Source organism: Orcinus orca, chromosome 13, assembly GCF_937001465.1.
Source record: "Orcinus orca chromosome 13, mOrcOrc1.1, whole genome shotgun sequence".
Lineage (NCBI taxonomy): Eukaryota > Metazoa > Chordata > Mammalia > Artiodactyla > Delphinidae > Orcinus > Orcinus orca.
In genome coordinates this window covers 1821627-1965283 of record NC_064571.1, presented here as the reverse complement: position 1 = coordinate 1965283, position 143657 = coordinate 1821627, and the positions used below count along the sequence as shown (strand labels likewise).

Here is a 143657-nt window from a genome sequence, read left to right as displayed (position 1 = left end):
CCTGCTTCCCAGGTGGCCCCGCGGGGACACCCCCCCACACACACCTGTTGAGCACACACGGCCCCTCTCGGGGGAGGGGCTCCTGGGGGAGCTGCCAGCATCTTCCCCGGCTCTTCCAGCTGCTCCCAAGGCCCAGGTCCACCCCCGACCTCCCAGGCCCCTCAGGTGGCCCCTCCCCTCCCTGTGCTGGACAGCCATCTCCCGGGGACACCAGGGGTGACGGGGGCCCTGGAGAGCAACGGCCGAGGTGATCACGACTCCTCCGTGTACATCCTCAGCTTTTGTTCAGCTCAAGCCAAGAAACACACATTGAGCACCTACTGTGTACAGAACAGTGTAACAGGCCCTGAGGGAGATGCACAGGTGAACAGGAGGTGAAAACACAAATGTGCTGCCTGATCTTTATCCACGTGACCAAGGGACACAGGGCATTTGACTGCCTTTTCCTGCGCAGCCTCCATAACGGGAAGCGGGCCCATCAGTCCCGTGTTGAAGATGAGGGCACAGAGGCTCGGAGCCGGGCAGCAGGGCCGGCCCAGCACTTCCCCGAGCACGCCTGCCGAAGCGGGGCCTTTTCTGCAGCTGAGTCCGCGATGGAAAGGCGTCCGGGGAAGCCGTGGGAAAGCGAGGGTCACCCCCATCAAGAGGCGGTCGAAGCGTTCATGGTCACCCTGCAGCCTGACTTGAGGACTCGCTGCTCCGCTGGGCTCGCTGGCCGGCCTGCTCAGACCCTTGCTCCAGCTCTTTCTCCCCTGGCCCCCTAAGCAATCCCAGCACGCTCGTGTTCGTGCAGACAAGGCACGCGCAGCCAGCGGCACTGGACACCGGACGGTTTCCCCGTGGCAGAGCCCAGGGGGAGCACCAGGGCCTGGGGCCCGGGGTCTGGACCTGGGGAGGGGCTGCAGAGGCGGAGCTGAGTTCGGTTCCCGCCCTGGGCCTGTTACGTGGCTGTGCCTGGACAGGAGGGCTCGCTACCCCGGAGGCCGGGACAGACGGCGGGAGCCCGCACAGTACCCGCGCCCTGCAGGGAGGATGCGCCAGTTAAGACCGCCTCCTGCCAGGTGGGGGCGGGGAGGGCGGTGGAGAAGAGCGATTCACCCCGAGGAGGAAAGGACTCATTCTCTGTACTTGCGGGTGGGGAACCCCTCGTTTCAGCTCCTGCTCCCCCTACGACCCCGGTGGCCGTCCAGGAGAGCAGAGCCAAGGAGTTCCTGAGCAGCCCGGGGCGGCTCAAGCGGCAGCTGTGGGACCGCACGCGGCCCGAGGTGCAGCAGTGGTACCAGCACTTCCTGTACTTGGGCTTCGACGAAGCGGTGGGTGTTCTGGCTGGAGCCTGGCTTCCCGCCGGGCAGGATGGGGGTGGGAAGGCCTGCTTTGGGGAAACGGGCACAGAGAGTTAAGTTCTGTTATCTGCCCTGAAGTCAGAGCCCCCATTCTGTGTCAAGAGCTGCCAGGTATGGGACCACATGATCGTCAGGCACAAGGGTATTAGCTGGAATTTTCCATCCCACTATGCCCAAATGGGAACCTCTCCCATCAGGTTTTGGAAGCAGAGTTCCAGAGACATCCCCGCCCAAAGCAGCTGGGACTTAAATTCATCAAGAATCTGGTTTTCTTAGGGACTCTTTTAATGTATCTGGTCAGTTTTGCCTGGGTGTCCTTAATAATAACTCACCACCTCCTGAAACATTTTCAACTTTGCCTCAAATAAACGTCAGAAACAGCAAGATCGATGCAAAGACCCATGAGGATAATGGAAAGAGATGCAAAGCGACTTTTAAAGAGAGACGGGTCTTTGCAGATGTTTTTGGGAAAATTTGTCAATGCATTTGCAGGAAGTACGGTTCAGTTCATGTGTCCAGGTAGCACGAGTGGACATATTCACCAGATTAAGGAAAAAGACTGCTTATCATCACCGACTCCCATCCGGGGACCAGGCACAGGTCAGCCAGCGGCGGAGTTAAGGTGTGAGATTCTGCTGCCCCGGAGCGAGTCTGCAGGGTGATGGACAGGGCTGTGCTGAGTGAGTCCTGATGTGGAGACCACAGCTCACCGCCCCAGCCAGGGAGTGGATGGAGGGTGGCATCTCCCACGGGGGCAGCTGGAAGGGTTTTTCCAAACGGGCTCGTGGCTCATATTGTGAATGGAGGTGTATACAAAATACTGCAAGAGGCGAACAAAATTGAACTCTTCAGAAACATCTTTTTTTTTTTTTTTGCGGTACGCGGGCCTCTCACTGTCGCGGCCTCTCCCGTTGGGGAGCACAGGCTCCGGACGCGCAGGCTCAGCAGCCATGGCTCACGGGCCCAGCCGCTCCGCGGCACGTGGGATCTTCCCGGACCGGGGCACGAACCCGTGTCCCCTGCATCGGCAGGCGGACTCTCAGCCACTGCGCCACCAGGGAAGCCCTGCATTATTTCTGTTTTCATAAAATATTTTTAAAATTTTTTGGAAAAAAAATATGTTAAGCCGAAACCTCAAACAAGATTAAAAAATGAGAGAAACCAAGGAATGAGCCTGCTTCACTAGGGGAAAATCTGCAGTATTGTGAGACAAGCCAGCTGTTTCCTTTTCAGGGCAGGGCCTGGGGGAGGGTCAGAGGAGGCTGCAGCCCCAGGCCCAGTGAGTAGACGGGGATGAGGGTTGAATCGTGGCCACGTGGTAAGCGTTTGTGGCCTGAATCACTGCATCCAGGCCTGTCTGAGCAACACAACAGGGGTGAGAGTGTCACCACCAGACGTGTCCAAATTCCCTGCCCCGAGGCTGCAATGTGGTTTCATGCACCACGTTTACGAAGCCCGCAGCCTGCGCAGCAGCCCAGGTGGGACGCGGAGGGGGTCAGCGTCTGCCACATCAGATGCACAGTGCCTGGGGACAGGCCCGGCTGTTACTGTATTGGGCAGATGTCCATTTTCTTTACTGAAAAAGAGAAAAATGTTGAAGTCTGGGGTATATTTAGAACTCACAGACAGACGTGTTCAAGGGTAGGGGTTGTACTCCTTTGGGGGAAAAAGTTTTCAGCGGTGTTTTCCATCTGGTTAGTATCGACCTCTGGCCCAGGGATGCTGTAGCCAGAAGTTATTTTTTTTAAAAAAATGATTATTTATTGTTTTCTATTGAAGTAGAGTTGATTTACAATGTTGTGTTAGTTTCAGGTGTACAGCAAAGTGATTCAGTTATACATATATTCTTTTCCAGATTCTTTTCCATTATAAGTTATTACAAGATATGGAATATAATTCCTCCCTGGGCTGTACAGTAGGTCCTTGTGGCAGGAGTTACTCTTAGGAGGGGTTGTTCATCGTTGAAGAAAAATCCCAGAGAAACAGCGTCCGTAAGATGTGCTCTGGGAAACGGTGTCCTTGAGTTCATCCCCTCTCATCCTCTTTCCTCCAGAAATTTGAGGATGACATCACCTATTGGCTAAACAGAGGTCGGAATGGGCACGACTACTACGATTACCACCAGCGCCACTACGATGAGGACGCTGCGATCGGTCCCCGGAGCCCCCATGGCTTCAGGCACGGAGCCAGCGTCAACTACGACGACTACTGACCGTCCCTCAGGCGGGCTCGGGGCCGCGGCCTCCGCACCACGCCCGGCCTGTGTCTGCTGCGCCTGGTCTCGGCTCATCTTTCCTACCCGCTTTCTGTGGCCACAAAGGAAGAGTTAAAGCAAAGAACGTAAATGCCTTTCGAGATTTCATGCAAATACCTAACAATGCATTTCATTAAAAAATAGAAATAAAAGCATTTTGTTAAAAGGTCTCAGAGTTCATTTGGATGAAACTTGAGCTGGCGAGCGTTTTCCTTCCCTGCACGTTTCTGAGGTTGAAGCAATTTCTCAGAGGCACCTCCCCTCCAAGAATCCCCACCACCCCAGGCCATGGGACCGAGCAGGTGTATTCAATGTATTAGAATTCAGTCCACACTAAATGCCAAATTAAAAATAAAAATACAGCAAGAAAATTTAGCTGGAAATTATTTAAGGTCACAGAACACGTTTTGGAGGATTGAGGATCCACACGGGTTTGCAGATTTGCTGTGCACATCCCGAGCCGGAGGCGGACCTGTTTAATGTTGTGAGGCAGGAAAAAGGGGGTAACAGAAAAAACACTGAAGTTTGGTTGATTTCAGAGCCTCCCTTGTCTTAAAAAAATTAAACCTTGTCTAATGAGCTCAAGAAAGATTTAAGAATATACATTGCATCATGTTTAAACAATCTGAGTGAATGAAAGAGAAAAGTGTCCTGGGGGTGGGTAGGGGGAGGGGGGGAAAGTGGGGAGGTGACACATGCAGAGGGGAGGGGCCCGCAGAATGGCTCTTGAACTCGTGTGGGTCACAGACCCTCTGACAGCCTGATGGAAGTTTTCTCAGAAAAATGATACGTGATTTTGCATATAGTCTCTGAAACACATCCTCATTCACAAGCTGCAGATGACAAACCCTTGGGTTTGGTGAGGAGTACCTACCAGCGTCAGGGGACCCGTGTTTGTGGACAATCCTTTGGAATCCATACAGCTTTTAAAACTTTGTGGTAAAATATACACAACATAAAATCCATCATTTTAAGCATTTTTAGACGCATAGTTCAGTGGGTCTGTAAACATCTCTTCATGTCCCCACGTTCAATTCTTTTGGGGATACACCCAGAAGTGGAATTATTACATCATACGGTAACTCTGTTTAAGTTTTTGAGAAATCACCACACGTTTTCCACATCAGTTGTACTACTTTACATTTTAATGTAACATAGAGTTGTAATAGGGAAGAACACTTTGCATTCTCTTACAAGTTAATCACTAAAGGGACGTTGCCTATAAACTTAAATTGCACACAATGACCCATCTCGGACCCTTGCCTGCAAGAGATTAAGGTAAATGAGCACTCAGCGAAAACACCTGTGTTTAGCTCCCAGGAAACCTCCTGAACAGGCCCACCTGTGAATAACTGCTTGAGGGAGAAATTAACACCTCCCCTCCGGAGGCTGACGGGAACCACGAAGTGCTTGGCTTTAGTCCCGCCCCTTTTGGTATAAAAGGAGCCTGAATGCTGACTCAGCTAGATGGTTCTTTGGGCGTCTGGCCCGCCATCTTGCTCTGCTGGCTTCCCAGGTAAACTCACTCTTCTTTGCCCCAGCAGCTCGGCTCAGTTTATTAGCCTGTCGTGCGGCGAGCAGTACAAGCTTGGACTTGGTAACGAATTTTGATGAAGCCACCCAGGAGCCTTGCTGCTCGTGGCCTGCCAGCCCTGGCTGGGGAATTCTGGGGTAAGACCCTAGCAGCTGCCGGGACCCCTTGTCCTGGGGATCTGCCTTCACAGTTCTCTGAAGCAGCACCGGCCGCCCCAGCGCTTGGCAGTGGAAGGAAGGAATCACGTTTGGGAGCCGACGGGCTGCGTACGGTGGGGTAAGTGGCTCCGGTGTGTACAGCCGGGAACTTCATTCCTCTCCGTTTGGGGCGTTTTGTTTTGTTTTTGCGGCGTTTGGGGCTTTTTCTCTGGAATAAGCCAGTTTGTTTCGTATTGGAGTGGGGTGTACCCTGTTGGAGAGAGGAAAGAGTTGTTGGACTTTGACCCGATTTGTGAACTGGTTCGTTTGCTTCTCTGAAGGCTAGCACTTGTATGTGCTATTTGTGTTTTATCTTGAATTTCTGTCTTCAAAACTGGGGAATGTTTACTACCAACTAAAGATTCTAAAGAACATCCATCGCCCCCGTTCAGTAGGAAATAGCCCGGGCAGCCTTTGTGCCTCTTCCCACAACTGTGGACTGGACGTTGACAGTGGGTAACGGTAATCGGGAAGAACCTCTGTATCCTGTTACCAGTTAATCACTAAGGCGAGGCTGCCTATAAGCTTAAATTCTCCATAAGGCCCATCTCTGGGACCCCTGCCTCCCAGGTGTAATGGGCTTTCAGCTAAAATACCTGTGTTTAGCTCCCAGGAAACCTCCTGAGCAGGCCCACCTGTGAATGACTGCGGGAGGGAGAAATTAACACCTCCCCTCCGGAGGCTGCCGGGAACCAGGAAGTGCTTGGCTTTAGTCCCGCCCCTTTTAGTATAAAAGCCTGAATTGTGACTCAGCAAGAGGGTTCTTTGGGGCATGAGCCTGCCGTCTTCTGGGTTTGGGGTCTCTCTGAAGGAAGTCGTTATTCTTTGCCCAACAGCTCGTCTCTCGATTATTGGCCTGTCCTGTGGCGAGCAGTATGAGCTTGAGTAACAGAGTTACATTAAAACTTTTGTTTTGGGCCTCCCTGGTGGCGCAGCGGTTGGGAGTCCGCCTGCCGATGCAGGGGACGCGGGTTCGTGCCCCGGTCCGGGAAGATCCCACATGTCGCGGAGCTGCTGGGCCCGTGAGCCATGGCCGCTGAGCCTGCGCGTCCGGAGCCTGTGCTCCGCAACGGGAGAGGCCGCAGCAGTGGGAGGCCCGCGTACCGGGAAAAAAAAAAAAAAAAGAAAACCCTTTTGTTTCTTTTCCTTAACTACTCTGGGGCTGGCGCAAAGCCCAGTGCAGTGTTGAGGGGGAGGCGGGGCGGGCGAGCTGGGAAGGACGTCTTCACTCTGTTCCTCATCTTAAATGTTGCCCTGCTTCTCCATAAAGTATGTTTGCTAGATGTTCTTGGTCGATGTCTTTTGTCAAGTTAAGGAAATTACTATTCTTTTAAAAATATGCTAAGAAAACTTTAAATGTCATATATGGATACTGAATTCTAGTTTCTTTATCTTTGAGATAACACATCCTTTTAAATCTGGTAATTAACAGTTCTAGTAATACATTTAATATTAATCAGTCTCATTCCTGGAATAAAAACTAACTTGATCATGATTTTTTTTTCATTGTTGGATCTGGTTGGATAATATTTGTTCAGAATTTTTGCATCTGTTTTCGTGAGGAAGATTGGGCTGTAGTTTTCTTTCCCATTCCGTTTTGGGCAGTTTGGGTGTCCAGTTTATACTGTCTTCTTAAAATGAATTGTTTACCATTTCTTCATGTAAGAGTGGAATTATCTGTTTCCCGAATGTTTGGGAGCATTCTGATAAAGCCACTTGCATGTGGTGTTTTCTTCATGGTAAAATTTTTGACCGTTGAATGCATTTCTTTTTCTGGTAAATGATGATTCTGGCTTCGTTTCTCTCCTTGAATCTGTTTCGCTAAATTCTATCTTTCTCAATAGTCATCGATTATATGAAAATTTGAAGTGTGTTGAGAGTTGGTCTTAGTATCTTCTTTTCTCTGTAACATCTGTAGTTATTTTTTCACTCCATTTCATTTGTGCCTTTAAAAAAAAATGAACCTTGTCTTTTCAAACATGTAGTTTTTGCCTTGTTGATGTGCTTCTCTATTTCATAAATTTCTGTTCTCTTAATTTCCTTCCTTCTGCATCTGTGGGTCTTTGATTTAGGTTAGATCTTAGCTCAGTTTTGAGCCTTAGTTTTTTCAAAGGCAAATTCTTACCATTCTAAGTTTCCTTTCAAGAATTGTATCCCATGAGTTTGATGTGAAAAGTTAGATGATGAATTTGTCTAATTTCAATGATAATTTCTCCTTTGACCCATGAGTCGATTACAAGTGTTATTAAATTTCCAAGTGAATGAATTTTTCTAATTATCTTACTGGCTTTGTTTTCTAACTTAATTGCATTGCGGTTTTTAAACAATGTAGTCCGATCGTAATTCTTTGAAGTATACTGAGGCCAGCTTTACATCTGAGCATGTGCCAAACCAGCACGTGTTCACGTGTGCCTGAAAGAAATGTGTCTTTTCCAGACATCAGATGCAGTCAGATGCATTAGCTCAAGCCCGATTGTGACAGTGTTCATATTCTATTTTCTTACTAATTTTCTTGGTTCATTTGATCTACCGATTACTGATAAGTGTGTTAAAATCCACTATGACAATGGATTTGACAAGTTTTTCCTTTAATGCTGTCAGTCTGGCTTCACTCGAGGCTATACACAAATTCACATGGGACACACATCTAGAATCGATACATTTTCCCAGTGAATGGAATCACTTATTGTTATGCAGCAAATTTCCTTATTTCTAATGATGCTTTTGCCTGATCCTCCTTTGCTATTACTACGACTATATTTCTCCTCCTGTTGGTTACTAATTGCCTGCTCTGTCTTTTCCATAGTTGGGCCTTTTATCTTTCTGCGTGCTTTAGGTGTGTTTTTTGCAAAGAGTACATAGCTGAAATTTGTTTTGTTTTTAAAATAGGGTATAATTCTTAAGGTCTGAACAGGAGAATTTAGTCCACTTACACGTATTGTGATTTATGATTTCGTTTCTTTTTTAAAGATTTTGTTGTTGTTGTGGACCATTTTTAAAGTGTTGAATTTTCTACAATATTGCTTATGTTTTATGTTTTGGCTTTTTGGCCATGTGGCATGCGGGAATCTTAGTATCCTGGCCAGGGATTGAACCTGCACCCCCTGCATTGGAAGGCGAAGTCTCAACCACTGGACCTCTAGGGAAGTCCCTTGTGATTTGGTTTTATCTCTAACATTGCATTTTGAATTTTGACTTGTCTGGTTTTACGTGTTCCTCTCCCCCTTTTCCTCTTCTCTTGCCTTCATTTGGACCGTTTTCCTTCACTTATTCTTTTCCTTTCACCTCCTTTGAAGGTTACACTGGGTCTGTTCTTAGTGTTTGCCCATTTAATCCATATTTAACAAGTTACCAGTCATCAGTAGCCATAGTCTTCTCCTGGACAGTACAAGGACCCCAAAATACTTGATTCTGCAACCTTCCCTCCCAATTTATAACCCCAATAACTTGGCATTTAAAATCTAGTCTGCTTTATTTCCCCATAAGTTACCGTTGTTTCATTTATAGTTGCTGGTTTGATTAGATGTCACACATCCACTTGGTTCACTGTTTCTCCTTCAGACTCAGACCACACTCTGAGCTCATTTTCCTTTGGCCTTAATTCCATCCTCCAGAATCCGTTTAGTGAGGGTCCTTTGATGGTAAACTCCCAAGTTTCACTTTGCCTTGTTTTACTCGGTATAGAATTCTTGGTTGAGCTAATAAGCACTTTGAAGATACTGTCATATAGCCTTGTGGTTTCCGCCGTTGATGTGAAGGCTTTCACTATCACCTGTCTTTCTTGTGGGGAGGGGACACCGTCCTCTCCAGCTGTCTTTTATAACAGACCCACCTTTGTAACTTACATCTGTGTCTATATATTTATACTGCTTGGGGCTTGCTGGGCTTTTCTGAGGGTTGGTGTCTTTCAACAAATTTGGAAAATTCTATTTCTTTGAGTGTTACCTCTTCCCCATCCTATTATTTCTTGAACTTTATTCAGGTGTATAAATTTCACTATTTTCCCTTTTTCAAATGTGCTTAGTTATGTCTTGTTATCTGTTAAGATTTTCAAGTTTCCCTTTCATTTCCTTAAAGGTATTAAACTTTATTTTCGCCATCTGAAGTCTTTGCGGCTCTATTTCTAGCTGCCACCCATTGCTTCTCACTCATGGTGTCTCACCTGCTTGATGTCATGTAATTTCTAACCATGATGTACTCATTTTCTTTGGAGCTGTTTTTTGGGTTTTTTAAATTTATTTATTTTTATTTTTGGCTGTGTTGGGTCTTCATTGCTGCACGCAACGTTAAGCGTGAGTTAAGTTGGATTCTTCCAGCCAGCACTTGGATCTCTTGTTGCTAGTGGCCTAAGGTTCAGGGGCCAGGGCTGGGGGGTGGGCGTCTACCAAACAGGGACCCCTCGTGGTCCCTGTTCTCCTGGCGCCCCACCCACCCATCCACTCCCACCCAAAGCCTCCTAACTGCCCTTTTCACTGTGATGGGTTAATTTGTCACTTAGCCTCATCAAGGTGGAGCCTTCTGGGGGCTCAGTCTGATAGGGGGCATGTGACCCGGGCGTTGTCTCCTTTTCCGAGTGCCAGGCAGCCTTCAGAGAAGCACAGGCTCTACGGGATTCTGCAGAATCCTCCAGGCCATTTTGCTTCATTCTGGGATTCTGCAGATTCCTTGCTTCTGTATCATCTAAGGGATGCATTTTAAAAAGATTTTTAAAACTCGTACTCAGCAGCTCATCTGCTCCCACCGGAGCATTGATGACTCAGGTTATCTACCTAATCTGCCGCCACTACTAGAGGCTCCCATTTGATCATTGATTTAAAATCATACGGTCTTCACCATTTTAGTGTGTTTAGGAAATCTCTTCTAAGAATAATGCTTTTTAATACATAAAATCCACAAGATTACAAATGAAAGCAGCTATATTGAAAAAGGTATCAACACTTTAAAAGACAAATTTGTGACATGGTAATAAATGTTCTTCGTCATGGTACAAATAACGAGATCTGTGACAGGTATACTTGATGACAAAGTCCCAGGTGAGCCCTGACACTACTGCGGTTTCTTGTCGACATTTATAATTGAAGAAAAGGGTAAATTTGAGTTAAGGGTTATTAGAAACAAATAATGCAATATTTTCCCCCATTCATGAAACTCCCTGTGTGAAGGGCTTCCCAGTGCAATTCCTGTAATACATCCAGGGTGAAAACTTCCAGTTATTCTGAGGTTAAGGTGAAAATGCACGAGTCCTAGGAGGTCTGGCCTCTGCCTCCCTGGCCAGCTTCCTCCCTCCCCCACTCCCCTGGCTCAGACTCCACATGCCCCAGCCTCCCAACCCCTTCAGCCTGCCGTTGCCCTCCCTCCTTCTGGAAAGTTCTGTCTCTTAATTCCCAGACCTCCTTCACAGCTTAGTGTTGTCATTGTCACTTTTCCGCCCCAGCTCTTCCAGGGCACCTCCCTGTCAGGGTGCCTCTTCCAAGGCTCCTCGTTTGGGAAAATTATCAATCGCACAGGGGATTGCGGGACAGATGTTTCTCCAGGTGGACAGTGAACCCAGGATGATGATCGCCACTGTCTGAGCCAGAAAGTCTTCAGAGCCTCGCACAGAGCCTGTCCGGGCAATCGCTCTAGAAAGTGTGCTGGGGAAGCCTGACTGCACCCGGAAAGAAACAGGTGACCTACTCTCAGGTTTACACGTGACCACAATGGACAGAGGGTTACAATGTCACCTCCAAGACGCAACGTGAGTTACGAACAGAACACGAACTAGAGCTCAGATTAGGCGGTGCATCCCACACCCCTTTATCTGTCCTCCCGTCCATGACAGGGTCCACTTCCTCCCATCGCACCTAACCACCTCTATGACAGGGTCCACCTCTTCGCTGCCCCCTGACCCCCTCTATGATAGGGTCCACCTCCTCCCTGCCCCCCTGACCCCCTCTATGACATGGTCCACATAATCCCTGCCCCCCTGAACTGCTATATGACAAGGTCCACCTCCTACCTGCCCCCCTGAACCCCTCTATGACACGGTCCACCTAATCACTGCCCCCCTGAACCCCTCTATGACAGGGTGGACCTCCTCCCTGCCCCCCTGACCCCCACTATGACAGGGTCCACTTCCTCCCTGACCCCCTCTATGAGAGGGTCCAGCTCCTCCCTGCCCCCCTGAACCCCTCTATGACAGGGTCCACCTCCCCCCTGACCCCATCTATGACGGGGTCCACCTCCTCCCTGCCCCCTGTCGCCCTCTGTGACAGAGTCTACCACCTGCCTGCTCCCCAACCCCTCTATGACAGGGTCCACCTGATCCCTGCCCCCCTGAACCCCTCTATGTCAGGGTCCACCTCATCCCTGCTCCCCTGACCCCCTCTATGACACGGTCCACATACTCCCTGCCCTCTGACACACTCTATGAAAGGGTCCACCTCCTCCCTGCCCCCATGAACCCCTGTATGACAGGTTCAACCTCCTCACTGCCCCCTGATCCCCTCCATGACAGGGTCCACCTAATCCCTGCCCCCCTGGCCCCCTCTATGACAGGGTTCACCTCCTCCCTGCCCCCCTGACCCCTTCTGTGACAGGGTCCACCTCCTACCTGGCCCCCTGAACCCCTCTATGACAGGGTCCACCTAATCCATGCCCCCCTGACCCCCTCTATGACAGGGTCCACCTCCTCTGTGCCCCCCTGAACCCCTCTATGACAGGGTCCACCTCATTCCTGCTCCCCTGACCCCCTCTGTGACAGTGTCCCCTTCCTCCCTGATCACCTGACCCCCTCTATGACAGGGTCCACCTCCTCCCTGCACCCCAGATCCTCTCTATGACAGAATGCACCCAATCCCTGCACCCCGATCCCCTCTATTACAGGGTCCACCTGTCCCAGCTCCCCTAACCCCCTCTATGACAGTGTCCCCTTCCTCCCTGACCACTTGACCCCGTCTATGACAGGGTCCACCTCCTCCCTGCCCTCCTTTGCCCCTCTATAACACGGGCCACATAATCCCTGCCCCCCCGAACCCATCTATGACAGGGTCCACCTCCTCCCTACGCCCTGAACCCCACTTTGACAGAGTACACCTCCTCCCTTCCCCCCTGAACACCTCTATTACCCAAATAATCACTGCCCTGCTGATCCCCTCTGTGACAGGGTCCACCACCTCCCTGCCCCCCTGACCCTTTCTATGACATGGTCGACCTCCTCCCTGCCCCTCTGTGACCCTCTATGACAGGGTCCACCTCCTCCCTGCCACCCTGACCCCCTCTATGACAGGGTCCACCTCCTCCCTACCCCCCTGAGCCCCTCTATGACAGCGTCCACCTCCTCCCTGCCCTCCTGACCCCCTCTATGACTGGGTCCACCTCCTTCCTGCCCCCCTGAACACTCTGACACGGTCCACTTCCTCCCTGCCCCCCTGACACCCTCTATAACAGGGTCCACCTCCTCCCCGCTCACCTAACCCCCTCTATGACAGGGTCCACCTCCTCCCTGCCCCCCCGACACCCGCTATGAGAGGGACAACCTCCTCCCTGCCCCCTGAACCCCTCTATGACAGGGTCCACCTTCTTCCTGCCCACATGACCCCTCTATGACAGGGTCTATTTTCTCCCTTCCCCCCTGTCCTGCTCTATGACAGGGTGCCCCAAATCCCTGACCCCCTTTCTGACAGGGTCCACGTCCTCCCTGCCCCCCTGATCCCTTCTATGACAGGGTCCACCTCCTTCCTGCCCCCCAGAACCGCTCTGGGAGATTCCTCTTCCTCTCTCCCACCGTGATCCCCTCTATGTCAGGGTCCACCGCCTCCCTGCCGCCCTAACCCCCACTATGACAAGGACCACCTCCTCCCAGGCCCCTGATCCTTTCTATGAAAGAGTCCACCTCCACCCTGACCTTTTCTATGACAGGGTCCACCTCCTCCCTGCCCCCCTCATTCCCTCTCTGATAGGGTCCACTTAATCCATGCCGCTGTGACCCCTTCTATGACTGGGTCCAACTTCTCCCTGCCCCCCTGACCCACTCTGACAGGGTCCAACTCCTCCCTGCCACCCTGACCCCCTCCGTGACAGGATCCACCTCCTCCCTGCTCCCCTGAACCCCATTATAACAGGGTCCACCTCCTCCCTGCCCCCCTGAACCCCTCTATGACACGGTCCACATAATCCCTGAACCCCTCTATGACTGGGTCCACCTCCTCCCTGCCCCCCTGAACCCCTCTATGACAGGGTACACCTCCTGTCTGCCCCCTGACTCCCTCTATGACAGGGTACACCTCCTGTCTGCCCCCCTGACGCCCTCTATGACAGGGTCCACCTCCTACCTGCCCCCCTGAAGCCCTCTATGACAGAGTCCACCTAATCTCTGCCTCCCTGACCCCCTGTATAACAGGGTCCACCTCCTCCCTGCCCCCCTGACACCTGCTATGACAGGGTCCACCTCCTCCGTGCCCCCCGGATGCCCCCTATGACAGCATCCACCTCCTCTCTGCCACCCTGATTCCCTCTATTAGAGGGTCCACCTAATCCATGCCCCCCGACCCCCTCTATTATACGGTCCACCTGCTCCCTGCCGCCCTGAACCCCTCTGTGACAGGGTCCGCCTCCTCCGTGCTCCCCGACCCCGTCTCTGACATGGTCCACTTCCTCCCTGCCCCCCTGACCCCCTGATTGACAGGGTCCACGTCTTCCCTGACCACCTGAACCCCTCTATGACGCAGTCCACCTCCTCCCTGCCCCCCTGAATCCCTCTATGACAGGGTACTCCACCTCCCTGCCCCCGTGACCCCCTCTATGACAGGGTCCACCTCCTCCCTGCCCCCCTGACGCCCTCTATGACAGAGTCCACCACCTCCCTTCCCCCCTAACCCCCTCTGACAGGGTCAACCTTATCTTGCCTCCGTGACCCCCTCTATGACCGGGTCCACCTCCTCCCTGCCACCCTGACCCTCTTTGTGACAGGGTCCTCCTCTCCCTGCCACTCTGACCCACTTTGTGAAAGGGTCCACGTCTTCCCTGCCCCCCTGACTCCCTCTATGATAGGGTCAGCCTCCTCCCTTCCACCCCTGACCCCCTCTATGACAAAGTCCAACTAATCCCTGCCCCCCTGATCTCTTCTATGACAGGGTCCAACTCCTCCCTCTCCCCTGACCCCGTCCATGACACGGTCCACGTCCTCCCTGCTCCCCTGACCCTCTCTATGACAGGGTCCACGTAATCTCTGCACCCCGATCCCCTCTGTGACAGGGTCCAGCTCCTCCCTGCTCCCCTGAGCCCTTCTATGACAGGGTCCACCTCCTTCCCCCCGATTCCCTCTATTAGAGGGTCCACCTAATCCATGCCCCCTTGACCCCCTCTATGACAGGGTCCACTACCTCCCTGCCACCCTGACCCCCAGTATGACAGGGTCCACTTCCTCCCTGGCCGCCTAACCCCCTCTATGACAGGGTACACCTCCTCCCTGCACCCTGAACCCCCCTATTAAACGATCCACATATTCCCTGCCCCTCTGAACCCCTCTATGACAGAGTCCACCTCCTCCCTGCCCCCATGAACCCCTATATAACATGGTCCACCTCCTCCCTGCCCCCCAGACTCCCTTTATGAAAGGGTCCACCTCCTCCCTGCCCCCCGAACCCCTCTATGACAGGGTACACCTCCTGTCTGCCCCCCTGACGCCCTCTATGACAGGGTCCACCTCCTACCTGCCCCCCTGAAGCCCTCTATGACAGAGTCCACCACCTCCCTGCCCCGCTAATCCCCTCTATGACAGGGTCCACCTAATCACTGCCTCCCTGACCCCCTGTATAACAGGGTCCACCTCCTCCCTGCCCCCCTGACCGCCTCTATGACAGGGTCCACCTTATCTCTGCCTACCTGACTCCCTCTATGACAGGGTCCACCTCCTCCCTGCCACCCTGACCCCCTGTATGACAGGGTCCATCTCCTCCCTGCCCCTCTGAACCCCTCTATGACAGGGTCCACCTCCTCCCTACCCCCTGAACTCCTATATGACATGGTCCACCTCCTCCCTGCCCTCAAGAATGCCTCTGTGACAGGGTCCAGCTACCCCCGGCTCCCATGAACCCCTCCATGACAGGGTCCACCTTATCTCTGCCTCCCTGCCCCCGTCTATGACAGGGTCCACCTCCTCCCTGCTCCCAAAAACGCGTCTATGACAGGGTCCACCTCCTCCCTGCCCCCCTGAACCCCTCTATTACGGGGTCTACCTCCTCTCTGCCACCCTGACCCTCTCTGTGACAGGGTCCACCTTATCTCTGCCTACCTGACTCCCTCTATGACGGGGTTCACCTCCTCCCTGCCCACCTGATTCCCCCTATGACAGGGTCTACCTCCTCCCTGCCTCCCTGAACCCGATTATGATAGGGTGTACCTCCTCCCTGTACCCCTGACCCCTCTATGACAGGGTCCACCTCCTCCCTGCCCCCCTGAACCCCTCTGACAGGGTCCACCTCCTCCCTGCCCCCCTGAACCCCTCTATGACAGGGTCCACCTAATCCCTGCACCCCTGACCCTCTCTATGACAGGATCCACTTCCTCCCTGCCCCCCGAACCCCTCTATGACAGGGTACACTTCCTCCCTTACCCCATCTATGACAGGGTTCACCTCCTGCATGCCCCCTGACCCCCTCTATGATACGATCCACATACTCCCTGCCCCTCTGAACCCCTCTATGACTGGGTCCACCTCCTCCCTGCCCCCCTGAACCCCTCTATGATAGGGTACACCACCTGTCTGTCCCCCTGACGCCCTCTATGACAGGGTACACCACCTGTCTGTCCCCCTGACGCCCTTTATGACAGGGTACACCACCTGTCTGCCCCCCTGAGCCCCTCTGACAGGGTCCACCTCCTCCCTGCCACCCTGACACCTTCTGTGACAGGGTCAGCCTCCTCCCTTCCCCCCCTGATCCCCTCTATGACAGGGTCCACCTAATCCCTGCACCCCTGAACCCCTCTATGACATGGTACACCACCAGACTGCCCCCTTGACGCCCTCTATGACAGGGTCCACCTCCTCCCTGCCCCCCTGAACCCCTCTATGACAAGGTACACCACCAGACTGCCCCCTTGACGCCCTCTATGATAGGGTCCACCTCCTCCCTGCCCCCCTGACGCCCTCTATGACAGGGTCCACCTCCTACCTGCCCCCTGAAGCCCTCTATGACAGAGTCCACCACCTCCCTGCCCCGCTAACCCCCTCTATGACAGGGTCCACCTAATCTCTGCCTCCCTGACCCCCTCTATTTCAGGGTCCACCTCCTCCCTGCTCCCTTGACACCCGCTATGACAGGGACAACCTCCTCCCTGCCCCCCTGAACCCCTCTATGACAGGGTCCACCTCCTCCCTGCCACCCTGATCCCCTCTATGACAGGGTCCACCTCCTCCCTGTCCCCGTTTCCCTCTATTAGTGGGTCCCCCTAATCGATGCCCCCTGACCCCCTCTATGACAGGGTCCACCTCCGCCAAGTCCCCCTAAGACCCCCCGTGACAGGGTCCACCTCCTCCGTGCCCCCCGGATGCCATCTATGACAGCATCCACCTCCTCTCTGCCACCTGATTCCTTCTATGAGAGGGTCCACCTGCTCCCTGCCACCCGGAACCCCTCTAGGACAGGGTCCACCTCATTCCTGCTCCCCTGACCCCTCTCTGACATGGTCCACTTCCTCCCTGCCCCGCTGAGCCCCTCTATGACAGGGTCCACCTCCTCCCTGCCCCCCCTGACCTCCTCTATTATACGGTCCACCTGCTCCCTGCCCCCCTGAACCCCTCTATGACACGGTCCACATAATCCCTAAACCCCTCTATGACTGGGTCCACCTCCTCCCTGCCCCCCTGAACCCCTCTATGACAGGGTACACCTCCTGTCTGCCCCCTGACGCCCTCTATGACAGGGTCCACCTCCTACCTGCCCCCCTGAAGCCCTCTATGACAGAGTCCACCTAATCTCTGCCTCCCTACCCCCTGTATAACAGGGTCCACCTCCTCCCTGCCCCCCTGACACCCGCTATGATAGGGTCCACCTCCTCCATGCCCCCCGGACGCCCCCTATGACAGCATCCACCTCCTCTCTGCCACCCTGATTCCCTCTATTAGAGGGTCCACCTAATCCATGCCCCCCGACACCCTCTATTATCCGGTCCACCTGCTCCCCTGAACCTCTCTATGGCAGGGTCCATCTCCTCCCTGCTCCCCGGCCCCGTCTCTGACATGGTCCACTTCCTCCCTGCCCCCTTGACCCCCTGATTGACAGGGTCCACGTCCTCCCTGACCACCTGAACCCCTCTATGACACAGTCCACCACCTCCTCCCTGCCCCCCTGACGCCCTCTATGACAGGGTACTCCACCCCCCTTCCCCCCTAACCCCCTCTGACAGGGTCAACCTTATCTTACCTCCGTGACCCCCTCGATGACCGGGTCCACCTCCTCCCTGCCACCCTGACCCTCTTTGTGACAGGGTCCTCCTCCTCCCTGCCACCCTGACCCACTTTGTGAAAGGGTCCACGTCTTCCCTGCCCCCCTGACTCCCTCTATGATAGGGTCAGCCTCCTCCCTTCCACCCCTGACCCCCTCTATGACAAAGTCTAACTAATCCCTGCCCCCCTGATCTCTTCTATGACAGGGTCCAACTCCTCCCTCTCCCCTGACCCCGTCCATGACACGGTCCACGTCCTCCCTGCTCCCCTGACCCTCTCTATGACAGGGTCCACGTAATCTCTGCACCCCGATCCCCTCTGTGACAGGGTCCAGCTCCTCCCTGCTCCCCTGAGCCCTTCTATGACAGGGTCTACCTCCTTCCCCCCGATTCCCTCTATTAGAGGGTTCACCTAATCCATGCCCCCTTGACCCCCTCTATGACAGGGTCCACTACCTCCCTGCCACCCTGACCCCCAGTATGACAGGGTCCACCTCCTCCCTGGCCGCCTAACCCCCTCTATGACAGGGTACACCTCCTCCCTGCACCCTGAACCCCTCTATGACAGGGTTCACCTCCTCCCTGCCCCCTCACCCCCTCTATTAAACGATCCACATATTCCCTGCCCCTCTGAACCCCTCTATGACAGAGTCCACCTCCTCCCTGCCCCCATGAACCCCTATATAACATGGTCCACCTCCTCCCTGTCCCCCAGACTCCCTTTATGAAAGGGTCCACCTCCTCCCTGCCCCCCTGAACCCCTCTATGACAGGGTCCACCTCCTGTATGCCCCCCTGACGCCCTCTATGACAGGGTCCACCTCCTCCCTGCCCCCCTGACACCCGCTATGACAGGGTCCACCTCCTCCGTGCCCCCCGGACGCCATCTATGACAGCATCTACCTCCTCTCTGCCATCCTGATTCCTTCTATTAGAGGGTCCACCTAATCTCTGCCTCTCTGACCCCCTCTATGATGGGGTCCACCTCCTCCCTGTCCCCCTGAACCCCTCTATGAAACGGTCCACATAATCTCTGACCCCCTCTACGGCAGGGTCCACCACCTCCCTGCCCCAATGACACCCTCTATGACGGGGTTCACCTCCTCCCTGCCCACCTGATTCCCCCTATGACAGGGTCCACCTCCTCCCTGCCACCCTGACCCCCTGTATGACAGGGTCCACCTCCTCCCTGCCCCTCTGAACCTCTATATGACATGGTCCACCTCCTCCCTGCCCCCTAACTCCCTCTATGACAGGGTCCACCTCCTCGCTGCCCCCAAGAATGCCTCTGTGACAAGGTCCAGCTACTCCCGGCTCCCCTGAACCCCTCCATGACAGGGTCCACCTTATCTCTGCCTCCCTGCCCCTGTCTATGACAGGGTCCACCTCCTCCCTGCACCCAGAAACACGTCTATGACAGGGTCCAACTCCTCCCTGCCCCCTTGACCCACTCTAAGACAGGGTCCACCTCCTCCCTGCCCCTCTGAGGCCCTCTAAGATAGGGTCCAAATAATCCCTGCCCCGCTGAACCCCTCTATAACAGGGTCCACCTTATCTCTTTCTCCCTGACCACCTCTATGAGAGGTTCCACCACCTCACTGCCACCCTGACACCTTCTGTGACAGGGTCAGCCTCCTCCCTTCCACCCCGACTCCCTCTATGACAGGGTCCACCTCCTCCCTGCACCCCTGACACCCTCTATGACAGGGTCCACCTCCTCCCTGCCCCCCTGAAACCCTCTATGACACGGTTCACATAATCCCTGCCCCCCTGGACCCCTCCATGACAGGGTCCACCTAATCTCTGCCACCTTGACCCCCTCTATGACAGGGTCCACCTCCTCTGTGCCCCCAGGACGCCCTCTATGACAGCATCCACCTCCTCCCTGCCACCCTGATTCCCTCTATTAGAGGGTCCACCTAATCCATGCCCCCCTGACCCCCTCTATGATAGGGTCCACCTCCTCCCTGTCCCCCTGAACCCCTCTATGAAACGGTCCACATAATCTCTGCCCCCGTGACCCCCTCTACGACAGGGTCCACCACCTGTCTGCCCCCCTGATGCCCTCTATGACTGTGTCCACCTCCTCCCTGTACCCCTGACCCCTCTATGACAGGGTACACCACCAGACTGCCCCCTTGACGCCCTCTATGACAGGGTCCACCTCCTCCCTGCCCCCCTGAACCCCTCTATGACAGGGTACACCACCTGTCTGCCCCCCTGACGCCCTCTATGACAGGGTCCACCTCCTCCCTGCCCCCCTGAAGCCCTCTATGACAGAGTCCACCACCTCCCTGCCCCGCTAACCCCCTCTATGACAGGGTCCACCTAATCTCTGCCTCCCTGACCCCCTCTATTTCAGGGTCCACCTCCCCCCTGCCCCCCTGACACCCGCTATGACAGGGTCCACCTCCTCCCTGCCCCCCCGATCCCCTCTATGACAGGGTCCACCTCCTCCGTGCCCCCCGGACGCCATCTATGACAGCATCCACCTCCTCTCTGCCACCCTGATTCCTTCTATGAGAGGGTCCACCTGTTCCCTGCCACCCGGAACCCCTCTAGGACAGGGTCCACCTCATTCCTGTTCCCCTGACCCCCTCTCTGACATGGTCCACTTCCTCCCTGCCCCGCTGAGCCCCTCTATGACAGGGTCCACCTCCTCCCTGCCCCCCCCGACCCCCTCTATTACACGGTCCACCTGCTCCCTGCCCCCCTGAACCCCTCTGTGACAGGGTCCGCCTCCTCCCTGCTCCCGGACCCCGTCTCTGACATGGTCCACTTCCTCCCTGCCCCCCTGATCCCCTGTTTGACAGGGTCCATCTCCCTGCCCCCCCAAAACCCCTCTATGACATGGTCCACATAATCCCTGAACCCCTCTATGACTGGGTCCACCACCTCACTGCCCCCCTGACCCTCTTTGTGACAGGGTACACCTCCTCCATGCCCCCCGGACGCCCTCTATGACAGGGTCCACCTCCTCCCTGCCTCCGTTTCCCTCTATTAGTGGGTCCCCCTAGTCGATGCCCCCCTGACCCCCTCTATGACAGGGTCCACCTCCTCCCTGCTCCCCCGATCCCCTCTATGACAGGGTCCACCTCCTCCGTGCCCCCCGGACGCCCCCTATGACAGCATCCACCTCCTCTCTGCCACCCTGACCCCCTCTATTAGAGGGTCCACCTGCTCCCTGCCCCCCCCGAACCCCTCTGTGACAGGGTCCACCTCCTCCCTGCTCCCCGACCCCGTCTCTGACCTGGTCCACTTCCTCCGTGCCCCCCTGACCCCCTGTTTGACAGGGTCCACGTCCTCCCTGACAACCTGAACCCCTCTATGATGCAGTCCACCTCCTCCCTGCCCCCCTGAATCCCTCTATGACAGGGTACTCCACCTCCCTGCCCCCCTAACTACCTCTATGACAGGATCCACCTCCTCCCTGCCACCCTGAACCCCATTATGACAGGGTCAACCTTCTCTCTGTCCCCGGACCCCCTCTTTGACAGGGTCCACCTCCTCCCTGACCCCTGATCCCCTCTGTGACAGAGTCCACCTCCTCCATGCCCCCCTGACCCACTCTATGACAGCGTCCACCTCCTCCCTGCCCCCCTGACCCACTCTGACAGGGACCACCTCCTCCATGCGACCCTGACCCCCTCTATGTCAGTGTCCACCTCCTCCCTGCCGCCCTGACCCCTCTATGACAGGGTCCACCTCCTCCCAGCCCCCCTTATCCCCTCCATGATAGGGTCCACCTCCCACCTGACCCCCTCTAAGACAGGGTCCACCTAATCCCTGCCCCCCGACCGCTTTTTTACAGGGTCCACCTCCTCCCTGCCCCCCGTCCCCCTCTATGACAGCGTCCACCTAATCCCTGCCCCCCGGAACTCCTTTATGACAGGGTCCACCTTCTCCCTGCCACCCTGACCCACTATATGACAGGGTCCACCTCCTCCCTGCTCCCCTGATTCCCTCTATGACGTGGTCCACCTGCTCCCTGCCCCTCTGACACCCTCTATGATAGGGTCCACCTCCTCCCTGCCCCCCCCGACACCCTTTATGACAGGGTCCACCTAATCCCTGACCCCTGATCCACTCTGTGACGGGGTCCTACTCCTCCCTGCCCCCCTGACCTCCTCTATGACATGGTCCACCTCCTCCCTGCCACCCTGAATCTCTCTATCACAGAGTCCACCTAATCCATGTCCCCCTGCCCCCCTGTGTGACAGGGCCCCCCTCCTCCCCCCCTGCCCCCCTGTCAGGACTCACTTCTCCTCCAATGTTTGCCTCATGGGCCTGCAGTTTCAGGAACCTGTAGTGCGCCTGGAAATAGCAAACTAGTGTTTTCTCCTGACACTGCACTGACGGCCAGGTGCCTTCTGTTAGGAGCTCCCCATGGCCAGGTGAATACATGTGCTCCCATTAGGTGGAATATTCTCCTAGCTTGGTCAGAGGTCCTGAGCCAAGTGCTTTCCCAATCACACCACCTGGTCCTCCAACCATCCCCTTTAAGTCGAGAAATACTGTCTTCCTCGACGGATCAGAATTACTTTCCAGGATTTGAAAGCAACCATTTTCATATAAAGCTTCAATATGGGAATGAAATTCCCATTGGAAGAAAATGCTGACCAAGAGCTCCATTAATTTTTAGTGGAGTGTATTTGCTTTGCAGTATTGTTTTCTGATGTACAGCAGTGAGCCAGCTGTACATATACACGTATCTCCGCTCTTTTGGATTTCCTTCCTGTTTTGGTCACCACAGAGCACTGAGTTCCCTCAAGAGCTTTAACTCTTAAATTGGGCATGGGCGGGTGGCATGGTCCAGACACTGCTCTCCTTCCTTCTCCTCCTCTTTTTTTAAAAACTGAAGTCTAGGGGCTTCCCTGGTGGCACAGTGGTTGAGAGTCCACCTGCCGATGCAGGTGACACGGGTTCGTGCCCCGGTCCGGGAAGATCCCACATGCCGCAGAGCGGCTGGGCCCGTGAGCCATGGCCGCTGAGCCTGCGCGTCCGGAGCCTGTGCTCTGCAGCGGGAGATGCCACAGCAGTGAGAGGCCTGCGTAGCGCAAAAAAGAAAAAAAAAAAAAAATTGAAGTCTAGTTGAGTTATAATGTGTTACTTTCAGGTGTACAGCAAAGTGATTCAGTTATACACATATATCTCTAACCTTTTTCAGATTCTTTTCCCTTATAGTTTATTGCAGAATGTTGAGTATAGCTCCCTGGGCTATACAGTAGGTCCTTGTTAGTTATGTATGTTAATATAGTCGTGTGTACCTGTTACCACTAACTTATCGCTCCCCATCCTTTCAGCTTTTCATAACCATAAATGTGTTTTCTGTCTGTGAGTCTGTTTCTGTTTGTAAATAAGTTCCTTTGTATCATTTTTTCAGATTGCACATGTAAGTGATATCATGGTATTTGTCTTTCTCTGTCTGACTTCACTTAGTATGATAATCTCTAGGTCCATCCATGTTGCTGCAAATGGCATTATTTCATTCTTTTTTATGGATGAGTAGTATTCCATTGTATATATGTACCACATCCTCTTTATTCATTCATCTGATAGACGTTTAGGTTGTTTCCACGTCTTGGCTGTTGTAAACAGAGCTGCAGTGGACACTGAGGTGCGTGTATCTTTATGAATTAGAGTTTTTATCTTTTCCAGATTTATGACCAGGAGTGGGATTGCTGGGTCACATGGTAGTTCTATTTTTAGTTTTCTGAGGAACCTCCATACTGTTCTCCATAGTGGCTGCACCAATTTACATTCCCACCAACAGTGCAAGAGGGTTCCCTTTTCTCCACACCCTCTCCAGCATTTATTGTCTGTAGACTTTTTTTTTTTGTGATATGCGGGCCTCTCACTGTTGTGGCCTCTCCTGTTGCGGAGCACAAGCTCCGGACGAGCAGGCCCAGCGGCCATGGCTCACGGGCCCAGCCGCTCCGCGGCACGTGGGATCCTCCCGGACCGGGGCACGAACCCGTGTCCCTTGCATCGGCAGGCGGACTCCCAACCACTGCGCCACCAGGGAAGCCCCCTGTCTGTAGACTTTTTGATGATGGCCATTCTGACTGGTGTGAGGTGATACCTCATTGCAGTTTTGATTTGCGTTTCTCTAATGATGAGTGATGTTGAGCATTTTTTCATGTGCCTGTTGGATATCCTTTGGCTTCTTTGGAGAAATGTCTATTTAGAACTTCTGCCCGTTTTTTAATTGGGTTGTTTATTATTATTTTTGCAATTGAGCTGTATGAGCTCTTGACTTATCAATATTTTGGAAATTAATCCGTTGTTGGTTACATCATTTGCAAATGATGATATTTGCAAATATTTCTCACATTCTGTAGGTTGTTTTTTTTTGTTCATGGTTTCCTTTGCTGTGCAAAAGCTTTTAAGTTTAATTAGGTCCCATTTGTTTGTTTTTGTTTTCATTACTCTAGCAGGTGGATCCAAAAAGATACTCTGCTCTTTATGTCCTCTATAAAGTATTCAGTCTTACATTTAGGTCTTTAATCTATTTTGAGTTTATTTTTGTATATGGTGTTAGAGAATGTTGTAATTTCATTCGTTTACATGTAGCTGTCCAGTTTTCCCAGCACCATTTCTTGAAGCAGCTGTCTTTTCTCCATTGTATGCTCTTGCCTCCTTTGTCATAGATTAGGTGACCATATGTGTGTGGGTTTATCTCTGGGCTTTCTATCCTGTTCCATTGATCTGTATTTCTGTTTTTGTGCCAGTACCATACTGTCTTGATTACTGTAGCTTGGTAGTATAGTCTGAAGTCAGGGAGCCTGATTCCTCCAGCTCCGTTTTTCTTAAGATTGCTTTGGCTATTCAGGGTCTTTTGTGTCTCCATACAAGCTAAACATTTTTTGTTCTAGTTCTGTGAAAAATGCCATTGGTAATTTGATAGAGACTGCACTGAATCTGTAGATTTCCTTGGACAGTATAGTCATTTTGACAATACTGACAATGTTGACTCTTCCAATCCAAGAACATAGTATATCTTTCCATCTGTTTATGTCGTCTTTGATTTCTTTCATCAGCATCTCACAGTTTTCGGAGTACAGGTCTATTTCCTCCTTAGGTAGGTTTATTCCTAGGTATTTCATTCACTTGGATGCCATGGTAAGTGGGATTGTTTCCTTAATTTCTCCTTCTGATCTTCTGTTTTAAGTGTATAGAAATGCAACAGATTTCTGTGTATTAATTTTGTATCTGCAACTTTACTGAATTCATTGATGAACTCTAGTAGTTTTCTGGTTCCATCTTTAGGATTTTCTATGTGTAGTATCATGTCATCTGCAAACAGTGACAGATTTACTTCTTTTCCAATTTGGATTCCCTTTCTTTCTTTTTCTTCTCTGATTGCCGTGGCTAGGACTTCCAAAACTATGTTGAGAAAAAGTGGTGAGAGTGGACGTCCTTGTCTTGTTCCTGATCTTAGAGGAAATGCTTTCAGCTTTTCACTGTTGACTGTGATGTTGGCTGTGGGTTTGTCATATATGGCCTTTATGATGTTGAGGTAGGTTCCCTCTAAGCCCACTTTCTGGAGAGTTGTTATCATCAATGGGTGTTGAAACTTGTCAAAAGCTTTTTCTGCATCTATTGAAATGATCATATGGTTTTTATTCTTCAGTTTGTTGTGGTGTATCATCCTGAGTTGTGGATAGTGAAAAATCCTGCAGCCTTGGGATAAATCCCACTTGATCATGGTGTATGATCCTTTTAATGTGCTGTTGGATTCCGTTTGCTAGTATTTTGTTGAGTATTTCTGCATCTATGTTCATCAGTGATATTCACCTGTAATTTTCTCTTTTTGTGGTATCTTTGTCTGGTTTTGGTATCAGGGTGATGGTGGCGTCATAGAATGAGTTTGAGAGTGTTCCTTCATCTGCAGTTTTTGGAAGAGTTTCTGAAGGATACGTGTTAGCTCTTCTCTAAATGTCCGATAGAATTTGACTGTGAAGCCATCTGGTCATGGACTTTTGTTTGGAGTTTTTTAATCAGTTTCAATTTCAGTACTTGTGATTGGTCTGTTCATATTTTCTATTTCTTCCTGATTCAGTCTTCAGAGATTGTACCTAAGAATTTGTCCATTTCTTCTAGGTTGTCCATTTTATTGGCACATAGTTGCCTGTAGTAGTCTCTTATGATCCTTTGTATTTCTGTGGTGTCCATTGTAACTTCTCCCTTTTCATTTCTAATTTTATTGATTTGAGCCCTCTCCCTCTTTTTCTTGATGAGCCTGGCTAAAGGTTTATCAATTTTATCTTCTCAAAGAACCAGCTTTTTAGTTTCATTCATCTTTTCTGTTGTTTTCTTAGTCTCTGTGTCATTTATTTCTAGTCCGATCTTTATGATTTCTTTCCTCCTACTAACGTTAGGTTTTGTTTGTTCTTCTTTCTCTAGGTGCTTTAGGTGTAAGGTTAGGTTGTTTAAGATTTTTCCTCTTTCCTGAGGTAAGGCTGTATTGCTATAAACTTCCTTCTTAGAACCGCGTTTGCTGTGTCTCAGGTTTTGGATCACTGTGTTTTCATTGTCATTTGTCTCCAGGTATTTCTTGATTTCCTCTTTGATTTCTGCAGTGATCCATTGGTAGTTTAGTAATATATTGTTTAGCCTCCATGTGTTTGTGTTCTTTAGTTTTTTTCTTGTAGTAGATTTCTAATGTCATAGCGTTGTGGTCGGAAAAGATGCTTGATATGATTTCAATTTTCTTAAATTTACTGAGGCTCGCTTTGTGGCCCAGCATGTGATCAATCCTGGAGAATGTTCTGTGCGCACTTGAGAAGAAAGTGTGTTCTGCTTTCAGATGGAAGTTCTGTAAACATCAGTTAAGTACATCTGGTCTAATGTGTCATTTAAGGCCTATGTTTCCTTATTTTCTGTCTGGATGATCTGCCCATTGATGAAAGGGGGTGTTAAAGTCCCCCACTGTCATTGTGTTACTGTCAATTTCTCCTTTTATGGCTGTTAGCATTTGCCTTATATATTAAGGTGCTCCTGTGCTGTGTGCATACATATTTACAGTTGTTATGTCGTCTTCTTGGATTGATCCCTTGATCATTATGTAGTGTCCTTCCTTGTCTCTGGTAACATTCTTTGTTTTAAAGTCTATTTTATCTGATATGAGTATTGCTCCTCCACCTTTCTTTTGATTTCCATTTGCATGGAATGCCTTTTCCATCCCCTCACTCTCAGTCTGTATGTGTCCCTAGATCTGAAGTGGGTCTCTTGTAGGCAGCATATATACGGTCTTGTTTTTGTATCCATTTAGCCAATCTATTTCTTTTGGTTGAAGCATTTAATCTGTTTACTTTTAAGGTGATAATCAATATATATGTTCTTAGTGCCATTTTGTTAATTGTTGTGGCTTTGTTTTTGGAGGTGTTTTTTCTTCCCTTCCTCTTTTGTTCTCTTGTGATTTGATGACAAACTTTAGTGCTGTGTTTGGATTTCTTTTTCTTTTTTTGAGTGTATCTATTATAGATTTTAGGTTTGCAGTTACCATGAGGTTTTGATATAGCGGTCTGTAGATAAACAGGGTTATTTTAAGTTGCTGGTCTTTCAATTTCAGATGCATTTCCAGTATCCTGTATTTGTGGTCTCCTCTTGTCACAACTGCTAGTTTTGATATATTTGTGTGTGGATGATTTCCTACCTGTACTGTATGTTTGCCTTTACCAGTGAACTTTTCCATTCATAGTTTTCTTGTTTCTAGCTGTGTCCTTTTCGTTTGTGCCTAGAGAACTTCCTTCAGCATTTGTTGCAAAGCTGGTCTGGTGGTCCTGAATTGTCTTAGCTTTGGCTTGTCTGTAAATCTTTCGATTTCTCTGTTTTATCTGAATGAGAGCCTTGCTGGTAGAGTATTCTTGGTTTAGGTTCTTCCCTTTCATCACTTTAAATGTATCATGCCACTCCTTTCTGGTATGCAGCGTTTCTGCTGAGAAATCAGCTGATAACTGATAATCTTATAGGAATTCCCTTGTATGTTACTTGTTGCTTTTACCTTGTTGCTTTTAATATTTTTACTTTTGTCTTTAATTTTTGTCAATTTGATGACTATGTGTCTCAACGTGTTTTCCTCCTTGGGCTTATCCTGCCTGGGACTCTCTGCGCTTCCTGGACTTGGATGACTGTTTCCTTTCCCAGGTTAGAGAATTTTTCAGCTATTATCACTTCAAATATTTTCTCAGGTCCTCTCTCTCTTCTCCTGGGACCCCTAAATGCAAATGTTGGTACATTTAATGTCCCAGAGGTGTCTTAAACTGTCCTCTTTTTCATTCTTTTTTCTTCTGTTCTGCAGCACTGATTTCCACCATTCTGTCTTCCAGCTCACTTATCCATTCTTCTGCCTCAGTTATTTGCTATTGATTCCTTCTAGTGTATTTTTCATTTCAGTTATTGTACTGTTTGTCTGTTTTTTAGTTCTTCTAGGGCTTTGTCATACATTTCTTGTATCTTCTCCATCTGTGCCTCCATTCTTCTTCTGAGATCTTGGATCATCTTTACTGTCATTTCTTTGACTTCTTTTTCAGGTAGATGGCCTACTTCATCTAGTTGTTCTTCTGGGGTTTTAGCTTGTTCCTTCATCTGGGACATATTTCTCTGCCATCTCATTTTGTCTAATTTTCTGTGATGGTGGTTTCTGTTCTGCAGGCTGTAGGGTTGTAGTTCTTGCTTCTGCTGTCTGCCCCATGGTGGAGGAGTTTGTCTAAGGCTTCTGCAGGCTTCCTGGTACCTCCATTTATATTTAATGTATTATGTTAAGGCTTAAATGTGCCATTTTACTTTGTTTTCCGCTTGTCTTTTGTTCTATTTTTTCCTCCCTTCATGTAGTTTAAATTAAAACAATAATATTTCTTTTGTTAGAGTTCTGTGTGGGCGTTTGTACAGATGTTTAGTGGATGCTCCAGGCACTGCAGTCTGCACACACATAACTTCTCAAAATCTGCCGGTGTCGAGTTTTACCAGGTTGGAAACGTTACTTTCTTTTACCCTCCCATATCTATAATATAGTTATTTTATTTCACTTATATACATTGGAAACCATAAAACTTACATAATTTTTGCTTCAACCATCAAATATAATTTAGAAAACTTTGAGAGGAGAAAGAAAACCCATTATATTTACCCATATTTTTGCTCTTTCCTTGTTTTTTCTTCCTTTCTGATGTCCCAAGTTTCCATATTTTAGTGTTTCCTTTTTGTTTAGAGAATTTTACTTTAGTCATACTTCTAAGGTAGGTCTCCTGGTAAAAACTTTTCAATTTTACTTCATATGAGAATGTCTCGATTCCCCCCACCTTTTTTTTTTTTGCGGTATGTGGGCCCCTCACTGTTGTGGCCTCTCCCATTGAGGAGCACAGGCTCCGGACGCGCAGGCTCAGCGGCCATGGCTCACGGGCCTAGCCGCTCCGCGGCATGTGGGATCTTCCCGGACCGGGGCACGAACCCGTGTCCCCTGCATCGGCAGGCGGACCCTCAATCACTGCGCCACCAGGGAAGCCCTCCCCTCCATTTCTGAAGGGTATTCATGGGATACAGAATTCTGGATTGACAGTTCTTTCAGCCCATGAAAAATGTGCCACGTACTTCTGGGGCCCTGTTTCTGAGGAACTTGCTGCCATTCTGTTTTGAACCTGGAGGTAATGTGTCATTTCCCTCTGGCTACTTCTGAGATTCTTTGCTTACGGCTTTAGTTTTGACTGTGACGACTTGGTGTGGATTTCTTTGGTTTTATCTCATTTGGGGTTCACTCAGCATTTTGAATCGGAACCTTTATGCTGCTTTGCCAAATTCAGGAAACTGTCAGCCCTTTTCCTGGGAATATTTTTTTCAGCTCCCCCCTCTCTTGTTCCATGAGTATATTTTATGAAAACCGTGGGGAAGAAAGTCAAAGGAATGAATTTCAGAGGAACTCTAGATATTCCTATATTCTAGATATAGCAAGTAACGAGGTAGGAGAATTCTGGAGCCTGGGGCTCTGGGGCTCCCCCTACCCGCACTGCACAGCTGAGCTCCACCAAACTCCCTCCATGCCTCGCTCTTTCCTCAGTGCCTGGATGTCACTGTTAGTGGTTCCCAAACAAGTTTCCGTTCACCCCCTCTCAGTAAATGGTGTCACTTAGTTCAGGCCCAAATGATGACAACTAAATATAAGAAGGCATCCTGAGTCCTCTCCTTCTCACACCATGCCCACTCTAGCATTGACCTTCAGTTCCAGAATCTTTTGAGGACCTTAGCACAACAAATAAAATAAAACCACAGCTTCCTTGGTCTGACCCCAGAAATTCTGATTGGAAAAACATGTCCAATTAAAAAAATAGATATCCCTAGGAGATTTGGAAGGACAGACAGGCAAGCCTAGTTTACCCTGGTTAGTATGGAAACGAGCACAGCGCCCCTGCTTGATGCTTTCATCCCCTTGGTGTCCTTGCAGCATTTGTCACTACCCCATGGAGCCAACTGACTCGAAAATGTGTAGCCTTAACTTCCTATGTGTTCTTCCATTTGTTATAAAAGCAATTTAAAAACCCTACCAGTGGGCTTCCCTGGTGGCGCAGTGGTTGAGAGTCCGCCTGCCAATGCAGGGGACACAGGTTCGTGCCCCGGTCCGGGAGGATCCCACGTGCCGCAGAGCAGCTGGGCCTGTGAGCCGTGGTTGCTGAGCCTGCACGTCCGGAGCCTGTGCTCCGCAGCGGGAGAGGCCGCAACAGTGAGAGGCCCGCGTACCACAAAAAAAAAACCAAAACCCTACCAGTAAGCCCTACCACTAAACCTTCTACTCCACAGGTCACTAATGACACTTCCTTTTCTCCATCTGCTCCGTGCTTCCAGGGAAGGACACACAATGATTCTAACCCTGGGTGAGACCTGAAAATCTCTCCCCACTGCAGTGAACACCGTTTGCACAGATTCAGCCCCAGCAGCACCGAAATGTTTCCACTCATCAAGTTACATATTACACCAGCCTGGATAGTTAACAGAAATTTCTTTACAATTCTGTTTTTCTTAGCCATCCGATGATGCACCATGCAAAGCAGAAAGCCAACCTTTAAAACTGAGAGTTTCAATATTTTATTAAAATAGCATATTTAACCACTGTTAACCAAGAATATGTTAACTTCCCACCCCCACCAGGTGCAGCACAACACAGTAGTGATTCATTTCAAATATCCTGCATTGTGATAACCAACAGAAACATTTCAAAGTCAAATCTGCAACTAAAAACTAGACCTTGGAAAAATCCTGAATTAGAAGAAACATAAAGCCCTCAAACAGAATTTTATCTGCCCGAGAATTAATGCGGTGCGCCCCCCACCTACCTGACAATACTGCTGGGCTGCTTTTTCTTCTCTGTGCATAGTATAACGTCTCGTTTATTAGTACCCACTTTATAAATAAATCGGCATTTAATCACCCCATTTAATGTTCCTTTTCAGCTTCACAAAGAAACCAGTAAATAAAACTGTCGATGACAGTCACGACATAGGCTCTCACGGCAAGGTAAAAAATTTGAAAATACGCAGAGATGCATCAATGCTATTTTACATAAAAAGACATTTAAAAAGTGCAAGGCAAAATCTGCAGTTTAGGGGAGTTTTTAGGCACATCCATTTCTTAAAGCAAGCTTCAGAATGAATTCCAGTTTGTTCTTCATGATACCTGTTTAAGTCTTTCTTTAAAAAAAGAAAAATACATCTCCTCAAGTGTGAAACAGGGCATCTCCTGTCCCGAAAGGCGAGGTTTTCAGGTATGGCGCGTCCGTCCTTTTTTTATTCTTGCGGGCTTTGGTTTGGGGATGTACTGATTATTCGCCTGGTACTCGAGTTCTTTCCGGAAGTAGTGAATTGCTTTGTTTAACCCTTCCTCCAGCGGGACCTATTTAAAGAGAGAGCAAGAATGAGGGGCACGGCCGGGTCCCCCGAGGCTGTCTGCGCCTGTGCTGTGCACCCTGACAGGCTGCACTTGAAGGAGCTGCAGCCCCAGAGACCCACACTTCCTCCTGCAGGTTGGGACTCTGTTCCAGTTTGAATCAGTCACAAAAGGCACCCTTAATATAATGCCCACATGCGCCCTTCCTCTCAGAGGAGGAAGATGCGTGGAAGCATCCGTATCCAATCCACATGCCTGATTCTCTGGGTGACACTTACTCTCTGTACTTTCACCCCTGGGGACCCTCATAATTTAGAGCTGCCCTGCAGCAAACAGGAAACGGAAACCGAATCAGCTGCCCATGTCCTCTCTGCGGACATGACCTCTAGACTGAGACCTGTAGGAAAGGAATGCACCAGCCACGCCCAGCCTCGGGGCGGGGGGGGGGGGGTGGGGGGGGGTAGGAACCGTCAGCCTGGGAGACAGGCAGCCCGAGCCTGGCGAGGCCACACCAACTAGCCTGATGGACTCCAAGGGCGACAGACAGAAAGGAGGGGAGGCCCCTACCCCCTTCAGCCTCTCCCACTCCCACCCTGCTCCACCTGCGTAGGAACTGGGGTGGATGAGCTCGCCCACATCATTGGCATCGTGGCTGGCCCTGCACGGCCATGACACCCTGGCTGAGTGAACAGAGGCAAGGCAGGGCTACCTCGGGCCAAGCCATTCCCTGTTAACAGAGAACAAGGGACACAGGCTACAAGCACCATGTGGGCCTGGAGAGAACACTGCTGGGGCCACCCAGATCCCCAGGCCACCCCACGTGGCAGTACCCCCAGGGAACATAGTGCAGGGGTGGAACCACCCCCCACTTACCACTGGCTCCCACCCCAGCATCAGCTTTGCTTTCTTGATGTCTGGTTTTCTTTTCTGGGGGTCATCCTGGGCTTCAGAGAGAAACTGAATTTCACTCCCGCTGCCTGTGTTGTTGAAAAAAGGTGAGAATCAGGAACCACTGGGATGCGACTCTCCACATACATCGAAGGCAAGGCCCACCAGCGCAGGTACACAGGTGCAGACGGAGGGCTGTGTCCCAAGTCACTTCACCACCCCCTCCCCCCGGGGACGGTGCTGCTGGCCCACCAGCGCAGGTACGCAGATGGAGTGCTGTGTCCCAAGTCACGTCGCCCCCCCCCCAAGGAATGTGCTGCTGGCCCACCCGCACAGGGATACAGGTGCAGATGGAGTGCTGGGTTCCAAGTCACCTTGCCACCCCCACCCCCCCCAGCGACAGCTGGCCCACCAGTGCCAGGTACACAGGTGCAGATAGAGTGCTGTATCCCAAGTCACCTCGCCCCCCCCCCGCCACCCCCCCGGGGAATGTGCTGCTGGCCCACCCGCGCAGGTACACAGGTGCAGATGGAGGGCTGTGTCCCAAGTCACCTCGCCCCCTCCTACCCCCGGGGACGGTGCTGCTGGCCCACCAGCGCAGGTACACAGGTACAGATGGAGTCCTGTGTCCCAAGTCACCTAGCCCCCACCCCCGGGGACAGCTGGCCCACCAGCGCAGGCACATGGAGTGCTGTATCCAAAGTCACCTCCCCCCCAGGGAATGTGCTGCTAGCCCACCAGCGCAGGTACACAGGTGCAGATGGAGGGCTGTGTCCCAAGTCACCTCCCCCCCGCCCCGGGAATGTGCTGCTGGCCACACAGCACTTGGCAAGGGCAGGACACCAGCCTGCACCACCCCAAGGGGAAGGAGAGGGCAGGCCCAACGCACACCATCCCCCTCAGCAGCACAGCCGCGTGCCCACTGCCACCAGGGGGGCTGTGACCCTGCTGCCCTGCAGGAGCCCCTCACCTGCAGCCAAGCTCCCTTCAGCCCATCTAACGGGCAGAGTGCCAGGGAGTGACCGTCGGCCAGCCCAGGCTGACACCTTACGAGGCCCTGCCACCTACACCCTGCCCGAGCCACCCTGCTGGACAAACCTCAAGCAGAAGGACAGAAGCCCGGCTGCTCCAGCTTCCTAGGACCAACAGACGGAAGCCAGCACAGTAACCACTGGCCAGGCCTGCAGAGGGAGCCCCCAGCCCTGGTCACAGGATCTGGAGCGAATAAAACAGCTGCCGCCTGAAGCCAGGGGTCTGGGTCGATGTGTTACACAGCCATCCACCCAGGCTCCGGCCAAGCTTCCCAACCTCCACGTGAGCACGAGCGCCTGAGGAGTCGCCAAACGCGGATTCTGACCCGGGAGACACGGGCAGGGTGTGTGACTCTGCCTTTCTAACAAGTGCCTGATGGGGACGAAGATGCTGTGGTTTTCATCTCAGCAGGACCATCCCCTGTCCTGTCCGACTGTCCGGGCTGGACAGTGCCAGGAAGGACAACTGCAGAGAATCCAGCCTGCTAAGGTGCAGGGTCTAGACAGGCCCACATCACGCTCGCCTGGCCCAGCCAACCCCACTCCAATCTGGTTGTGTCTGGACACTGATTTCTTGATCAAACCTGGGAAGCAGACACCCCCCAACCCGAGCCCCAGGAACCTGACCCTGTGACCAAGGGCACAGCCCGTAGACACCGGCAGCCCACAGCTGGCTGAAAACGCAGACTTCTCATGGCTTAAGAGCACACGCCCTCTCGGGGGCCACGCCCAGTGTCCACACTGCCTGCAACACCCCGTGGCCAGGTTGGCCAGAACTGCACATGGAACCTAAAACTCGCCACCGGATTCCACCAGAATCACACAAGCCCCAGTGTCGCTCTCCCGCTCCCTGAAATCCTGGGCAGAACTGCCGACCCCAATCACGTCTCGAGCACAGAGGTCAGATGTACCATTTCTGCTCCACACAGACCTTGTCACAAGGGTGAACAAAGCTGGGCCCCTCCCCACACCCCTTCATCTTTCCGTCACTTAGAATCCCAAAACGGTGAGGCCCTCCTGATCCAGTTCTGCTTTTCATCCAATTCGATTAGCGTGTCTTAATTACCCACCGTCCAGGCGAGGCGTTATTAACCGACAGGGTAAGCGCAGCCGGTCACACGTAGGAAGGCCTCTGTCCTACTTACCAACGAGGTTTTTAATTAGCTGAGCGAATTCCAGGATCGTGTGTTCTTCCGGGTTCCCCTAAGGAAGAAAGGTCTCTGGTTAGAGGTGTAAACGCAACGGCGACTCCACGCCCTCCCGCACCACATGCGCGCCATCCCCGACGCCAGGGGGCAGGGGCAGGGTCAGCAGACGCCCGCCTGTAGAGCGGCATCAGGGCGCTGCGTCCCCTGGCCCAGGCACGGGACGGTTTCCAGGCGCAAAGGTACTGTAGGCTCGGTGTCGCTCTACAGGAAAGCCTGGTTCTGCGAGCTCAGCTCTCCCAGGACACTCTTGCTTGCCCCCGGGGCCGCCATGCTCCCCCCCTCGGTGATGAAGACACGTGAGACTGGACCGGAGTCCCAACAGACGCGAAACGCGCTCGCAAGGGGGCCCTGGGCAGCCGGTGCGAGAGACAGGATGTGGCTCTATGGCGGGCTTACTTTGGGGGGGCCTCTGAACGCCCCTCCTCCTCTTCCTGCCATGGTACCTTCCAGCAGCCACGGCCCCTCCCCTCCCCGAGCGTGCTCGTCCCGTGAGAGCGCACCATGAAGTCTGGCAACAGTACGTCCCCACACTCTTCATCCCCAATCTCCTGGTTTCGTCTGAGACCAAAGGTAAAAGAGGCAGGAAGGGACCCTAGGCCTAATTATGAGCACCCCGGGGCTACCGGCAGGCACGCCCCTGACACAAGACAGGTTTCTACAGGAGTCGGACACTCCAGCACGGCCCTGTGCAAAGAGGCGAGAACAACGCAGCACTAAAGCGGGGGGTGGCTGCTTGGGGCGCCCACTAAGACGCACACCTGGAAGGGCGAGAAGTGAAGACACAGGTAAGGGCGGTGAAGGCTCAAGATGAAGTGAGGATGCACGAGACACGGCTTCTGCTGGTTAAGCCCGTTCCTTTGAAAATGCATGAAAACAGCGCTGGCTGGGTGCTTGCGGCCGCCGGGACCCATAAATTGGTCAAAGGTCCCACAGGGAGTGACCTCTCCAGGGCCCGTCCTTTGCTGTTGGTAGGAACTCCCGCCCAACCCAGGAGAAATGAACGTTCCAGAGCGTGCTTCAGACTGCCGGTCATGAAGAAAAGTACAAGGAACGGTTTGCAAGTGAAGTGCTTTCAAGAAATTAGCAGGCACGCCCACACCTGTGAGCTTAGCCCCTCCTAGGGAGGGGAGGTGGCCGAGGAGATCGAGGTGCGCCCACACCTGTGAGCTTAGCCCCTGCTAGGGAGGGGAGGTGGCCGAGGAGATCGAGGTGGTGAGAGGGGAGGGGCTCCCCCACTGAGCGGGGCGGGGGGTGGGCTCGGGTCAGCTGCCATCGGCAGAAGTGGGCCGTCGAGAATGACAGGCAGTCTACACTGGACACCTCGCATTTTAAACGGGGTGGAATGAAACCATTCAGGAGACAGTGACCAAAAGGGTCCGAGGGCTCTAGCCCAACCTGATCCCTGGAAGAGCTGGAGAGGAGACTGGGGAAGTCCTGGGGAAGCTGTCACATCACAGGGGAATAGACCAGCTCTGGCGGGGGGGGGGGGGGGGGGCGGGTGCCCATGGAGAAGGCAGGACAGTGGGCGGGCACACACAGGATGAGGTTTTACCTCTAAACAGAAGGAAAAACGTTCTGCCAGGGAGAACCGGCCGAAGACAGGACAAACTGCTCTGCAGAGAAACACCTCCTCCAGCGCCAAGAGTGAGCGAGGCCGGATCAGAGATCAGGCCGGTTCTGCTCCCTCCCGGGAGTGTCTGCGCTGCAGGAAGTGCGGGAGGAAGCGGCACGAAGGGGGTCTGGGCGCTCGCAGACGTGACAGTGAGGGAAACTGGCTTAGCCACTCCATCTTCTACAGCCCCAGAAAGCAAGCCTTATCGAGCCCAACTGCACATTCAGTGATGGACAAAGGACACCCAGAACGTCACCTCCAGCCACTGAAGGCTTCACGCATTTCTAGACCTGGCCCTTCCGGTGGGTGGAGCGGGGTTAGTTTATCACGTGGCTCAGCCACGTGTCCCAGATCTTCTTTGTGGACTCGTTTTGTTCTATTCCGTGGATCTTCCTCTAGTGTTGGGCAAGCGACACACAGGCACGTGCCCTAAGCGTGCTGCCGGCGAATGAGCCAGGCAGGAAGCCGCCTGCTGGGGAGGGAGGGGGCAGAGGGAGGGACTCACCAGGTTGACGGGGCTGCTGACGTTGCTGTTCATGAGTGCCACGAGGCCGTTCACCAGGTCGCTGGAAGAGAGGGGAGGCTGCTCAGGTGCCCGCCGAGGCCCGCAGGTGCCGAGCATCGGACACTAGCCGGCCACCTCCCGGAAGGAAACCAAAACCCCCACGGGAGACTGGACGTCAAAATAAAACCCTGCACCTAGAGGGCGCAGAGGATGCTCCAGTGTTTGCAGAGGGGATGATGTGGCGTCTGGGATCTGCCTCCTGTGGGAGGGTGGAGGCAGATGGCTGAGCAGGAGATAGGGCTGAGTTCCCTACTTTGTATATTTCTGAAGTCCTTCGGCAATTAAAAAATGAAAATAAAGTAGGCACACACCCCAAAAAAGATGGCGTTTATGCAAGTTTCTGAGGAAAGTCCATGTTTAACGGGAACCCAGGTAGTCAGCCCATATGGAAAAGCAGATGGTTTTTTTAAAAATAAGGTCTCCTGCAATGGAAGAACTCCAGTATGTAAGTCTCCTACTGGCAAATCACAGAGAAAGCCAGACAGCCGAGTGTTGAAACCAGCTCCCTGGACCTCCGGCCCCTCACCTCCCCCCAGGAACCCCCGCACCCGGATGGGACGGCCGGGGGCGTCTGGGTGTTGCAGACGGATGGTGAGCGAGTGGGCCGTGAGGGTGACGGTCAAGAGGCAAATTTTCCGCTTACCAAGGTTTGGTTCTTATTTTCAGAAGCGTTAAAGGGTGGTTCTGTCAAAAAAAAGTGACTTCATAAAAATGACACCTGGCTGCTACGCGAGCGTTTTACTAAAAGTCATAAGTCACTTTGACCAGCTGTGTCTCACGAGGCTGTGAGGGTTCCTTCTGCTCCGGGGATGCAAATGCGGCCGCCTGGAACCCTCTTCCCTCCTCCACCATAACCAGCAAGGAGCAGGTTACTGTGCCAAACTTCCAAAAGAAAACCTCAGGTTTTCCTTTCCTTTTCCCTGAGAAACAATCTGGGGGTGGGGGTGGGGTTATTTAGCAAACAAATGATTTTCTGGGTTTTTGCTTACAACCAATGGGCATTTTATAGGAACACGCCTAAAGTCCGCTCTGCTCTCACGGATCAAGCACAGATGCAAAGAACCGCTGACTTGAGAAGATTCCTCGCTTCTAGAAACTGGCAAAAATCCCTTCATCACTATAGCCGTTAACGACCACATCCCAACACATCCTCTGACAGCACACGTCTCTGCATATTTGGAAAAGACGTTAAAATGTGCCATTCAGTAGCATCCACAAACATTTTTAATGGGGGGGGTCCATATTAAGCTGGAAGGTGACGGACACTTATGTAATCATCCTGGGGGGGAGGGGCATGCATCTTTCATGCAAAAAAACTGGCAACTTTTAAGGCCAAAAGTGCACAGATCACATCCATTTAACCTGAAGCTCTTTAAAAGTGTCATTCTGACAAAGTGACTTTTTAAGACAACACAGCATGCCTCCGTGATGGGGTGAGGACGTAACCTGGCCACGAGAGCACCAAGCACGGTTATGCCAGGATGTCAGCACACACGCCACCCAGAGACCGCAACGGTCACCCAGAAACGGTGCAACGCTACCGCAGGGCAACCGTGGATTTTGGAAATGGGTGATTTAGTTCAGTAAGTACAGATCCGAACATTGTGCATTTTTAACCGTGAAGTAAAAGAGCCTCAGCTTCTACAAAATAGCTTGTTTAAAACAGCCCAGCGTTGGCAAGTTAACTCTCTGGGCCAAGCCTCGAACAATGGAGCGCGAAAGCCGGGAAAGCGCCTTCCCTGAGTCTGGTGACGTCGGGGAGCCTCAGCACGTCAGAGCCCACTACCTCGAGATGTGAGACCAGACGGCGCGGCCTCACGGAGAGAGGGTTTGCCCGAAGGGCCCCCAACACCACTTCTAGTGACTCCACTGAGGTCCCTTCCAGGCTGCACCCTGGCATCTGGGTGGGTGACGGGGCGCGTGGACCGTGCAGGCCGGCCAGCGAGGCACGTCCTGTCGGGGATGGAATGCAGCCCGCGCATCACTCGATGCTTAAAGGATTTTAATCACCAGCAAAAAGCAAGCACCTGAGAGGCTACTTTAAATGAATTCTGTATCTGATGCCTTTGAAATAGTAAGAACGGGTTGAAACTGATGCCCCTTTCACTGCACGGTCTCTGGAATACTCCACCAGGTGGTAAGGCTGGAGGAGGCTGGGGGCCTTGATGAGGCCATTGGAGGAGATTCAACGCGACTAAGACGTCAAGACCCCCCCCACACCTCGAGAAAGGGCGCACACGGGGGCCGGGTGAGGGCAGGCGGGGTGGACACGTGTCACGATGAGAAGATGGTACCCGAGCGCAGGATCCCAGGAGCACGGTCCCCACACAGACATGGGCCGCAATTGCTTCCTTGCAGCGCACGGCTCCCGAGTGAAGTGCTCTGACATGAGAACAGGCCGGCTAGCTCCTGGCTGAATCCCTTCTTAGACTATTTGGGCAACAAAGTGGGCCAGTGACGTGACGGTCCCAGGCTTTTGCCCTGCTGGGCAAGATACTAACCGATGGGGAGAGAAAAACCACTGTTCATTTTAAGACACTTACTCAGCTTTCTTTTGGGCTAAATGTGAAAATCCACAAACACTTGCAGGAAAAAAAAAATCTACAGTGGTTGTGTTTAATTTTTTTTTTTTCTTTTAAACCAGGAAAAAATTGGTGTGTTGCTCGGGCCGAGGTGGGGTGGGAGCCCCCCAAGACCTGCCACCACTTCGCCCGACAGCATCCCTGGGGTGGCCGCAGGCCCCAGGGACAGCATTTTCTGATGGACAGGCACTCCAGGGTATTTGTACTGAAAAGTGCAAATATACAGTCCCAAAACACACAACTAGATTTTCCAATGATTCAGGACACCACAGACCTATGCAGAATTCACCACTGTGCCACGTGGGACGTATTTTGGTAGATGTAACTGCTCATATAATAACTCTTCTCTCAGAACCAAACCGCACTTTAAAACTTGCCACCAACCGAACTGGCCGACGACAGACTAGACTGAGGAGGGCTACCAAGAAATCAGTGAATGTGACCCTGTGAGACCGTTCAACCAAGATCTTAAAATACCTTTATCTACATTAAGTTCGGGCACAAAATTTGTCAGCATTAGGCCACCTGACCTTCTTAATGATGACAACCTTGTCCACCCCAGAAGGCACATCTAAAGGGTCTGATTTCGGCATCTGCAGGTGTGCTGCAAGCCTGAGGCCGTCACCTCACTGGCCTGAACTGGAGGCCCTGGGTGACCCTCGGGGCCGGCAGCTTGGCCGACAAGACACTAGGTGGCAGCAGGAGACCAGCACATCCGACCTCTATTGGCAGAGAACCGGGATAGGGGGGCGCCCACGGGATGAGCAGAACTAACCGTCAACCCAGCTGCTTCACCGGAATGAAAACAGCAAAACGAACAAGTGACCCAGATGGGACTGGACGGCCCTCGCCCGCCTGGGGGTCTTACCTGACGTACTGGAAGGCCCTTGTCTGCGACCCGGATCCGTACACCTGCGGGGAGACCACACGGAGGGTCCCGGAACCGCGGACTGCACGGGAGCCTTCAACCACCAGGGGCGTAGCCTGACCTCAGCCCTGACAACCCCAGGGTCCAGCTGCGCCAGGCCCTCCACCAGGCCCGGGGCCTCACCCAGGGGCACCCTGAGGCGCCCTGTGGACAGAGACGCCCCCGGGCACAGTCATAGGCCAAGAGCACGGCGGGAGAGGCCTCTGCAGGCAGGCCCTGAGCCCGAGGCACCAGAGTGTCTGCAGCTCAGGGAGCAGGGTGACCTGGGCCCCGTGCAGGGTCACGGCTCCCGTGTGTTCCCTCCACGCACCGCCCCCTCCCTCCCTCCCTCCAAGGGCAGCGGGGACTTCTGACTTCAGGGCAGCCCCCCCACCACGCCCACCCGCCACCCACCGTGAGCGGCTCCCCCTGCAGCGCCTGCAGGATGAAGTTGCTGACCACCCGGCCGTCGTTCATGTGCATTCGGGGTCCGAAAGTGTTGAAGATCCTGGCCACGCGCACCTCCACGCCTTCCTGCAACACAGAAGAGGGTGAGCCCGGCGCCCCACAGGTACCTCTGCTCTTCCTTCCAGACACAGGTGCTTTTCCGTCCTGATGAGATGCTCTGTTCTCTGTAATCAAATCTGGAGGCTGCAAGTTACACCAAACTCACGTGAGCCCCGATTCCCACCACCTTGAGGCCCACAGCATGAAACGTGCTGCAGAAACCTGAGAGACAGTTAAACAGTGCAAGGGGTTAATGATGGGTGTACATTTTCCCCCAGTAAATAAATTCTACTTTCTTAACTAGGACCGTGCTATGCATCTCTTTCACATAATATTTTGTATAAATTTATCACTCAACAGAGATGTAAATGTTACTGAATGTTTAATAGCTGATTTGAAGAAAAACAAGAGAGCACTTTGTCCTGGGAAAGGAGGGGCAGGTGAGGGTTCCGAAAAGGCTACACTGTACCTACTACATTCCCCAGTCTGTTCTGCTGGAAAACTCACCCGTTCAGTGAAAAACCAAAGGCAGTCTGGCACCTGACACAGGCTACGTACAGCTAAACAGCCCGGGAAGACGCCAACGTACACTGTTCACAAAAACGGGCGTTCCAGACCTTCCCAGACTTGCCCTCTTGTACTTTTAATGTTTCTATTGTTATTACAATAAACATCTCTTACTTTTGTAATTGGGGAAAGCATATTTTCAAACATGTAGTCAAGGAAAGTATATTTTATTAAACCCCGAAAGCCTTCTGCAAACTATCTTGCTTAATTATCAATTTCACAGACTGCTTTGTCAGTGATAAAAAGTTAAATGTTTCCATCACACTCTGAATCAGCGGACTCTTACAGCAATCCATCACCCATCAGGCAACAGACGCGCATCTCCGGGTGTCAGAGGGCTGGTGGGGTGGGCTGTGAGCCCCAGGGCTCAGTGGCCAGGCCGTGCCGTCGGTCTCTCCTCACCGGGAGAGCGGGAGCGGGCGGGGCTCACGTACAAGTCAGCCTCAGCACAGGCCCGGTGATGACTGCTTAGCTGCTGCCGGGGTCCTGCTAGTCGGTACAGTTCTTTCCTGACTCTACGTACCAGAGCCGGGGCAGGCTGGGAACCTGAGGGACCCGTAGCTGATGGGGCTGATTTAGCACAGAATTTCTCCACTGTAAGTACGGCGAGTGGACGGCCATGGGCTGCGGCATCCCTAGGGCCCCAGCAGGCCTCCCAGTGGCTGGAGCTGCCAGCCGCCTCCGCCCCCAGCGGCCTCATCTAGGCCTCCACGTGTGCCAGCGTGCAGTGGCTGGCAGGTGTGGACCCAGCGCAGTTAGCTTTCAGAAACCGGAGCTGCCACATTTCTGCCAAGCCCCAGCAATGCACCATCAAGCCTTCCCAAGGGCATTCAGACTCCTAGGCCTACGATGTGAGCTGTAATTCCAGGTCCAGGCATAAACCAACCCTGCTCTCTACTGAACTGACCAGGGAGCATTTCAGCGACGGGGGGTGGGGCAGGGACGAGCAGAGATGCTGCTCTCACTAGAAAACAGCTCTCACTAGAAAACAGCTCCCAAGTGTCCGCCTGCATTTACTTGTCAAGATGAGAAAATCCAAAGTGGGTGAAGGTGGCTTTATTCCAAGAGAGGAAAAGCTCAGCGCATTCACAGCGGTCAGGCCACGTGCCGGCAGGGCGCTTGGGGGGCTGTGCTTTGCTCCCTCCCCCGCCCCCAGGAACGCTGGGCTCTGCACACGTGAACTGCAGCACAGAGGGACCTGGCTGTGTGACCTGTCCGCCTGGGTCCGGGGCCTCAGGGGACGGGCAGCTCCTCCCGACTATCAGGTGCGCTGACGCGTGCTTCCCAGGTGCCCCAGCTCTCAAACTCGTTCACACCCTCTCCGCTGTGCCAGGCCTGCCCTGAGGGAGGCGCCCAGGACACGTTCGCCTGCAGGGAGCAGGACACACAGGGCGGGAAGCCCCCAGAGACGGCAGGCCCCCAGGAGAAGGACATGCCATCCCTAAAGAAAGGGGGCCACGCAGCCCCGAAGGCTGAACCACACGATTCCCCCCGGCCTCTCATAAACATACCTTCGTGGGGTCCGCTCCCCGCCTGGGGATGAGACCGAGGCCATTACAACAGGCAGAGCTCAGCTGCTGAGTAAGATGCCCGAAGGTGCGGGAAGTGTCCGTTCACGCTGGGTGGCGGCAGAGGGAGGCCACACAGGTTTGGGGACGGGGGATGCCTGCCTGGTAACTGCCCTCAACGGTCCCGCCAGACCCTTAACATTCAGACCAGAGTGGTCACTAGGCCCAGGCCACGCCCAGGCTCAGCGCACGGCCAGCGGGGAGGGGGCACCAGAAACAGGCCTGCACTGGGGGTTCCAGGCCATGGGCTTGATCAGCCCCTTGGGGTGAACCCCGCTCACTGGACATTTGACGTCCTTCAGCCGGTTGCTGAACACTTTGTTAACTAAGGTATAATACGCATCCCAGGCATTTAATTTTAAGCATTCTGATGCCAGAAAATAAAACAAAACCACACCCTCAAGGCCCTGGACTAGACGGTTTCTGAGTTTCCTGTCTTTCTGCTCTGCGGTCTGTGTTTTTAGGAACGGCGGCCTGGTTCGCAGACCCAGCCCCGTGGGGGAGGCTCAGACGCAGGCGGGGCCGTGAGCTCCGAAGCGCACAAGCACCGCCCGCAGCCTTCTGGACAAGTCTGCACGTTTACGAAACCACCACGTCCAAGGGCACGGACCAGCCCAATGTAACTTCTTCTCTGACAAGTTCAAAGTGTTCCTGAAAGATGCGATGCCCTTTGATCCCGACTGCCAGCTCAATCCACCCCCTGGAAGAAGAGTCCAGGGAGCCCCTCTTTATGTAAGAAACGTGCCCTGCAATGTACCTGCGATAGATTTTCCTGGGAAATCAAATTCTATTTTGAATACATTTTAGGATATTTAATTCACTACAACAAACCCAGAAGAGAATCCTTTAAAATCTTTTATAAAATGTGTCTTCATCCCTGGATTTATCTTGTTTATATTCTCTATCCTTATATATTAGATTTATTCAGAGAAAGATATATCCACATACCATCTACGGTCTTTTCAATAAAATGATGATTTATACTTAAGAGGGGACATGCCTTTATGTATTAAAAAAAATTAAATTAAAAATACACCAAAGGCGTTCTATTCCACCTGGTTCATCATTTTACTGGCCATTATTTCTTCATTTGCCTCCAGATAGCAAAAACTAACACCCAAAGTTTTGAAGCAGGAGAGCTGGAATACTGAACATCAGTTGCTTTGCTGTTTGAACTCCAAAGATGGTCTGATCTGCCCCAGACCGGGCTGTGCCCACAGGGGCCAGCCCAGCGTGGCAGGAGGGGCTCTGACTCACCCCTGCCGCAGCTAATATAAAATCCCAAGTGAAAGAACTGCTCTATTTTTCCCTTCCGTTTATCTCTGAATGGGACCGTGGGTGGTAATATTTTTTCCTTCTTGCTTATCTGTGTTTTCTTATTTTCTATCCTGGCAAAGCAACCTGCAGTACGAGAATCCCGACACCCCTCAACTGTGTGGTGTCTGCCCTGTGGACAGAGAGAGAAGATGCCCATGGCTCCCTCCCCTCAGCACGGCTCGGACAAACGAGGGACAGCAAGCACAGGTACACTGTGTAGACCCAGCCGCGGTCACAGTCTCGGACCACAGCTCTCCCTGGAAGGGAGCACAGCACGTGTAACATGAATAACAAGGCATGCGAGCTTTGAAGCTCACGCTGGGCCTTCTTCAAGGCCACTCAGAACCAGGCGAGACCACAGGGACCTCCACCCAGGCCCAGGCGCCCAGCCCTGCTGTCCTGCATCAGCCCACTGGCCTTGCAGCCACCAGAACCAGAGAGGACGCCGCCAGCCACAGGGCCAGAGGCACGGTCACTCCTGGACCTAAGGGCCAGCCAGCAGGAGTGCATGAGGGACTGTGGGGAGAGCAGGACCCACACCTGCCTCGAAGGCCACAGGGGCAGGCCTTCCACGGTGCATTTCCAGATGCCCGACGGCACTGCTCACCTGGGCAGACGGGATTCGTGGGGCAGGTGTGCTGAGCAGAACCCACAGGTTACACAGTGCTGCTGGCCTAGACCCGAGCTTCTCAAAAGGTGCTGAGCCTGTATCCGAAAGCAACCCTCGGACGTGACACTGTGACAGGGAGCAGTCTGTGCACTGTCCCCCGAGAGAAGCCCACTGTCACCCTAACCACCAGGTGACTTTTGCACACAGGTGACATCATCTGCTGGGGTCCCTGGTGGGAAGCCCAGGCAGACGGCCCCCGCAGCAGAGGCATTCTGCAGCAGGCGACGCCCTCCCGACGGCCACAGCCGGCCAGCCGCACACAGGGCTCCTAGAGGATACATTATGGGGAGCACCATCTATGCGTGCCTCTCCCAGACCTGTGTGAGCAGAAATGCCAACGCTGACATTCCCCAGGTGTGGAGGGAGCTGTGATCCTGCGCTCACGAGCTGGACGGCACTTACGGATCCCGGGTCAGCACATGCGCAGTGGAACCCACACCCTGGGCCCTGGGTCCTGGCATCCAGTCAGTGCTCAATAAATGTTGGCCACACTGTTACTAAACACCATAGTTATCATGAGCTCATACCTTAGGTAATATGAATACTTACAACATTATTAAGTTATACTGCTCATCACTTAGTAAGAACTAAAAGTTCAATAAAAAATGTCCTACTTGCCCGCCAGCTTTAACTACACAAAAACTCACTAAGAAATACACCCACAGACTGAGAGCAGACAGCCGAGAACCCTACTGATTTCTGTCCCCTCACACACTCGAGTTAGTTTTCTTAGGCACCAACATACACAGAGGCTGTTCTGTGTACCTGGGAGACCATCTCATTCAACTTTTAGGTCAAGATATTCCCGGCTCCAAAATGATATAGTTTGTCTTTTCTAGAACTGATTAAAATAAATGGATACTACAAGCCAACTGCCCAAAGTGGCTTAGAAAACAACCAGTTCTGCTCCTGGCCGAGAGCTAAGGCAGAGAAACCTAAACACCAATACCTACCTCAGCACAGGGTTATTCTGTGGTCGTCATACTGGTATTTCATTAAAAATATAAGAGAAAAAAGTCTCTGCCGGCTGCCCTCCAAAAAACAAACAAGGCGCTCAGTGCCCCCAGCCCAGCCGTGAGCTCTCAGCACTGGGTGCCCAGGCACGGTTCCCCATCACACAGAGCCCGTGGCCAGCTGACCTCCGAGCTGGCCGGCAGGAGGAACCCTCGGCCTGAGAGGGCTGCTCCAGGATATGGACGCCTGCTCGTCTCTGAGTCCCAGAGTGTGGCCACCACGCCTCTGTCAGCAGCCTGTCGTGGAACCACCCCCGTCCACGGTTATTCACTTACACATCCCTCCAAGGGCGTGTCTATGAGGGTCCCAGAGCCGGTCAAGCACAGTGGATGGCCTGGCTGGGCCCCATCTGGACGTCTGATTGGCCCCTGCACAGCCCTCAGGCAGGCAGGACAGGGCCCTGTGACCGATGGGTCACGTCTCCGGAGTAGACGTGGGTTCCCAGGTGGGAACCCAGACCCCCGCCTCTCGGCTGTCGGCTCCACCTGCCCCAGCGTGGAGGTGAGCGAATCTGTAACCTGGAGAGATCCACAGGCAGGCCCCAAACGGGGGCAACGCCCACCCCCGGGCAGGGCCAGTCACGGCGCTTCATTCCAGCACAGGCCTGTCTACACCGCCAGCCCCGCAGCGGGTTGCATACCTGCTTCATGTAGGCATAGCACATGGTCTCGGCGACGCGCTTGCCTTCGTCGTAGCAGGCTCGGGGTCCTATGGGATTCACGTGGCCCCAGTAATCCTCGGTTTGAGGGTGGACTTCAGGGTCTGCGGGGGGGGTGGGGGGAAACAAGAAGGAAGTGCTGTCAGAGTCTCCCTTTGTTCACGTTCATACACTTTACGAACAGTGGATACTGATGGTGCAAAAGGGAGCTTGGGAAAGACCAAGGTGAACATCTCACCTGGAGAGATACCTATCAGAGGAGCACCTTCAGCGCCCCTCGGTCCACCTCTAGTCTAGCAGGACACGCTATTCTGACCGCTCGTATCAGTGATGACAGTTTTTACAGGAAAAAAAATTAATTAAAAGAGCAAAGTCTCTCGATTTTAAGTCTCCCCCCTCCTGTAAACTGTTCTTAACTTTTAGATTACTATACAGACTAAATTAAACATCTATGTGAAAAGACATAGGGTCCAATTTCACGTTTATAAAATATAGAATTTTATAAAGCATGGATTTATTGAAAACATTTTAAGAGCCTCTCTCTGGAACAGAATGGCTTTCACCTGTGCTGTCACCAGAACCACCTGACAGCCTCAGTGACACACCTGAGGACCTGGTCGGCCCTGGTCCTCTAAGCAGGAGAATGCAATGCAAAGAGCTCTTTCCCCAGCACGCACTGTATACGTCCCAACGCCTGCTTTTTTGGTGTGTAAATCAGTCACACTTTAAGATGTACCAGAGGAATGGACTATCTAAAGACACCTAGTCACAGATTATTATTTTTAAAAATATGATCTTGACTTTTTTTTTGGCTGCGTTGGGTCTTCGTTGCTGTGCGTGGGCTTTCTCTAGTTGCGGCGAGCGGGGGCTACTCTTCCTTGCAGTGCACGGGCTTCTCATTGCAGTGGCTTCTCTTGTTGCAGAGCACGGGCTCTAGGCACACGGGCTTCAGTAGTTGTGGCACGTGAGCTCAGTAGTTGTGGCTCATGGGCTCTAGAGCACAGGCTCAGTAGTTGTGGCTCACGGGCTTAGTTGCTCTGCAGAGTGTGGGATCTTCCCGGACCAGGGCTGGAACCCCCGTCCCCTGCATTGGCAGGCAGATTCCTAACCACTGCACCACCAGGGAAGTTCCTAGTTACAAATTCTTTTTTTTTTTTTTTTTTTTTTTTAACACAAGTGCATTTTTGGAATCAATTAATACCTGATTTATCCGGTACAGCAGGAATTTTACACAACTATGCTATAAAATGCATAAATCTTTGCCAAGAAACCTGGATAAGGTTCACCAGCCCCAAGTTACAATTCCTTTCTGCTTATGTCAGAGCTGAAGCTCGTGGGCATGACGGGACGTGAGCCGGGACAGGACAGGACCCAGACTTCTGCAGCTGCCTCTGTGCTTAAAGTTCCCTGAGAAGCAGAACAGCTCAGAGACAAATAGGCCCCGAGAGAAGAAAACCAGTGACGGGACTTCATGTGGATGTGCTGGTGACGCGAGACCTCTTCAGGGATTTCTGCCAAGGGCTGGGCAAGCTGGACTCCCAGAGGGAGACCCTGAACGTGGCAAAGGACCAGAAAGAGAAGGGTGGGCACAGGCACCACCCCTCGACTGGTACTGTCCGGGCGGACAAGCCCGAGGTTCACGACACACAAAACCACCTTGCCACGACAGAAGCGAGGGTGCAGAGGGACACCTCGTCTGGACCCTGTGTCCCCTGTTCAGCATCGGGGAGGCCGGCAGACCAGGCACGGAACCCACAGGAGGTGGGTGCCTGCAGACCGGGGCTGGCGGGGCCTCCGTGAGTTACCCCGACGTCACTCACAAGCCCTGAAGACCGCGAGCTGCCGTCAGAGATGCAATGCTGAGTGGGGGGGGGCGGGGGAAAGACGTCAGGGGCCTGGATGGGTGCCGCCAGCGCTCTGAGGCGGCGACAAGGACGCAGCCCCGACAGCGTCGGCACCGATGCTGCTGGGACATGTGACACAGTGGGCCGCCCAGTGCCACTCGGGGACCCGCTGGGCCTCTGCAGAGGCTGGAAGCAGGGAGCAGGGGGACGGGGAATAAAGGTCCCCCTGCGTGCCCCACTCCCAGAGCCGAGGGGGAGCAGGTGGGAGGGGGTGGTGGGTGCTCTGCCTTCCCACGGGGGTGGCAAAGAGCAGAACTGCATCAGTAGAACTGCTGCCTCTATAGGTTTTTTCCAGCTGGTTTCCTTATTATTATTTTTTATTTTTATTTTTTAAAAGGCATCCCTTCCCACATTGCCTTCTCACTTCCTTTCCGCGACAGTAACGCAAGGAGAAAATCGCATCGCAGTAGCATCTGGCTTCTGCCGCGTCAACTAAGCATTTCTCCAGAACCCTGCGCCCAGCAGGCGGGGCTGAGCTGGAAGCCCCATGAGTGGACACGTGGTCCTCAGCCCTCTCCGGACGCTCACTTCCTCAAGGCCTGTGGAGGGCAAAGCAGGCGCCTGCGTTTTCTGGCTCCACCTACTTAAGACTCTTCCAGAACCCATCCTCCTACAGGTGAGGCAACCGGCACACGTCTCCCCAGCGAGCAGGCTCTAAAGCCGACCCCTGAGCTCCCGGCGGGGTTGGGGGACCCTGCTCTCACTGGAGCAAATGCTCCAGCTAAACTGGCAAAGTCCCCAAGGATCTGACTTCTGGGGCACCTGTGGAGCAGACACTTTTGTGGATTGGTAAGTGGCGGGTGCTCTCGGGCAAAGTGACACGACACCGTCCTCAGGGGGTGGTCCTTCAGCAGGAGAGAAAGGCTCGCCCCAGCCGGAGGAGGGAGCCCCTTGCTGCCATCTGCTGGAGAGCAAGAGCCAGCCGGGCCTTCCTGGAAATGGAGTCCAGACTCACTGGTCCCTTCTGCGCCCGAGATGGGATGCAACCGTCCAGGGCGCCGGAGCGACACCCACTCACCTCCGTACACCTCCGAGGTGGAGGCCAGGAGCAGACGGGCTCCGACTCGCTTTGCCAGCCCTGCAGAGAGACAGGACACGGTCACCTTCGGGGAACAGGGAAAACACGTGTGCACACGCTCATTTCTGTAGCCACTTTAAGCATTTCTTAGCGTTAACTGTATCTGATCACCCGTGCACCTTCAGTTACCCACTCCTATTGCATCTACTTTGGAACCAAAATTAAAATAGTAAGGAAAGCACGAATGGACCTCCAGAAGCACAGTATTTAGCTGGACACTTGTAACTATAAGCAGGGCCAAATGCAGAGTCTGGGTTTATTCTAAGTCATGACTTGAGGAGTTTCATAAAGATTCCTTTGCCCGAACGTACCACCCAGTATTTCGTCAGGTAACTCCACCCCACCCCCGCAGGGAGAAGGCAAGGCCCCTCGAACCTTAGCGCCCCCCTCACTGTCCCCCTCAATGGCCGGCCTCCTGCCCCCACTCCCCACACGCCCCAGGCATCGCCAACTGCCCCCGAGCCCATCTCCTGTCCGGGCACCTCCACCCCGCACCCTCCCTCCCTCCTTTGAGGTCCAGCTTCCAGAGCATCTTTTCCAGAGCAACTGGCCACATCCTCGTCCTGCTCTGAACCGTTCCCGGGTTCACACCCCTCCATGCAGAACAGACTAGAGCATCGTCACCTGCAGTGCTCAGGTAAGTCCTCCAGATGCTCTCACAGTCCCAACACAGCAGGCCCTGCCCCAGGGAAACCCACTGCCTGCACTCAACCCCCTGCTTCCCAAACAACTCCCCCACGGAGCCTCTGTGCACAGACGCCACAGGGCCGGCCGTGCCACTCGCCGGGCACTGCTCAGGGCAGAGGGCCAACTCGGGCTGTCAGGTGCACCGGAGGGAGAGCTCAGGGCGCACGCCAGCTGTGGGCATCCCGGGGGTGTCGGGGGGCGAGACAGAAGGGTCCCAGCGTGAGTGCATAGGAGCATCTGGCGGGGAGCCCTGAGGATGCACAGCAAGAACAGAGAAGAGTGCTGGTGAAGGTGCAGACGCCACGACGAGCTCGAGGACAACGACAAAGGGGCTGCAGCTGAAGTGGAATCTGCAGGCTCACGGCACTGCAGGCCCATCTCCCGTGTTCCCACCCCACAGGCGCCGGCCAGACGGACCCCGCCAGACCCACTGCTGCACAGAGACAGTGGGAGTCCCGAAGGATCCGGAGATCTTTTTTTTTTTTTTAATTAAACTTCCAATGTGAGAAAAGCGTAGATTCAAATGCAGTTGTTACAAGTAATCCAGACAGATGCCCTTCGCCCGGTTTCCCAACGGTAAGAATGCGTAAGAGCAGCACATCATCACAGCCAGGATACTGACAGGGATACAGTCACAGAACACCCCTCACCACGAGGCCCCCTCCTGCGGCGAGGCCGGTGTTTGCACTGAAACTGGACAAGGTTTCACCAAGACGCAGCCACGCTCAGGGCCGGCAGGGGGTGACGCCGCAGAGGGAGGGCCCCCCAGGCTCAGAGCACCCGCTCCAAGTGCGGAAGAGCTAGTGACACTGCACCCAGCTCAGAAAACCGAGTCCCACTGGGTCTCCTTCCAGCCTGGCCATTGTCCCCCTGCAGCCTTTGTCCACGTCGCCCCTGGAAGACCCTTCCCCACACCCCCTTCAGTCCTCCAGGCCGCCTTCACTCGTGCTTCCAGCCCCAGCCCGAGCCTCCGCCCTGGAGCTCTAAGGGCACTTCAGGGCGCCTGCTCTGGGAACCTGTCCGTCCCCCATGGTCGCCAAGCCCCTGAGTGTAATCCTCATCTGAGCGCCCCCAGTGGACGGGACGGGTAGGAGGCAAGTCGTCTTTCTAAAGAACTCCGTGCACACGAGGCTGTTCCCGCACTGCGGCTGGCTCTGTGGAGGAGGGGCTGGGCGGCTGGAGAGGGGGGGCAGGCGCTTGCAGTGCCAAGAACGGGGCATCTCCACCAGGCGCACCTGTGAGCACAATCGGGCTCTGTCCATCCGCAGGCCGCCGCCGCCTCTGGATCAGAGGAATCACCCTTCCCTTCCTGCACAGCCCGCTGCCCCAAGGGCTTAGTGTAAGAGACGGAGCTCGCATCCCACCGCCCTTCACGTCTGTCTCCCAGCTTTGCTCCAACTAAAACGCAGCGGAACCTGTCGTAAATGTTCCTTATTAAATCCACTTTTTACTTGATATTTAAACAAGTGGTTCCTCTCTTCCACTTTGCACTTAACCCAAACCCCTGGTTTTCTAAACCTGTGGGAACTGAAGCCCATGTGTACACGGCCCAGACTCTGGGCCTCAGGCCAGCTGTCTGTGGACTTGCACGTGCGGCACCTGGGACGGTGCTCACGCCCTCACCTCCCACTTCCAGGGCGAGTCCTGCGGTCAGTCCAGAGCCAAGAGCTCAGTCTCCACCACCCCATGAGGGGCGCTCTCCCCATCCCCCCAGGGGCAGCACCCGAACTGCGTGGGCTCAGTCCACCCGCCCCGTCTCGGATCAGAGCCGCCGAGGCTCACATGCCACGAGTCCCGGGAAGCACAGGAGGGGAGGGCGGCCGCTCGGGGGCCAGGGGATGTCACTACCACCCCCCATGACAAGTTCCGATGGCAAAGCAAGTCACACCGAGGGCCCGGACGGAGACGGGGGGTGGGGGGCGCCGGCCGAAGACCAAGATCAAACTGGAACACAACAGTCAGTGACCGACGCTGGACCGAGACACCCCGACAGCAGATGCAAGATAAGGGGGCCACAACTCACCCAGCATGTTGAGCGTCCCGATGGTGTTGGTCTTCAGCGTCTTGATGGGGTTGTACATGTAGCTGGGCGGCGAGGCTGGAGATGCCAGGTGGTAGATCTGGTCCACTGTGGGGGCAAAACCACACCTGTTACGTCCACGGAAAGCACTGAACGACTGAACTCCTAAGAATCAGACCGTGTAACACAGGTGTTCGTGTCTTCCGCTGAAATTCTAGTTGTCACGTTTCCTTCTTCTTACAAACTAGTTTATGTGTACGATGGGAAGAACTTTAAACAAAAATAGAAAGTCTCATTAATCTGGAACAGAAACGTGCCGGCCCCTGACGTGGCCTGTTCTCTAATCAGAAACAGTCTGATTACCAAGCTGATTGCTTTCTGAGAAGATCTGTCCCAGATAAAGCACTCAAATCAGAAGGCAGACTGATTCTTCAGACAGAGTTAAGCATGAATATTTAATAAACAACATTTAAAATGTATAAAACAAAGCTAACACGAAGTGCACAAAAGTCTGGGAGAAGAGGGCCTTTTGCTGTTTTTATTTGTCCTGCTATTATAAACAACAGACCCAGGGGTGAGTCAGAGGGTGGTTTTTAAGGCCACGAATGGTGAAATGTTTGGATTCTGCACGACTCCCCTGGTGCACACGTAACCGCTCTAATGTCATCGCCTGCGACCCTCACTCCCCAGGGTCAGGCGACCCCTGCCCCACAGCAGAGGCCGGCACAGCCGTGTCCCCTGGGGGAGCCGTCCCTGCAGACACAGTGCCTGTGATGCCACCCACTGCACTACAGTCAAGGAAAACCACCCCCGCTGAGGCCAGCCGGGGGACGGGGTCCGAGACAGCACTGCCAGTGGGACCCTCCCTCCCACACGGCTCGGCCCCGACATGAGCGCCTGCAGGGACCCTGCCCCTCCACCCTTTGTCCCCTTGCCCCCGCATCCTCTTCCCAGCCAGGACCACTGCTGTCCTTTGAGGTCAGGGCACCTCAGGAGCCAGGTTTCAGAGATGATGGGTGGAACAGGCAAACTTGGAAAAAAAAAAAAAGTCCCCATGATGAATTCTGCAGAGACCAGCCCCCGACCAAACACTGCCCAACCTCCCCACATCACACACCCTTGGCCCCCTGAAAGTCTTCTGTCACCCCCGGGGTGGCGTGGGCATCACTGCAGTACCATCCAGGACCCGGGGCTGTTTCCCGACACATCCACCCCAGGGTGAGCAGCGGACGATGCTTTCTCATCCTCAGACTAGGAGAGGCTAGTATTCCAGGCAGGGGGCTTGGTCTCCACTCAACTCACCCCAACGATCACGGTCTTTCAAGCCTTAGGGTGTCTGGGGGACAGAGGACACGTGAGCCACCAGGACCTGGATGGTTCTGTGCACACGGCATCTTTGGGAAGGGGTTCTAGGTGAAGACAGACTCATGGTATAACCTGATAACTACAGTTTTTCCTACACCAGGACCATACACCACAGGAGGCAAGAATACATGTGCAAGGCTGCAGGTCCCGTCTTCTGGGTGTTTACTGACGTGGCTTCTTGCTTTGCTAAGAGCTTTCCAGCAAACTCCTGATGGGATTTTTATTTTTTTAAGTCTTCTTATTTTAAGAACAATACTCTGCAACATCATCTCCAACAAAATCTCAACAGCCTTTTTTTTGCAGAAACAGAAAAAAATTCATCCTAAAATTCATATGGAATCTCAAGAGTCTAAATAATCAAAACAATTTTGAAAAAAAAAGTTGGACTCCCATTTCCTGATTTCAAAACATAGTACAAAGCTACAGTAACAAAACAGTGTGTTACTGGCATCAAGACATAAAGACCAATGGAACAGAATAGACAGCCCACAAACAAACCCTTCTGTGTATGATCACACAATCTCTGACAAGGGTGCTGAACCACTCAATGGAGAAAGGACAGTCTCTAGCAAATGATGTTGGGAAAACTAGATATCCACATGCAAAAGAATAAGACTGGACCCTTATCTTACACCACACACAAAAATCAACTCAAAATGGATTAAGTACCTAAGTATAAGACCTAAAGTAATAAAACTCCTAGAAGAAAACATAGTGGGAAAGCTGCATGACACTGAATTTGGCAAAGATTTCTTGGATGTAACACCAAAAGCAAAGGCAACAAACGCAAAAACAGACAAATGAGACTACATCAAACTTAACTTTTCTGCCAAGATCAAAGGGCACAGTCAACAAAGCAAAAAGGCAACCTACAGAATGGGAGAAAATACTTGCAAATCACACATGTGATAAGCTAATATCCAGAATATATGAAGAACTCCTACAAATGAACAAAAAATAAATAACAAATTTAAAAATGGCAAAGCACTAAACATACAGTTCTCCAAAGATGATATACAAATGGCCAACAAGCGTATGAAAAAATGCTCAATGTCACTTATCAGAAACATGCAAATCAAAACCACAATGGCTATTACCTCACACCCATCAGATGACTACTTCAAAAAAACAAAACAGGAACAGAACGTAACAAACGTTGTTGTCAAGGATGTGGAGAAGTTGGAACCCTTGTACGCTGCCGGTGGGAATGTAAGTGCTGCAGCCACTGTGGAAGACAGTATGACATTTCCTCAAAATATTAAAAATAGAATTAACATATGATAAGACACTTCGCTTCTGGGTATACAGCCAAAGGAATTAAAAAGCAGAGTCTCAAAGAGATATTTGCACACCCATGTTCACGACAGCATCATTCACGACAGCCAAGACATGGAAGCCGCCCAAGTGTTCACAGGCAGATGGACCAATAAACAACATGAGATAAATCCAAACAGTGGAATACTATCGTCTTAAAGTGGAAGAAAATTCTGACACATGACAAAGACAGATGAACTTTAAGGACATTACTCCAAGTGAAATAGGCCGGTCACAAGACAAATGCTCTACGACTCTATTACGCACACGAGGTCCCTAGAGCAGGCAGATTCACAGACAGCGAGTACCGACAGTTCGCCAGGGCTGGGGTACGGGCTTACTGTTTGGTGGGTACAGGGTTTCAGTTTTGCAGGATGAAAAAGTTCTGGGGCTCTAGTTCACAACAACGTACTTCACACTGCTGGTTAGTGCACTTAAACATGGTGACGAAGGTAAAAACAGAAAAAGAGGCTTAGGAGCGGTGAAAGCAAACGCAAAAAGGGGATCAGTGCCTTTACCAAAGCGGAGGTGGAGATGAGTAGTTCTGGTCTGTGCATTTGTTCCCCCACTTTCTACCCAACCCTGCCAGCCGGCCTCAGTCCTCGCTCTGCAATCAGAGCCCCCCAGGGAAGCTTCTGAATGAAAGGTGCCCGGACCCCTGGCATCCTGCCGCAGACGCTCCAGGCGGGGAGACTCTGGACCTTTACTTACATGTGTATTATTTATGTATTTTGTAAAACCACGTTTTAAAACTACTGGGTTGATTTAAAAATGGAACCCATGCTGTTCAAAGAATAATCCTTTTTCAAGAAACTAAAAAAACACAAAACCTTTTAAAATGGTTTACAGTCTGTCCATATGGGAATTCATTGAAGGGGTTGATCTAATTAAGAGGAAAATCCTGTGACTGCTTTCTGACCCCCAGAAGTTTTTCCGAGTTGACACAGATTAAAAAAAACCCAAACAAACAGAAGTTCTATGCAAATTGTAAATTAACAAGGTAGTTCTCACAGAATCCCGTCGACCTCAGCTGACAGCTATCTTTTCCAGCTGACAGCTCTGTAGGTAAGGGGCTGGATCAGTTCCCGCCCACCTGCTAAAAGGCCCAGGGGCTGCAGCCAGGGACACCACTGCCCGAGCAAGTGGGGCTGCGCTGGGCTCCAGACGGGCCTGCAGAGCGAGGGCCACGGCGTGGAGCCTGGTCAGCACCCCTCCCGGTTCACAGACCCCCGGCAGGGCTGCAGACGGCGTCAGTCAAGGCGTGTGGGCCGTGACCTCCTGGCACAAAGGATTCACCACTGGTTTCACACTTGAGGCGACAACACATACAGTGGGAAAAAAAAGGAAACGGCATCAAAGACAGAGGAAAAAGGGCAACTTCAGAGAGCGCAGTTCAAGCACGAGCATCCTCACCCACGCCAGTGCGATCCAGGTCAGGACCTCACGCGGTCGCCGCTGGCGGCCCGGACCTCGGGGTCCCAATCCCTCCTCCTGACTCAGCGAGGGCTCTACACGCGTCCTTCCTCACGCTTTATCCGCACACGGCCCCGCTCTCTGCAGGACGGCAGCCTAGAGCACGCGCAAATGTAGATTCCCGGGCAGACCCAGGAAACCTGCAACTGGACACAGCCCCTGCACGGCAAGGCTGACGTGAGAGCAGTGCTCAGTGGGGCCGGCCAGTGTCGAGGTGGGCTGCACACTGGGGGCTTATTTCAGCCGAAGGCCGTTCCATCTGGTGTGTCGTGTTTTCCATCATTTGACGGCTTAGCCCAGCGGCTGTCCCCACCCACCGCAGCTGGAAGGACCAAGCCACTCCCTGTAAGACCATTCCTTACATTGATTTAAGCAGCGCCTCTCCTACGAGGCTGTGCTGCCTGCAGCAGTAAGGACAGCAGCTCCAGTGCCCGTCCCAGGAGGACACAGCGCCAGTCCCTGACAGAGTCTTCTGGAAGGAATTACGACGAGGAGAGAGGGGCAACTTCAGAACAAGCGTAGACGATCAGCCACAAGAGGTCCTCGGAAACTACGAAGAAACGTTAACAACAGAGCAGCAGGTGAGCCCTCACAGCCCAGGAGAAGAGCCCTCAGAGCCTGCCAGCTGCAAGCACGAACTGCACCAAAAATGAGCGGGATGTTCAAGCATCCCAGCAGGGGGACGAAGGACGGCACGGCCGTTCGTGCTGGCCGTCGCCGCCAAGTGACCCTCCGGAGGCCCTGTCCCAGTTACAAGGCTGAGTGCAGGAGCCACAGCTGGGAAGAGAGGAACCTCGAGAAATGAGCCTGAAAGAGCGCAAATTAATGAGACTAAACAGTAAAGCAAACACGTGTTCTCCATTTTCACATAATTTCCTTAAATAGGTTCAAAGCAGCATCCTGGCAGGTCTCGGCGTGTAATTTTTATGTTGGGGAGAGGATGGGCCCGGGGTGGAGTGGCCGCAGCACGCTGGCTCCCCTGTGAATTCTGATACAGAAGGATCACCGGGATACAGAAAGCAGAAAATCAAGATTCAGAGCAATATAGAAAATGCTGCTTTCTCTACCCACAGGGGAGAATTATGAATACCTAGATGTGTTAACTGGGTCACATAAAGAGACTGCAGATGGGGCTTCCCTGGTGGCGCAGTGGTTGAGAGTCCGCCTGCCGATGCAGGGGACACGGGTTCGTGCTCCGGTCCAGGAAGATCCCACATGCCGCGGAGCAGCTGGGCCCGTGAGCCATGGCCGCTGAGCCTGCGCGTCCGGAGCCTGTGCTCTGCAACGGGAGAGGCCGCAACAGTGAGAGGCCCGCATACCGCAAAAAAAAAAAAAACTGCAGATGAACAAAGAAATGCTAAGAGCAGTTTCCTGAAGGTGAGTTGGGACCTGGGAAGACTGGAGACAGAGGCAAGAGAAAGACCTTTTACGGAATATCTTTTTAATTAAAAAAAAAAAAATTGAACCATATAATTATACTGCCTATTAAGCATATGTTTAATCTAAAAAAGATCATATTTAAAAAAATGATCGGATGTTAACGAGAACAGAGTATTTCTGGGTATTCCTCCTCTAAAATTCTTTTTTTCTTCGTTTTCCAAATTTTCTGTAGCATGCATGTATTACTTTTATCATCAGGAAACAATTCTTTTGAAATGAGAGAAAAAAATTAAGATTCTCTTCCATGTTATTTTTTCAAATACATAAACACGAAACCCAGCTCTTTCACTAATTCACAATATTTTTAAATTTCTGAGATTTCTTCTTTGCCTTGTGTTATTTAGATGTTTAATCTCCAAATACTTTTGTGGTTTTCCATCTATCTTTCTGTTACTGATTTCTAGTTTAATTCCACTGTGATCTGACAGTACATTTATATAATTTCTATTCAACTGTTTTCTACTCTAGTAACAAATGTAAAAGGTCGTCAAGGTGTACTTTCTGGGCCAGAACGTGGTCGGTCTTGGTAGGTGCTCCACGTAGCTTGAGAAGAATGTGTTCTCTGTTGTTGGATGAACTAGTCTGTACACGTCCGTCACATGCCGCTGATCAACGGTGTTGCGAGCATGTCCTCACTGATCTTCTGCCTGCGGGACCCGTCCATTCTGGCGGGCGTGTCGAAGTCCCCAGCTATGACGGTGGTTCATCCCCTCCTCCGTTCATTCCATCAGTTCTGAGCTCTGTGAAGCACACATACAGGCAGGACGGTGATGTCCTCCTGGAGAACTGACCCTAGTCAGGATGCGCTGGCTTTACCGTGATAGCTCGCCTCGCTCTGCGCTCTAGTTGGTCTGAAGTGAAGACGCGACCCCAGCTGTCTTCTGATCCGTGTCAGCACGCTTCACCTCTCTCCGTCCCTTCCATCTATCTGTATCTTTATATACAGTGCAGGTTTCCTGCAGAAAACAGAGCTGGGTCCTGTTGCTTTTTAACCTCTATGACGATCTGTTTTTCAACTGGCGTATTTAGAGCATTCATATTTAAAGTGATTATCAATAGACTTGGATTAACATCTACTATATTTCTAGCTATTTTCTACTCATTTCCTTGTTGTCTTCCACTCTTCTGCCCTCTCTCATTTTATCTGAGCATTGCAGATGATCCCGTCTTCTCTCATCTTTTGGCATGTCAATTATACCTTTTAAAAAATCCCTTTAGTGGTTGTCCTATAACTTACCATATACGGCTGACCTACAGGCAATGAGGTGCCTCATATAACAGAGTATTCCCAACTCCTCCTCCTGTCTCTGGTGACACTGCTGTCATTCTTTCATTTATCATGAGCAGTAATCACCCAAGAGCTGCTACTATTATTCTGAACTGTTACCTGTTAGATTAAGGAAAGTGGACATTTTAATTTTGCCATCACTTACTCCTCCTCTAAACTTCCTTCTTTCTTTCTGCAGCTCCGAGTTTCAGATCTCCATCACCTACCTTCTCTAAAGGACTTCTTGGAACACTTCCTGCGAAGCAGATCTACAGGGGACAGATTCCTCAAAGTCTTTATTTCTCCTCCACACTCGAAGGATAAGTTCACAGGATGGTGAATTCTAGGTTGGCGGGATTTTCCTTCAATTACTTAAATATCTCCCTCCACTCTTCTCTGCATGGCTCCTGAAGGTAAGTCTGTGTGATCGCCATCCTTGTTCTTCTGTGGGTGAGGTGTGACCCGCACCCGTCTCAGCTTCTTTCAAGGTTTTCTGTTCATCAGTAATTCTCTACAAGTTGAATGCACAGATTTTGGGGGCATATCCTGCCTGGTGTTCTCCAAGCTCCCTCGGCCTCTGGTATAGTCCGTGTCACTAACTTTGGAAGATTCTCAGCCATCCTTACGCCACACGTTTCTCCCGTTCCCGCCTTTCTTCTCCTTTGGGAATCTCCCTGTGTGTGCGTCACACCTTCTGTAATCTGCCCCCACTTCTTGGATATTCTGCTCTAATTTTTTTTTTTTTCGGTACACGGGCCTCTTGCTGTTGTGGCCTCTCCCGTTGCAGAGCACAGGCTCCGGACGCGCAGGCTCAGCGGCCATGGCTCACAGGCCCAGCCACTCCGCAGCACGTGGGATCTTCCCGGACCGGGGCACGAACCCGTGTCCCCTGCATCGGCAGGCGGACTCTCAACCACTGCGCCACCAGGGAAGCCCCCGGCTCTGGATTTTTATGCTTTTTTCTCTTTGTTCTCGACTTTGGGAAGTTTTCACTGACACACCTTCAAGCTCCCTGTCCTTCTCCTCGGCTGAGACAAGCCCATCGAAGGCCCTCTTCGTTTCTCGCACAATGCTTTCTATTTTGGGCATTTCCCTTTGATTCTGAGAGTTTCCACCTCTCAGCTTCCATTACCCACCTATCCCTGCAGTCTGCTTTTCCCACCAGCATTCTTTGCACGTTGACCATAGTTACTGAAACGGCCCTCGTGGTAACTCCAAGTCTCTGCCACGTCCGACCGGGTCTGATGTTTGCTCCGCCTCTGCAGACTGCGTTCGTGCCCTGGAACACGCCTGCAGTTCTTCGCTGAAAGGCACACATGCTGCACCAGGGGTGGGAGATAACGGGCCTCCGGCACGAGGTTCGAGCTCACTGGCTGGACGCAGGCTGCACTTGCTGCCCTGAAGCCCTCGGGGTCAGAGGCTGTACCTCCACCCCGTGCCCCTGCTTGGTGTCCCCAGCTGTCCCCGAGTTTCCCTAGAGACCCCTCCTTACCGGGGCCCGGGCCCATGCTTCCTCTGCTTCTTGTCACCCTCGGGGTCTCCACTGAAGGCCGGGGAGCCCCCCGGTCCCAGGCCCGCGTCTCCTCTTTGTCGGTCAGGCCCTGGGGGAAGTCCCCCTGACAGGCCTTTGGGGGAAAACAGGGTGCTCTGGGCAGATTTCAGGAAGGCTCGTTTCCCCTCCCCCTGCTGGAAAGCTGATCGTCACTGAGAACCTCGTGGGGCTCCTGGAGGTGAAGCTCTCTACAGGGCCCCCAACCCCCAGAACCAGGGCCCGGACTCAAGGCCCATCCACGCTGTCCCTGCCCGCGGGCAGCTCCCACCCGCCCGCAGCTGCTTCCACCCCAGTCAGGGTTCTGTGTCCACCACCATCTCCAGCTCCCAGGTGGCCGTTTGCCCCGCGACCTCCGCCCCCTGCTGGGGCCGAGAAGGGCCGCGGGTCATCCGCTTGCTCATCCTCCCCGTTGTGAGGACGGGAGGGACTGTTCCGGGGTCCCAACAGGTCAGAACAGAGACCTGAAGTCCATCCAGCCCCCCGTGAAAACGAAGACGGCTCCTCCCCACTACGCGGTGCTCCGTGCTCCCTTCCGCTCTGAGAGCCCAGTCACTGCCCGCTCTCCTGTGCTTCCCCGGGGCCCCCTCCCCAGACAGACGCCCGCCCGTGTCCACGGAGCCGTCCTGGGCCGCAGCTCAGAGATCACCACCGTCCCGATGGCCTGGCGTCCACCCCACAGACTACACACACCCTCTACCCGACCCCGGCTTCTCAGAAACCTCCCAGTGTCCTGAATGGGTGGGTGGGAAGAAGAGGTAAATTTACCCCTTCCAGAGCCAGTTCGCAGGATGGGTTCAACATCTGAAACTTAAACGCTGTGGTGGGCAAAATCCAGAGTTCTTTTAAAGCAACATGAAATCCGATTAACTTATCTCAATAATTACTTATGATTCCTTCCAAAGCAACGATTTTCTCCCCCAAACATCTAACCCAGACAACACAGAGGCCTCCGTCATAAGCCCCGTGACAACAATGCTTCCTGTCTGATCGTTTCATAATTAATTACACGAGGGGGCCCCTGGGGTCACAGTGCCATCTCAGCCCCGACGTGAGTTACCGTGCCCACAGCTAATCTTCCACATCGACCACCACGTCCGGAGCCCAGACAACGGTCACTTTCCCATTGGAAATACGGAAAGAGAATAAACCATGATGGCTACACTTTGAAAATAACAAGAGGAGGAAGCGTGTGCTTAGTGAAGCTCTGCTGGGATGCTGCCAGGTCAGGTGACACCTCTGCTGCCATGTTAAAACCCACACCTGTCAGCCCGGGAAACAAACAGACCAACACAATCCCGCAAAACACTTGCCAAAGCAGAAAGACATTCCTGCTGTGCTGTAAATATCAGATCCACTGAGGCTGCTTCTATTAGGAAAAGGCACCCAGAGAGTAAACACCGGGTGTTTGTACTTTGTTACACGCTCTCACCACACAAAGCAGGGGGGCGGGGAGTGAGTAATTCATGCCATCGAGCTAAGTTCAGCTGTGCCTGGGCCCTCAGTGGGTAGGACGGATCACCACCTTTGAAAAGCACAACTGTCCCCGAACCATGGCCCTTCCACGCGAGGGGCTCAGAGTCCGGCTGGCATTGTGGGACAGAGCGAGGAGGCCGGGACAGGCAGGAGCAATCTGGCACTTGGAAGAAGCCCGCGCACTACAGGGGGCGGGGGAGTGAGGGGCAGGGAGAGTGGTGTGTGCGTGTGCGCGCGCGCCCTCTACGTGGAGTCCAGCGCCGGAAGCGGCAGAAGCGGCCTAGAACAGCCGTGGCGTCAGAGCTCAAAGCACACAGCTGAGCTGCCTCTGCGGCTCGTTTGGTCGTTTACCTAAAAGGCAAAAGCCAGGAGGGGCCGGCGGTTTACTGAACAGGCACCAGAGGAGCTAACATCCTTACGATGAAGAACTGCTTGGATTTCCTCTGGGAATTAGCATGTTAGAAAATATGTACACCAAACCATGGGTTTTCTACCAAATTAACAAACTTTTTGTTAGTAGTTTTTTAAGGTAGCGCTCAAGGCTACTAACGTATTAGTGAAACAGACACCACCAAACAACGAAGGAGACGTCTCAGTGTTTAGCACAATTCACGTCTGGGCTCTCTACCAAGGACGTAAAGCTCGAAGATATTTATAATGAAGCACTGGAGCCTGTAAATACGGGGAAATTTACATAAGCTGCGGCGTAGGCACCAGAGCACGGCTCAGTCAGTACACGAGCTCTGCAAGGCTCCTTTCATGCGTGGGGAGGAGGCCCACGATGCAGGGCCGTGGGAAAAGCAGCGCCGGCCACCCCTGCAGTGTGTGTGCGGCCCCACCAGCCCCACCGCTGGGCAGCCACCTGGCTCCAGGCTGCACGCGCCACGTGCAGGCGGGTGTAGCCTCCCACCTCAGGGCTGCAGCCAGAGCCAGTGAGGATGCACGTGAGGTGCACGTCTTTTGGGGACCACCATGCAACCCACCACCGCCCCCCAAACCTGATTCCTTTAGGGTGGCAGAGTTACCGGAGGGCTCTGAACTCTGACACGGAGCGTTTCGGTATGAGCCCAGCATCCTCCATCAGCCAGCTGCCTGGAGGCTAGAAGTGACTCCCCCCAGCCGGCAGGCATCAGACTGTGAGGCCACCGGGACCGGGGGGCCCTGATCGAGCCCCCCCAACAGCCCTAGAGGCTCGAATGCGGGGCTGCCACGTGACAGCGAATCCAGACTCCCCCGTCCTGGCTGTTCTCCATCACAGGGGCCAGGGCGCCTGGGACGCGGTGAGACCATTTCCAAAACAAGACAGGGCCTCCGCATGGCCGAGGCAGCCGGCGTCCCGGGGCCGCCGCCCCGTCGAGCCTGCCCACCTGCCCGCCTGGCACCAACCGGCACGGGGCGGCCCTCGCTCACCTTCGATGTACAGAGGCTCCACCACGTCGTGGTTGATGAGCTCGAAGTTCTCGTGGCCGATCCAGTGCTCCACGTTCCTCTTCCTGCCCGTGAAGAAGTTGTCCACCACGGTCACCTCGTGCCCGTCCATCATGAGCTTGTCTGTGAGGTGGGAACCCACGAAGCCCGCGCCTCCGGTGACCTGCGTGCGGACAGCAGGGGAGGGTGCGGTGAGCACCCGTGCAAGCGAGGGGTCCCGGTGCGGCCTCCACTGAACACAGGAGGGGGCGGGAAGGGGGACCGGGAAGGTTTCAAAGCGCATCTCTTCTCACTCCAGAGCAGGGAGTCGAACCTTCCGGAACTTCTAAGCAGCCTGCAAATCTAAACTGCCACCACTAGACAAAACAGGAGAATAGTAGTCATGAGTTTCAAAACCTGACGTTATTAAAAGGTCCCTGTTTCACAGTGCATCATGGGATACTGAGCATCACCTACGTGGCTCTAATACTTTTAGAATCACTTTCTAAACAAATGATCAGCAACATGCATCTATCAGTGAACTACCAAAAACAAAGGATGTGATACTGAAGCTGGACTCAAAAATCTCATGAAGGGGAGGGAGGGAGACGCAAGAGGGAAGAGATAGAGGGATATGTGTATAGCTGATTCACTTTGTTATAAAGCAGAAACTAACACACCATTGTAAAGCAATTATACTCCAATAAAGATGTTAAAAACTAAAAAGAAATTTTTTAAAAACTAAAATAAAATGGGGAAATGATGAGTAAAACAGAAAAAAAAAAACCCCTGAAGAACTAGTATCTTCCAAATTGTTTATAAGAACAAATTAAGCCATAGACACTGTGTGCAGACCAAGGCCCTGAATGATTAAGTTCCACTCTTTGGTTTCCTAGTGTCGGCAACCCAGCCAAACAGAAGTAAGGCAGCTCGGGGGCGGGGGGGGGGGGGGGGGCCCACGAGGGGAAGATCACCACTCACGTGCTTCTAAAACTTAAACCCACCAAATGTGTAAAGGCAGTTATGACTGGAAAAAATTTAAACTAATAAAAAGACTTTATTCAAATTAAATAGTGTCAGTGGAGGGGTCTAGATAAAGCGTATTTTGTTTTTGGAGGATAGGAGCGAAAAGGAAGAAACCCAGAAGACAGACGTGGGATGGGAAACCACATTCTCTGCCTTTCCTGCTCTCCCCTCCCCTCTGCCTTCTGCTCCTTCAAAATTCACATTCACGTCACCCTCCTGTTCCAAACAGAAAGAATTAACAGTAGAGAAAACACCCACTCCTTTTAACCTAAAGAAAAAGCACCTTAACATCTAGGTCTATGGTTTTAAAACATTTAATCTGCCATAAAGTCCTCTGTTCACATAAAATCTGACATGTAATTCCCATGTTTATTGCAGGCAGGAGCAGAGCAGCCTGGGGGAGAAAAGGCAGATTGGGGGAGGGGGTGGGTAAGACCAGCCCAAGAAGAGTCATCCGTCCACCACCACCGAGAGATGTGTGAGCTCGGATGGAAACACAAATACAAACACTTAGAACATGCATGGCTGAGAAGCCCTGATATGCCCGACGGTTTCCTATCAGCTGCGTCCATTCTTTATCGGGGCCTCATTTGCTAAACCCCTCTGCTTTAGGGATGCGAACTGACATCTGGGGGGGTGGAGTTTGGGGCCAAGATCCCCAGATCACCAGAATGACGCAATCAGCCCAGTCGTCCTAATTTCATATTCCCTCCGCCACCTGTCGACTCGTCTGGTGTGTGTTTTATCTTAGCGCTCTTACGCTTTACCTGTACACCTGAAGGATGATTTGAAAAAATAATTTTCTGGAAAAATAACTGGATTTCCAATCTGGCTCACCACTGGTGATTACCTCACGGGGCAAGATTGCATTTTATCTCACCTTTGTTTTATTGCGTTTTCCCAGTTTTTAAATCAGAAAAATTACATCTTTTTTTTCCTTACAAATTTTATTTTGTATGTCTCAAATTGTGGACGTTATATGAATATTTCTGCAAAAAAAATACATCTTTTCAGAAGAAATTTAACCCCTCTTAATGTAGCTCTATTATCTATATGCAAACGTTTCCTAAAATAAGATGTTCTGTAGCTTGCTAACTTTATCTCTGCACCTAAAATAACTGGTGAGGCCTGGAGCCAGCAGAAACGCAGGGCATTAAATCATACACGATGGCTGCCAACACTTCACTAGTCTCTGGTGACAAAATTGCTGGAAGCACCTTAGCCTTTCTTAAAATAGATTAAAAAAAATTTTTTTTCTTGAATAATTCCTTTCTATCTAAAATACTTAAGATTTATGTAACCTAGCTGGGTGGTTATAAAATGTTTCTCGGGCTTCCCTGGTGGCGCAGTGGTTAAGAACCTGCCTGCCTATGCAGGGGACACGGGTTCGAGCCCTGGTCTGGGAAGATCCCACATGCCGCAGAGCAACTGAGCCCGTGCACCACAACTACTGAGCCTGCGCTCTAGAGCCCGCGAGCCGCAACTACTGAGCCCACGGGCCACAACTACTGAAGCCTGCGCGCCTAGAGCCCAAGCTCCGCAACAAGAGAAGCCACCGCAATGAGAAGCCCGCGCAACGCAATGAACAGTTGCCCCCGCTCGCCGCAACTAGACAAAGCCTGCACACAGCAATGAAGACCCAACACAGCCAAAAATGAAAAGATAAGCAAATAAATTTTAAAAAATTAAAAAAATAAAACCAAAATAAAATAAAATGTTTCTCCTAATCAATTTCACCCCTTTAGGAAAGCATTTCAAAAAGAAACAAAACGGGCAGAAGCTTAGCACTCAGGCAGCCTCCTCAGGAAAATAACCGCTGAACGCAGGCCTTTGAGTAACAGGGAGCGGACGGTGGGAAGAGAACAGACCAGGCCGCGCACAGCTTTGCTTGGCTCTGCAGTCCGTGACCTCTGCCCCGTGTGCTGCTTGTTCTTGTCGGGGCCAACAGGCAGCTGGCGGGTCCAGCTCAGGGCAGCACACAATCTCATGCCGCCCCGTCCATCAGCAAAAAAAAAAAAAAGAAAAAAGGATATCTTTCAGAACAAAACTCTTCTCTGTGCGAAGGCGTCAACAATTACTGAAGAGGCTTTAAGTTGCAGCAACCATATGCCAGCCTTGGGCCCCAAATGACTCGGGATGTGACTTAACCTATGAGGCGGCAGATGAGTCAGACACTGGGCTCGTGGACTGTGGTTATGCGTGAAGCGAATTCGACAGTGCCCAGCATTACAGGAAAACCATCCCACGTGGAAATGACAAGAACTCTAGCAAGGCCGTGCAGGGTTTGTACATCTGCGCACAGCTTCAGATTTTCTGATCACTCTGACGTGTGGCCGCAGGGAGAAGAGGAAAATCAGCTTTTCTTTTCACTGATGTATTTCTCAATTCATGCCTAAATACTTACACATTTTGATGTGATGGAAATCACCCAAAAGATGGGTGTACAACTGGCTTTAGAGTCTACTCAGGGTGAGGTTCAGTAGCCACCCCAAAAGGCAAGAGACTTACCTGTAACTTCTAGAAGAAAAGGGAGATTTTGGGGGGGAAACAGTTTAACAGATTCACAAGTGTTATTCTGGTGTTTGGGACGCACGATCCTACACTGGACATGATGGCCAAGAACAGACACCTCTGGGTCCTAACCACTGATACGCCAAGGTCACAGATATACCAGGAGCGCCACAGACCTGGTGAAACGGGACAACCACAACAGGAGAAAATTAATTCCAAAGCCAATATTTAAGTGTCTGGATTTTGTCCTAAGGGCATACAGCAGATACGGAAACATGTATCCATGAAAATCTGCCAAAATTTAATAAGAACCGTGAGAGTCTGGACACGTGAGCCCCGGCTCACTCTGTCCTTCCACCCTCCACCCAGTGCAGAGCCGGTGAGAGTGTCAGGTGTGGCCAAAAATAGGGGCTCCCAGTGAAAGACGTAGCATCTCCCTAGGAAGGGCAGGGCCCCCGCATTCCACATTTCTCGTCCCCTTCGGCCTGGACTCCTGACCCCCGAGCCTGCTGGTCGAGCGCTCCCTTCCCCCAACCAGCTCCCACCCCTGACTCGGAGCAGAAGCTCCGCCCCAGGCATGGAAGTCTGTAACTGATGAGGCGCTACTGATCTCCCTAAAGGAACTGACTTTACTTGGAAGAGACAGTGGGGAAGTTCAAGCATAAGGGAGATCAGGGTGGCAAGCAGTCAGGAGGAGGCTGGCAGCTCTATGATAACAGCTGGTTTAGAAGACGGAACCGGGGAGAGACCCAAGAGCCTTCCCGGGTCAGAACAAACCTCCAAGACTGGGCTCAAATCTCCCTCTGCAAAGGGGCCAGAATTTAATTAGGTAAAAGGGAGGAGCAATTTATAATGCAAAGCCTTGACGAAGGACAGATCACCCCACCGGCCAGTTATCAGAGCCTACCACACAAGGCCGACAGCTCAACAGAGCGATCGGGGAAGGAGCCCGTGACAAGGGCCCTGCTGGAGCCACCGCCACCCAGGTGACCGTGTCCACTCCCGAGGCTGCAGCCTCTGAGGAGCGGCCACCAGACCTTCGCACTCCAGGGGAAACAGACGTCACCAAAGTAGACCAGCCAGGCCACCGAACAAATAAATAAGCAAACCAAAATAAAACAGGCCTCGGGGAAGGGGGCAGTCAGGATCCAGAGCTGCTGCAATGAACTACCCAGAATGTCTAGTTTTCTACCAAAAATGTCGAGACGTGCAAAGCAACAGTTGCATGTGACTCACGCACAGGAAAGCAACCCGGCAACAAAACTGCCTGCGGGACCCAGGTGACGGATTCGACAGTCTCCAAAGCAGCCACCACAAATACACTCAAAGAGCTGGAGGAAACCAGACTAAGAAAGGAAGAGACAAAAAGAGAAGTTAGAAGACAGACAGATGGGAATTCTACGCTGACAAGCACAGAAACCAAAAAGAAACGTGGGCCAGAGAGATTCGACAATCTTCTGGATCTGGAGAAGCACAAATCGGCCAACTTGACGCTGGACCAAAGGGGCTCATGCTCCGTGAAGAACAGAGAGAAAGGGCTTCCCTGGTGGCACAGTGGTTGAGAGTCCGCCTGCCAATGCAGGGGACACGGGTTTGAGCCCTGGTCCGGGAAGATCCCACATGCTGTGGAGCAACTAAGCCCGTGAGCCACAACTACTGAGCCTGTGCGCATAGAGCCTGCGAGCCACAACGAAGAGAAGCCACCACAGTGAGAAGCCCACACACTGCAACGAAGAGCAGCCCCCGCTCGCCACAGCTAGAGAAAGCCCGCATGCAGCAATGAAGACCCAACGCAGCCAAAACTAAATAAATAATTAAAAAAAAAAAAAAAACAGAAAATGAGGAGAGTGAATAGAGCCTCTGGCAAACATGAGACGCCAATAACCACCCCAACATGTAACGGGAAAAAGGAAGAAAGAGGAACAGAGAAATGCTCAAGGAAATAATGGCTGAAACTCCCCAAACTGACGAAACACAGTAACCTACACTTCAAGAAGCTCCACTAACTCCATGTAGGAAAATGTAAACAAAGGTAGACGCACGCAGACACGTCACACTAAAAATGATGAAAACCAGAGACAAAGATGAAGTCTGAAAGCAGGTGCACTGGGTTGAACACTGTCCTGCAAAATGTATGTCCTTCTGGGAACCTCAGAACGTGACCTTATTTGGAAGCGGGGCTACTGCAGGTGTAATTAGTTCAGGTGAGGTCAGAGTGGATCAGGGTGGACCGTGAGTCCAGCGTGAGACATGGGGAGAGGAGCGCTTGGTGATGGAGGCAAAGGCTGGGGTGATGCCCCACAAGGCAGGGCTTCAGGGACTACTGGCCGCAACAGAGTGCAGAGAAAGGCTGGGAACGACTCCAGACAGAGCACAGCCCTGCCGACAACTTGGATTTACACTTCCAGCGTCCAGAGCTGGGAGCTCCTGTTGTTCTGAGCTACGGGGTTGGTGGAATTATTACAGCAGCCGCAGGAAACTGAACAACAGGAAAAGAGAATGACCCCTGAAGCGCAGGGAACCCCAGTGTGACTCACAGCTGACGTTTCATAACAAATGATGGAGAAGGCAGTAGAGAGACACTACAGCCGAGAATCTTACAGACACCAAAGGTAACTTAGATAAAAAACAGAGAGGTAAGAAGTGAGAGAATTCATTGCTATCAGACCTGCCATACAAGAAATACTGAAGTCTTCAGGCACAAGGCAGACGATACTGGGGGGTGGGGGGAGAATAAAGTAATTGAGTAACTATAAAAGGCAATATCATTGCATTTTTCCCCTTTTCCTCTTAATTGCTTTAAATTTAAAGACCAAACTACTTAGCACAACAATGTGGACACATTTAAAGCCGAAGAACTATACACTTAACAATGATTAATAAATTTTATGTTATATACATTTTACCACAACAAAAAAGAAAAAGCCACTTGAACAAAATAATATATATAATTATATTATTTATCCTTTTAAAATACAGAAATATATTTGGCAACAATAGTGCAAAGAAGGTAGGTGAGAGCTAAGTTGTTTGCAGTAAGGAAATGACACCAAAGTTAACTCAAACCCACAGGAACAAATGAAGGTTGATAAAAACGTTATAAAAAGGTTAATGTAACAAATTCCATAAATATATCCTTTCTCTGCTTTATTCACTCAGCTTATTTAAAAGATAAACTTGTATAAAGTAATAATCGTAACGGTGTGTTGGGTTTGTAACATGGATAGAAGTAATACACAGAACTAATGTGGGGGGCATTTCTACACCTCACTGGACCACAGTATAAACCTGGAGCAGAGTCATGAGTTAGGGCATATGTGGTGAGCACTAGAGCCACCAGGAACAAAACAAATTTTTGGAATACAGTTAAAAAAAAAAAACTAAAGGAATTCGAATGTTATACAAGAGAAGATTTACTTAATGCAAAAGAAAACAGTAATGGAGAACAGAGGAACAAAGATGTGAGGCAAACAGAAAACAAAATGAAGTGGCAGAAATAAAAATCAACTATGTCGAAAATAACATTAAATGTGAATGGATTAAACAATTACTCAAAAGGCAGAACACTAGAAAAAATAAGATCCAACCACACACTGTCTAACGAGGACACTGTCGACTCGAAGATATAACGTGCTGAATGTGAAAATATAAAACACAGCATAGAAACAACAATAAGAAAGACGGAGTGGCTACAATGCTATCAGACAAACTTTAAAACAAAAAATGTTCACAGATAAAGAGGGGGCATTTTATAAGGATAAAAGGGTCGATCCATCAGGTGGATATAACAGTTACAAACATTTATGCACCTACAACAGAGACCCAAAATACATGAAGTGAAGTTGAAAGAATCAGAGGGGGAAACAGAATTCAACAACAAAAACGGCAAACAAACATCAATACCTCATCCTCGATACTGGACAGAGCTATGCAGCAGATTAACAAGCGAATAAAGCACTTGAAAAGCACGATAAGCCACCTGGACCGAACAGACACCTACGGAGCACTCCACTCAGCAGCAGCATGGGACACAGTCCTTTTAAGAGCACATGAAGTATTCTCCAGGAGAGACTATGCCCTAGGCCATAAAACAAGCCTCAACAAATTTAAAAGGATCCAGATCGCACAAGGTATGTTCTCTGATACAAGGGAATGAAATTAGGTATCAGTAACAAAGATATCTGAGAAATTCACAAGTATGTAGGAATGAAATGACACACTCCCAAGTAACTAATGGATCAAAGAATAAATTATAAAGGAAATTAGAAAAGACTTTGAAATGAATGACAATGAAGAAACAGCATTCCCAAAACTTAGGACATGCAGCTAAAGCAGTGAAATTCCTAGAAAGATACAAACTACCAAAAGTAACTCAAGAAGAAACAGAAAACTGCATAGGTTTGTAACAAGAAATTGAATTAAGCCTAAGTGCAGATGGCTTCTCTGGTGAACTTCACCAAACATTTAAAGAAGACTTACAGTAGGACCTTCAAACAACTCAGGGGTCAGGGGTGCCAAACAACCACACAGTGGGAAATCCAAGATAACTTTACAGTCAGTCCTCCACATCTGTGGTTCCACATCTGCAGATTCAACCAACCACAGATCGTGTAGTATGGACTGCAGTGTGTCTTTTTTTTAAATAAATTTATGTATTTATTTATTTTTCTTGGTTGCACTGGGTCTTCGTCACTGTGTGTTGGCTTTCTCTAGTTGTGGCGAGCAGGGGCTACTCTTCATTGCGGTGCACAGGCTTCTCATTGGGTGGCTTCTCTTGTGGAGCACAGGCTCCAGGTGTGTGGGCTTCAGCAGCTGTGGCACGCGGGCTCAGCAGTTGTGTCTTGTGGCCTCTAGAGTGCAGGCTCAGTAGTTGCGGTGCACGGGCTTAGTTGCTCCATGGCATGTGGGATCTTCCCAGACCAGGGCTCGAACCCGTGTCCCCTGCATTGGCAGGTGGACTCTTAACCACTGCACCACCAGGAAAGTCCCTGTAGTGTGTCTTTACTGAAAAAAATCCACATATAAGTGCACTGGCACCGTTCAAACCCATGTTCTTCAAGGGTCAACTGTAATGCCAGATCTTCAAAGTCTTCCCAAAGAGTAGAAGAGGAAAAAACACTGCCCCACTTATCTTACGAGGCCATTATTACTCTGATACAAAAACCAGAAGAAGACCTCATAAGAAAGGTAAATTCTAGACCAGTATCTCTTATAAACATAGGCATAAAAATCCTCAACAAAATATTAGCAAATCAAATCCAGCAATATACAAAAAAGGATTATACACAGTAATCAGCTAGGATTTATCACAGGTATGCAAGGTTGGTTGCAAAATGAACAAACTAGGAAGAGAAGGGAACTTCCTCAACCTGATGAAAGGCATCTCTGAAAACCCACAGTTAACACGGCCCTTGATGGTGAAAGGCTGAAACCTTTCCCCTGAGATCAGGAACAAGACAAGGACGTCTGCTCCTCCCACTTTTCTTTTTTTTTTTTTTTTTTTTAAGCGGTACGCGGGCCTCTCACTGTTGCGGCCTCTCCCGTTGCGGAGCACAGGCTCCGGACGCGCAGGCTCAGCGGCCATGGCTCACGGGCCCAGTCGCTCCGCGGCATATGGGATCCTCCGGGACCGGGCCACGAACCCGTGTCCCCTGCATCGGCAGGCGGACCCCCAACCACGGCGCCACCAGGGAAGCCCTGCTCCTCCCACTTTTATTCAACACTGTATCAGAGGTTCCAGCCAAGACAATTAGGCAAGAAGGTGAAATACAAAGCATCCACATTGAAAAGGCAAAACCTAAACCACCTATAATTACAGACAACACGACCTGCATGAAAATCCTACGGAATCCACTGAAAACTATTAGAACCGACCAACAAGTTGAGCAGGTTGCAGGACATTAAGACAAAAATCAATTGTGTTTCTAATTACCAAGAGAATATGCAATATAAAAATGAAACTGGCAAAACTCGATTTATACTAGCATCAAAAAGGATAAGACACTTTAGAATAAATTTAACAAAGAAAAGTACAAAATTTGCATTCTGAAAACTACAAAAAAAAAAGTTAAAAGAAACTACTGAAGACCTAAATAAATGGAAAGACACTCCATGTTCAAGAACCAGAAGACAATACTGTTAAGATGGCAATACTGCTGCCCAAACTGACCTACAGAGTCCATGTGTCTCTGTAAGAACCTCAGCTGGCTTCTTTGGAGAAACTGACGGGCTGGTCTTAACATTCACAAGGAACTGTAATGGGTCCAGAACAGTCAAAATGATCTTGAAGAACCAAGGTGGAGGACCCACAATTCCCAGTTTCAAAACTTACTGCAAAGCTACAGTAATCAAGGCAGTGTGGTCCTGGCACAAGGATAGGCATATAGATCGACAGACAGAACTGAGAGTCCAGAAATAAACATTCACACTTATGGTCAGTTCATTTTTGACAAGGGTGGCAAGACAATTCAACAGGCCACGATTAGTCTTGTCAGCCAACAGTGCTGGACCACTAGGCAGCCGCATGCAAAAGGACGGGAGACCCTTATCCAAATCCACGTATAAAAATGAACACAAAATGGATCAGAGACCTAAATGTAAGATACTAAAGCTGTAAAAGTCTTAGAAAAAAACATGGCAAATCTTTGTGACCCTGGATTAGGCTATGACTTCTTCCTCTTTTTTTTTTAAATAAATTTATTTATTTTTGGCTGTTTTGGGTCTTCATTGCTGCCTGCGGGCTTTCTCTAGTTGTGGCGAGTGGGGGCTACTCTGTTGCGGTGCACGGGCTTCTCATTGCGGTGCCTTCTCTTGTTGTAGAGCACGGGCTCTAGGTGCGTGGGCTTCAGGAGCGGTGGCACGCGGGCTCAGTAGTTATGGCTCACGGACTCTAGAGCACAGGCTCAGTAGTTGTGGTGCACGGGCTTCTCGTTGCGGTGGCTTCTCTTGTTGCGGAGCACGGGCTCTAGGTGCGCGGGCTTCAGTAGCTGTGGCGCACAGGCTTAGTTGCTCCGCGGCATGTGGGTTCTTCCCGGACCAGGGCTCGAACCCATGTCCCCTGCATCGGCAGGTGGATTCTTAACCACTGCACCACCAGGGGAGACCCTAGGCTATGACTTCTTAAATGTGACACCAAAGCACAAGGAACAAAAGAAAAAATAAGCTTCACTGATATTTAACTCTTCAAAGAATACCATCAAGAAAGCAAAAAGACAACCCACAGAATGGGAAAAAATACTTGCAAATCAAGTATCTGATAAGAAACTTAGATCTGGGATAAAGAACTCGATAATGAAAAGAAAAAGAACCCAACTTTAAAATGGGCTAAGTGTCTGAGCAGACATTTCTCCATGGAAGATACAGAAATGGCCAATAAGCCCATGAAAAGATGCTCAACATCGTCAGCCATCAGGAAACTCAAATCAGAACCACAACGAGAGCGCACTTCACACCTACGAGCAGGGCTACGCACAAAGACCTATCATGACAAGTGTTGACAAGGACGTAGAGAAATCGGACTCCTCACACACTGCTGCGTGTCATGGGATGCGAAACGGTGCAGCCAATGTGGGAAACAGTCTGGCAGTCCCTCCAAAGTTTAAAGAGCTGCCATATGGCTCACAGGATAAACGGACAATAAAGTGTGTCCTATCCATACAACGGAATATTACCTGGTAATGAAAAGATGTGAAGTACAGATAAGTGCTGCAACAGGAATAAATCTTACAAACATGCTAGCTGGTCACAAAAGGCCAAACAGTGCATTACTGCACCTGTATGAACACCCAGAATTGGCTCACGTCCACAGACAGAAAGTCAATTCCTGGTTGCCGAGGGGTGGAGGGGCTGCGGAAATGGGGAGTGACTGCTCACAGGCTCAGGGCTTCTTTGGGGGCGAAACGTTCTGAAATCGATGATGGTTGCACAACCCTGTGAATGTACTAAAAACGACTGAATTGTACACTTTAGGGGGTGAGTTGCACAGTACATGAACTATATCTCAACAAAGCCGGCACTCTTACAAAATGCAAAGGTGCTGATCTCCTTGGACGCACTCTGCTGCACGGCCCGCACATGGGGTTCTTTCACCGGTGAATTTGTGTTCGCGTTTAACAAGCAGACACTAGCCGAGGACGCCCCCAGTGTATTTATCAAGGTGGCGTGTGAACCAGCAAAGGGTTTAAAAACCACCGCTCCGGAAAGTCTCACATTTCCTCAGAAAGTTACACACAGGGTCACCATACGATCTGGTAATTCCTCTCCTAGGCGTACATATACCCAAAAGGAGAGGAAACCTATGTCCCCAGAACCTTGTACCCACCCGTTATGTTCACAACAGCATTGCTCACACTAACCTCAAAGGAGTAACAACCAACCCCAAATGCCCAGCAACTAGTAACTGGGTAACCCAATGCAGTATTAGTCAGCTCTAAAAAGGAATGAGGCCCAGATTTGTCTGCAGCACAGACGAACCTTGGAAACGTTGACGTTTAGGAGAAAGACCACACGTTGTATCATTTGAAATGCCCCAAACAGGCAAATCCAGAGACGGAAAGTCGTTCTCGTGGTTGCCAGGAGCTGGGGGGCAGGGGGGTGGGATGGGAAATGACTGCTGATGGCTATGGGGTTTCTTTGGGTGATAAAATGTTCTGGCATTAGGATGTGGAGCTGGTGCAGGACTTTGTGAACAAACCATAAACCACTGTATACGCTGAACTGTATACACTGTACCGGTGACTTTTATGCGTTGTGAATTACACTTCCATTTAAAAAGCAAATTCCTCGATTACAAATATGAATCAGATGTGTAAACTTACCAAAATTCTTTTACGGTCCTTCTCTGATAAAAATTTTACAGGCGGGTATTTCTGGGTGAAGCTGTATAACATAAAGAGATTATAAAAGAAAGAGTCAAACATCTCATTTGAATACTTTCTCTACTTGCCACCAAAACAAATGCCGGATTTGAGAACTGTTACTATCTGCTCCCCTCTCTTCTCCGAAAGGGGGCTGCGGCAACCAAGCAAGCACTGGTTAACCCTGAGCTCACGATCAACCTGCTTCTTGTTTACGATCACACAGGCGTGACATGCGATGCTGTCCCTGGACAGGGAAAACGTCAGGGAGTACCAGCCACCGGCAGCCAGGGCTGAACACAAAACACGGGAGATGCCGTGCCCAGGCCTGGGAGGAAGATATCGGCTGTGTGGGGTCACAGACCCAGCCCTGCCGACTGTACCCCCAGGAGGAAGAGAAGGTGTTAGGTGAGACTCTTCCCCTCTTCGGGCGGTTTCACAATTCCAGCCTCCCCTACCCAGCTGGGGGCCCTGGACAAAGCGACTGGGCATCAGCCGTTTCTGCCCACCATGGTCCGTCTGAACCTGTCTGGGGTCTCACCTTATCTTTCAATGCCTCTTGCCCCCATCAAGGTGCCACCAGTCCCCAACCCACACGGATGTTCCAGGACTGGGGCAGCATAAAAGACATATAAAGTTTCAAAAGAGAGTTGATAAATATAGACTTGAAATATCCACTCTTAAAGTGATTCGGTCAGAAACAAAAGGGCTTTTTAAAAAATGTGGAGAAAGTAGCTCTGGAGTTATTATTTTAACTGCAGATGTGCTGGGCGGGGGCCCTGTCTCCATCCGCTCCACACCCGCAGCCAGGATGTGGAACGCATCTCCTCAGTGGCTGAGCTGAACGGCGCAGGACAGGTGCTCAGACGGAAGACCTTGAAGCAGGTGCTTCTCGTCTCCTGACGGAGTGAAGCTCGCTGACAACAGAGCTGGGCGGGTTGGCAGTGCACGTGATCCCCACGCAGGAGCTTCCAGACTCTCAAAAGGTCAAGTTCGCCATGCAGACGCCAAACACAGGCAGGCAGCTGGGAGACGCCCAGGGGATGGTGAGAATGCCAGCCTTCCCGTGTCAGTTCTGTGACCCCGTCCACACCCCTGGGGCAAGACCCCCAGGCGCTCTGGGCACCTCGGGTTTCCTGCTCCCTCGAGCCAGAGGGCTGCCCGCAAGCCGTCCTGGGACCCGGCCACCACAGCAAGCGCTTGATGAAGCGGGGCCGGGGAGGATGACAATGCAAGCCCCAGCACTGGCCGGGGCAGCCCTCCCACCTGCCCGGTACCCCGTTCTCCGAGGGCCCGACACCCCTGCTCCAGCCTCAGTCTGAGCTCCCAGCATCCACGGGCCCAGCTGACTCAGCTCCATCCCACTCTCCCCGCGCTGCCCACCAGCCGCTTCTCCTCCAGGCCGTCCTGACGCCTCCCTTCCCTCACCCACCCACGGAGTGTTCATCCCCTCCAGGCTGAAGGGTTTTAGAGAGAGTCACAGGGAGGGGGGGCCAGGGCTGCACCCTGGGAATGAAGTGGGCGGAGGGAACACAGGACAAGACTTGTGCATCCAGGAAGAGGTGGCCAATTTGTCCACTGAAACCGATTTTCATCCAAGTGGTGAGCTTGGAGCAGTGCCTGCATGAAAGCTTAACATGAAACCAGATATGCTATTTACACCAGGCAGGAAGAGCAAACTGTTTTCTTCTAGGAAATATCCTTAAAAGAAATAAAACTGAAGCAGACAGAGCCGCCTGACACAGTCACTGGTGCAGGATGACGAAGAAAACTGCTCTAAGCAGTGTGTGCTAAGAAGCCCTTGATCTAAGAAACGCAAGGCTGGCTGCCTTCGTGCCCCGTTTCTCTCCGAGTTTCGGATCCCACGTGGGTGATCGTGTTACTGAACGTTTAAAAGCGACCTCACGGCCCTCGTTCCTCGCTTTGAGGACTCAGGGCACAAAGCTCTAGGCGGGAGCCAGGGTCCTCCTGGGTGTGCACCACCCCAGGTGGTGACAGCCGGGTGACCGAGCTGGCCGGGCGAGGGGGTGGTGGCTAAGCCCCGAGCCCCAAGCTGGGTGAACAGGGCAAGGGCGAGGTGTGGGCTTCTCTAAGGCCAGGGCCCCTTTAAAATCCTACCCAGGTGTCGCTCACCCACGTATTCGTGTGTTAGGCACCTTTTCTGGAGCACCTGTTCCAGGCCACGCCCTGCGCTGGGGACACAGCAGCCATGGGGCAGGGTCGGGAGGCCGCCCACCTGAAGCCTGCATTTCTGAGTGAGAAGCGGCAGGAAGGCAGAACGAAGCGTGAATTCAGTAAGGGACCTTTCCTTACCCCCCACATGGAGCCTACAGTCACTAGTTATCCCATTCCACACTCTAACCTTCCTCTTTGTTAGGAGAGCCTAGATACTTTTACTTAGAATTTTAATTAGCATTATTACCTGCTATCTATTCAAAGAATGTTTAAAGATGTGGAGATGGAATGAAACAGCATGCAATCCAACTATTAGGAACTGGAGCGTGAGGTCAGGAGGACCGAAAGACCAGAGAGTCACAACACTGTCAATCCACTGTACGTCAATAAAAAAAAAAAAGAAAGAAAGAAAAGAAATCAAACTTGCCTGTACATTAGAATGACTTGGGGAGATGTGCAAACTCCCAAAGCCCAGTCTGCATGCTAGGCCAATGAGAGCATCATTGCAGGGAGTGGGGCCCAGGTGTCTGTACTCTCTAAAAACAAAACAAAACACGGCAGAGTCCACGACCCAGGCTGCTCGGACGGCACTGAGCCCTGTGCCTCCCTGTGTAAATTGGTGCTGACCTGTCAACTGTGTCCTTATTTCTTGGCGCCCCTCTGCCCCCAAGTGACGATCATGTATTTCCTCCCAGTGACATTCTTATGCTGCCGGGGTCAGGATGGCTGTGTGAACATTCCTATCACACAAAGTCAGGAGGAATGAAACTAGACCGAGCTCCTCCAACTTCCACAAGGTCACGTCCGCACCTGACCTTCTGACTCGCCCAGTAACCAGGGCCCAGCTGTCACCTGACTGGCTCGCCCACTGGAGGGACAGAACCCTTTCAGGCTGAGTCACGGCAAAGCAGCCCCGCGGGGCGGGCACTCACCCTCAGTGCCCAGCTTACTGGGAACTCTCACAGTTTCACAGGAATGAGTTACCAGAAAACTATTTCAGATTACAGTCATACGTGTGCGTCTCTCCCGAGTTAAAAGGAACAACAACATCACAGAAGTATCAAAGGGAGTTTGTATAATTCTCATAATTCAAGAGATCCTGTGTGCAAAGCCACTGCCTTAGAAGAGTTACCTAGATGATTCACGTTCTTTTCGTAAGAAAGTTAATGCTATTCTCTAAAGAAAATAATCACTGGTGGGCAGATTTTTTCTTTTTCAGCCAAGGTAAAACTTGTGGTGGGTTACTTCTTACTGTAAACTATTTATTTTTTAAACAGCTTCAATTAACAGTCCTCAAATTACAGCAGTCCTATCGAAGGCAGGATTTCTGGTTCCCATCCAATGAAATGTTACAGGCAGTGTCATTTCAGCACCGGATAGTGGCAAGAAAGATAAAAGCACAAATAACAGCCTTCTATTAGTGATGGAATCAGTTAAAAAAACAAGTAACAACGTTTGCTCGAGGTAAGAGTTAAAATTGATAGCTTGGTGACTGCATATAACCATCAGCTGAGGGCAAGAGAGTGAACGAACACATTTAGTCTGATGAATTTTCTCCATCCTCCTTTCTCCTTGATCATTTAATGAAAACACCGAGATCAAAAAAATTGCTCTCCATTTCTACCTTCTTATTCTAGACTTGACAACAGGCTCACACAAGGCTAAGCACATCGTCCAAACACGTCCCAGGGGGAAAAAATATATACAAACTTTAACGAATGAATGTCTTCCTTTTTCTTTTTTAAAGCTCTTAAGACCTAACTGTTACTCCAGACACTTGGGAGTTTTCTCCACACTCTCAAGGGAGAGGTCCCCGTGTCCGAGGCCAAGACACAGATGGAGCCCAGATAGAGCATGAGCAGGACTCAGGACCTTCCTCTGGAAACCGACTCACGTAAGAGTGTCCACGACCTAATACCATTCTTCCCTCCCAGCCACTTCGCCTGGACTCAGTTCTGGAAGCTTCCCGATGTATTGGCAGTATGGGGACAAAAGCAAACAAATGACTGAATGGGACGAATCACAGGCTCCCCGTCCCTAACGTCCCATGGTGCTTCCAAGTGGCCCTGGGTTCCAGGCCCAACAAATGGCATTCCTACTTCGGAATCCTCTGAGATGGTCAGCAGGTGCTAGAAACCATCTGACCGCCTGCTGGAGCCAAATGAGGGCACGAGTTTGCAGGAACTGAGAAATCCGCAGGGCTTGGGAAAGGAAGGTTTCAACACCCCTAGATCCTTCCTTCTACCAACATTCAGACTATTTGGGAATTTTACTGGCGGGGGGACCAATGACACTGATGTGGACATGTGTCTGCATCGTCACAGGTTGCAGAAATCAAACTGACAGAGGGCCTTAGAGGAAAGGCTTTCCCACAGGATCTGGGGTCGGGCTTCAGGAAGACTCCTGAAAAAAATCAATTAACTTTGTGTCTCCACACAACTAGGGCACCTACCAGGCACCGCTGGGGGACCACGGACACCTAAGGGGGCGGGAGGAACCCCCAGTGACTGGCTTGTGGGATCTCAGTTCCCAGGCCAGAGGCTGGGCCCAAGCTCCTGGGGTGGGAGCTCCGAGTCCAAACCACTGGACTAACAGAACCTCAGACCCCAGGAACATCAAGCGAGGCCTGCCGGAGGATCTCATCTCAGCACCAAGACCCAGCTCTATCCAACTGCCTGCAAACTCCAGTGCTGGACACCTCAGACCAAACAACCACTAAGACAGGAATACAGCCCCACCCATCAAAAAAAAAAGAAAAAATGAAGTGACAAAAAAATACGTCACAGACGAAGGAGCAAGGTAAAAACCTACGAGACCAAATAAATGAAGACAAAATAGGCAACCTACCTGAAAAAGAATTCAGAGTAATGATAGTAAAGATGATCCAAAATCTCAGAAACAGAATGAGGAAAATACAAGAAACATTTTACAAGGATCTAGAAGAACTAAAGAGCAAACAGTGATGAACAACACAATAACTGAAATTAAAAATACTCTAGGGCTTCCCTGGTGGCGCAGTGGTTGAGAGTCTGCCTGCCGATGCAGGGGACGGGGGTTCACACCGCGATCTGGGAGGATCCCACATGCCACGGAACAGCTGGGCCCGTAAGCCATGGCCACTGAGCCTACGCGTCCAGAGCCTGTGCTCCACAGCGGGAGGGGCCACAACAGTGAGAGGCCCGCATACCAGGAAAAAAAAAAATACTCTAGAAGAAATCAATAGCAGAATAACTGAGGCAGAAGAACGGATAAGTGAGCTGGAAGATAAAATAGTGGAAATAACTACCGTAGAGCAGAATAAAGACAAAAGAATGAAAAGAATTCAGGACAGTCTCAGAGACCTCTAGGACAATATTAGACACACCAACATCCGAATTACAGGGGTCCCAGAAGAAGAAGAGAAAAGGAAAGGGTCTGAGAAAATATCTGAAGAGATTATAGTTGAAAACTTCCCTAACATGGGAAAGGAAATAGTCACCCAAGTCCAGGAAGGACAGAGAGTCCCACACAGGACAAACCCAAAGAGAAACACGCCAAGACACATAGTAATCAAACTATCAACAGTTAAACACAAAGCAAAAATATTAAAAGCAGCAAGGGAAAAGCAATAACATACAAGGGAATCTCCATAAGGTTAACAGCTGATCTTTCAGCAGAAACTCTGCAAGCCAAAAGGGAGGGGCAGGACATATTTAAAGTGATGAAAGGGAAAAACCTACAACCAAGATTACTCTACCCAGCAAGGATGCCATTCAGATTTTCAAGAGAAACTAAAACCTTTACAGACAAGGAAAAGTTAAGAGACTTCAGCACCACCAAACCAGCTTTACAACAAATGCTAAAGGAACTTCTCCAGGGGGGAAACACAAGAAAAGGAAAAGACCTACAAAACCAAAACAATTAAGAAAATGGTAATAGGAACATACATATCAATAATTACCTTTAATGTAAATGGATTAAATGCTCCAACCAAAAGACACAGACTGGCTAAATGGATACAAAAATAAGACCTGTATATATGCTGTTTACAAGAGACCCACTTCAGACCTAGGGACACACACAGACTGAAAGTGAGGGGATGGAAAAAGATATTCCATGCAAATAGAAATCAAAAGAAAGCTGGAGTAGCAATACTCATATCAGACAAAATAGACTTTAAAATAAAGACTATTACAAGAGACAAAGAAGGACACTACATAATGTTCAAGGAATCAATCCAGGAAGATATAACAATTGTAAATATTTATGCAGCCAACACAGAAGCACCTCAATACATAAGGCAAATGTTAACAGCCATAAAAGGGGAAATCAACACTAACACAATCATAGTAGGGGACTTTAACACCCCACTTTCACCAATGGACAGATCATCCAAAATGAAAATAAATAAGGAAATACAAGCTTCAATTAATTGATATTTATAGGACATTCCATCCAAAAACAACAGAATACACTTTCTTCTCAAGTGCTCATGAAACATTCCCCAGGACAGACCATATCTTGGGTCACAAATCAAGCCTTGGTAAATTTAAGAAAACTGAATCGTATCAAGTATCTTTTCTGACCACAATGCTATGAGACTAGATATCAATTACAGGAAAAAGAACTGTAAAAAATGCAAACACATGGAGGCTAAACATTACGCTACTAAATAACCAAGAAATCACTGAGGAGGAAATCAAAAAAATACCTAGAGACAAATGACAATGAAAACATGATGATGCAAAACCTATGGGATGCAGCAAAAGCAGTTCTAACAGGGAAGTTTATAGCAAACAATCCTACCACAAGAAATAAGAAAAATCTCAAATAAACAACCTAACCTTACACCTAAAGCAATTAAGAAAGAAAAACAAAAAAAACCCAAAAAAGTTAGCAGAAGGAAAGAAATCAAAGATCAGATCAGAAATAAATGAAAAAGAAATGAGGGAAATAGCAAAGATCAATAAAAACTAAAAGCTGGTTCTCTGAGAAGATAAACAAAATTGATAAACCATTAGCCAGACTCATCAAGAAAAAAAGGGAGAAAACTCAGATCAATAGAATTAGAAATGAAAAAGGAGAAGTAACAACTGACACTGCAGAAATACCAAGGATGAGAGATTACTACAAGCAACTATATGCTGATAAAATGGACAACCTGGAAGAAATGGACAAATTCTTAGAAAAACACAACCTCCTGAGACAGAACCAGGAAGAAATACAAAATACAAACAGACCAATCACAGCACTGAAACAGAAACTGTGATTAAAAATCTGCCAACAAACAAAAGTCCAGGACCAGATGGCTTCACAGGCGAATTCTATCAAACATTTAGAGAAAAGCTAACGCCTATCCTTCTCAAACTCTTCCAAAATATTGCAGAGGGAGGAACACTTCCAAACTCATTCTACGAGGCCACCATCACTCTGATACCCAAACCAGACAAAGATGTCAGAAAGAAAACTACAGGCCAATATCACTGATGAATATAGATGCAAAAATCCTCAACAAAATACTAGCAAACAGAATTTAACAGCACATTAAAAGGATCATACACCATGATCAAGTGGGGTTTATCCCAGGAATGCAAGGATTCTTTAATATACGCAAATCAATGTGTTACACCATATTAACAAATTGAAGGATAAAAACCATATGATCATCTCAACAGATGCAGAAAAAGCTTGACAAAATTCAACACTCATTTATGATAAAACTCTCCAGAAAGTGGGCATAGAGGGAACTTACCTCAACATAATAAAGGCCATATATGACAAACCCACAGCCAACATCATCCTCAATGGTGAAAAACTGAAACCATTTCCTCTAAGATCAGGAACAATGCAAGGCTGTCCACTCTCACCACTCTTATTCAACATAGTTTTGGAAGTTTTAGCCACAGCACTCAGAGAAGAAAAGGAAATAAAAGGAATACAAATCGGAAAAGAAGTAAAGCTGTCACTGTTTGCAGATGACATCATACTATACACAGAGAATCCTAAAGATGCTACCAGAAAAGTACTAGAGCTAATCAATGCATTTGGTAAAGTAGCAGGATACAAAATTAATGCACAGAAATCTCTTGCATTCCTATACACTAATGATGAAAAATCTGAAAGAGAAATGAAGGAAGCACTCTTATTTACCACTGCAACAAAAAGAATAAAATATCTAGGAATAAACCTACCTAAGGAGACAAAAGATCTGTATGCAGAAAACTAAGACACTGATGAAAGAAATGAAAGGTGATACAAACAGGTAGAGAGATATACCATGTTCTTGGATTGGAAGAATCAACATTGTGAAAATGACTCTACTACCCAAAGCAGTCTACAGATTCAATGCAATCCCTATCAAACTACCACTGGCATTTTTCACAGAACTAGAACAAAAAATTTCGCAATTTGTATGGAAACACAAAAGACCCCGAATAACCAAAGCACTCCTGAGAAAGAAAAATGGAGCTGGAGGAATCAGTCTCCCAGAATTCAGACTATACTACAAAGCTACAGTAATCAAGACAGTATGGTACTGGCACAAAAACAAATACAGCTCAATGGAACAGGACAGAAAGGCCGGAGATAAACTCATGCACATATGGTCACCTTATCTTTGATAAAGGAGGCAAGAGTATATAACAGAGAAAAGACAGACACTTCAACAAATGGTGCTGGGAAAACTGGACAGCTACATGCAAAAGAATGAAATTAGAACAATTCCTAACACCATACACAAAAATAAACTCAAAATGGATTAAAGACCTAAATGTAAGGCCAGACACTATAAAACTCTTAGAGGAAAACATAGGCAGAACACTCTATGACATAAATAACAGCAAGATCTTTTTTGATCCACCTCCTAGAGTAATGTAAATAAAAACAACAATAAACAAATGGGACCTAATGAAACTTAAAAGCTTTTGCACAGGGGCTTCCCTGGTGGCGCAGTGATTGAGAGTCCGCCTGCCGATGCAGGGGACACGGGTTCGTGCCCCGGTCCGGGAAGATCCCACATGCCGCAGAGCGGCTAGGCCCGTGAGCCATGGCTGCTGAGCCTGTGTGTCCGGAGCCTGTGCTCTGCAACGGGAGAGGCCACGACAGTGAGAGGCCCGTGTACTGCACAAAAAAAAAAAAAAAAAAAAAACCCAATCCAAAAATGGGCAGAAGACCTAAATAGACATTTCTCCAAAGAAGACATACAGATTGCCAACAAACACATGAAAGGATGCTCAACATCACTAATCATTAGAGAAATGCAAATCAAAAGTACAGTGTGGTATCACCTCACACCTGTCAGAATGGCCATCATCAAAAAATCTACAAATAATAAATGTGGGAGAGAGTGTGGAGAAAAGGGAACCCTCCTGCACTGTTGATGAGAATGTAAATTGATACAGCCACTATAGAGAACAGTATGGAGGTTCCTTAAAAAACTAAAAATAGAACTACCATGTGACCCAGCAATCCCAATACTGAGCACATACCCTGAGAAAACCATCAAAGAGTCACATGCCACAATGTTCACTGCAGCACTATTTACAGTAGCCAAGACATGCAAGCAACCTAACTGTCCATCAACAGATGAATGGATAAAGAAGATGTGGCACGTATATACGATGGAATATTATTCAGCCATAAAAAGAAACGAAATTGAGTTATTTGTAGTGAGGTGGATGGACCTAGAGTCTGTCATACAGAGTGAAGTAAGTCAGAAAGAGAAAAACAAATACCGTACACTAACACATATATATGGAATCTAAAAAAAAAAATGGTTCTGATGAATCTAGGGGCAGGACAGGAATAAAGGACAAAGGCAAGGGGAAGGGTAAGCTGGGACGAAGTGAGAGAGTGGCATGGACATATATATACTACCAAATGTGAAAGCTAGTGGGAAGCAGCCGCATAGCACAGGGAGGTCAGCTCAGTGCTTTGCGACCACCTAGAAGGGATAGGGATAGGGATAGGGATAGGGATAGGGATAGGGATAGGGATAGGGATAGGGATAGGGATAGGGATAGGGATAGGGATAGGGATAGGGATAGGGATAGGGATAGGGATAGGGATAGGGAGGGTGGCAGGGAGACGCAAGAGGGAGGAGATATGGGGATATAAGTATGCATGTAGCTAATTCACTCTGTTATACAGCAAAAACACAACATTGTAAAGCAATTATACTCCAATAAAGATGTTAAAAAAATCATTTAAATATTTTTTTTTTTCTGGAGAGAGCCCATAGCTTTCATCAGAAATACTTTTTAATGAGCAAAGGAAAAAAAGATTTAAAAACACTGCATCCGAATTTTAGAGTAAAAATTGACGTTCTCGTGGAAAAGTCCCTGTCTTGAAAGTGCCTTGTATCTTTGAAATTACAGAGTTAATTACTCAGGTGAGATGAACTGACATTAGATATTGACCTTCTAAGGTCAGTAAGATATAAGTATTTTCTTAGACAAAAGAAAAAGTACACATACCTTTTTTCCAAATCTCTGATTTTCTCTCTTAGTGGTTCAACAATCTAAAACGAAAATAACCAGTATCAGTTTTCAAGCAGAAACCCAGTCCTCCGCCACGTTCACCCACCCTGATGTTCCGGAGGGACAGGACGTGATGTGAAACAGACTTTAATTCCTCCTACGATTCACCTCCAACTCGAGGTTAAGTAAGACCCCGTGACTCACAATCCTAGAATCGAGATACCGAACTGCGTGTTGGACTCTCTCGCTCCAGAGATGCCTAAGCCCTCAGGACATTCACCTTTTTCCTTCCCGACCTCACGGGCAAAGTCAAAGGGGGTTCAGGCTCGTGAAAACAGGTGATCACCAGCCCCACTTCTCTTCAGGTGAGACAGAGGACCCCCGGGGGCTGCCCCCGGTGTGCCGCCTGCCATCAGCACAGCGCCTGCGTCGCAGGCCGTGTGTCCACTGCATTCGCGGGCCAGGGCCGGGGCTGCACAGGACGGCCGGTATGTGCCTCCAAGTCACCGTGAGCAGCTCCCAGCGCTCCCACAGCCCAGATTACAACAGTCTGCACCGACGCTGGACTAAAACACGAGCAATTATTTTAACCAGAAGGTGTGAAGTGGGCTAGAGTTGCCGGCTTTCAGTGAGGCAGGCCGCAGCCTCCCCTCCGCTCGTGCGCCCGCCCTGCTCTGTGTGTCCCCGGGTCCTCGCAAACGAGTCGGGCCGTGTTTCCTGTTGGCACCTGCTCAGGTGAGTGGAGGGTGGCCCCTGCCCCCATCCCTGGTGAAGGTCCTCACTGCCGTTCCTCTAAGGAAGCCTGGAAAGGCTCCCCTGAAAAGTCACATAAGAGCTTAAATCCATCTTGCCTGGAGGGCAGATTTAACACACTGCACCTTTACAAATGGACAAATGCTGACAGAGGTGCGGCCACAGCCTAACAAAGTCCTTCTTAAATGAGGGAATGATTTCCTGCAAGACGGTTTCAGAATCACAGGTCAGCATCAAGCAGCCACGATAAAGATACCAGCGCAAGCAAAGGGACTGAAGTGGACCAATGAGCAGGAAAAGGAGGGGCAAAGTCTGGAAAAGAGACTAACCTCTTCAATCCTGCTTTCAATCTTGAGTTCACCATTTTCCTGGATGGACCTGTTGAGTAGAAAACTACAAAACTGAGACCAGGAAGACTCTGCGACTCCCAGGTGTATTTCTGAACAAACCACCGCAACACAGGCCAAAGGGTGCACGTCGCCCCCTCCTCCCCAAGAACCCGTCCCGGGCACCAACCCCCCAGGATGGCGGGGGAGGAGGCGGCTGGGGGTAGCCCCTCAGCGCCGTACCCCAGGCTCACCACCACCTGACGGGGCGCTTCTGTTAAACTAAGACCATCTCACTTTCACATTCCACCCAACACGGGATTGTAAATTAGAGGCAGGAAGCATGTCTATAGGGAGTACAAGTTTCTCTGCTGGGCTTTCCTGGGATTTAATGCAAAATGGAGTTTTTCCAAGTGCAAAGACAGAGCTCCTTTAATGGGGCCTGAGCAGCCCTCCAGCCACACACAGGGGCCTCTGTCAGGAGACACACACCAGCCCCGGCGGGAGGAATTGGGTCAACACGGCCCCAGCCGCCCTGCAAACCCCACTGGACGTGAAGAGCCCGGTGGGGGCAGAGCGACCCTCCCCGGCTGCCCGCAGCTGCGCTGACTTCCCAAGCCTGCTGCCACCGCAGTGCGACTGCTGTCTTTGACAGTCACACCAAGAAGTACAAAGTGGAGGGGATTTTTCTTTAAATGTAAAACTGTACTCACGGCACCAAATCTGTTTTTACAATGAATGCTTATGACTTTCGCTGATTTTTTTTTTTTTTTTTTTAAGAATACTGACACAAGGATTTGACTTTTACAAGTGTCCCTCATGCTCTGCTGAGCAACACAAATAATGCTCACTCAGGCCAGAAGGTCCCCGGGCCCTCCCTCCCCTGGGACGGACAGTGGGCTCAAGCATCCACTGGTCTGCTCCTGGGGGCGAGGGCAGCCTCGGTTTCCCTAAGAGGCTTTGGAAAGGTGCCCCTGAGTGCTTTGCTCAAGCCGCCCAGAAATGCCATTTACATTTCAGGAGCCTGAAAGCTCAGGTCCGCCCTCTTCTGTCTACAAGGCCAGGAAGGCCGGAGGCGGGCACCAAGGTGCCGCCACGGCTGCCTCGAGATTCACCGTCACATCTGAGCTGGACTTGGGTCAGCGTGATAACCAGCTGCGTCCTCCGGAACACCCCAGGACAGAAGACGCGCTGGACGTGTGAACACCAAGCTCAGTTCCGCTTTTACATCGTCCTCAATCAGCCCATGACGTCACGGTGTACATGCAACAATGAAATGTATCCTCTCAACCCAAACGTAACAGCCGAGTTATTAAAAACAATTACCTCATGTTAACCAAGTTGCCCCAAATAGCTGTAAGAGAAAGAGAAAGGAGCAGTCAATATTTAAGTTCACAACATTCAAGGACTCCAACTAATACAATATTAACTTTTAACCAATATCTTAAAGTTGCCTATGAAAACTATAGCTCACGAAGACAATAAAATGCACACTTTCAAAATAATAAGTCCTGGGACTTCCCTGGCGGTCCAGCGGTCAGGACTCTGTGCTTCCATTGCAGGGGGTGCAGGTTCGACCCCTGGTCGGGGCACTAAGACCCTGCATGCTGCACCGTGCAAGCCTATAATACATACATATGTACCTACATAAATAAAATAGTAAGTGCGACTAAACATCAGCGAAAAGGTGACCCTATATACCCCTGACGCTGGCATAACCTTCTGGGGCCTGGAGTGCCACGGTGCACGTGCTTTGATACGCAGTACGTCCCCAGCCTTTGAGGAAGAGCCGGTCACGGGAATCAAAGACCTGCAAGAATCAAAGAGATCCCAGGGCTCAGTCCAACCCCTCCCCCTCCAATGTCGATGAGACCGAGACTCAGAGAAGTAGAGGATGGCCTGACCCTGTGGCCGTCCTCTCTCTCAGCCCTCACCCAGCTCCCCTACATCACAGCCTCGTCTGCTGGGCCACCTCCCTGACGGCAGACAGCTGAGTAACCGCGTCTAAACCAGTCCGGCTGCCGCAGTGGATTTCACCAGGGGTGACTTTACAGACACACTAGACCACGACACGCACTTGAAGTTACTGACCAGAGTGTACCTCACAGAGATGCCCACAGAGAACGGTGTCGCTAAGGCTCTGTCCACATGCCGACACGGCCCCACGTGAGCACTCCCCCAGGGATGCGCCCCTCCCGAGGCCAGGAGCACTCGGGTGCTGCCAGACGCTGGGGAAAGCAGGGAGCAAACACACACACACCCTGGAGTCCGGGGCCGGCAATCCTGGGAGCTTGGGAAGGCCTTGAGGTGAGGGGCGACACTAGGCATGTTCTCACTGCACCTGCTGATACCCAGCAGGGGGGCTGATAAACGTTCACTGCAGAGTTCTCAGTGTCCAAAATCATGCTCCTTGCAAGAGAGCCCCGTTGTGAACAAGGGGCATGATGAAACCATAGAAGCACAGCCCTCTTCCAATACAAGAGGAAACTATGATCGAAAAGATAATAAATAAGTAGAAAGTGGCAAGTAAGCAAGAAATGGGAGAAATTAAAATGGAGCTGTACTATATTCATTACTCATTATAAAACAAAGAATGTTTATGCCTTTGGACCATGGGATCCTACTTTTGAGGATTATCCTCAGGAAATAAGTATACACACAAGAAAGCGGCCTTCACAAGTCACAGCCTTATTTATAATTAAGAGTAAACCAAAATACATTACAGTTGGGGAACTATTATATAAATTATGATATAGCCATTCACGTGATGAAATCATAAAGTCATTAAATATGACTGTAACAATTATCAAAAAAGATAAGCGATAACAGGTGTTGGTGAGGGTGCGGAGAAAAGGGAACCCTGGTTCACTCACTGTTGGTGGGAATGTAAACTGGTGCAGCCGCTACGGAAAACGGTGCAGAGGTTCCTCAAAAAATTAAAAACAGAACTACCACCCGATCCAGCAATTCCACTCCAGGCTATTTATCCAAAGGCAATGAGAACACTAATTCCGAAGGATACATGTACCTCTATGTTCACTGCGGCACTATTCACAATAGCCAGGATACAGACGTCAGGTGAGTGTCCACTGACGGATGAATGGGTAAAGAAGATATGGTGTATATACACAATGGAATATGATTCAGCCACGAAAAGATGGACATCCTGCCATGTGCGGCAACACTGCTGGATCCTCAAGGCATTACACCAAGTGAATGTCAGAGAAAAACAAATACCGTAGGATCTCACTTACACATAGACTCTAAAAACAAACAACAAAAACCCAAGCTCACAGGTACAGAGAACAGATCAGCGGTTGCCAGACGTGGGAGGTGGGAGGTGAGGGATGGGTATGTGAAATGGGGTTAAAATAAGTCCTGGGGATGTCGTGTACAGCATGTGACTGTAGTTAACACCACTGTCCTAAGTATTTGAAGGTAGCTGCTAAGACAGTGAGTCTTCCAGGATCTCATCACACACGCACACAAATCTGTAACTGTGGGGCTTCCCCGGTGGCGCAGTGGTTGAGAGTCCGCCTGCCGATGCAGGGGACACAGGTTCGTGCCCCGGTCTGGGAAGATCCCACATGCCGCGAAGCGGCTGCGCCCGTGAGCCATGGCCGCTGAGCCTGCGCGTCCAGAGCCTGTGCTCCATAACCCGAGAGGCCGCAGCGGTGAGAGGCCCGCGTACCACAAAAAAAAAAAAAAAAAAAAATCTAACTGTGTGGTGACGGATGTTAAGTAAACTTATGGTGATCATTTCCCAACACACACGCACATTGAATCATCACATGTACACCTGAAACTAATAAAACGTTATATATCAATTACATCTCAATAAAAATATGGCAACAAAACCATGCTGCAACCTGATAATGCAGGTGTGACGGCCCCAGACGAGAAAATATATCTGCTACTAAAAATTACACAGAAAAAAAAAAAGACTGTCTGAAGACGCCAAAATACTGAGTTCAAATGCTGACTATTTTTTCCTTGTATCTATGTGCTTACCTTGCTTTGTAAAAAGGAGGGAAAAGGTTCTTGAGCCCCTGCTAAGCTGCATGCCCCCTGTCCCCAGTCTCTATCTGGGTCACTGCTCACCTGGGATGCCAGGTGCCCGTGAACCAGGAGGTGCAGACCCTGAGACACTTGTCCTCACTGTGGACCTGAAATGAGTACCTTGTCTCATTCTGGCTTTAGGATTAGCTCCTCATCAAAACAGCCCGGAAGCGTCCCCCTCTCTCTGTGCCAGGGAACTAACTGCGCCTGAGATGACCCAGGCCCTAAGGTGCCTTCCGAGTGGTGACAGCCTTTTGACCGTCTTCCCAAATCATCCCGCGGTTATTAGTTTATTCCGTTTTCTCCTTCTCAACCTCTTCCTGAATCTCTTTAAAATGTCTATTTTGGAGACATTTCTCGGTCCTCCAGCAGTCACCTAGACCACCTGAGAGCAGGTAAGGCTGCCCTCCGCCTCCCGGGAAGCAGACACACAGGTCTCCCGAGTCATCCCCCCGGCCCCAGCAGGGCTCTGCTCCATCGTCTCCCTCGGGAAGCGCGGGCGGCCCGGGATCTGCCGGGGAAGACGCGCACCTCAGGAGCTTCGCCGCCCTTTACAGACGGATAATGCGGACCGTGGGCGGGAAATGCCCCTTCACGGCACCCGGACACGCGCCCTCCTCCCCAGCTGCTCTTCCCCGCCCACCCCAGGGCTTCGTGACCACCCCCCCACCATCGGACCCCCTTGCAGCCCCTGCTCCCACAGGACTCCGCACCTCCTCACCACTTCAGCTGCCTTTACAGGGTCTCCGGGCACCTCGCCGGGGCACTCCATTCTCGGGACAGCGCCCCCCCCCCCCCGCAGGGTACGCTGTGGCCCCCCGTGTGGTCATGGTGACCACGGCACACCTCTTTTTAACTAGCGGCTTAGGGTGGGTCTGCCTGCAAGAGCAGGAGTGTCCTTATTCACTCAAAACACCAAGCACGGGCAGGCCAGGCACCAAAACCAGCCAAACGGAGGTCAGGGAATGCTTTTCCTTCTCACAAACATCACTTGCTTAGTCCTTTTTATCTTCAGAAGCAGAGCCGCCTTCTGGGCTCAGCAGGAGATGGATGCCCTGGGAGGAGAAGGGCAGCAGAGGTCCCTGGGGAGGGAAGACAAGGCTGCAGGTCAGGGTGGGCCTCAGGGGCTGTGTTCCTGGCAAGCTCCCCCGAGGATTCTGCCCATGAACTGAAGGCGAGCACCACTGCTTCCGCTTAGGTACCTGGGCCCTGGTTAGCAGGTGACCAGCATCACTCAGTGTGGCGAAGGCAGCAGGGTTTCCGCACCAGAGGAAGCAGGGGTGTGAGGGGCAGACGGGCAGGGGAGAAGCGAGCTGAAAGCAGAGGTCAGGGCGGGTGTGACACGGGTTTGTCACAGGCTAAGAGCTGGGGGGCGGCTGCGGGAGGGGTAACGGCTGGGACAAACGCACTCTCGCCTCCCTCTCCATCCCACAGTGACGGGGAGAGGTGTCTAACAGGGGGCAGGAACAGACCCTGAACAGACCCGGCCTGGGTCTCAGGACAAGGACAAGGTGGCGCAGGGACTCGGTGGCGCTGGAATGACCCCAGGGCCCTTGCAGGGGCCTTCTGGGCTCACCGTTTCCAAGCCCAAGGTCACGCTGTCAGGAGCACCTGTGACTTGTCAGGTCACCCCACAGCCGTGTGACAGGGCCATGCAGGGGCCTCCTTCCCAGGCCTGCCTAGCCCATCTAGGGCCCGGGCTCATCCCCACTCCCACGGAGACAGGCGCCTTGTTTTCCCCAAACCGGCTGCTAAGCTCATTCCCCCCAGACGCCCGTGGGACATGTGATCAAACCCAAACTGAGCACGGAGACCTCGTGAAATCCTCAGGGCCATGCAGCCCACTGACCGAGAAAGATGCTCCACCTGCGCAGGTAGAAACGCTTCATCCAGAGGCGGATTCACAACGGAAACCCGTACCGCCCAGGCTCCTGGGCTCATCCGAACCACGCACCGTCTGTGGAGAAAGTTCCAGGACGCTGCAGTGTGGGCGCCTTCCCCCGGCCGCCCCTGCTCCTCTCGGGTCCCGAGACAGGGCTCAGCAGAGGCCAGGTCCAGCCCGTCTGCCGCACTCCGCAGCGTCAGCGTGATGTTCAGAGAGCGAGACCCTCCCTGGTGCCACAGGTGACACATCCCATCAGAGGAGGGGTCCTGGCCCTCCCCACAGTCTGGGCAGCCGGTCAGAACCAGCATGCACGTGGGCCTCAGTTGCTGAAAACACCAGATCCTGCAGCCCAGGGCCAGCCGGCAGGACCGCGACCACCCGAGGGCAGACAGGTCACCCACGGGGGCTCCAACAACCACGCCGGCCGAGCTGTCCTCAGGGTCAGACTTGCCAGCCGAGTCTCCGGGAAGGGGACCCTCCAGCCCCGCTGTGTGAGTCCCAACCGTCAGGCTAGACGCCACCAGAGAACAGACTCTGCTTTTCAAATTCCCACCCCACAGACCCATGAGGGTGGTGAAACAGCCGCTGCTCTGTGCAAGTCCTGAAGGGGTCGGTCACGCAGCGGAACAACCAGAACCAGAACAACCAGAACCAGAGCACAGGCAGGTGCTTTAATCTCCCATCGACCCAGGATCCGGGCAAAGTTCCTCCCACCTGGGCAGAAAGGGTGGCTGAGGTCCCAGGGGCCCCCATCCCTACCACGCAGGCTGCCTGCCTTGTGTGATCACAGCATCAAACGCGCCCAGGAAAGAGGAGCCCTGCTCACCTCCCACGAACCCTCACAACTCCGGCCCCCGAGGAACAGATATAGACCCTGCGGTGGCTCAAAGCAGACAAGGACACGCATCCTAAACCGATCAGAGGGTTCAAATCACAAGATACTATTCTGTTTAAAATTCTCCAGATAAGGCAGGGGGCTGTCAGAGGAGGGAGCTTCCCCGCCTCCAGGTCTCCCTAAAACCATCAGGTGGCTAAGGGTCAGGCAGCATCACACACGAAGGGCAGCAGCCACGGAATGGGGAGCCCTCCTGCCCCCCGACCCGAGGGGAGCTGGCCTGGAACCCTGCCCCCCGGCCCCCCGACCCGAGGAGAGCTGGCCCAGAACCCTGCCCCACCAGCCAGACCTACGTTCATGCCAGCGGTTACACAGAATGGAAGCGGCCCGGATGAGGCGGTCTGGGGAGCCCCGGCAGGCTGGCGACTGGCGTCCTTCCCAGGCCACGCACGGAGGCCCTGCGCCAGCCCTGCTTCCCTCCCGAGACACCTCCTCCAGGACGGCCTCCGGGACGAGCCCCAGCACAAGCCCTCCAGCTCCCCACCCCGCAGCCTCCAGAGTCCCAGCTGGCGGGTCCCCAAATGCGGCACAGAACACCTAAGTGACTCACACCTCCCCAGAGACTTTCCTAAGAAAGCTGCCCCGACATTTCCATGGGAAACATTTTTGCCCCAAAGTGGTTAAAACGCAAGAAACTGGCTGTTGTAGGTAACATCGGTCCCTTTAGAAAGTCTTTACATGTAAAAATGTCACTTATTAACTGAGATGAGAGACTTAGTAGAATCCATTTCTGCTTGTTCACACTAGACACACGTTTAAAACTTCATGCATAAGACAGTCTGAGAAACACAAGGAAGGCCTTTCTAGGCTCTGGTATCACTGCAATTTCCACAGCCCGCAGGGAAAGTCTGAAATAAGTTCCCTAAGGTCTGCAGGGGAGCCGAAGTGTTAGGTCCGTCCAGGTAGGGCAGCACCACACTTGCAAAGTGCAGCATGACCCATGAGATCCCCAAGCCGGTCAGGCAGTAGAGACCCCAAACTCAACTGTCATCTCGAGGACTCCCGCTGCTGGAGGAGCCCGGAGAGGGGACAGCGCCCGGCCCCCAGGACCCTCGAGGTAGACAGGGCAGAGGCTCATTCGGACCAGAGCTACACAGCGTTTCCCCGGAAGCCCGCCGGAAATGCAGATTCTCAGGCCAAGGCAGGGCTCCCCAATCAGAAACTCAGGGGGTGGGGAGCCACCCGGGTTTAACAAGTGCTCCGGCCGATCTCCCCACAAGCTGAGAGCCCACCTCTGTTCCCCTCCCTGCTCAAGGCCTCCAAGGCTCCGCGTTCTAAGACAACCGTTAAACAACTTCTTTACAAAACAGAAACAGACTCTCAGACATACAAAATAAACTTAGTTACCAAAGGGGGAAGGGGGGAGGGATAAATTAGGAGTTTGGGATGAACATATACACACTACTGTATACAAAATCGGTAACCAACAAGGACCTACCGCATACCACAGGGAACTATATTCGATACCTTGTAATAACCTACAATGGAAAAGAATCTGAAAAGGATATATGTATACGTATAACTGAATCACTTTGCTGTACACCTGAAACTAACAATACTGTAAATCAACTGTACTCCAATATAAAATAAAAATTAAACTAAAATAAAAACCAAACCGATGTCACAAGAGCCCTGCCGCCTCTCCCTCTGTGATGGGCACAGCTCTGGGCGCCCCTCCCCCCAGGTGGCCGGCAGACCCTCGCGCTCCTGCCCCAGCGAATCCCGCGAGCCCACGGCCCCGGTCCGGCCCCCTCGTCAGGCTCCGGCCAGCGCAGGCCCCGTGCGGCTGCGCTTCCGTGTCTGCCCTCCCACGTGGCACTTCTGCCTTCTCTCCAGGTGACTCGTCCCCGTCCTGCCCCTGCTCCGGATTCCAAGTCTCCACATCACTCGCATCGCCCCCTCCGGTGATCGCGCCCCACGCGTATTACACGTACTGTATTATGTTCATCCCACACAGACAAAGGCAGGAAACGGAAGACGATGAAGGGAGACGTGCATGCACACACGGAAGTTCCAGCGTGCGGGGTTCTGCGGGGTGCCCCCCCTCAAAGCCAGCCCCACGGGACACCCCGCCCGCCCCCCGCCCCCCAGGGCTCCGTCCCCGCAGCAGGGCTCCCCCCGCCCCACCAGGCTCACACCTGCCAGCCCGCACCCGGCAGGCAGGAGTCCAGGGAGGGTGCAGAGCTGCGAGCGACACCCAGCCACAGGCCCGGGGGGCAACACAGCGGCGCTTAGCCCCGAGTCTGAACATCTGGGGCAGGTGGATCACATCCTGGCTCCTCAGCTGCACGGCTCTCCTCCAACAGCATCTCCTCTCGCTGAAGGGTTCCCACCCGGGCAGATCTCCAGCCCTGCCTCCTGGCCCCGAGGGCCCCCAGTCCCTGCACCTGTCACCTCCACCCTGGGCTCCGGGGTCCAACCCCGTGCACCTCTCCACCCGCTGACCCCCGGGCCTCCAGGGCGCCGCGCCCCTCACAGCCCAGGCCCCTCACCTCCCTCCAAACACCTGGACCACATTCTTAAGAACCACATGGGGAAACGGAAAAATCGTCCTAAGATCCATTTCCACCCCCAGAACACAGCTGACCCCAGGGTGCGGGGTTTCCACACCACCAACCAGCACTCCGGCCCCCTGGACGCCAACGATCTGCCCTGAGCGCAGACCCCGCAGGTGAGGGGCTCAGGCCCACAGGACGGCACACTTCACCACCACCAGGCCCGGGGCCACCTGTGCTTCTCACAACCAACTGGCTCCAAGTCAGGGCTCCACGACCCCCTCCTTGGGTTTGATAATTTGCTAGAAAGGCTCACAGGACTCAGAGAGACAGTCTCCTTACGACGGCCGGTTTATCAGGAAGGACACAGCTCAGGAACAGACGAATGGATACTCTCGGAGGGACGAGAGCCTCCACGGCCTCTCCAGGCAGCACCCTCCCAGCTCCTCACCCACCGAGGAGCGTGCCACACCTCACTGTTGACGACTTTTTACAAAGCTTCAGAAAGGTGGCGGGGTGAGGCTGACAGTGACCTGCCCCGTTCCAGGCCAATCTAGGGCCCACCCTGAGTCACCCCCAAGCAAAAACTCAGGGTGATCAAAAGGGGCATCTTAGGAACAATAGAAGACACCCCTATGGCTCAGGAAACCCCAAGGGTTTTAGGAGCTCTGCGCCAGGACCGGGGACCAAGACCAGATATCTTCCTGGGAACCACTCGAGGCACGAGAAAACAGCTGCAGCTTACCTCACAGAGGACAATTAATACCCCCGATGTGTTAAGAGCTCTTAAAAATGAGGGGAAAGATGACCAAAAACTCAACAGAAAAATGGGCAAAAGCTGAACAGTCCTCGGAAAAAGATACATTAGCATCCTTTAACCCTCGGAAAGATGCTTGACGTCACTCCTAGGAAGAGGATGCACACTGAAGGAGACACCACTTCTGCCTGGTGAGCTGTCCACAAGCTCTGGCGGGGGTGTTCTGGGGCATGGCTCGGGGGACCACACGCACAAGCTTACTCGCGGCAGCAGTGTTTCCAAGAGCAGAGTGTCTGAAACAAGGAAAACGCCTTGCTCAGGAGCCTGGCCACGGAGAATGCAGGGCACACACACAGGAGAGATACACAGAGCAAAGGTGAGCTCCGCACGCCGATACCAGAGCCTTCCAGGGAATGCTGTGCAGGAAAGGAAAAGAGGGCGAACCGTCCATGTGATTCACTACCTTCTGGTAGCGATGAGTAGCAGGTGTGTATATACACACAGCCTAATGCCTGGATTTGCAGAAAGAAACCAACGATGCATAAAATGGACTAATGACAGTGGGAAAAGGGTGGAGGCCAGGGATTGCAGCAAGACACGTCTGCACATAGCTTTTTATTCAGTTTGACTTCTGAACCATGGAAATGGCTTACACACTTTAACAATCAGAAAGAAAAGAGAAATCCTAAAATAAACGGAGCACAAACAGAAAAATAAACCTGACTTGTATCAGGCATAGAAAAGCATGTTTCATGGAGCTTTTCAACACAATAACTGTACACCCTGAGTGAGATAGATTCTAAAGACAAAAAGAACTACAGAGAAATTCTGAATTTTCTTAAGCTTGTCGTTGGTACTGGTAACGAGGCAATGATTCTGAAACCGGTATGGCTGGTAGTAGAGAGCAAATGAGTTTTTCCTGATGTCAGAAACAATATTTTCATAGTGGGAGGGAGGAAATAGCAATATGGAAGTGGGCAGGGGACGAAGAACCCCGTTATGATTTAAACTGGGGGCATCGGCATAAACTCACAACTGGAAAAAATTCGCACCTGTCCTGGCTCTGTCCACTGCGAAAGCTGGAAGCAAGGACACCTCGGTGAGTGCTCAGACCCTGAGTTCTAACTCATACTCTCCACTGAGAGGAAGCAGGGCTCCTTGTAGAAATGGCTCATTCCAGGCGTGGGGCACAGAAAACACAAGATGAGCCTGGAGCATCTGGAGATCAAGGAAGTGCTCAAAGATAGAACCTCTAGTCCATAGTGACTTTAAAAAAAAAAAAAGAGGGGCATACATTGATGGTGGTCCTCAAAATATGTTCACATCCTAATTCCGAGAACCTGGGAAACTGACCTTACTTGGAAAAAGGGTCTTAGCAGGTGTAATCAAGGATCTTGAGACCAAAAGACCACCTTAGATTATCCAGCTGAGCCCTCGAACCCGTGACCAGTGACCTTCTAAGGGACAGAGGGACCTGACAGACAGCAGGGAAGGGGCCACGGGACCAGCACCGGGAATGAAGCACCCGCAGCCTGAAGGCGCCTTGAGGGGACCACGGCGGCCCTGCCAACACCTCGACTTCTGACTCCGGCCCCCAGAATCGTGGGAGAATCAATTTCCCTTGTTTTAAAGCCGCCTAGTTCCTAGCAATTTATTACAGCAGCCCCCAGAAAGCTAACAGAGAGAGAAAGACAGACGGAGGGAAGGAGGGAAGGAGGGAGGGGCAGGCCTCGGTCCCTCTGTCCGGAAGAACGCCAGTTAATAAACAGAGGAGGATTTACAGGATTAGGAAGTTGCCGCTTTTGTGATCCCAACATAAAACCGATCCAGGCGAGGACTGGTAATGGATGCTGAGCGCGCTGGCTTGCAAGTCTCCGAGATCCCCTGGCTGGGTCCTGGGAACATGGATCCCGGCAGTCAAGTGGCCGGCAGCCAGCCCCTCCCGGCATCAAACTCAGCACTGGTAGTGGACAAGCCTGATGTGATGCAAATCGACCAGCGTTATCATAAAAATATTTACCTGAATTTAATCCTGAGGAAACAATCAGGTAAGTCCAGAAGGTTGGACGTTTCTTAAGGACAACCAGCCTGTGCTTTTAAAAGGTAAATGTCATGAAAAAACAAGAGTTAGAGGCATAACAGCGATGTGTAAACCCTGACGGGATCCTAGATTAAAAAAAAAAAGCAGAAAAGGCTATAAGGACATTTATGGTACCATGGGGGCGGGCGGAGGGAATTCAAATATGGACTGCATATCAGATGATACTATTTATTGTTAATTTTTAGACTATGATAATGGTGATCAGATTACACAGAAAACGCAGATCTTAGGAGACACGTGTTGAAGTATTTAAACACGAAGTATTACTATGTCTACAACTTTCAAATATTTCAACAAAGAAATATATGTAAAAATGAAAAGAATGAGCAAATGTGGGGGGAAAAAGAACTGGCATATGTAGGCCGAGGGTTATTTAGGTGCTTGCTAAATTATTTTTTCAATACAATAGAAATCAGGTGTGGAAATTCTTACAGTAGATGTCGAGGGTCAAAACAATTTCCAGGTTGCCCCTCCCGGCCACCAAGAAGGTGGGGGGAGATTCTAGGCTCCTATTTCTGGGCCTGGGGGGACCCTGGGAACTTGCGGTAACAAGCGTAGTGACCCCTGGGCTCAGGGGAATCTGGAAGCACCACTTACACAAGTTCAGCTGTTTTCCCCTTTCTTTCCCCTCTTTTCCCCCAGGAGTCCACTGGCATCACCAGCACCTGTCTGCTTAGTGACTTAACTATCGCCAATTACGCAGGGCTAATCAGACCAAGGGGAAAACTGCTCTCACAAAAGTCCCAGCTCAGAGAAGCTTGATGTCTGTCATCACGTGCAGAGCTAACACATGTAAAACATGCTCGCGTGTGGTTTTCAGGGGTGATTTAGCATCTTTTTGGTGGAATAACAGGGACAGGATAGGAAAGCACCACAAATACGGCGTCCTCCCAACAAAACCCAGGACACATCCAAACCTAAGTGAGCGCTGTTACTGTCACAACTCGCGTTTTCCAGAGCTGAAGGAGTGCCTCTGAAATGTCAGAAAGCAGGCTTCACCTTTGTTCTGCTGTTTCAGGTATAAACCAAGGTGCACAGGGGGATGGGGACAAGCGCTTTCGGGAGGGGAAGAAGAATGAAGAGGGCAGAGGAACCAAGAGACGGGGAGCGGGGGCGGGTCGCGCGGAGGAGGCTGGAGAAGGGCCCTGCCCGCTGCACCCTGCCGGCTCCAGCCCCGCCCGGTCCGTCTCTGCAGAGGGGAGGGCAGAGGGTCTGCGGCACGGGGCCCCGTCAGCCGGGGGACGATCAGGGTACGACTCAGCCCCGCAGCCCTGCCCCGGGTCCCTGGGATGCCCGGGAGAGCTGGCACCGCCGCCCGGAGGATGCTGGACGCTCCACCAACCAGTGAGACAGCTGAGGTCCATGGGGCAGCCGGGGGGGCCCCCCACCTGCCCAGGATCGATCGTGCAAACAGAGCAGACGGCCCAGCGTCCCGGGAAAGCCTCCAAGGAGAAAGGAAGCCACCGGGGGAAGAGACTCTCCAGGGGAAGAAAAGTGAGCAAACGACCACCGTGCAGAGGAGACCCTGACACAAAGACCACACTCTTTGGTTTTTCAAATTCGGGGAGAAAGAGAACGCTCCTAAACAAAAAATGATAGCAAACATAAATGTTATCACTAAAAGAGGTAGACGACAAAGTTTCCAAAAAGTAGGACCAAAGTCTACAATGACAGAAGAGACGAAAGGAAGAGGAGCAGACCAGGCCACCGCACCCCCGCAGGGTACCGCTCCAAAGGACAGTTCGGAAGGTTCCCAGAACCGCAGAGCGAGGCTCCTGGGCGGCCAGGCTTGGAAGCACCCGGCGCATGCGCACACGTCACCAGCCGGGTGCGCATCCCTGGGCGGGCGGGTACACGGGTGCCCCTCACCCCCCTGCGGCACGGAGGCCTCACTCTGGGAGGGGCTCCACATGCCGTGCACGGCGGTCCTGAAGGAGGCCAGTTATCAACCGCACGTCCACAAATGCACACTCGGGGCACACCAGAGTGCGGAGGGGCCGAGCCGAGGTGTGCCGTGGAGGATGGCACCAGGGGCAGGAAAAGGGCAGGGCCTGGGATCTCCCGGGAGAAACCAAGTCACAGAGAGACGGGGGCTGGCTTGAGCCTCGGCACCAGGACCCAGAAGGGATGGAGCCTCACCACCCACCTGTCAATTAAATGTGAAGACAGAGAAGACACGGCCAACGCCTGCCAATGCTCCTCCCGTGACCTCCAGCTGAAATGAGGCGGTGGCCGTCGGGGGACAGGATCTCCAGGCCAACGGGGCTGAGGCCAGGGGCACGGGGTCCGAAGGCCCCTCCTTAGGGAGCCTGGGAGGCTGCTCAGCGTCTTGGGGGAGAAAGACATGAGCGACAAAGCTTGCAGTCCAACAAGTATAGGGCCTGGAGAGTGGAGTCATTAGCTCTGGGAAAAAGAAAAGCGGAGTTCACAGGGCTCAGGTGAACAACATTTAGTCATGCGCGTAAACACTAAGTGCTCAGGTGAACAACATGTAGTCATGAGCGTAAACACTAAGTGCTGCGCTACTTAAAATCACACCGCACCTGCGTGGGTCGGGGGGGAAAGGAGAATAAACAATCTTCTAAAGAAGAAAGCCACTAGGTAGTATCTAGAATTCTACGCACAAGGACAAACACCAAAATCATCGGCTCAAAGAAGCGAAGTGCTTGCCTCCGGGGAGAGGAAAACAGTGCCTGGGGACACCAACAAACCCAAACCCGGCAAAGGCTATTTGACTTTTTAAACTCTAGCCTGTCAAAAACACTAAAGGTAATTCCAGCTGAGTCTCTGCCTAGGGATCTACCTAGCAGGTTGGCATGACTTTCAGACCTCTAGGCTCTTCTGAGGGGCTAACAGCACTGATCTAAGTGCTACAAGGGCTGAAATCCCCGTTACTGAGAAGAAAACACATGCATGGAGAAGAACCTCAGTGCAGTGCAAGCTGGCCGGTGCTCAGCCCCTGGGCCTGGACTGAAGAATTATGTGCGAGCAAGGAGGCTGGGCCCGCATGGGCACAAGAGCATTTCCAGAAGGCGCTGTGTGTCATCTGGGAGCAGGGGCGTTTTCTCAAACAAAAGGGAAAGATTATTAACAAGGAGAGCAGAGGCTAGACGTCACAGGCATCATGGCTCACGGACACCTTCAATGTCCTCGGACGCTGTCAGTCGGGAGCCACAATGTCATGCTTTTCCCTGCGAAGTGCCCGGGACTTACCAACCCTGCTTATTACCAGCACTGCCTCCACCCTAGTCTAAAACCTCACAGCTAAATTCCCCCGCGTCGGGAGCTGGCACGAGGCCTCCGCCAGGCCTGCCTGCTCCAACCCGCCTGCCAGGGCAGCCTCATAGCTGCTTCGTGTCCATACTCCAGCCACACGGCAGTTCTCCACATTCTGAGAACACGCCCTGCTCTTGGCTGCCACAGGACCTCTGCACATGCTGCTCCTGGGGAACCCCCCCCCCCCGGCCTGCCTAGTCACTCCTACACACACTTCACTTACCAGCACAAGCCCCTGTGCATTCCCTCCCTTCCTTCCTACCTGTTCGTAATTTAACCCTCATTTGGGTGAGCATCTAATTCGTGGCCAACTCAACTCACCTGCTTAGGCCACAGGTTCTAAAGTGGCGTCCCCAGACCACACCAACAGCATCTGAGGTGAAGCTATTAGAAATGCAAATGGCTGGGCCACACCCCAGACCTACTGAATGAGAAACTTGAGGGGGGAGGCGGCAACCTGTGTTCTGAAAACCCTCCAGGTGATTCTGACACACAGAGGAGTTTGAGAAACACTGCTCAGGTGTTTTGCACTCCTTGGGGTCCCCTGGGACTAAGCAGAGACAAGCAGCAATAAGGGCTGGACAAAGGTAAGGGTTCAGGAGAATTTCCTGGTCTACAGAACTGTGAATGACATCCCACAACCCCCGACCTTCAGAAAACCCAAAACCCCCAGGGAGCTTCCTGCACACCTGGGTTCTAGCCCCAGCTCCCCGGCAAGCCGGGCTCTGGTCTTGGTCTCCATAGGTTATCATCTGTGTGGTCATCAGTAAATCTGCCTGATTTCTCTTAGCCTTAACAGACTCACCTCTAGAATGGGAATAACGATAGTACCTATTTCCTAGGATTGTTGAGACAGTTACAGGAGACAATGAAACAGGCTCACGCACCTATGGGGAAGCTCGCAGCCAATTTAGATATAATTATTGTCCTAACAACAGTTAGACAACTTCAAGCGGTCTTTCCCCTGGGTTCTCGGCTGTCTCACTCAAGACTGACACACGCTTCAGACTAGCTCTTCCTCCTTCGAAGACTACTCCCAACTAACTGCCCCCAGCTGGGCTGCAGCAGACAGGCTGGGTCTCAATCACCCGCATCGTCCTGGAGCTCAACTGAAATCACTTTGCCGAGCCTCCCTCACCTCGGGAGTCAGATCTTGGTAACTCAACCGGTGAGCAGGTGTTTCGTTTCAGCGTGTATCACTCCCGTGGCTAGGATTCAAACGAGCTCACCTGGTCCAATTTTGGTACTTGGGGAAGTATTAATAACAGCAATGAAAATACATTCCCATCGAATTTTTTTTTTAAAGGGACAGCTTCTGCCTCTAAGAAACCACAGGGTCTACCCTCTGCCTGAAAAGTGCCCCTCCTGCCCTAGGTCCGGCAGCCGCGGTGAGTGATGACGGGAGAACCACACAAGCTGAAGCGGCGCCGGGATCCCCAGCGCTGCGCCTCCGTGCTGGGCCGACCGGCACCCGCACCCTCCTTTCCTGGGCGAAGAGACCCCTGGGCATCCGAACACCTAGGCTCCAGGACCCCGGGCGCGGACACCTGGGCGGGGGCACCCCCGGGCGTCCAGAAACCTGGGCGCCAAGAGCCCGGGCGCGGGGACCCCCGGGCGTCGGACCCCTGGGCTCGGCCGCGGGCCGGCGGGGTCCGGCGACACTGGGCTCCCCTACAGCCAAACGAGGAGTAATTTTCCGAAGAGCAGGCAGCCGGCGCGGGGTCTCTGCCGGGCGACAGCATTCGCACCCCCTAGTCCAGCCCGGCGACGCGGCACGCCCGGGAACCGCTGCCCGCAGCCCCGCGGGCGGCGGGGCAGCCGGGCCGAGGGTCCGCGCCTCCTGTCCGGCCGGCGGCCGCGCGCGCAGAGCGGGAGGGAGGGAGGGAGGGAGAGAGAGAGCAGGCCGCGGGCGGGAAGGAATAACCGGCGCACTCACAGGCCACGTAGGCGAGCAGCGCGATGCCCAGCAGCAGCTTCATCCTCCTGCGGCTGACGGCGGACGCGAGGCGCAGGAGCGCCTGGCTCAGCATCCCGGGCCGCGCGCTGCGGCCGCTGGGCTACTTGAGCGGCTGAGGCGGGGGCGGCCCGAAGGCCCCGCCCCGCGCCCGCTTCCTGCCGGCGGGGCCCGCGCGCATGCGCCACGCCCGCCCCGCCCCGCCCCGCAGGCGCAGTGCGGCGGCCCCGGCGGGCGGCGAATGCGCGTGCGCGGTCCCAAGCGCTGCTCGTGGGCCGCCGTGGGCGGTGTGCTTCAGACCCCAATCCGAGCGCTCGGGGCGGACTCGGGGATGGGCAGGTGTTTGGAGTTCTTTACCGCTTCCCTCTGAAAGCTGACTGTTCTCTCGGCTTCTGGAATAGTGGCAGCGACAACGATTAGTCCCCTAAACACCGATGAAGTCCAGACCCCGTGCCTTTTTCCTTCTGATCGGCTGGAACATCTTTCTTTTAAAATTAAGGAGTTTACATGCAGCTCAATATCAAAAAAACAAACAACTCAATCCAAAACTGGGCAGAACACCTAAACAGACATTTCTCCAAAGAAGACGTGCAGATGGCCAACAAACACATGGAAGGATGCTCAACATCACTAATCATTAGAGAAATGCAAATCCAAACTACAGTGAGGTATTACCTCACACCGGTCAGAATGGCCATCAACAAAAAAATCTACAAACAATAAATGCTGGAGAGGGTGTGGAGGAAAGGGAACCCTCTTGCACTGTGGGTGGGAATGTAAATTGATACAGCCACTATGGAGAGCAGTATGGAGGTTCCTTAAAAAACTAACAGTAGAGCTACCATACCACCCAGCAATCCCACTACTGGGCATATACCCTGGGCATATCATATACCATAATTCAAAAAGAGTCATGTGCCCCAACGTTCATTGCAGCTCTATTTACAATAGTCAGGACATGGAAGCGACCTAAGTGTCCATCGACAGATGAATGGATAAAGAAGATGTGGCCCGTATAAACAGTGGAATATTACTCAGCCACAAAAAGAAACGAAATTGAGTTATTTGTAGTGAGGTGGATGGACCTAGAGTCTGTCATACAGAGTGAAGTAAGTCAGAAAGAGAAAAATAAATACCGTATGCTAACACATATATATGGAATCTAAAAAAAAAGGTTCTGAAGAACCTAGGGACAGGACAGGAATAAAAATGCAGACGTAGAGCATGGACTTGAGGACACGGGGAGGGGGAAGGGTAAGCTGGGACGAAGTGAGCGAGTGGCATGGACATATATACACTACCAAACGTAAAACAGGTAGCTAGTGGCAAGCAGCCGCCTGGGAGAAACAGAGCGGCCGGCAGCGCCTCTCACCTCTGGGAATGCCAGGTTCTTTTGCTAAACTTAATCGAATACCCTTCTTCAGCCTTGTTGTAAACCTCCAAGAAGAACAACACAACGAGCAATAAGGCAGTAATTGGTTACAGCTTTCGAACCGCTCAGCACAAAGGCTGTGACTTTGTGACTCTAATACAACCTTCCCAATCCCAGGTCTGCCCATTAGCTGTGGAGAGTCATTGAGTCGGAGGAAACTTGTTAAGCCCCTCCCTGAGGATGGTGCCCAGGTGCCCACACCTGGACCGGCCACCAGGCAGGACGCCCAGCCCTCCCCCCTCCCCAAACTCCAGCCCCACCCCTGCAGTATCCAAGGAGAATGCCAGGTGACACTACCTTTGGAGGCAGAGAGAGACCCCTGGGTAGATGGCCAGAGCACACCAGCCTGGGACAAATTGCTTTTTGTCTGGGAGTCTTAGTTTCCTCATCATTAACATCTTGAGTTTGGGTTAAATCTATGATTTCTGCAAAGAAGTGTCTAGAGCAGGGAGTGTCCTGAGCTCCTCGGACCCTATGATTCCATGATTTTTATTTTTTAATTTAATTTATTTATTTTGTGGCCACACCACAAGGCCTGTGAGATCTTAGTTGCCCAACCAGGGATGGAACCTGGGCCCTAGGCAGTGAAACCAAGGAGTCCTAACCACTGGACTGCCAGGAGATTCCCCCATGATTTTGATTTTGATTTTATTTATTTTTATTTATGATGATCACTTTAATTTTTTAAATTTTTTATTTAATCCTGGAGTACAGTGGATTCACAAGGTTGTGTTAGTCTCAGGCATATGGCAAAGTGCTTTACTTGTACGTATTCATGTATCTATTCTTTTTCAGATTCTTTTCCCATATAGGTTATTACAGGGTATTGAGTATAGTTGCCTGTGCTGTACAGTAGGAATTTCATGATTTTTACATAAAAGGTGAGTAGCAGAGATGTGAGAAAAGATTTTGACACTTGCCCTAAGGCAAAATCTGACAGAAGCTCTACGTGGGTTCCAAGCATGTTGGGTTGTAGGTGAGATTTTGTTGGTAGGTAGGTATTAGTTCAAGCAGCCCAGAAAAATGAATGATCTACTTAAAAACGCTTAAAATGGTAAATTTCGTGTTATATTTTACCATAAAGAAAGAGGATCACTCCTACCTTCCATCCTCGCTCTACAGTGATGTGGTCGAACTTCTTCAGCTTGTAACTACACAACAGAAATGTTAATCTTCTGATGTGGTATTCTCTCCTGCTTCATTGAATGTATGCTTACGGTAAAAAGCAATAAAGTCACTCGCTCGCATTTCCTAGAATTTTATATAAAATGATATCCTGTGGTATATTCCCTGCTTTGTCTGGCTGTATTTAGCCGAGTTCTTTTGAGATTAATCCGTGAGGCTACCTGGCAGGTCCTTGGCCGTGGAGGGGCGGGTGTGAGACATTTCGTGGCGGGCAGAAGGGAGTGATCAGAGAAAAGTTTTGGGGGCCACAGATATGTTCCCTATTTGGACTGTGGTGATGATTTCATGTGTCTATATCTCTCACATTGTCTTTAAATATATGCAGTTTATTGTATGTCAATTATACCTCTATAAAGCTGCTGAACATTGCGGGGGGAGGTAATAAAGTAACACTAAAATGTCCACCGAAGTCTCTTCAAAGGCGTCCGTCAAAATCTCCCAAGGGAAAATTTTCTGAATTATTTTATCAAGAGGAGGTGGTCATTTATTTTTGATTTGTGGAAATGAAAGCAATGTTATAACTATAAAGAAACAAGGGCCTTGTATAACAGGCCATAAGACTACAGCACCCCATACACGGTTTGTGCGGGCTGCTTCTTAGAAGTTTGATTTAATTGGCTTCATGATGGTTATGAAGCTTCGCAGAGTGTGAAGGTCTGTGTGTGTCTGATTAAACTGTGGTCCCTTTCATGGAGGTTCCCCCTGCCATCCTTACCACAGCACCTTTTTTTTTTTGAAAATAAGAGACAGTTGTATTATTGTGACTTATGTCCCAAAATACAGTAAGTCACAAGTATGAAGCGTGACTACACGATGGCAGCGGTAACACCAGGATTTTTATGATCTGCATACTCCTGTGTCCTCTTCTGCTGAGGAGGGAGATGTGACCCAGCAGGTAAGCGTGTTTTATATAACAGAGACCTCGGCAGCCCCAGGCCAAGGACGGCCATAGCCACACTGCGGGCGTGGCAGGAAGGGCCTGATACTGTATTTAGGACTGGAGGTCAGATGACCCCAGGTACCAGTTCTGGCCTCACCACTGATGAGACGCTGGATGTATTACTTCACCTCCTTGAGCCTCCGTCTATACAATGGGTTGAATAACACACACACTTCAGGGTTGCTGTCAGGATTCGGGATGATATATGTAAAATAGAACAGTGCCTGTAATAGCTGTTACACCAATGAATAGGCCCTGGCAAAATGCATGCTTTTTCAAAACTTTTAGATTGATGCTAGATTGAGAGTAGCCATAACTAGCCATTAACATTATTGGTTGATTTCAATACATTCCTTCACATCTGGATTTGTTAACTCTTTGAACTTTTCTGATAACTGTCTCCCCATTTTTAGCATTTTCAGAGACAGGAATATCATACAGAAAATGTCATGTGAAGGCCTCTGCTGACAGCTGCCTTCACTAGTGAAGCAAAGGGGAGCTCTGATTTTAAAATGTGTTATGTCACTTTATAAGGACCATCACAAAATACGGGTTGTGACGGAGTCGTAGGTGCCCCAGAAAAGTCAGTCGCATGATGTAGGCTCTGGTCACCCCGTCAGATTTAGGAAGCCCTCAGGGCAGTGTCACTACAGACATGCCTCTCTCAGCATTTGAGAAACAGAGGTTTTCACACCATCTGAGGATGCTGACAATTGATGAACGCAGTTTATTGCTAGGAAAGTTGTGTTGCAAATGATGAAAATCAACCCAGTCTGTCCCCAAGAGAAGGATGCTGGAATGGTTCACAAAATCAAAGGGAGGACAATAAAACTGGGGCCTCGCTAACTGTCTCTGATACGCACGCACACACACACACACACGTTCTAATTCTCTCTTGTGCTGAACAGAACTCCCCCTGAAGGTGGGTCATGTGGTCCCAGCAGTTCCAGGATTAAAGGAGAGGCTCAACCAGCGGCAGCCTGCTGAGCTGCTTTTGTGTGGCCTACAAGTGGAGACCGGTTTCACATTTGAAAGGGTTAAAAAAAATCAATACTCCCAATCCACAGGAAAGCAAGGGGCAGAAGACTTAGAACATGTAAAACAAAATGTCTCAGCAATCAGAATTTCTGCACAAATATGCAATAGGCTGCCAGGTAAGTTTCCTAATAGCTCATTGGTTAGCTAAGCAAGGACAACCATTTACCAAGGATGAGTTAATTAAATCATATTTTATTGCAGCAGCTAAAGAAATGTGTCCAGAGAAAATAAACATATTTAAAGCTATTCACCTGTTGGTGAGAAATGATTCCTCACAGAGCTGGGGACGTTGGAGGTAACATCAGTAGCTAATTTGTCAAAAAGACAAATGATTTCAAGTGGTTTTCTTTTGCTCTTAAGGAATCAACACATGTTACTGGTATGGCTCAGCTGTCGTTTATTAGGAAAATCAATGGTGAGTTTGGGGTAAATGAAGAATCAGCTTCTGTGAATCGTCTGTGTGGAAGAGCCAGGGGTGAGAATATTTCCAAAGAAGTTGAGAAAACGCTGACTCAGTAGAACCCAAACGGGAATCTGTTAAGATGTGTTACATCTGATGGTGGTGTAAACGTGTGGAGCAGAAAAACAGCTCAGTTGGACAAATTTAAAAAGCTTGTGAAAATGTAAAGTGTTTAAAGCCTCTGGTTACGCACTGTAGTATTCATTAGTAGGTACTTGGTGGAAAATTTTGGAACATGTGTGTGCTATTGAAGCAATGGTGTCGGCAGAGGACTTCAATCACTCTGTTGATCTTAAGCGTGATCGGTTTCATGAATTTTTGTCTGAAATAGAAGCTAAACATCCCGAATGGCCCTACTAAACAGTAGTTCAGTGGCTTGGCAGTGGTGAAGTTCTACTGCAATGTTTTGAGCTCAGGGCTAAGATTGAATTTCTGAACAAAAAACCCTACACTTAATCCCTATTATCGAACATTGACTATCAGCAGAAAATTAACTTCTGCTGTAGACTTGATTGTGTTATTAATGAATTCATCCTAAAATTAGAAGGCAAAACAACACTTAATGACAAACAAGCCACGGTAAAGCCATTCCAATAACCAATAATGTTTAAATCACACATACCACGAAGCTGCTTTGTACACGTCTCATGCTGTCAAAAGTTAAACTAAGAAATGAGCAATGAGATCTCTGTTCTCATGTTAATTTGCAGTTCATATATATATTTGAACTCAAATTACACTTTTAGCACTGTTTATCAGACCTCCCAGAGAGGATAGAGAGAAATGGGTGGAAGTAGTGCTTAAAGAAATCATGTCTCCCTAAAGCTCACCCCTCAGGAGTCACCTTATATTTAAGGCAGTACAAAGATTCATAAAATGGGATGCAATCCCAGTTTATTTTGACACTATTTAAGCTTGAAAGGGCCTGAAAGTATCCTAGTTTGGGATGCTTATAGAGGTCACCTGAGGAATCATTTATTTAAAGAAAAAAGAAGAGACCCCCAGCAGACTGATATTAGCGTAAAGGCAAGACCTGCCCTTGCAGCTACTAAACGTCGCTGCACACAGGCTTTTTACAGATCAGTTAAGAAAGGAATAGCGTAATTATTCAAATTACAGAGATCATGTACAGGATGAACGAAAAAACAAGCAACTATCTTAGTTAATGATGAGAACGGATACTTGTGAAGGGGGCTGATTTTTCCGCTGGCAGTGTATATACCGTTCAGAAACTTCTAGATCTCAGTTGAGTCAAGAACCGAAAGTTATGGGCTCTGGGAAATTGTTTTAGAGGCTCAGAATTGACGCTGGTGGTGATAGAGACAGGTGTGTCGAATACCACATGAAGAGTTTGGATAGAACTGAAGAAATGAAAGGCTGGAAAAGTTGTTCTCTCTAAAGTTATGTATTATGGAATGTGTTTTATAACACGTATTACAGCTAAATTAATAAGTTAACTGTTACGAGTAGACATTTGATCAAATCTACATTTACATCCCTAAAAGTTTCTATACTCAAGTTGCCTACAGGAAAAACAAAAGATACTGGGTAAATATGAAGAGAATTGAGCACAGGACCTGGTTCTTAGCCAGTGGCAATAAATGTTTCTTTGTTTTGAATAGAAATCTTGCATCCTCAGACCCACGTACACCCTGGTCTTTGAAGAAGAGAAGAAGAAACACCAGCTCCTGCTTTTTCAGGTGGGCATTACAGTGGCTGCCCCCGGAGCCGTGTCTTCGACCCTGTGAGCGATGCTTAGTTACTGTTGGCAGATCAGGAGACGGGGGAATTGGGACTTGCAAAACCAGCGTGAAGCCAGGGGCCTGTGAGATGCGCCTCCCCCCGCACCGCAGACGTCCAGGGAAAGGACCGGAGGAAAAAACAAGAACACAAAGCAAAGAAGAGGGTTTTGGCCTCTTGATTTCTGCCTTCTCGTTCCCAGGGCCTGTTCCCTGCAGGGCCTTCCCTCCAAGCAGAGACCTGGCCTGGATCTGAGGTCAGGGGCATGAGGCCGGGGGCCTGGGGGAGCCCTGATCCTGTGTGCCCCTCTCCATCTGACCGCACAAGGACCAGACTGGCACTCATGGCCTTCCTCCAGTCTCTTCTCACCGTGGCCTTAACTGGTGCACAAGGGAGTGGACCATACTATCACCGTTTTACATTTGGAACTTGCTGAGGAGGCGACAACACTGTGAACGTACTCAGGGGGTGCAGCCCCCCTCCCCCATGCCTACAAGTCCATTATTGAAGGAACACGGAGCTGGGGCTGGGACTGGGTTTCCTGGGAGTCAGCGTGGGCTGTGAAGCGGTCTGTTCACTCAAGACAACAGGGAGCACCAAACACCCTAGGGATTGGGCAGGGCTGAGAGCCCCAGAGCACAGCTGGGGCCACCCCACCAAGCCAGACAAGGATCCAGCGGATGGTCCCAGCCACAGGGGATAAGTGGGGAAGCTGGTGACAGGGCCAGGAGGGGCCAGAGAGGGCCAGAATGTGAGCGTGTGTCAGGGGACGTAGGATCGAGTTCTGGGATGCTTGCCTCGTTCCCTGCTGGTGTCTGAGGTTGGCTTTCATGGGCAAGCAGGGTCCCTGGAGACTGTGGGCAGAGGCAGACAAAGGGGCCAAGGACCTTGAAGGTTATGGTAGATCTCAGCTTGTTACTGAGTCCAACCTCGTCCTGCTCACCACACAACAGGCTGATACGTCAAGAGACAAGCTATTGGGGCATTGAATGATGACTTTATTCAGAAAGCCAGCGGACTGAGAAGATGGTGGACTAGTGTCCCAAAGAACCTTCTTCTCTGAGTTAGAATTCAGGCTTCTTTTATATCAAAAGGGAAGGGGTGTAGCTGGCTATTGCAGACTTCTTGGTGTTGGAATCCTTTGTTCTTGCAGCTGTCCATGTAGGTCAGGTCACGATGTTCCTGTAAACCTCCAGCAGGACAAATGTTATTCTCTGTTCTGCAACTTTTTATCTCTCTATGAATGGAAAAGTGTTGTAGCTTTTTAAAGTCAGAGCCTTGAGAATGGGCTATGCTGTATATTTCAGGCTACAGGCAACGTTCTTAACTTGTAGCAAAAGCAATAGAATACAAAGGTTAAAGTAAAAGAAACAGATCCAACATGAGGTCAGATTTGTTCTTCCCTGTTACCATGTGACAGCTTTTCTGGTCGGCACCTCCCTGGTCCACCTGGCTGACTGCCCGGGAGCATCTGAACAGAGGGTTTCACTGGCAATCAGCTAAGACCAGGTTGAGAAGTAGATCACCCTGCTGCGACTAGTAATTTCTGAAGTGCTTAATTCCAGGCTTCTGTAGAACTTGAAGGATCTGCAAGGAGAAAATACAAGGACCTGTGCGTTGAGCTATTTTTGGTGAGCAGTGGAGGAGAGAAAGAAGCTGCCTTCCGTTACTCCTTAAGGCTCTCCCTCTGCATCCTTTTGCTTCACGGAAGCATAAAGTGTGATTCGTATATCTGACCGGTAACGTCGTCTCTCTGCTAGGGCCACATTTCTGATGAGCAGGTGATAAATTCCAGTTGTTAATGTGGGTGCCAGCTGGAGTGTGAATGCCCAGTGAATACTTACGGACCAACCAACTGACTCCGGGGAAGTGGGTGATACAGGCAAATTACGTTTTCAATTTGTTATTTTGTGAAGTTTGCATTAGCCATTAAAGAGGTTGATTTCTCTGGGGTGTGTTGAGTAATTAACTTCCCATCAGCGAAGAAAAAAGTAGCTGTCAGATGTACAAGATCGCGATTCACCAAGTCTGCTTTTGACAATGGTTATTATCAGGCAACTGAGAGGCAGATGCCTTGCCTTTTAAACAGGCCCCTTATCTACTATAAATCTGTTCATTATTAGAAGTCCAATTAGTTTTTAATCCCTCTAACTACAAGGTTACATAGTGATACCAGATGATTTTAAGAGTGAAACCTCAAAAGCCTTGCAAAAAAAAAAAAAAAAGTTAATAGCCCGTCTTTGGTTCTTCCTTTCCCAGGAGGAGAAGCGAAACCTATTTGAAATGGAAAGATTTCTGTAGCTGTTTGGAAAAGATGTTGGAAAAGATGGTGCATTACCTAGCCACTTATTCAGTACCTAAACTGCAAATCAGTATCACATATCACCCTTTATTTGGGGGGGGGGACAGCCTTGTAAACTATGCTTGGCCAAGTGGATTTGCATAATATCTGCCTCTCTTCTTTCCTTTAGCCAGATACCAATTATGTTTGGAGTGGGCTGCTGAAAACGTGCTTCAGGACGTCACTTCGGCTCACCTAGACACAATTTTGCTTTTTAAATTAAAAACAATTTTTAAAAAAGAAAAGCTGTTGGGAAATTTACTGTGCACAGGGCAATACTTTCAATACTTTCCTCAGGATACGTAGAAACAATACTGCCGTTTTCTTTAGTGATCGCCTCGGTGTTTTAAAGCAAGATAGAGCGCTTTGATGAGCAGAGGTGGCACGCCTGTTGGTGGACTGTCTAAAGTGGCGCAGGAATGGTCCCCACTTGCCCACGATCGTGCAGGAACTGGCGTCAGAATCACCTTCCTGCTGCGTCCTACTTAATCTGTCCTGGTCACCGAGGGATGATGCAGAGAAAACAGCCTCCTCTCCAGGAAAACCTCAGCTCCTTGGACAGGCTGAGCTGGAACAAGCACAAAACCTCAACAAGGGGCAATGAGTTCATGGAAACCAGGCATCTGAGAACCGGAGGGGTCATCCTGAGTCATCCAAGAGAAGGGATTAACCTGGAAGGACCGGTCGTAAAAGGATTCTTCAAGAGATGAGTTTTGAGTTGGACTTTTAAAAAAATTACAGGACATAGTATGACTGAAAGGACAGGGGGAAGGAGGAGGCACTTTAACTTTTTTTTTTTTTTTTGGCCGCGCAGCGTGGCTTGTGGGATCCCAGCTCCCCAACCAGGGATTAAACCCTGGCCCTCGATAGTGAAAGCATGGAGTCCTAAACGCTGGATCGCCAGGGAATTCCCCAGAGGCACTTTCGAATGTGATACAAAGCTCTGCAGAGCTGGAATGTACGCTGACTCTTCTTTCCCTAGGATCTCTGCTAAAAAAAATTGCAAATAATTTTAGACCTTTAAATCAAAACCTTTAAAAGAATTCCAGTCAGGAGTCATCCATCATCTCCCAGGAGGAACCGTTCGCATGCTCTGTCAGCTTCCCTCTCTGTTCTCCTACACAGATGCTGCAAGCACGGGCGTGTTCCATGATGCTGATGGCTTGTTCCTACCTGTTTGTATTTTGGGGAACACAGGGATACCTTGTCCCCTAGTTTTGCTGTGAATGTTTTCTATGGGTTTCTCATTTTGATATCTAGTTGCTCTGTGTCTATGATCACCGTCCTTCTCCCACCCTCACCCCATTTAAGGAACTAGCTCACCACCCCCCTCCGGGGGCAAGTAAGGGCACCTGTTACTTGTTTTCTCTCCCTGGTGCTGCGGCTCGAGTCCCAGTAAAGCCTTGCCTGCGTTACTCATCTGGCCTCAATTTCTCTTGATTAAAGGGTCAAGGACCCAGGCTGGTAACACTTTGTAGTGAGTGTTGAAATTGAGCAGTGTAAGTCCTCCTACTTTGTTCTTTTAAAAGATTATTTTGGCTATACTGGATCCATTGCCATTCCATAAGAATTTTAGAATCAGTTTATCCATTCTACAAGAAGTCAGCCAAGATTCTGACAGGACTTGCATTTAACCTGTAAATCAGTTTGCGGAATATTGCCATCTTAACAAGTCTTTGGATCCAAGAACAGGGGATGTTTCCCCAATTATTTAGATAACGTTACTTAATTTGTTTCATAGCTTTTAGCATATACGTTTGTACTTCTTTTTAAAAATTTATTTCTAAGTATTCTTTCTGTTATTCTCTTTGATGCTATTGTAAATGAAAGTTTTTTTTTTTTCAATTTCATTTTTGGATTGTCCTGAAAGTTTTTCAAAAATGCTTTTTGTTATTGCAAATTTCAAACGTGTGCAAAAGTTCATCAAAAGCTTCAGCAATGATCAAGTCATGGTTGATCTCCTTTCATTTTTATCCCACACACTCTTTCCACCCTTAATTACAGAGCATATTCTAGACATGGTAGCGTTTCATTTATAAATATTTCAGACTGTATCTTTAAAAGATAAAGATCTTTGAAATATCACTACAATATTATTATAACACTTAAAATATTAACCTTAATCTCTGTATATCATCATACATCTAAGCAGTTAATTCTCTTTTTCTCTCTAAGAGCACCTTCATCCTTATACATGTATTTTTTTGTTTCACTACATAATTAACTGAAAACTGCTTAAGGAAAAGTATTGTGTGATTAAATGTCTGTTGAAAGAATGCTTCACAGAGTTTTCATTCACTTTTGAAATTTGCTTAGAATTTACCAACCAACCCATCAATCAACCGGCTCAGGAGTAAGAAGAATGAAAGAAGACAATGACCTGAGGCCACATCTGTTTTAACCCCACACATTTTGTTAGAAATTCCATCAGATTAACCACCCAAAATATACAGGAAAACCACCAGGCTGTTTGTGGGGGGGGGGGGTGGCCTATATGATTTTAAATTAAAGAAATACTTTCCCCCTAAGTTGTCCTATAAGATGATTTAGCCCAGGAGAAAATATAGCTGCATCTTGGTACAATTTCTGTAGATTTGGATCATACATCACTACTCGGGTCTTCTGAAGTCAAGCACTTTCATAAGTGACTTGTTTTTGTTTTGAGAATGAATCAGAATCGCGTATTACAAGGTTGTTTGTAAGTTTCCATTTCCTCCACTTTGTGCCTCGTTCCTGCATCCTACACAATCAAATTATGTCTAGACAAAATATTAAATTATGTCTGACTCGGCTTCCTTTGACCCGAGTTCTGTCTAAGGTTTGAGTGCATTGTGGTGGCGAGATTACACGGAAGATTGTATAAACTCAACCCAGGGGTGTGGATCCCTTCTAAACATTTTCATGGGAGCGTCAAAACTGTAGTGATGATCCGAGGGTCCCGTTGGTGAGGCCGCTGCTGAGATATTAACAGATCTTCCTGCAAACCTCCAATCTTACTAACTTCTTGGCTACCAAGTATATATCATCTTTGAAGTATGAGAAAAGAACTGATTTCACCATTCCTCTGGGAGTCAAAATCTGGGGTGTTCTTATCTTTCTCTTGTATAGAAAACTCAGGAAGAATTTCGACCTGAGGTGAGGGGGCGACAGTTCACAGTGGGGAGAGGAGATTCTGCCTTCCTAGGGATGGGTCACATTATTCTTCATGAAGCGCCTACTGTGAACCCCCCGGGACTTGCGGAATACGGAAGAGGACAGAACTCAGCAATCTGTGCTTTCTGTTCGTCTCTGTAATTATTTTTACTTGATTGCTCAGTTGTCCCTTGCAGCTCCTCGGCTTACTGGTTCTGCCGTAACTCGCGCTAGCCTCATGTTGTATTTACTGTGACAGTCTGTATGTCAAAACCCCAACAGTTTCTGTGAGAAAATCCCCAGTTGACAGGCGCGTACTTTCCTTTTCTTCCAGCTTTTCTGTGGCGTAATTGACATCACATGTGGGTTCATCAACCGAGGGGCGGGAATTCGGAGCACTGCAGACTCCCTCTGGGGTCTCCCCACCTCAGCCAGGCGGCCCAGGACCCGGAAGCACGGTGGACAGGCCGCTCCCCCCCTGGTCCCCACCCCAGAGTGAGTTCCAGGCCCACCGGGTAAAGGGGAGGAGGTGAGCAGAGGGCAGAGGCCGAGGAAGGAAGAAGGAATCAGAGCCGCTGGGCAGACGGGCTGGTGAGCTCTCTCGGCCCTTCCCTCTCGGTGGGGAGGGCTAAGCGCCCCAAATCCAACCCCACAAGCAGGGTCCCCTTGGTCCTTTCTGTCCCTGGGAGGCCCTCTCCCCGATGGTACGAGACGCTAAGAGGCAAGTGTGGACTTGGACACAGAAGGCCTGGGGTCCAATCCTGACCCACTGTTTGGAGCAGCCTGGCCTCGGGCAACGTACTGCACATCCCCGAACTTCAGTGACAGCTCCACAAGGGGCTGCAGAGAAGATTACGGGGCCCAGTGCCCAGCGCCCTGGTGCAGGCCCAGGGGCTTCTCAGGACAGCAAAAAGCAGCAGGAGTCTCTGCCCGACGTCTAGACCCCCTGAGCTCTGTGGATCAGACACACAGACAACAATTTGTGACCCTCGGACTGCCTGGCACACAAGGGGACCCCCACGGTCGGTGCTGAAGGGACACAGCTGTCAAACCAGCCGCGAAGGCGATGTGACCAGCCAGCCGTGCGCCTGTGCTGGGACTGCAGCCGCTGCGGTCGCTCTGTGCCAGCACGGCTGGTGCATCGAGCCTCTGCCCCGGGCACGGCAGCTGCGGCTTCTGTTTGTACGAGGAGCACAGAGAACACGCTCACTGACAGTGTCGTGGACTGAATTGTGTCCCCCGTCACACTCAGATGTGGAAGCCCTAGCCCCCGTCACCTCAGAAGGTGACTGTATTTGGTTATAAGGCCTCTAAGGGGCGATTAAGTTAAAATGAGGTCATTAGTGACTACGGTTAACGATACTATATTTTATACCTGAAGTTGCTAACAGAGTAGATTTTTCTTTTAAGGACTTAATTTTTTTTAATTTTTATTTTTTAAAATGAATGTATTAATTAATTAATTAATTTTGGGCCGCGTTGGGTCTTCGTTGCGGTGCGCGGGCTTCTCACTGAGGTCGCTTCTCTTGTCGCGGATCACGGGCTCTAGGCATGTGGGCTTCAGTAGTTGTGGTTCACGGGCTCAGTAGTTGTGGCTCGTGGGCTCTAGAGCGCAGGCTCAGTAGCTGTGGCACACGGGCTTAGTTGCTCCGCGGCATGTGGGATCTTCCCGGACCAGGGCTCGAACCCATGTCCCCTGCATTAGGCAGGTGGATTCTCAACCACTGCGCCACCAGGGAAGCTCCATTTCTTGCTCTGGATCTGGCAACAGTAACACCCTAACCTGCTAATTCCATCTCCAAAGTCTGCAAAGTGTCCTAAACTGCCCAGTCACCGAATCACCCCGATCACGTCATGTGTTCAAATACAGGGAAAAGCTAAATACAATATTTTGTTCACTCTTCTCAAAATAGCAGCAGAATAAGCCCACTTCCCCAGATAAGTGCCTTTAATAATGCCTTAAAGAGACTACAGGATTAAACATTTAGCTGCTACTCTCTGGCCAACTCTTAAAACAAAACACACACACACTGTGCGGGATTTCATTTCCTCCCATTTCCCCATGTCTGACTCTATCCCACTGCAAGCATCAGGTGGGTGACGTCAGATGGATGAATAGTTCCAGGCAGTTATGGGGGCGGCAGCGATGACTGAGGCTGGAGCTGGGCACAGTGGTTGAGCTCTTCCAAGAAAATCAGCATAAAATATAAGGCAGTGAGTTGCTCGGCAACCAGAGAAGATCACAGGAGCGTCTGACAGCTTCTCCTGCTAAGAAATTGTTGCGCAGCTGGGGCGACTGGCGCCGAGCCCCTCGGGGGTCTCTTGGGGTCATGCTTGCCTCCCACCCTGGTCTGGGGAGATTTTCCCAAGTTCAATGTGTGCAGTATTTCAGAACTGGTTCCAACAACTAGAGGGATTTAAGACAACCTGAAATCAGCAGAGTAAATCAGCATTCCTCATAAATGGAGTCGCTTAGCTAAGCCCCACGTCACCGAACTGAGACCTCATTACAGTTTCCGCTCTCCCAGAAATGGAATCTTAACCCTGTGGGTCAGGAACCGCCTGACCAGCACTGGTCAGCTGCCTGGTAGACTCCTGCCGTCCTTCCCCTACAGGAAGGTGACCCTGTAATAACCAACCCTCTCTGTGCAGTGTCACTTCCTTGTCCCTGCTCCCTTCTGACGATGAAAGTCCTTCATCCGTCCATCTCCTCGAGGCTCCTCTCTATCTGCAGATGGGACGCTGCCCAATTCATGAACCGTTGAATAAAGCCAATAAGATCATTAACACTTAGTTGAATTTTTAACACTCAGTATAGACAGACATGTAGACAGGTAGAGAGGATGGATGGATGGATGGAGGGAGAGATGATAGATCGATAGACAGACAGGACGGGCTGTGCATGTAAACCTTCAGATCACCATGGGCTGGGGATGAGAAAGGAAGGGAGTGGAAGACATTAGAGAAGCATGAGGAGGAGGTGGGAAAACGACTGGGTGTGAAGCAGGTCCTGTGAACTGCTGAGCTGCCGCGGGATTTAGTAAAAACACCGAGGTCTACTTCAATCATCAGACGTTACGTTTTACTCAACCACGTAGCTTTCTCTAGTTAATAGTAAATATCTCGATTCCACAAGACATACAGACTTGGAGGACCGATAGAATAAACATCCATCCTGAGATTATGAAACAAAACGGCACAAAGACAGTGGGCTCTGGATCCCACCGCGTTGCGCTCCTCTGAGCTGCGTGGCGCTCCTCCCCCGGCCCCTCTGAGCTCCCCTGGCCGCTCTCTGGAATCCAGTGTTTATAACTGCGCACCCTTACTCCTCAGTACTTTTCTACGTGTCCATATACAATGTAGAGTGTTCTCCTGCATGTTTTCAGGCTTTGGCATGAATAATATACTTCATGCCTTCCTCTGCAACATTTCATCTTATTTCAGCATATAATTGGGATTTACTCAGGCTTCTTTTGTCTCGCTGTAGCTCATTATTTTCACGGATGTGTACGTAGCATCACACAAGATGAATGAACCACAGTTATTTATTCTCCTGCTGATGGCAACTTGGGTTGTTTCCACATCTTAAGCTCTTGTAAACACTGTTGACATAAACATTCCTCCATATAGTTCTGTTAGCATATGTGTGAACATTTCTCCAGGGTAGGAAAGCAGGACTGGAATTTCTGGGTCGAATAACAACATGATTTTTCGATTCTCTCCTTGTGAGAATTCTCTCGATTGATCTGTATATCAAGCAAAAAAAGATTGTTATGGAACAGAGATAAAAAACGTCGAATTCAACAGTTCATTTAATTCATTATAGAGACTGCCCATCCTTGTTTCCATGTGAAGAACTGTGAGATTGGAAATCCTTTGACTTATAAAGTCTACTAGGACTCGATTGAACTATACTGTGTTTTTTGGATACAAGGTAAAACATGAAATCCTCCTATGCTTTTTTATTGTCTGACACATGTAAGCCAATCATTTTATTCCCGGCCAAGCTGTCATTCAAGTATAAAGTTTACGTGACAAACTCAGAATTCACGCACCAGCCTTCATGCACTGGAGGCCAGAGCTAGAACCCTGCAGTTCACTGCTGGGTGACTGAGTTCCACTTACATTAACTTTCAAGTCACTTTGTCTGTAAAAGTAAGAGATGCTTAATTTAGTGCCGAATGATCAGAGACCTGACATACAATAACTTCCCTGACAGAAAAAAAATAAATAAGGAAAAAAGAAACAGGAGAATTAAGTCCAATGATGATAACACTTCTCTAAGTATCTAACTCCCAGTCTTTTTTTTTTTTTTTTTTTTTGGGCGGGGTTTGATCGTCATTGCTGCGCGTGGGCTTTCTCTAGTTGCAGGGAGCGGGCTTCTCATTTTGGTGGCTTCTCTTGTTGCAGAGCACAGGCTCTAAGCGCGGGCTTCCGTAGTTGTGACACACGGGCTCAGTAGTTGTGGCTCGCGGGATCTAGAGCACAGGCTCAGTAGTTGTGGTGCACAGGCTTAGTTGCTCCGCAGCATGTGGGATCTTCCTGGACCAGGGCTTGAACCCGTGTCCCCTGCATTGGCAGGCGGATTCTTAACCACTGCGCCACCAGGGAAGCCCCGCTGCTGCTGTTTCTAACCAAAGCCCCAGTGTCCTTTGGAAGCATCTGCAAGTATCTTTTCTTTCCATACGAAATCGTTTTTATCCAAGGAGACTCCCCCCAACACAATCACTGGATTCCAAACAAATGAATGTACCCCTCGCTCTAACACTCCTCCGTGGGATCCGCACTTCTCTGTTTTCTCCTCTTATCTCATGTACTTTTCTTGTCTTTTTTAGGTTTAACGTATGTTTTGAATCTTGTAGTACATTTTGATCCCTTCTATATAAAAGAAGGTGTTTTATAATTCTTAATAACTAATACATTGAGTCAAATAAGATGAGATGGGGCTTCCCTGGTGGCGCAGTGGTTGAGAGTCCGCCTGCCGATGCAGGGGACGCGGGTTCGTGCCCCGGTCCGGGAAGATCCCATGTGCCGCGGAGCGGCTGGGCCCGTGAGCCATGGCCGCTGAGGCTGCGTGTCCGGAGCCTGTGCTCCGCAACGGGAGGGGCCACAACAGTGAGAGGCCCGCGTACCCCCCTCCAAAAATAAATAAATAAATAATAAGATGAGATGTTAAAAGATTTCTGAGGCAAGCTCTACTATTCCAGGTTTCTATCTACCTTTGTACTCTCCAGCTTTTACAAACCAGTGACATCTGTGCTAAGACGTTACCAGTGCAACTAACCCTGAACATCGAGCAAAGTATATCAAACTGAAGATGTGCTTGGCATTTACTGGAGACTCATGCCAGGCCTTTCAAAAATTTATTTGCCCGTCTTTTCTGTTAGAGCTGCAGAAAGAGGAATCCAGACCATCCATTAGGCTGGTAATACGAGCTACGTGCCGAGCTCTCCATACGGACCCATAGTAGCTGCTAACAGCGAGGAGCTCTGAGGAAGATGAGGTCATCACAGAGCACTCTGCTCAGCGCGTCCCTCTGATTTATGGCTATGCCGACCTTCATGCGGATAACGGTACAGCTTCCATCTCCGAGACTGCCTTCAAGGGGTCCAGAGTGCTTGGCTAATGTCTTCTTATCGATCTTCATGTCTCTGAGGCAGGGTTTTGGAGGCACCAGAGGGAAAGGTGAATAGCCGAGCCAAGCTATTCAAAGTCAGTGGGAAACCCAGCTCGAGCCCCACGGCCCAGCCTCGACGGGCTCCTCCCCAGCCGTGGTCCTGACTGTCTTCGCTTCTTCCTCGTGCAAGAAGAGGCTTTGCAAAATGAGGAGCTCAGACCCATTACACAGAGCAGGGCTGCTCTATGCCTTCGGTTTGTTCAGTCCCCAAACCCATTTTATTATTATTATTTTAATAAATTTATTTATTTATTTTATTTTTGGCTGCATTGGGTCTTCGTTGCTGTGCGCGGGCTTTCTCTAGTTGCGGCTAGCTGGGGCTACTCTTCGTTGCGGTGCATGAGCTTCTCATTGCGGTGGCTTCTCTTGTTGCGGAGCACGGGCTCTAGGCGCGCGGGCTTCAGTAGTTGTGGCACGCGGGCTCAGTAGTTGTGGCTCATGGGCTTAGCTGCTCCGCGGCATATGGGATCTTCCTGGACCAGGGCTCGAACCTGTGTTCCCTGCATTGGCAGGTGGAGTCTTAGCCACCGGACCACCAGGGAAGTCCCCCCAAACCCATTTTAAATGGCTCTTCCTTCCTTTGGAGGGTTATCCTGGTGAAGGATTTCTCTACAGGGGAAAAAGATTTCCCACTATCCAGACTGCTTTCTTTTATCTACAACACAATGGACAACGGCAGACACTGAAGTGCATGAGAAATTTTTATAAAAAAGAAGAAAAAGAGGACAGGAAGTTTTCTTAGAAATCCCAAAGGAAATACTTCCTTCACTTTAATCAGCTTAAAATATATAAATATTTGCCCTCTCTGAACAAATTAGAAGCAAAAAAGCCTAAAGCGTTTAGCTTTCTGACCTGATAAACGGTTGGTTTTCCTGAGACTGGAACACAGCTCATAAGGGTCTCCAGGTGCGGCTGCGTGGAGGAGCGAAGCAGAGGCGGGTCGGGACGGACGTTTCCACACGCCAGCTGCTGTGCTGCCGGAACCTGGCTTCTGGGAGGCTGGGTAGCCTTGACCCGAGAGGCCCGTGCAGCCTCCAGGAAGCAAAAAGCGCTGCATCACACTCAGCTGCCAGCATCAGGACCAGAAATGCTTTGCTGCGGAGGGGATGGGGATGGGGGGGCAACCTGGGCTCTGAGAATATTTAGCAGCATCTGTGGTGTCTCCTCACAGACTCCACAAGACCCCCTCCTGGGTCTGCCGGGCAAGCGTGTCTCCAGACGTTGCTGGATGTCCCCTGATAGAGGAGCGCTGTCCTTTATCAACCACTCTGAAGCGTCAAGAACTAAACGTCCCAAGAGTTGGCTGTTGTCAAATGTCACCAAGAACACTGTCGCTCCGTGTGAGCTGACCCAGCACATCAGGAGAACCTCAAGATGCCACCAGAACCACAAGATTCGCCCTTCCCTGCAGCTCTCTGCACACGCACCCAGAAGCAGCTGCTCTGACACCCTTTCCAGGGAAAGCTGGATGCCTTTCAAATGAAAACACTTGCTTCACTACCAAAGGCTTGAAGGCTGAAGAACATGGTCCCCTAATTACAGGTGGAGGGAAGGAAAACTTTGCTTTCTTCCCTTCTTGCTTCTTTGGCTGGTCTAATAATTAAATTGACAAGACAGATTAGCAGGAGAAAAACAAATTTAATTGTGTACATGCAGGAGCTCATAAAAAACAGGAGATTCAAAGAAGTGACCAAAGTGGGTAGCTTTAATACCTTCAGACAAAGAAACAATACATCTGTGAAGAACCGACCGGACAAAAGGGATTTGGGGTTGGTGTAGTAATTGAGGAGGAGTAACAAGCTCTGTCTGCACAACCTTCTCAGCCCTGAAAGCCTCATCTCTGGTGAGAAGAATGTCTTTCTACCTTCTTGTGCAGGGAGAGCACCTTCACACGGGAGATTTATTTTCTGTTTTCAGGGGGACACAGTGGGTCAGAGTGTCCTTCTTATACCAGCTGTTTCTTAAGTAAGTTTAATTTAAAAAATAACAAATATGCCAAAATGGCATATTTTGGAGTGGCATAGTCTGTTCCCCTACACAGGTGTTATTAAGAATTCACTGAAAAGTTACACTTAGCAATCAGTTTTAAGATGAGTCGCTTTGCCCTTAAAAATGCATTAGTATTGGACTTCCCTGGTGGCACAGTGGTTAAGAACCCACCTGCCAATGCAGGGGACACGGGCCCGAACCCTGGTCGGGGAAGATCCCACATGCCGCGGAGCAACTAAGCCCGTGCGCCACAACTACTGAGCCCGTGTGCCGCAACTACTGAAGCCCGTGCGCCTAGAGCCCGTGCTCCGCAACAAGAGAAGCCACTGCAATAAGAAGCCCGTGCACCGCAACGAAGAGTAGCCCCTGCTCGCCACAACTAGAGAAAGCCCGTGCGCAGCAACGAAGACCCAACGCAGCCATAAATAAATTAAATAAATTTATTTTTAAAAATGTATTAGGATTGTAGGACGGCTTAGCGATTAGCCAAGCAAATTGACACACATTATAGTCATGCTACCACACCGCAGAATTACCTGTTGATGACTAAATTATAGATCTCCAGTCCAAGAGTAGACAAATTTCTTTGCATTTTAATTGCTGACTGTTGGATTTTTTAAAAAACATAAGTAATCAATCATTAAGGGCTTTTTCAAAGTGACCGGACTTATTGTTTTACAAGCAGTGCTATTATCATTAATTTGACTGTTACAAGTATTAATTAATTAATTAATTAATCATTTCCTTTTCTTTGAAATGCTCAGCTTGGACAAAATGCAGCCCCAATGAATTGAGTCTGGTGGCTGCAGACAGATCTATCATTTATAGCAAAAACAACAAACGCAGTATTTTCGGAGGGAAGTTGCCCAGCAGGACCCTGCTGGTAGAAACATCTTGATGCTGCATTAGTAAGAATATACAACCATACACAGTAGATCAAACATAGCCCTGCAGGAAACAATGGGACTGCAGGAAACATTTTTTAAACAGGATCAAAGAAAAGCTACAGGAGGCCAGGAGTTGAAGCCCAGAGCCTTAAAAGGAAACCTACAGTAAGTGAAGTAACAGCTATGTGCCTGCCACCACAAGGGCATTTCACCTGAAATCAGGAATTAACCAGCAGAGAAGGCTGCAGTGTGTATGCTTAATGGATTACAAGGAGAGACTCAGAGACCAGATTAGGTGTTTGTGTGCTACTTGACAATTATTGGTCGGGTTGTAGCATTTGTTCTGAGACTTGCTGGCATTGTAACAGAAACAGGGTAGTACCGTAGAACGGACACACCATAGCCCTCACCTGCCTTTTAACTAATAATTGCTACAGAGTCTGCTTTCCAAAAAAGTGCACTCATGGATTGGAAGGGTCAGTATTGTTCAAATGTCTATTCTCCCAAATTGATCTAGAGATACAACATTACCCCAATGAATCTCCCAGCAGGCTGTTTCCTTTCTGATTTGGATGTATAGATGTGTGCGTGTGTGTAGTTGTGTGTGTGTGTGTGTGTGTGTGTGTGTGTGTAGGGGTGGATTTGGGAAGAGATTAGCCAGAGGACCTGACCTGTCTGGGTTTGATGAGGAAAAGTCTCCACTCTGCATTCTGGCTTCAAAGCAATTGCAAGAGCATCATCGGGGGCTTCCTGACTGCAGGAAGAGGCACGTCAAGGATGCTGCCAGCAAAGGTCAGAGAAGCTGACGGTAAAGGCATCAGCCTAAGCACTAGAAGTAGTGTCTGGTGAAGGACTGGAATTCCGCCATCTCCGCCCACGGGAACTCCTGCAGGGCTGCTGTGCCCACCACGTTGGCGCCCGGGGAAAGATCTGCAAACCGTGGCCGTCCCACCAGCAGCTCTGCCCCCCGAGTGGGGACCCTGCTGCACTTCCCCTTCCAAACCTCACTCATGTCTCATCCTCTGATTGTAACCCAGAGCCACACAGGCACGGAAACGTCCCCGACCTCGGATGGGAGGGGTGGATGGGGTCAAATGACCACCAGCAATCCCACCAGGCACTTGTACGGTTTTACCAGATACATTTATAGGGTCAGAATCTGGGCGCGTGGCCCCTTCTCCTAAATCATGTTACCACCCCGATTGCTCCCCAAGTTCATCCAGTCCCCACAGCCAGCATCCACTTGGGAGAAATTGCCTTGAACACAATTACTGAAAATGTGACCACAGTTCCTGTTAATTAACACCTCTTTCTTGTCATTTGAATAGAAATAGATTTCAGCAAAGTGATGGGCATCTATTCAAATGAGTCACTAAAAGCCTGCTGTCAGCTGCTCACAAGGGTGATTGTAAATCACCCCCTCACCCCCCCCGCCCCCCCCATAGTGATTTATGATGGAGGAAACCAGTGCACCTCACGTGCTATTTTCTTTCCAAGTGAGATGCGTGGGGGCTTACCCTCGGGACCGGTTACCATGCGTATCGTTTTGCCCTCTCTCCCTTCCGCAGCCTGAATTCTTCCCCCTCCCGGGTTAGCAGAGCCTAGCTTTCCTCTGAGACGGGTAAATTTGACTGATCCAAGGCACACTTGCACTCTCTCTTCGGGAATTGGTCCAGGCGACCCGATGAGCCTTGAGGGAATTGAGGGAGGTCAATGGATGCTTCGCGGAAAGGTTTCCCTCCGTCATTAGAGAGGCCCGGGGAGGACAGCTTCTCTCCTCCCAGCAGACGTCATCCTGTCTGGATGTGGTGCCCGGACAGCCATCATCATGGTGAAGCCGCGTGGGAAGTGGCATTGGGACAACGGCCAGGATGAGGGCAGCACAGAGAGGACAAGGCACCTGGCACCTGAGAACAGGACGGAGCCGCCGTGCCTGCCCTTTCTGTGGACTCGCGGGGACAGTGGACGCTCGACGTCTTTTGCCTTCCACCGATGGACCTCGGATTATTTGCATCCCAAACCATCTTGCCTGATAACAACTGCTCTTATTAGAATGCTTAATTACGACCCTGGGTCTCCGTCGAAGTGAAATTTCACGATGCGAGCAGCAGGTCACATTAAAATCTAGACTTGCTGCCTCCATAACCTCTTTTCCGTTCCTTTATTAAATAATAGTGATAACCGATATTTCCATTCTGTTAGGACTAGTTGCTAACTTTAATCCGTCCTCAGTGGATTTGAATAAAGACTGGTAACGAAATCAGGAAATCAGCCACTTTGGGTCCATCCATAAGGAATCTCATGAGTGGCGGGGCACGTTTACATTGACTGGGTCACAAGGATTTCCCACGGCAGGCTGGAAAGCCTGCTACCCTTTGAGCACTTGGACACATTTTATTAGTTTTTATTGCTTCCATTGATTTTTTCTTTGCTTTTATGCTTCTGCAACTATAGGCTGCTTCAGTGATAAATATGTGAGATTTTTGCTTGAAAAAAGAAAAGAGTAGGCGATTTATTAAGGTAGCTGCCACTGGCAGTTCTTCTCGCCCCTTCGGATACAGCTTGTGATGTTTTGCATATGTACGCGCTTAACCAACATATGCATGTGTGAGGGAAAGACAAGCCCAGCCCTCTGGGTAGAGACAGGTTGTGGATTCTCCAGCCCCATCTCTGTGAGTTGGGGTTCAGCTCTTGGCTTGGCCCCTGGCCTTGACACTTACCGACTGTGAGATCTGGGAAGGGGACTGAATGTTGTCAGCAAGCTGGAGTTTCCTCATCTGTACAGTGAGGATAGTAGCAAATATTAAACAAGCTAATACCTGCTCCCTGCCCCTAAACACACACACACACACACACACACACACACACACACACACACACACACACACTAATGATGCTATCATAATCTCAGGTTCAAGAAACCCCATATTCCAACCTCAGCTACCTTGGGTTGCTTGTCCCCCCCGTCGGGGAGTAGAGCAGAGGAGCGGGGTCTCTGCAGACCACAGGGCTGTGCTTCCAATCCCTCCCGCTCACAACTCCCTCTCCCCTCCCACAGGCCCCTGCACTGACAATCAGGGGGAAGCCGACCTCGGGGACCACGCCGGTCACACTCCAGTGGGTCACACTGCCAACACGCACACCGGAAGGAACACACTTCGGTTGTGCTAGCCTGGCTGGGAAGAGCAACCTCACAGGGTCAAGATAGAGATGCTGTAACCTGTCGCCCGGGAGCCCCATGTCAAGACCTGTCTAACGTGATGACATGGAAATACTTCCACCTGAAGTGAATTTAGAGCCCAACAAGCTCCTAACCCACCAATTGCTAACGTCATCATCTAGTCAAGTCTGGAGATCGAAGGGCCGTCTATTCTCTGCCGATCTTACTCCTACACGGAACTATGAACCCTTTTTTTCCTTCACGTCCTCTCCTGCGTCTCTCGGACAGCTAGCGTGGAGCCACCCCTGAGCTGTGGATTAAACTCAGAGTTTCTAGAGTATTGCACTTCAAAACGCCTTGCTTTGGAATTTGGCTGGCAGTGACTTAGGGACGGCTGGCATCTGTACACTATTAATTATTTCCACTAAAGAACTAGGTGTATATTTCCATTTAGTCTGGCTCTCAGTGTCCTTCAATAGAGTTTTGCAATGTTCTGCACGTACTGAACATCTTGTACGTCTAAGTGCGTTGATGGGCAGACACTGGAGACGGCCCGTCCCACACTCTCTCCCTTGTAGCACGTTTCCTGTAAAGAGGGAAAGGCTGAAAACCATATTTTTCACGCTCACGTAGTCGGGGTCCTGCAGGTGACTTGAATTCTACGGCGCAGAAGCGACTTGCTTTCGGGGGCAAGTCACACCTCCGAGACCACAGTGCGGTCCTCAGGGCAGCTGCTCTACTAAAAGCAGCAGAAGATAACAATATCAGTTGATTGTCTACAGGTGGCCCTTAAGTAAGGCAACTGTGACTGCGGGATTGGTGTGTTTGTTTTATTTGTGTGCAGGCGAGTTAAAGGTCTGTAATGTGCTTTTAGTTCCGTGATTACCTTCATGATTTTGGACACACTGAGATCTCTGCCTCTGACTCACAGCGTCAGACGGCATCTCCACTTCCGTCTCTGATGAAAATAACAGCATACCTTTACCCTTCCTCACACGTTCTGTCCCGCGTGTACACAGCATTGCAGTCAGGTAAAATGCACTGCTCCGATAGGTAGACAAAGTGGCTTCATCTTAAATACTGAGCGTATTTTATTCTGCAGTCTCTATTCTATTCAGTAAGAAAACGATACTAATAACAATAAACTTCCAAATCACAATATTCCAACCCTGTGATTCCCAAAGAATCTTAAATATGTCCATTCTGGGGGCCTTAGGCTGATCCAATTTAAAAGACTCTCTGTGGGGCATGGTTGCCAGATTCAGCAAATAAAATACAAGACATGCTTGGGCTTCCCTGGTGGCGCAGTGGTTGAGAGTCCGCCTGCCGATGCAGGGGACACGGGTTCGTGCCCCGGTCCGGAAGGATCCCACATGCCGCGGAGCGGCTGGGCCCATGAGCCATGGCCGCTGAGCCTGCGCGTCCGGAGCCTGTGCTCCGCAACGGGAGAGGCCACAACAGTGAGAGGCCCGCGTACCGCAAAAAAAAAAAAAAAAAAATACAAGACATGCTTATTTGAATGGGACAGGGAATTCCCTGGCGGTCCAGTGGTTAGGACTCAGCACTCTCACTGCCATGGCCCCGGGTTCAATCCCTGGTTAAGGAACTAAGATCCCATAAGCTGTGCAGTGTGGCCAAAAAAAGAAGAAAAAAAAAGAATGGGACACACCTACAGTAAGAAAAAGAAAAAACATCGCTTACCTGAAATTTAAATTTAACGGAGCTTCCTGTGTTTCATCTAGCAACTCTTCTCTGGGGTAACAGAAGGTAGAAGTTTAACTCATCAGGAGCCTTCCCCTCTTGTCTTTGGGGGGCGTCTGGGCACTGGGGAGCCTTAAATTACATCTGTGGGGTCCGTAGGACTGTTGCTGGGTGGTCAGCAAATCAGAATTTTAATGACATTGGAGACAAATTTAGCTTCTTAAACAGAAGTGTTGTTTTGTGATGGTTGTTTTGTGTCAGGAAGGAAAGAATATTTTTAAACAAATTTAGTATAATTCATCCTCAATGGAGAAGTCATTCTGAGCGTGACAAAGCAGGAAGGCATATCTTATTTTCCAAGTTTTGCAGGATAAACAGAAGGAATGCCGGCTCCCGGTTTCTGCGCTACACAGAGAGGGCTGGGGCCTGTCAATGTCACCTCAGCTCTAACTTCTGCGACTTTCCTACCGTTTGCTGCAAAATGAATACCTTCAGTTTTTAAGGCAAATGCCTGTAAAATTAGAACAGCACGCTTTCAGTTGTAACTAAGTGCTTTAACATTTAAATAAAAATGCATTTAACTCCATATACCCATCTGTTGTAGATAAAAACTCTTCAGAATACCAAACATTTATTTCCTAGATAACAGTGCTCTTCTCTTGCGATGTCTGTCTTGGTCTGCTGCTGGCATAACAAACTACCCCAATGCCAAGTGTCCTCAAACAATCACCACAACCTGTATTTTGCTCTTGAAACTCCAGTTCGAGAAGGGATTATGGGAGGAGGGAGGGTCTTGACTCCTTTCGACTTAGCAGCTGGGTAGCGTTAGAGCCTGAGACGCCAGATAGGGCTCCACGTGGCCGGAGGCTCTCAGGAATCGGGGGATGGGCTCTCAGGGTGAGGGGTGTGGGCAGCCAGAAGGGAGCCCTATCCCTTTCCACGACCTAATCTCTGAAATCCCGTGGAGTCATTTCTGCCACATCCTATTCATCAAAGCCGCCACAAAGGCCCGCCTGGGATGCGGGGAGGGCACCTGGGGATGGAGGAGTGTCCTCTGAAGAGACTTCGCCCGCCTGTTCCTGATGTGCACAGTGTAGGTCCACACGGATACCAATCCCACTAACTGAGCGAATGAAGACTGAACATTCAACAATAAGAAAACAACAACCCGGTAAAAAGTTGGGAAAAGATTTGGACAGACACTTTGCCAAAGACGTAGAAGAGGTGGAGATAAGCCCATAAAAAGATTCTAAGTATCCTTAGTCGTTAGGGAAATGCAAGTTAAAACCACCATGAGACGGCACTACGTCCCTTGAGAGTGGGGCGTGTAAGGAGACCCAGTGCTGCCGAGGATGTGGGGTAGCTGGTGCTCTCGTGTGTTCTGGCGCGGCGGGAACGTGGTGAAAGCACGCCGGAGAAGGGTGTGGCTGTTTCTCAACATGTTAAACATACACTTACACATGACCCAGCCTCCACCCTTAGGTATTTAACCAAAGAGGTGGAAAAATCGGATTGAACGCACGTCGGAAGGAGTTACGTTTTTACTGAGCATTGGCCTCAACCCTGCAATTGCTTGTGTAATCGTTTCTGTCAGCTCCTGACAACTGCACTCAAGCTTGTGAGCGGTCAGTTCACAGCCAGGACACTGGGTGGCCTCGTCCAGAGGCCCCTGGTATCCTGTATTTTATTGGGGAGTTCAGTTTGTCATCTTCGGTTATACCTTTTTTTTTTTTTTTTTTTTTTTTGCGGTACGCGGGACTCTGCCATGGCCTCTCCCGTTGTGGAGCACAGGCTCTGGACGCGCAGACTCAGCGGCCATGGCTCATGGGCCCAGCCACTCCGCGGCATGTGGGATCTTCCCGGACCAGGGAACGAACCCGTGTCCCCTGCATCGGCAGGCAGACTCTCAACCACTGCGCCACCAGGGAAGCCCATCTTCGGTTATATCTTACCAATGTCACTCAGCTTTGAACCTTATCCACATCCCTATTCCTGGCTCTGTCCTATTTTGCCCTTTTCCATCTCTGGCACGGGAGCTGTCCCTGGAAAAGTCCTTCCTGACCACCCATCCCTCCCAATCTTCCTGTCTGCCACACACCTTTATTCCTAACCTCCACACACTTTGTGGGATCTTCCCAGACCAGGGCTTGAACCCGTGTCCCCTGCGTTGGCAGGCAGATTCTTAACCACTGCGCCACCAGGGAAGCCCCTGATAAAATGTCTCTTGTCAGCACCTGGGCTGGCTAAAAGCACCCTAAGTTCATGAGTGTTTCTCATTTACGACTCGGGAACCAGAACTGTCCAAGTGAAGCATGACATCGTAGGCATAACCTCAGGATAAAATGAACAGCTGGGCTTCTTTATTTTTTCTGCTAAAGGGTTAAACATTTCCAAGTTGGCAGTCAGCAGGTGGGCTGCTTCTCACTGTAACTTTCCTCCCAGAAGATTAATGCTAGAGCCACTTATCTGTGAAGATACCTTTGAAGGGAAACAAATGAAAAAGTGGAAATACCAGTCCAATCTAATCTTATGAATCCAATCTGATGGAGAAATAACATGGGGAAAGCTGGGGGATGGATACACACTGCACAGACACACAAATCATCTGAAACTGTGCTGTTGGGTTGGCCCATAAGAAAAGGGGGGACAAATCTATATTCTTATCGGGTGAGATAATAAATGATATTTATCTTTCTGTGTATGGCCACCTCAAAGGGTTGCAAGACTCCTGCACACTTTCCATTCTCTCCTGGGCTTTGAAAAATAACTGTTCCTATGACGCGATCAGTACACCTATAAGGTGAGGGTTTCCGCATTCAACTGCCACTCAGAAGAGTTCCTGAAACACGCTAGATGAACCCATGCCTGAGTCCCATCCCTCCTGCCCTTGCTTTCTTGCCCTCTGGGAGCTAGATATTCCAGGAGGTTGTCCTGCAGGTCACTTCTGGACCAGAGCTCTGAACATGCGGGTTCTAGGCTAGACTCTGACTTTCACTGGAAGGTGATCTTGCACGAGGCACCGTTTTCTTCTTCTGTATAATTGGGATCTGTGTAATCTGGTTCTCAGCCAGTGGCGGGGGGCTGGGGGTGGATTTTGCTTCCCGGGAGCCATTTGGCAACGTCTGAGTTTGAAGACATTTGGGGTTGTCACAGCTCTATGGGGAGGGGGCCACTGCATCTGGTGGGCGGAGACCAGGAAGCCGCTGGACACCCCACAAGCCGGGACAGCCCCTCACAACGGAGAAGTATCCAGCCCCCAAGGCTAATCGTGCTGAAACGACCTGGGTAAGAGTCCATGATCATTATTAAAATAGCATAGCCAGAGGGCAGGGTGAACAGCTGTTATGTAGATACGTAAATCCTGCTTGCTTTGTCACAGAGCTCTCCGAGTGTGGATGTTCGGGTCTCCGTCTTGCACATGAAGCCTCTGGGGCTCAGAAAGGCTAAGTGACGGTCCTGTCACTAGAAACTGTTGCAGACTCGGAGCTCTTTTCATTCACTTGAGGGAAGAAGTGTTTGAAGCACCCCTGTGTTGGGGGCTTTCTAGAGTCACAGGCTTCCCGGAGGCATCTCAAAGGCTCTGGGTCTGATGTCCTCATTTCCCAGACGAAGAAACTGAGGCTCAGAGGTTGACCCCATCCCCCGGAGACGGGGCCCAGCGCTCTGACCACACCCTGTGCAGGGGGATGGGCTGGGGACCGCGGCCCAGCAGGCAGAGCGGGTGCTTGGTCACCGGCCAGCAGATTCCCAGGTTTTTATTGTTAACCTGGAGATAATCATACTGACCACACATTTTTGTGAGGTTTAAATGAGAGAACGTACGAGGAATGCTGAGCACAGGGTCTCCCTCCGGGGGAGAACCGCCGACCACAGGACATTGAATTGGGCCCACCCACTTCATCACGTCTCTTTCCTTCCCCAAACCGTGTTAGCAGAATCTCCTGCCTTTTTTTCCCCACAAATCCTAGTAGGACAGTCACTTGGGTGCCCCCCCCCGCAAAAAGGCCATAGAGGTGGAGTCCCTCCCTTCCGGCATCTCCCCACGTACCTGGGCAGCTGCCTGGGGCCTTTGGGGACGACAGGAAGTGCTGGGGGAGGAGAGACTCCTCCTCTTGAGTTTGGCGGGGAGGGGCTGGAAGGCCAGGGTGCTGGAGGGTCATCGCAGCAATGCCGAAACTTACGAGCTGCCCCAGAAGTGGGCTGGGGAGGCGGACCGCAGGCCAGGGGCTGGAATCTTCAAGGAACCAGACCCGGCGACCTTGGTGGTGCTCAAACCCTAACGGGCCCTAAGGGTCTGACGACGGAGTTTATTGCACGAGCTGCAAAGCTTCTTCTTGGGGGCGGGGTCCCTGATGGGCAGGAAGGGGGACCCAGACTGGAAAGGGACAAGGAGGGGCAACTAGGGTGGCCGCCTGCTTCTAGCCCAAGGCAGGGCGGGGCGAGAACAAAGGCAGCTACCTGAGCTGAGGGGGCGGGGCCAGGACAGGTCACTTCCGGGGGGAGGAGAGCAGATTCAGGTCAGGCAAGAAGGTGACCGCATCATCCCCACAGATACTTATTTTGTTTTGTTTTACTTTTAATTTTTATTTTATATTGGAGTATAGTTGATTAACAATGTTGTGTTCGTTTCAGGTCTACAGAAGAGTGATTCAGTTATAGACACACATGCATCTATTCTTTTTCAAATTCTTTTCCCATTTAGATTATTACAGAGTATTGAGCAGAGTCCCCTGTGCCCTACAGTAGGCTCTCGTTGTTTATCTATTTTATATATGGTAGTGTGTATATGTCAATCCAAACTCCTAATTTATCCCCCCGCCAACTTTCCCCTTTGGTAACCATGAGTTCGTTTTCTAAGTCCCCACAGGTATTTCTGATCTTCACAAAATGATAAGCATGAAGTTTATGAACATTTTCAGTTGGATTCATGTGGCATTTATACTAAATGAATGTTTGACTCCTTTATTTCTTGCATACCTTACACTGTATGGTATTATATACTCTACTGTACTAAGATGTTCTTATCATTTGGGTATTGAGACATTTAAACTCTGGAAGTGTTGCGATTGGGTAAATTGCATGTGTGTCATTGCTGGTCTTCTTATGCAGGCCACTTGAGTGTTGCTTAAATAGCAAAGCCAGATGCAGATACTCAAGGTTTCTGTTTAGTTTCTTACTGTCGGACCGGCACTGCTGCCCCCTGCTGCTATGTGGGAAAACTGCAGCTACATCTCAGCATGAAACACTTCTGGGCACCTTCTTGGTCTGGGCTGCCCGGGCCCGTCTGTCAAACTTGCTACAACTCAGTTAAATGACCATGAAGACTAGTAAGCATCGTGTGTTCCTGCAGCTGGTAAAAGCAGGTGATTACTTATTAATTGACAGCTCTAAGACAGTGAATTTCCCTCCAAATCCCACTGTCCCACTGCACAACTACAGGTGTGGGCAGAAAGATAAACATACAGATATTCCCAGTGTCTGTGGCGTTTGAATTTGAGGTTGATTAGTGTGTATATTAAAGAAATTTCCATTTTCAGGGCTTAAAATGAGTGCGCAGATAGCTCTGAGGCAACATCAACAAACACATCAGTGGTTTTCAAAGGGGGTCCCTCACCAGCAGCACTACTATCACCTGGGAGCTTGTTGCAAACGTGGATTCTCGCAACCTAGTGTCCGTCGATGGATGAATGGATAAAGAAGATGTGAGAGATATATATATATATATATATATATATACACACACAATTTTTTCAGCCATAAAAAAGAATGAAATAATGCCATTTGTAGCAACATGGATGGACCTAGAGATTGTCATACTAAGTGAAGTAAGTCAGAAAGAGAAAGACAAACACCATATGATGTCACTTTGTGGAATCTAAAAAAATGACACAGATGAACTTATTTACAAAACAGAAACAGACTCACAGACACAGAAAACAAACTTATGGTTACCAAAGGGGAAGGGGATGGGGGAGGAGGGATAAATGGGGAGTTTGGGATTAACAGATGCACACTACTATGTATAAAATAAACAACAAGGTCCTGCTCTATAGCACAGGGAACTCTATTCAATATCCTGTGATAAACCATAATGGAAAAGAATATGAAAAAGGATATATATGTATATGTATAACTGAATCACTTTGCTGTACACCAGAACTTAACACAGCATTGTAAATTAACTATACTTCAATTTAAAAAAAATGCAGACTCTTAAGGGCCACCCCTGACCCACGGGATCAGATACTCTGTTGGGGGTGTTCGGGGGGGCAGCAATCCGAGTATTAACAAAGCCTTCAGGTGACACCGATGAATCAGTGTGCGGGACCCTGGTTAGAACCTCGACTCTCCAAGTGTGGTTCACAGGATCGCCATCACCCGGGCACCTGTGGGAACAGCACACTCTGGAGACCCGTCCCCAGATCTCCCGAATCAGAATCTGCAGTTTAACAGGATCCTCGGCTCTTTCAAGTTTGAAAGAACCACTTTTTTTTTTTAATGACAAAGATGGCAAATGTCCTTTGCCCAGCAAACAGCCATTCCTGTCCTCCTCTGCTAATAAGACCCCAATTTTGTATTGGGCAGGGCATATGAGGGTGTCTTGGACATTTCAAGAAGAAACTTAAAATTATTTCTGTTGCAAAATTTCTCTGCAAATTGCAGTTGCTGGCAAAAGCTTCTCTGGATGAAATGGGTGATGCACACACAACACACAGGTTGGAAGAAGGGAAAATGAACCACTTCTTCCTCCTGCATCCCTGGGCTGGGAGGACAGCTCTGTTTTTTGGCAACGAGCCAGACACGGGGCCTCAGCCCCCCTTTCTCCCCAGCTCTCCTGAAAACATATGACATGACTGCAGTAGGAGGAAATTGTGCTATGTGAACAAGGTTTTAGCAACAGAGATTAAATCCAGACTTGGTGTCTCAAGAACTGTTTACCTCTCGGCATTAACGCAGCTCGTATAACCCCCCAGCTACTTCACACTGCTGCTGTGAGCTCCGTGTAAGATGATTTATGCAGGGCAAGTTTGCAGACAGCTGCTACGGTCTGAATGTTTGTGTCCCCCTAAATCCTTATGTTGAAATCCTGCCCCCAGGGTGATGGTGTTGGAGGTGGGGCCTTTGTGAGATGATTAGGTCATGAGGGTGGAGTCCTCATGAAGGGGATTAGTGCCTTCATAAGAAGAGACACAGAGAGCTCCTGGTGCCTTCCACCCTGTAAGGACACAGGGAGAAGACGGCAACCTGGAAGAGGCCCTCGCAGACCAACTGGCACCCAGATCTCAGATGTCCAGACTCCAGAACTGGGAGCAATACTTCTGTCGTTTGTGAGCACCAGCCTGTGGGATTCTGTTACAGCAGCCTGAATGGGGACTAAATCCTGCAAAGCAGCAATTAAACAAAATGAATTATAACTGCTACCGTTTTTACACTGACTTTTTTTTTTTTTAATTTTCGGCTGCGTTGGGTCTTTTCTGCTGCGCGCAGGCTTTCTCTAGTTGTGGCGAGTGGGGGCTACTCTTCGTTGAGGTGCATGGGCTTCTCATTGTAGTGGCTTCTCTTGTTGCAGAGCATGGGCTCTAGGCGCACGGGCTTCAGTAGTTGTGGCACACGGGCTTAGTTGCTCCACAGCATGTGGGATCTTCCTGGACCAGGGCTCGAACCTGTGTCCCCTGCATTGACAGGTGGATTCTTAACCACTGCACCACCAGGGAAGCCCCTACATTGACTTTCTTTTTGTTTTTTTTTGCCGTATGCGGGCCTCTCACTGTTGTGGCCTCTCCCGTTGCGGAGCACAGGCTCCGGACGCGCAGGCTCAGCGGCCATGGCTCACGGGCCCAGCTGCTCCGCGGCATGTGGGATCTTCCCGGACCGGGGCACAAACCCATGTCCCCTGCATCAGCAGGTGGACTCCCAACCACTGTGCCACCAGGGAAGCCCTACATTGACTTTTTAAAAATGCAATTTTGAAAATTTTACACCAATTAATTTTCTATAATAGGGAGCACCCATCAGTGACGTTTATCAACTAGGGGCTCACATTTTAACTCTTTGACCTCAGGTCTCCTTGGTTTATTCTCTTACTGTCCCTTCAGGAGAAGAAGATGTGTCTGGGTCTTCGAATGTGTATGGAGTGCACACGTCTTTTACTTCCTAGTGGTTGTCTAGCCCCTGGCTGGAAAGAACAACTGGTAGAATCACGGTTTCCAGCAGGAAATATTACTTCAATGCAACCATGATTGACTGTGTCTCTCCTCCATGATGGGCACCATCACAGGCCCTGGGGATAGAAAGATGGATAAGATATGATAGCTTCCCTCAAAAAGCTCATAGACAGACGGGGGGGTGTCATAGATATTTACCAACAATATATCTTAGCTGCAGAGAAAGAGCCCTTGTCAGTGCTGGTCTTAGCTGATCCTCTCAGCATCTCCCATGGCTGTCCCCTCTCTTCTGCAGATTCTGCTCCAGACAGAACTCTGGGGAGATGGTAGGGCAGCTTGGTGGCTCAGGGCAGCTCAGGCGAAGATGTGCGTCCAGCATCGCAGGAGAACTAGGTGCTGAGAGTCTCCCACCTGCCCCAGTACCTGTGCCTGGGGCCAGGGCGGCCTCGGTCTTCGTCTGAAGGGAGCAGAGAGAAGGCAGGACAGTGCCGGGGAGGGTGGGAGCTGTCAGGGCAGGCAGAGCCGGAGGGGGCACTGGGGGCACCTGCAAGGCCCTGTGAGGTGCTGAGAGGTCAGGGTCAGGCACAGCAACGCTCCAAACCCTGAAAGGAAACTCCCTCCCAACAGAGGTCTCCATGGGGAAAACTGCCAGGGGAGCCCAGTTAGAGGAAGCAGGGGTCCTGGTGACAAAGCAGAGGGAAGGTCAGACTGCGGTGGGCCGGGGGAGGGGGGGACGCAGAAGAGGCAGCGCTGGGAAAGCACAGGCCCTCCGTCTCGGCCAATCAGCAGAAGCTGGAGAGGCGGTTCCCTGCCCCGCCACAGGATCCGGAGACTCTCTACTAAGACAACAACAAAAGCAACCGAGATGAAGCATGGCTGAACCCCTCCAAAGTTGTTCTAAGAAATGGAGAAGAGAAAAAGACCGTCCTTTCAGAGGCCACAGAACCTCCTCCTGGGGAGCTGCAACCGCAGACGTTTAGGGACCGAGTGCTACCTGAAGCCTGGGATTCGTGTCCAAGGATCCTGCAGAGCGAGCAGGCTTACCTGCGACCCAAGTCGGTCGTGGACGACAGGAGGGGTGAGGCTGGGAGATGGGCGGGTTTCCACCCTCGCTGGTAAATTCTGCCGCTGCCCCGCACCCCTGCTCCGCGGCCCCGCCCCTGCCCCCGCCATGCGCACCTGTGCATGACGGGCTCCGTCTTCAGCCCTATTTCCCCTTATTCCACAGAATCCAGCAGTTTTCTTCCACTGAAGACCTCAAATCCTGCCCACACACTCACCACCCCGAATCTTTGTTTTCGCCCAGATGTTCCCCCAGAACTCTGCTTGTATAGTTACTTCCCAGCCCCTCGCGCCCCCGAAGTTCCGGGTGTCAGTGGCCAAACACACGTCTCCTCCTGAGATCGACCCCTCACGCCCCATTTCCCCGAAGCATCTCAACCTTCACCTCTTGCCCAAGCCAGGAACTGAGCCACGTTCCGGGTCTGCCTCTACTTCGACAAACCAGATCGTGGCACCCCCTGTCACCTGAGGAGCAGCCCCTCCCCTCCCCCTCCCTCCAGGTTGCCCCCTGACCTGACAGTGGTCTTTACATCGAGCATCTGGCCCGAGTGGTGCCCTGGGAACCTCTGCCCTGGTCCTGGAAGACACGGAGCCGGAGCTGGTCCACAGCAGACTGACTCTCCTTCCCTGCCAGCACCCACCTGCTCCCCTCATCCCCTCCTGGCCTCTCCCCCGCCACCGACCCCCAGCACAGTGGAAGGCTTTGAACCCCACTTCCTTGCTTTCACCCTCTGTTGCACATACACCTCCACCCCTGGCCCCCTTCTAAAACATCTTGCCTCTTTGATGGCAAAACCATGAACTTTCATCTTTGTTTCCTCAGCCTCGCATGTGAGATGCTTGCTCAATATTTCTAAACGTTTTTGAAAAAAATCAACAGGCTTGTGTCCATATTCAGAAAATATCACTTTTATTTACATGTATGCCTCTGTCGGCCTCCGTCACCAATTAGCAACTACTTTCAAAGTAAGATTCTTAAATTTCAGATCCAAATCAGGACCCACTACACAGCAGCCCTATTACTTTCGTAGATTGTCTGTGTCATTTGGAAATGAGGACAAGACAGAAGTTGTCTATCAGACGCACTATTGGAAGCTTTCTAATTTTCTTATGAAAAGGATCCATCAGTTGAGAAGCTGAAATAGTGGAGGACTTTTTATGGGCAACGTATGAGAGATTGTATAATTGGCTCTGGATTTATGGCCATATTATAATTGATATGACAGTAAACACACCAAAGTGATAGATGTTTGAAGCAGCAGCGGTCGTGAAACCAAAAACATGAGATGGATATGTTTAATCTCAAGCTGATTATGTCACAGACTCTGTTTAGAGATGATCTATTACCAGACCTCAGAAGGCAAACAGTCAGAGAAACGTGCCTTATACTTTCAAAGGCGCTTGAGAAACTGACTCAGGTTGGATCACACGACAAAAATTCCTCCGATTACGCACACTGTTTGCCAGTTTAGACGTTTAAATACTGTTACTTTGGTGGGGATACAAATATAGGGGCAGATCTGAATTCAGACTAAATCAGGGAAGTGAAAGTGTCTGCATAAACCACAAACTAAGTTATCAGTGGTTCTTTTTTCATTCTGCACGTCACGTACAGGGTTTCCAGCCAGCCTGGATTTATGAAAACTCCCAGGCTGTGTGCAAAATAAGGGAGAAAGAAAGAGTAGCCCTCACACCACCCCTTGCTGACACGTCCTGTGGCTCATCTCCCGCCAGCATCCAGGGGTCAAAGTCCTGGCAACAGGCACTGCTGGCTGGCCTGACTGCCGGAAAGTACCTTCCCAATCTTCATCTCGGGGCCTGGTGAATGCGGCGACCCAGGGTCAACGTTGCTGCTGGAGACGGCTGCCGCCCAAGGAGCAGAGTGGGAATTGCGTAAACACGTCTGAGCAGCTGTTCCTGAGACACAACAGCTCTGCTCCCGAGGAGCCAGCAGAGGCCAGGCAGTGGTCTGTGTTTCCCCGGAGCCTGGGGCAGCTCTACAGAGTTCCCACCAGCCCAGGTGCCATTTGTACAATCAGGATCGCGGCGTGCAGTCTGCTTTCCCACCTGGGTGCACAGAGGACCCTGATGGTGCTGGCGGCCCCCAGGTGTGGTCCTTCCCAGGTATTCTGGAGGCTTCTTACTGTAAGCACCTGGGGTTCTCCACGGAGGGGCTCCTTTGCCAGGCCCTGCCTGCTCGGAATGTTCCAGAACACCGAGGAGTCAACACCAGCAGGAGCAGCCAGTGGCCAAGCTGACGAGAACCAAGGGTGAAATGCGGGTTCCCTGGGCCCTCAAGAGGCACGAGGCTGAGGCCTACTCCATGCCGTCTCCCGGGCCAGCAGGAGGGACCCCAGGTGTCCGCAGAGGGACCCGCTCGTGAGCTCACACTCTATGGGCTCCCTTCAAACGGGCTTCATTTTCAGACCTGTTTAAAGATTTTCACATACAAATTCACAAATCAGAAAAAATTCTGTCAAACCACATCTTCATTTTTTTTCTTGAAAATATGGTGTCTGCAATACTGTTTAAGCACTCCTAGACAGGTTGTATTTAAACATAAATGCTCGTAATCTTAATACCTGATTCCCCCAAAGAACTGCAGCTTTTCTAGGTGCCCCCTCCGCTCAGTTATGAGGGTGATGTGGTCCTTTTAGCTGCCGAATAACCTCAAGGACCTCCCGGCCCCCTTCTCTCTGCTGTTTACCTAGTGGATTCTGACCCGCTGAGCGATGTCAATTAGATCCCAGGAGGAAGGCTGGCTGAGAATCCCTGTCCTGCTTCGGGGCCAGGAGAGGGGAGGGACGGAAAGAACAGAATAGAGCGGAGAGTTCTCACACCAGGGCTCACCCCCTCCTGAGCGTGTGTTTCCCTGATTCTGTCAAAACTTCACTCCAGGGAGGAAATATTTGCGATCTTCGTGTAATTTCCATGGTGAGTGGCCTCCAGGAAGTTGCTGTCGTTACCAAGGCTCTTTGGATCTTTGCACTGGTTTACGTAGACAGAGCTGCTGGGTCATTTCTGTCCTGTTTTGCTTCTTGACGGCCGCTTCAACCCAAATCCTGGATCCCGTGAAACGGGTCCTTGCCTTTGGAGACGCTTCGCTGTCACAGCCTTCAGTAGGAGCTGCTCCCAGCATCCCGTCCCGTCTGTCCCGTCTCCCGGCTGCAGGTTCTAGACTCCTGTAGGATCTCCTCAATGCCCTTCTGCCCAGCGGGGCTGCCTGTCCACAGCCCACAGCCAGCGCAGAAGTGGGCCCTTCGGTTCCTTCCGATTCGCTAACGAGGGAGAAACTCAAGAGGCGTATGTGCTGGCGAGCCAGGACGGCAGGAGTTCTTTTTCAGCTGTTCCTGTCTATCAATCCACCCCGACCCCCGGCACCTTGCCTTTGTGCAGTCATTTTATCCAACTGTCCTTCCCCACGTTTTACTTGGAGTGTGTGTGAGAGACAGAGAGACAGAGAGCGCGAGGGAGCTTCGCTCACCATTTCGTTTCAGAACCGTGGCTTCTACGCTTCAACAT

The 143657-nt window shown here is 50.6% G+C and overlaps 2 protein-coding genes and 1 long non-coding RNA gene across 18 annotated transcripts in view; 2 read left to right on the top strand and 1 right to left on the bottom strand.

Moving 5' to 3' along the window:
* Positions 1 to 3862, top strand: part of ECRG4 (ECRG4 augurin precursor) — an 8306-nt gene extending 4444 nt beyond the window's left edge. Inside the window, exons 3-4 of the mRNA XM_049696183.1 lie at positions 1156 to 1313; positions 3397 to 3862. Coding sequence (XP_049552140.1) covers positions 1156 to 1313; positions 3397 to 3555 — 317 coding nt within the window. The 3' untranslated portion in view covers positions 3556 to 3862. The remainder of the gene's footprint in view (positions 1 to 1155; positions 1314 to 3396) is intronic.
* Positions 3863 to 30817: 26955 nt separating this feature from the next.
* On the bottom strand, positions 30818 to 105406 carry UXS1 (UDP-glucuronate decarboxylase 1). Of its 16 annotated transcripts, none has more exons than XM_004277722.2 (15): positions 105209 to 105406; positions 89131 to 89158; positions 87808 to 87856; positions 86723 to 86766; positions 76056 to 76116; positions 63706 to 63886; positions 52415 to 52519; positions 49645 to 49704; positions 46705 to 46826; positions 40836 to 40955; positions 40383 to 40426; positions 36873 to 36933; positions 34693 to 34750; positions 32502 to 32605; positions 30818 to 31634 (listed from the first exon to the last, which is right to left on the bottom strand). In XM_004277722.2, the coding sequence occupies exons 1-15, from the start codon at positions 105300 to 105302 to the stop codon at positions 31503 to 31505; spliced, it is 1263 nt and encodes a 420-aa protein (XP_004277770.1). In that variant the 5' UTR covers positions 105303 to 105406; the 3' UTR covers positions 30818 to 31502. The 16 variants fall into 16 exon arrangements, 13 of the variants coding, with proteins under 13 accessions (XP_004277770.1, XP_033257559.1, XP_033257560.1 ...); XM_033401668.2 differs by having other exon boundaries at positions 40836 to 41072; positions 87808 to 87871; positions 105209 to 105377; XM_033401669.2 differs by having other exon boundaries at positions 40836 to 41072; positions 105209 to 105377.
* LOC125960860 (uncharacterized) lies at positions 48344 to 51138 on the top strand. The gene is made up of 3 exons (XR_007470957.1): positions 48344 to 48483; positions 48964 to 49415; positions 50246 to 51138. It is a non-coding gene; the product is annotated as an uncharacterized LOC125960860 (long non-coding RNA).
* Positions 105407 to 143657: the final 38251 nt, after the last annotated feature.

Bases quoted from the DNA above. Each gene is read 5' to 3' on its own strand.
- UXS1 (XM_033401668.2), bottom strand. From the start codon at position 105,302: ATGCTGAGCCAGGCGCTCCTGCGCCTCGCGTCCGCCGTCAGCCGCAGG. The intron at 63,887-76,055 runs GTAAGTTTACAC...GTCCGCACGCAG, and splicing joins AGGACCGTAAAAGAATTTTG to GTCACCGGAGGCGCGGGCTT. The intron at 36,934-40,382 runs GTAAGACCCCCA...CCTCTCTTCCAG, and splicing joins AGGGCCTTCCAGTACGTCAG to CGACCTGGTGAACGGCCTCG.